Source organism: Pelobates fuscus, chromosome 1 (genome assembly GCF_036172605.1).
Source record: "Pelobates fuscus isolate aPelFus1 chromosome 1, aPelFus1.pri, whole genome shotgun sequence".
NCBI classification, from domain to species: Eukaryota; Metazoa; Chordata; class Amphibia; order Anura; family Pelobatidae; genus Pelobates; species Pelobates fuscus.
The window spans coordinates 201566879-201693830 of record NC_086317.1 but is presented as its reverse complement, the minus strand read 5'-3'; the positions used below and the strand labels follow the sequence as shown (position 1 = coordinate 201693830).

Here is a 126952-nt window from a genome sequence, read left to right as displayed (position 1 = left end):
CTGCTAGACAGAGTACATACTACTAGGTGTGTCCCGTATGGTAGGAGGCCGTGGGTGGTCAAGTCATACATCAACAGCAGCAGGTTTGTGGCCTGGAAGCTCCCCGCAGGGTGATAGGGTTGTCCGGCTGCGGTCGGGCGCACGCATCCACCAACATCACAGCAAACTCCCAGGTGCGATGGGTGGGGGTTGGGTGCGATGGGCCCCCATGTAGATTATCCATATTGATTAGCTAGGTGGTGACTGCTGCGTAAGAGTCCGGTGTTGAGCCCTTGGGGGCAAATGGCGTGATCCTTGCCGGATCCCAGGTGCGTACTGGTGAGGTGAGGCTGGTTTGTCCCCCCTGGGAGAGCAAGTCCTGCGGTAGGCCCAGGGACCGTAGTATTGCTTCAGCGTCCTTGATGTTCTGGATCTGGTGTAAGTTTGCCCCCTGTCGAATTTGGAGCGTACGGGGTAGTTTCCAGCGGTAGTCTATCTTGTGGCGTTGCAGCAAGGTGGTGAGTGGCCGGAGCGACCGCCGCCACGCCAGGGTGCTACTGGAGAGATCAGCATAGAAAGTCAGTTCCATGGTCTCAAATTGGAGAGGTGTTTTTCCTCTTAGGGCGGTAAGGACTGCAGCTTTGTCTCTCCCATTGTGGAATACCAGTATAACGTCCCTTGAGGCCGTGGCTGGAGCGCCCGTGGGTTTGGGGATCCGAAAGAGGTCAGCAGGTTCAATCGTTTTGGCTTGTCTGGGTGGTAAGATGGTCAAGAACAGTCGCCTCACCACTTGTGGCAGCTCCTGCTCCGGTACTGCCTCTGAAAGCCCTCTCATTTTCAGGTTATGTCTCCGCCTAGAGTCTTCCTGGGCAGCGAGGCGTCTTTCGTGCTGCTGGGCCTGTGAGTGTAAGTCGTGCACCGCCTGCTGTAGCGTGGTATTGTTTTGGGCATTTGTTTGTGTGGAGCCCTCTAGCGTGCTGATGCGGCCTGTCAGGCCTTGTAGGTCGCTTCGCAGTGCCGTGACATCTGCAAGTATGTTCCTCTGCAGATCTGCTAATAGCGTTTTCAGTATCGCCGTGGTGACCGGCTCGGAGTCTGCTCCCTGCTTGCTCTGTTTAGCCATTGGTGTTGGGCAGGGGCAGGCTGATATTCTCCATCTGCCTCTTCGGATAGTTCATCGGAGAAATCCGAGCAGCCGCCATGGAGCGCCGCCATGTTGTGCTCACTGGCGCCTCGGATTTGTCCCCACATTTCTCCGATAGTCAGCCCAGTCCCGGGCTTGTTTGGTACCGATTTTTTCGTCTTTCGCCCCATGTGGTCTCGGGGGGTCTTTCCAGGCGTTTGGGGTTTGCAGGGGTTTAGGCCAGCCGTTAATTCCACCGTGTGTAGCTCGGAGCTGCAGGCACATGCGACCGTTCGCTTCAGCGTTCAAGCTCCGCCCCAAGTGTATTTTAATATTAAGATATATTAAAATACAAAATACACGTAGAATGATATTAATATATATATATATATATATATATATATATATATATATATATATATATATATATATATATATATAATTATATATATATAATATAAAATAAATACAAATATAAATATGTTAAAAAGGAAAAATAATAATAATAATAAAAAATATATATATATATATGTGTAATTTCGTTCTAACTGTATTTTTATATTAATATTTATATATTGATATTAAAATACACTTAGAACTAAATAATATATCTATATATATATTTATCTATATAAATAAATATATATGTATATGTCACTATATATATACCTATATATAAATAAAAATAATTACAAAAATTATATATATATATATATATATATATATATATATACACATGCTTATATACTGTATATATATATATATATATATATATATATTTAATTCTACATACATATTTATGTAATATTTTCACTTATTTAAATCATTTTATTAATTACAATTTGTGGGACCTGCCTGATAACCCAGGCAGAAAGTCCAGAGAATTTAATTTGCTAGCACTATATTCAACCCTGTAACTTTCCAAGACACCATAAAACATATAAATGGGGGGTACTGTTTTACTCGGGAGACTTCGGTAAACACAAATATTAGTGTTTGAAAACAGTAAAATGTATTACAACAATGATATCATCCGTTAAAGTGACATTTTTTGCAGTTTTCACACACAAATGGGATTTACACTGACGATATAATTGTTGTGATACATTTTACGGTTTTGAAACACTAATATTTGTGTTCAGCGAAATCTGCTGAGTATAACAGTACCCCTCATGTACAGATTTTGTGGTGTTTTCAAAAGTTGCCAAGTCAAATATAAGGTTTGTGTTTCAGTTTTTTCACATTGAAATTCGCCAGATTGGTTACGTTGCATTTGAGACCATATGGTAGCCCAGGAATTAGAATTACCCCCATGATGGCATACCATTTGCAATAGTAGACAACCCTAGGTATTTCAAATGGGGTATGTCCAGTCTATTTAGAAGCCACTAAGTCACAAACAATGGCCAAAGTTAGCGTTAATATTTGTTTATGTGTGCAAAATGGAAAAAAATAATCTGAAAGCCAATTTTGGCCAGTGTTTGTGACTAAGTGGCTACTAAAAAAGACTGGACATACCCCATTTGCAATACCTTGGGTTGTCTACTATTGCAAATGGTATGCCATCATGGGAGTAATTTTCATTCCTGGACTACCATAGGGTCTCAAAGGCAACGTAACCATCTGGCGAATTTCAATGTGAAAAAACTAAAAAACTTAACGTGCTATATTTGACCCTGTAACTTCCCAAAACACCATAAAACCTATACATAGGGGGGTACTATTTTACACGTTAGACATTGCTGAATACAAATATGTGTATTTTATTGCAGTGAAAACTAATAGTATTATGACATTCACAGTTAAAATGTCATGGAGAACTAAAAAAAAAATAATTCTTATTTTCTCCCATTTTTTTTTCATATTTTATTCATATTAAATTATGTTTCATAGCTAAATATTTGATGTTAATTGAAATCCCTATTTCTCCTGAATAAAATTATATATAATAAGTGTGGGTGCACATAATATGAAAGAGGTGAATTACGTACATTTGGCTCACATTTTTTTTGTGTTGTTTGTTTATTTGTACTGGTTTGGGGTATAGAACACCGTGTTTATTTCCCCTGCATTTCACTAATGGTGGGAAGGGAAATTTGTGAGCATTTTCAGTTGACTTTAAAAAAAAAAGAAAAAGATTTTTACTCCCTCCTAAAGTCCTGGTGCTTGGTCTCTCCTCACACTGATCGGTGCACTTTTTGCAGATGAGCAGCTGTTTGCTTTAATTTTCCAAAGTTTTGATCAATGGGTTTTTCTGGTCTATGTCACCATATAGAGTGACCGGTAGTGGCTTCATTTTTTTTTTTTTTTACTAGATTTTATTACTGGAGTCAGGAAAGGTAGTTTATTCCCAACTATGGATGCTTGGAAACAGTCCCCATAGCAATAGTTCAGAGCAAGGCTTAGAATGGTTCCTCCCTTCCCCAGCATGAGAATGAGCTGGCCAGTGAAAAAGACCTTTGATCTCCGCACCCGCCGTGCCACCCATCTAATGCCTTCCACCCCAAAGCCATGACTTTGGTGGCGTTAAATGAATTTTGGACCTGGTTGTCATGAATTACCATGGCAACTCTCTGATGCTACTCAGATGATACTACACACTATACATACACCAATTGCGAAAAGTGCATACTCAGTCTAGTCCTGGCAAAACTACAGGCTAGAATCAATCTCTGCCAGACCACTAGAGACTGGCATGCCCCTTCCCTTGCTAAAGTTAAGAAGCAGGGAGAGAGGAGTAACCTTATGTAATAAATAAAAATATATCCCTCCTCACAAATCCACACACTACATCGGCTGCATACATACACTCTATCTCCTCCCTTACACACTACAAAAACTACTTTGCTTACACACACACTATATTCATTAAACACACACCACATCCTCTGTATGTACACACTCACACTCTCTCGAGCCCCTATACACACACACTTGCTACATCTCCTATAACCACACACAATACATCCCATATGCACATAGGCCGAAGCTTACTGTAATTATGGTACTGGTGGTTTTATAAGTTTTCTTCTAAATTTCAATTTAAAATATTTGGGTGGGCTTTATTTTATTGTATTTATTTATTACTGGTATTTATAAAGCACCAACATATTCTTTATATTCTGGTATGTCTTATATTCTGAAAAATACCATATAAATTATCCTTTATCTTGCAATATTTCAGAAGGGGTTTGAAATATTAGCAGAAATATCATTTTGTCATATACATCATCTACAACAAAAGTGGATAAATAAAAAAAAAATGCAAATATCCAACATAAGGGTCTTTGTAAGGTACATTAGCCAGCAAAGAAGCCCAGTGGTGTGCTTAGAGTCATACCTTCCATCTTGGCTAATAGACAGAGTTATTTGTTCACATAAACATTTTAGTCCAAAACAGCCAATCTGGAAAATTGAGACTATTTCTAATCTGTGTATTTTGATCTAAAATGTAAAATTCCCTGGTTAACGTGTAGTTTGTTTCTGATCGGTGTGGGAGTTATTAACATTCCGAGATGAAGACGATCAGAATACAGGCATTTCCCGCTTTACGTACTCCGGCTTTACGTACTCCCGCCTTTACAAACGCTCCACGGACCCGCCACCATTTTCTGCCGGCGGCGCTCCGTAGATGCAGACCGAGGAGCAGAGTTTGTGGCCAGGAGATGGGAAAGGTAAGTAATAATGATGGTGATTGGTAGGAGGGGAGTGCTGTGGTGAGTTGCTCCCCTCCTGCCGCTGTTGTAGTGTGGCTGAGCGGATTGCAGTCTGCCAGGAAGTGCTCACTGAGAGAGCACTTCCTGTCAGAACGGGTGCTGTACCATGATGAGCAGGTACAGGACGGGAGGGTGGGAGAGACACCTGAAAGGAGGGGATAGAGGAGACGCACATGGACAAGTACAGAAGGGGAGGGGGGGAGAGACACATTGGAGGGTATAGGAAGGAAGGGGGGGAGAGACAAATGGACAGGTACAGGAGGGGAGGGGGGAGAGACACATTGGAGGGTATAGGAAGGAATGGGGGAGAGACAAATGGACAGGTACAGGAGGGGAGGGGGAGAGACACATTGGAGGGTATAGGAAGGAATGGGGGAGAGACAAATGGACAGGTACAGGAGGGGAGGGGGGAGAGACACATTGGAGGGTATAGGAAGGAATGGGGGAGAGACAAATGGACAGGTACAGGTGGGGAGGGGGGAGAGACACATTGACAGGTACAATAGGGGAGGGAGGATGGACACATGGAGGGGCTTGGGGAGGGTTGAGACACCTGGAGGGGCCAATGAGACACTGAGAGGGGGAAGCAGACACCTGGAAGGGCTGGGAGGGGGTAATGAGACACCTCGAGGAGCTGGGAGGAGGAATGAGACACTTGGAGGGCCTGAGAGGGGGTAATGAGAAACCTGGAAAGGCTGGGAGGGGGTAATGAGACACATGCAGCTTCTTAAACGAACCAGAAACAAGTGCAACATGTGGTTGTGGAGGAAGATAACTGATGATGATTTGATGAAGATTTCAACATGGTATGTCTGCTTTTAATGTTCTTACAACATATATGTATTTGCTATGCTTTCATCTTGTATTTGTACTTCATAATTAAGGTTTTCAATGGAAAAAATTGTTTGTCAGGAACGGAACCCATGTTTATTACATTGCGGTCTATGGGAAATTAGTTCTCACTTTATGAACTAGGCTTCGGAACCAATTAGTTTGTAAAGTCGGGAACTACCAGTAGTGTTGTATTGTATAGGCTTGTTTAGTTGGTATGGCTACTTGCCATGCAAGTAGTTTTGACTCTACAGCTGTCTGCAGAAACTAAAACTCCCAGCATGCATTGGGACTCTGAGCAACTATTCAATACAGTGCTCTAGACCAGGGCTGTCCAAACAGGGTAGATCTGGGCTGTTGGTGATATACAACCCACTAATGCTCAGCAAGAATGTCTAAACAGCCATGTGAGTTGTAATCCCACAATCTGTCTCAGTGCTAGTAGGGTTTAAAAACTACAACTTCCAGCATGCCTCAGCAGCTTTACAGAAGCGACTACATATACCGGCATGCCTCGCTACTGTTAGGAACTACGAATTCAATCATGCATAGCATAATATCTGTGCGGACTCCGGCTAATGCGGTGCATTATAAAAATATAAAAAGTACTTCCGGACTTCAGTCTGTCCCTGTTTATCAGTGTACACAAAGTGCGGCAACTCCACCTACACTCTAGACTCCTCAAAGACGGATTCCTTAAAATACTACAACTCCCTGGATGTCTTGCGGCCGCTTCTTACGCAGCTGCGCAATGGTTACGTAAGACTTCGTCGCGCTGCACACAGACTACGTTTCCCCGTATGCTCCGCGCGCTCTCTAGAGGGGACCAGTGGGGATGACTCCAAGTCCCGGCATGCAGCTGGCAGCTTGGAGGGGAGAAGGGGGGGTTGGAGAAGGCGGCGCCAGCTGCGGGCGGAGGCGGCTCAGAGACACTCAGCGCAGAGACACGGAGGAGGAGAGAGATCGGTGAGACCGGGGGAAATACCGGAGAGAGGGAGTGAGAGCTTGCAGGGAACACACCGGGGCCCGCGGCCGTGCATGCACCCGGAGAAGCCGTCAGCAGGACAGCCCGGGGAGCGGCGGATAGACCCCTGGATACAGTGACAGCGCACCGGGACTCCCTGCCAGCCAGCCACCCCGGGGCTCACCGCACGGCCCGCACCGGGAACCGGCTCACAGCCAGCCCGCACCCCCCGGGGGTAACAGCGCTCACCAAGGCCCCGCGGACAGCCCGGCCCCGGGATGATGTGACCATGCTTACCGTGAGCGGAGCCGGAGCAGCTATGAGTGGCCGAGAGCAGCCGGAGCCGGCGGGGAGCGGTCAGTGTCCAGTCACCGGGGAGACAGGGGGGAGGGAGGGTTACTGGGCACCGTGTGTCTGTGTGTGACTCATTACACCCAGCCAGCCCACCCGGGCACTGCCAGCACTGCGCTCTGACCACCCGGGCACTGCCTGCCATGCTCAGCCAGCCCGGGCTGCTGGCTGGGAGTCCTGGGAGGGCTAGCTCTCAGATACCTGGGGTGTGAAGGTTAGCTGTGAGTGAATGCTGGCTGCACACAGGGTCAGTGTGAGTATAAATAGACTGCGAACAGGATGCATTACAATCACACACTCACTGAGACTACCCACAGGGCTTTTATTGTCAGCATCGCCTGCCTGTCTCACTGTACAAACACAGGCAATTAAGATAAATATATAACAGGGGGGGCGGCTTGTGTTTTTTTTTTTTTTTTTTAACATTTATTTATATAAAAAAAAAAAATTATCCTATAAGGACCAATTTGAGGTAGTCTCCTACTCTCTCTTAATACCCTGGAGACTGTCTCATTCAGACTGCATAAGTAGGATGTCTCCACGCACAGTAACCGTCTCTTATTTCCTCTCCGTCCCCCTCTAATTCCCCAATCTCTACCTGTCTGCTCCCAGTGTGTCTCTGCCTCCCATCCCTCTTTCTATAAACCCCAGGTGACTGTCTCACAGAGATATCGACCAATCTGTATAGCATGTCTGTAGCAGTCACTCGCTAATCCCCATTTCCTGTCAGGCTTTCAGTCTTTAAACCTGTCTCTACCTGTGTGTGTGTGTGTGTGTCTGTGTGTGTGTGTGTGTGTGTGTATATATATATATATATATATATATATATATATATATATATATATATATATATATATATATATATATGTATGTGCGATTTCATCTCCTATGTTCTCTGTAAGAGTATATCGCTGTGATCTGCTTATCCAAGATATCTGGATGCCAGTTTTCTGATCTGTTTTCACATATAAATCTATAGGTGTTTAGGGCTTTCTGAAATGGACACACAGGCCTCTGCTTTTATCACACTGACTTCTTAAGTGTCAAGGCCTCCATGCATGTAACTCATTGCAGCTTTACATGTCTATTACGGTATAGTAGTATAAATGTCTGTCTGTAGTGGTTTTATTTTATATTTTTGCAGATCTATCCAGGTGCAAAAAATTTTCAGAATCCGTATTGGATGCTAATATTATTTCCGCATTTACTGTCTCTTACACTTCAATGTATGTTCAGTTTTGTGTACCGACTCTAAATACTTTGTTTTTACATTCACAGACCTTGACATTATCATTTCTATGTGTATACACACACACACACACACACACACACACACACCCACCCCCACCCCAATTGGGGGTTGTAGATGTAGGCTGCAAAACATTGTTTCGCATATGTGGAACACTAAATCCCCTCATAGGCAATTCAGATTAACATCAAACCTTATCTTCTTCTATATCTCAGTTTCATGTGGTCTCTTTTCAGTAGCTTCCTCTTTTAATCTCTTGTAGAATCCAATTTTCTAAAAGTTTGTGTCTTTATTTCAATTTAAAATGGTCACCTCTTCATTTAGATTCTTCCTTAATAGCGTGTGTAATTTTATTTCAGTAAAGTTTTTATGTGCTCTAAAAACTGCCAAAGAACTTGGCTCATTCTCCCTTGCTTCTCTTCCTCCCTTCCCCCTCTACTCTAATTAAAAGGTGCCATTATACCCTGAGAGGTGGGAGGAAGAAGGGAGGATCAGGGGACATATGTCCCAGCTCAGGTGACATTCATTGTATGTGTCCCTCTCCCTTCCTCTGCTCATAGGAGCGTGTTGAGGATGGATGGGTTAAAGAACCTAGATCATTCTATAAAGCTCTTGCTGTGGACTCTGTAGTCCTTAAAATGTTGTGTATAATCGGAAAACATTAACCCCCCTTTAAATTTAAACACATTTAAATGCAATAAATTGCGTGACATTTATTCAGTTTGGTTTTGTTTAATTCATTTACAATGTTCTGAAGTTTACCCATTTTCCCTCTATTGAAAATGCAACCCTAGATATTTTTTTTTTTTAAATGTGAGTGTTTTTATATGTCACAGGCAAAAACAATGACACTCTGGGTCTTTGCAGCCAATCAGTACTAAGGGGAGGTGACTGGGAGACTATCACGCACATATATACATATTTACATACACACTCTGTCTGGAGCAGCCTGTGGAGGCACATAGGCAAGAACAAGGCAGGTTAGAAGTGTGTATAAATGGATATTATGTGTATTTTATGTCATGGCATATCTTTTATATACATGCAAATGTTATTCTTTTGTGTGAGTGTATATTTTAAAACAATTTTTTTTTTTCCTCTATAGGAATTTGTTATAAAAATGTTTTTTCTGTGTGTCATAGCCTAGCAAATCAGTGACAGTTGTTATAGAACTATATAATCTTTTGAAGTTAATATGGCTTTGGTGTTACATATCTAAAAATGTGCAGAAGTCACTCGTTTTTTTTTTAAACGATTTATAGTTTATTTTTAGCTTTATATGGTGGATATGTTTTTGTCTTTAATTTAACAAATGATTTTGGAGCTACTCTAGTCACACAAGAATGATCTATAATTTGCACTGTAGGAGTCATATAATGGCATATTGTTTAATATTATACCTTAATTTGGGGTTGAATATAAAGCTTCCACATTATCAAATGCTATTTACAAGGTTGATTTGTAAAATATTTCTTTTGTCAGTCCATATCCAGTAGGATTTAGACAATATTTTGATTTCTGTCTGGGTAACACTAAATTAACAATTATTTTCTCAACTCAAGTTAACCCAGGGGGACCTTGCTCAGCTATGCACTAATTCATATTGGTTCATTTAGGGTTGAATTGAAGGGGGGTCCCAGTTCTTGTCAGCAGATGTTGCCTACATAATTTTACTTTTTAGACACCATGTTTAAAGCTGTGTTAATGGAAATGATTCCCAACATTATGAGACGGAAAAAGTTGCATAGATTATAATGTCTGTTCTGGTGCAAACACTGTTAGCAGATTTGTATGGTAAATGTGACTTTTCTGCACACTTGTATGTGATTTTTAAACTAGAGTTAAGTCTAAATTCATGGTATGTTTGATGGTTGCTTGTTTATGTGCCATGTAGAGGAAACTAGTATTTTGTAGGTACAAATGTAAAGGTTAAATTAGTGAATATATTTTGTATTTTATTTGATAAACAAAATAATTCAGTACTGTTCATAATACAGGATTATGCATAAAAACTGCACTGCCTCACTATTAAATAATGGGACTCGTCTCCCACAATCTACACATGCATTTCTGCATGTCAGGTTTTTTTTTGCACTCCCAGGACAACTCATGGAGTGGCATCTTCTATTTTGCTGTGCGTTTGCACTTCTCAATCTGCTTCCTGTCTTGTGCTGTTATTTAGGTTAACCAAGTCTGTCAATCTAGGGTTAATCGACATCCAGTTTTCCTGCTGAGGTGGAACTGCATGCCTCATGATGCCCAGCAATCCTTGAAAAAGAAAGGGAGTGTCTGTGTCCGTCTGAATTATGGCAACTGTAGTTCCATGACAACTGTAGAATTGTGTGTTGGCTAACCATGATATGTTGAATGTTTTTTTTTTTTTTTTAATGGCATAGCTCATTTAGTGTGCTAATATTTAAGACCGGGTTGCAAGTTCAATTAAAACCTGAATGTATCTCTCTTTAGTTATTTTTTTTTTTCCACATCTAAGTGTTTTGTCCTATCATTGCGTGTCTGTTGTGACCCTCTGTTTTCTGGCCTATCCTTGTTTGTGCTGTTCTGCTAATTCTGCACTTCAGTCAGGGTCTCCCTTCACTACTTACTTGCTATCCTGGACTGTTCATTTTTCTAATTTTACAACTTAATCTCATTTTTGGGGATCTGTCTGTGTCCCACCTTTCCCCAACTTCTCTATCCCTACTTCGCTATCCATTATCTCTCTCTTGCAGCCTTTCTACCCTTTCGTCTCCTCCTCCTCATCCTCCTCCTCCTTCTTGCTTTGGAATACACAGCATTTTGCATCCCCCATTTGTATCATTCCCAAAGTTACATGACCCTTGACTATGGATTGGCCAGCCTTCCTGCTTTGGATTGCGATCCCTTGTTTTTCCTACAGCCTGTTTCTAAGTGGAAAAGAGTCTGTGTATATATGAAGTGGTTATTTGGGGGGGGGGGTTGGCAGTGTTTGTATATTTATCTCCCCTCTGTCTTGGATTTTCCACCCTGGATCAAACCCTTCCCACTAACTGCTTTATGTATGAAAAACAGCTGGACTGTGACTTGACTTAGTGATATGTTTTAAATGTTAAGTCAGGTATTGCATTTTCTAAATTTTAGGAGGTAGTGTTTGTTAGGGTTTAAAAGGTTTGTGGCATTTCTTGCATATTTTATATGATTACGTTTCAATTAGTGAAAGTGATCGGTCAGTCTGTCTGTTAGTGTCTTTTGGGAGTGATGGTTGCTAGAGGTATTGTAAAAAATGGCAACTATGGTCAATTGAGGTGTTAGTGTTCCATGCAACCAAAGTGAAATGGGATCTGCTTTCCATTTTTGTGCACACAGTCATTGCCCATCTTTTTTCATGTTTGTGTGCATTTTATATTAACTAATTTTCAAAATAATGATGCATTGCATTCAAAATCTTTTGATGCCTACATCTGAAACATGTAGTAGATATGAACAGATTGTGCGCTAGTACTGTAATGTATTTTTTTTCATGCCCAGTGTATGTCATGTGAAATACATGTACAAGGACATTCTGTATTCATTGTGAGTCATTAAATGGCGCCACCGCCTAACAATAGTTTTCCCACATGTTTTAACAATAGTACAGTATGTGGGCTTGTACCCAGAGATTCTTTGAAATTTGCACTGTTGCATGTTTAAAATAAAAATAGGCAAACAATATAGATCATTAGCACAAATGTGTGTAGTTGTGTGTTTTATACTTGGTTCCTGTTAAATATATCCCTTGCAGTCTTCCAGCCCTGTATGTCCCTGATGTTTGCATACAAAATACTGGCTGTAGTTTCTATAGCAACAGTCTGTGTCCAAAGACAGCCTGTCAAACTTAAATATTTTTAAACATTTTGTTACATTATTGTATACAAAGTGTAACAGAGTGCCAAGGTTTTTGTTCCTTTTACATAATTTGTGAACGATCAATTTAAAATATCCAAATTCTTACACAAGGATGGGAATAGTCATAGAAATCTTAAAAAAACAAAAATCCATCTAGTGGTATCAATATGGAATTTCTGTTCTACTACAAGTCAACAGTTTATAGGAGATGAGTAACAATATTACCAATACCTAGATTTAAATGATTCTATATTTTTTTTACATTTTTTTTTTAACCTTTTATCTCCCCAACCAACTGGTGAACCACAGTGAGACAAGCGTATGCAGATACCTGTTTCACGGACGCACAGCTTGTTCAGGGAATTGATGAGGTTTCAAATGATCAGTGTCCTATAAAAGTAGATACTTTTAGTTGTGCTTTTTAGCCTGTAGACATAGTGTAATCAGCAATTAACTTTTCAACTGTGGTGAAACTAAAAGTTCCCTGATGCACAGCAAATGTACTAAGAAGGAAGTAGTTGGCTGAGCATCATGGTAGTTGGAATTTTTATTTTATAAAACATCTATTTGCTTGTCTCTGTGTATATTTTTTGCTAGCCATATTTATATTTTAATATAAAGGATTTTACATTTTCCTCAGTCTGTCACAATAGTGGATATTCTATACAATGTTTATTCAGAGGAAAAAGTCACTGTATTCGAAACAGAGATATCACACATAGGTCATCCAAGTGCAGACTTCTAGTAAAACAGTGTGACAGTGTTTCGGCCATGCATTTGAACTGTGGTTTGAGAGAGGCTTAAATGTATATTGTTATTTATAAATCACCAACAAATTCTGCAGTGCTGTACAATGGATATATAGCCAAAATGTTGCCACTCCATTTTATATAAAAGTCTGCACTTGAATGACATCTTTGTTTAATACTATGTGGCTGGGAATCTAGGCACCTCTGGAAAAGTCCTTCAAAATGCATGTGTAATTCTACTACCATACACTGTATGTCGTGGCGTTTTATTGCAATATGTAAACTGTTGGCCAGAACAGTGTCACACAAGCTGTTTTCACTTGACTTGGTACTAATGAGTACGTCTGGAGTATGAGTTTGTATGTGTGTCAGTGGAAGTTGGGCAATGCCCTGTGTTAAAGAGTGTGTCTCTGGGTGGATGCAACAGTTATTCACTCAGCTTACCTCACACTTCCCCTTACTTCCTGTGAAAATGTGACCCCACTCATTCTGGTGAAAACAGCTATTTTTTAAACCGGTCCTCCAGGGCAATAGGTCTCTCTCTCTTTTTTTTTCTTTTTTCTTTTTTTTTTTGCTGGAAAAAAAAAAAAAGTGAGAAATCCCCAGGAGTCAGGAAGCATAGGCTCCCAAAATAACTCCCAAGACTTCTAGAAATTTCTGTCTTATGAGAAGTTTGTATAGTTATAGTGAAAGTGTGTGTGTGTGTGTGTGTGTATATATATATATATATATATATATATATATTTTATCTCAATGCCCATTTTACTCATTTGTTATTTTATTGATCTGTGAAGTATATACTTGACTGTACATGCTTTTATATGTATCTTATTACTAAAAAATGAGTTGTTTACATCCAGTCCTGCAGTGGCTTATCTAGGGATCGACCTATATTAATTTTTAAGTGTCGATACAGATAGGGATTATTGGTGGCCTTTTGGGCCTATAAATACCAATATTCTTTCTTTTCAGCATTTTGCCTGGGAGGGGGACATAACTCACCCTGGTGGTCTGTGGCATTGTGCAGGCTACTATGATCTTGCACATTGTAGTGAGGGCGGCTGAAACCCAGGACACGCTGTTTTTTTGCATACCGTGAGGAGCATCACCGTGGTAACAGACTGCAGCACTTTGACAGCCGGAGCCTGCGAGTGTTGGAAAGACCTGCCGGAAACCAGAAGATAGGGCAGGCATAGGCAACCTTCGGCACTACAGATGTTTTGGACTACACCTCCCATGATGCTTTGCTAGCATTATGGGGGATGTAGTCCAAAACATCTGGAGTGCCGAAGGTTGCCTATCCCTGAGATAGGGTGTTATGGGTCCCAACTGCCCCCTCTGCATTGTGAGTGGCACCCCGGTCGGGCAGCCTCAACCTCCTTCCAGTATCGGCAATATATCAGTATCATTTACACAGATTCCGATGTTTGCTGTATATTGGCTGATATTATTGGCCAAACCCACAATCTGTCGACCCCTTGACTTAAAGAGTACTCCAGGCACCAAAGCAACTTCGCCTAAGTGAAGCTTTTATGATGCCAGGAGGACACTAGAGGCATTTTTAGCTCAAGGAGTTAAAGTGGGGTGGGGGGGGTTAGCTTAGGGGCTAAACTGTTTGAGAATGGTTTAAACTCTTGAGGGTGCCTCCTGACACCATAATGTAATTTAGATTAATTTGTTTTTGTGCCTGGAGTGTCCCTTTAACCTGGCCTTTCTTGGCCCATTACTGAGGCATATTGGGTTAATTAACTTTCATTTGTTGGATTACAGACTGGATGGACTTTTATGGTTTAAATCAGATGCAAAATTGAATTTGGTATATCAAGAATAGTGTGTAAGTTAGAATATCTAACATGCCAATAAATGATACGGAGTTCTACATTAAACACATACTGACTTTAGTAATGTTAGATTAATTTTTGTAATAATTTGCCGTTAATAAACCTGAAGTTTTAGCTTTGGACATTTATAGATCACTAGGTTGCATTAAAAAAAAAAAGTATATTTTAAGTAAAGAGAAGCTTTTTGTCAACCTAGACTAGAACCTGGCACAGTTTTCTGCTGGAAAGAAACAAACAAACATTGTGTATTGCTTGGTGGTAACAATTTTGTGTACTGTGCAGTTTAGGTTATTTCAATACCCTTGCATGTTTCTGTAATCCGCATGTAGCTATCGAACAAATCCCATGATGCAAATCACCCTAAAAGAAAAATAATTGTATTTTGTCTGAGCATCACATGAGTTGTAGTTTTGTTTAACAACAATTTGAGAGTATCTTGTTAATCTAAATTTTGTTAATTTAAAATTGCTGCACTACAAAGCTAGGTTAGCCCAGCACTCTGTACAAGCAGACATGCCCCAAAAGCAGTCCTCAGGCATTTTCCTCGCTTAACATGCGGGACATAAGAGTAAAAGGCACATTTTTTTTATATTATAGTCAGGCTTAGTTAATCGACGTTAAGAATAAGTTTAAACTGTAATTAGGCTTGTTCAGTACATAAGCTAGTCTATTAACGACACAAGTAATGCAGGTATACAACGCTAGCTATGTAAACAGGCTAGTGCAGTTAGATTATAGAGTGACATTCAAGCTAGGTATAGGTAGGTTGCTCTAGCAAAGATATCACCCTGGTTGATGAAACTGCCAGTGGGGAGGGCCGTCATTATGGAAGTCCCGAACTCTCACAGACAGGGGGGGGGAGTCCCATTACTATCCGATACCTGCTCTGCTATTTCTGTGTAGCAAGGAGTAAGTGTCAGTCAGAGCAGGCATCAGAGCATAGTCCATCCATGCTGTACTTTGAGTTTCTCACTGGGTTCCCTTGTGTTGCAGCCGTGGTTTGTTGAGGTTGCCCCTTTTATTAATCTGGGGGCGGCTGTCAGCTATAGTGGGTAGCTTGGTGTCGTCTGCACGAGTTTGCCGTTTTCTGGGTCTCCCTATTGCAGGCTGGGTGGGAGGTGAGCAAGGGGTCACTCTTCTTGCAGAGGGACTCCGCTTGGCGGCAGGCTCGGTCCTTCCAGGCGGGAATGTTCAGTGCGCGGTGTGTTTCCTTCGCCCCCAGTGCAGCCGTTGTCATTGCAGGTTTGGATGGCTGCAGGGATGGGTGAGGGTTTTCCCGCCTCTCTGTATGGCAGGGTCGGAAGGCAGAAGCCACGATGTCGTTTGTGAGCGCGAAGAGTGAGCTGGTCTTCTCCTTGCCCCCTGTGCACATGGCGCCCGCCATCTTGGGTGCAGCGGTCAGGCCCTCCGGCCTCGATTGCAGTGTCTCGGTCAGGACCACCGGATGAGAACCGGGATCACCCCCACCGGTCCATGGGGGGGGGACTGGGCTGGGTCTGCTCAGGTTTGTGTCTCTGGCTGGATTCTGCGTTGCAGGGTAGTGGGGCAGCGGCCATCCGCCCCACTTACCGCCAGAGAAGGAGTCAGTTGGGGCAACGTAGAACTTCTCCTCCAGGGGACTGAAGCTCGATGAGCCATCCTGTCCCTGGATCCAGTAGTCCTTTTACTCAGGGCACCATTGCTTTTAGGTGGAAAGGCATGTTTTAGTAGTTTTATTTGGTGATGTGTTGCAGGAGCTGTCCGGCCCCGCCCCCAGCCCAGAACTCTTTATATCTTTGCTATCCAGATTTGTATCTTAAGCTATGGAGGTAGAGCCAGTCTGGGCAGACCAGAGGTGAAAAAGTATTTTATAAGACTCCACAGAAGGTGGGGGGGGGAGTTCTCCTAAATTGCTGGTTTAACACTAGTGTTACTTAAAGGGAAACTCCAGTGCCAGAAAAACGATCCGTTTTTCTGGCACTGGAGGGTCCCTCTCCCTCCCACCCACCAATCCCCGGTTACTGAAGGGGTGAAAACCCCTTCAGTCACTTACCAGGGGCAGCGACAGGTCCCACGTCGCTGCTTCCTCCTCCCCCGCCGCTCCTCCTTCTGGTTACGTCGGCCGGTGGGCGAGACTGATCTCGCCCGCCGGCCGAGGAGACCTAATGCGCATGCGCGGCAATGCCGCGCATGCGCATTAGCGCACCCCATAGGAAAGCATTGAAAATGAATTTCAATGCTTCCCTATGGGGAATAGAGCGACGCTGGAGGTCCTCACACAGCGTGAGGACGTCCAGCGACGCTCTAGCACAGAAAACCTGTGCTATGAAGCAGGAAGTGTCCTCTAGTGGCTGTCTAATAGACAGCCACTAGGGGAGGACTTAACCCTGCAAGGTAAATATTGCAGTTTTAAAAAAACTGCAATAATTACACTTGCAGGGTTAAGGGTAGTGGGAGTTGGCACCCAGACCACTCCAATGAGCTGAAGTGGTCTGGGTGCCTGGAGTGTCCCTTTAAAGGAATATCCTCCCTCTCTTGTAATTTGCCTCTACATATATTTATAATTTCTTCTGTGTGCTGGGCACAGCTATTATGCTCTCCTCTGTCATGTCTGCTGTTTACCCTTCTCTGGATTATGGGTCGATTTTAATTGAAACAGAATTAACATTGGTTTAATCTCTGCCCATTGTCAACTTTTGCCAACTAAATTGCTCTACATAAAGAAAAGTAGTCCCTTTTCCTTATGTTTTATGGAAACAAGCGCCCAAGAAAAACATAGATTCGGACACAGGACACTACATTAAAAGCAGATTAAGTTGTTTTTCTTTTAGATCCTTTTTAAGACCGTGTTTCTGCATTGTCAGTGCAGATAGTTCACAGATATGATGTGGCAATCTAAGCAAGCATCTATGTGTGTAGTAGCACTATAATTTACATTGCATCCACTGTGACCACTACAGTTTCTGTAGGGCAACAGGGTTGATGCAAAAGGATCAAAAAATGTTTTTAAATCTTTTACATTTAAAAATCTATTTTTTTAAAATCAGTTTGTATCAACCCTGTTGCTATTAGATCGTGGCACTATAGTCACTACAGAAACTGGAGTGGTCACAGTACATAGATGCTTAGATTGTCACGTCATATCTGTGAACTATCTGAAGACAAACTTATGTATTGTTTACTTTGTCATTCTACTATACAGATTGTAATTATTTGTTTGGACGGCAGCAGTCTATTTTACTGATCAGGTTTACTGAAGTTACTATATCAGTTTAGAGTAACCGCGGGTGTATAGTTATACAAAACATTTCAGTTTAAAAAGGAAAAATAAAAAAATCTGCCTTGTGAGAATTATGTCTTGTGACTTCATTCAGTTTCAGCATGTGGGTGAGAACTGATATAGCAGATAGAGGAGTTGTTTAATACTCTGACACTCGGGAGATATAGTTTAAACTACTAGTACTACTACACCATCAGAATAATAATTGTATTTAAGTCTGTCTATATTTGCGTTTGTGTGGCATTGTTTGGGGGCTGTATTACCTTTTACGTCTAGTGGGGGTTTGAGCGAAATACACGACACCAGATGTTGGACATGGGTAGAGCACGGTTTGGTGGATGTTTACTCATTGCACCTCCTGCCTATTATTATTATCGCCATTTATATAGCGCCAATAGATTCCGTAGTGCTTTACACTATTATGAGAGGGAGGATTTAACTATAAATAGGACAATTACAAGAAAACTTACAGGAACAATCGGTTGAAGAGGACCCTGCTCAAACGAGCTTATAGTCTATAGGAGGTGGGGTATAAAACACATTAGGACAGGAACACGTCTTGGTATACAGAAACATGTGGTTATACATTGTGTACTTCCACAGGGTTTGAGGTGACAGAGCCCTACTACTTCCTGTTGGCATGCTCTTTGTATTTCAGTTACTGGACACTTTCAGCAGGTGTCTATTTCTACCTTTTACTCCCCATCCCTACTAGTCCCTGACACTCTTTCCTAGCCGAACCATGATCCACTAAACTCAACATTTTTTTCTCTGTGAGACCAACTCTTTACAATTCTGTATTGTAAACCTTTCTCCACCTTCATGATGGACATGGCCAGAATCTACTTTCCACTTCAGCTTGTGTATTTAATTAAAGAGAAAGTTATGTAATTAATCTGTACTTCTGAGGTATTTTTCTGTAATGTCTGCCCAATCCTCTAAGCACACTAACAGAAAAGAATTTAGGCATTGCCCAGTTCTGTTCTTACGTGATACTAAACCTTTGGTGTGCCGATAGAGAACTTATTTGAAGACTCTGCTTGTGTGAGAATGAGGTAGAATGATTCTCTCCCATGCCCCTGCCTGTGGTGGTGGCATAAAACAACAAATTAAAAAAATTAAGTAACAGGACTAAATATTTTTTAAATATTGATGAAAAATTACAAAGTGCAGTATTTTCATTGCAGGGTTTATATGCATTTAGTGACTGTTATTCTGACAGCCTTTAGAGATATTTCTGATGAAGTAGCAGAGTTAAAAATGTAAAATCAGATGGCCTCAGAGACAGTGCATGTGTATCAGCCTCACAATACTTTCCTATGGGATTGATTGCATTGGATTGACTGAGAGCATATATTTCCATGATCCCAGCCAAGGAGACAGAGCTTCTCCAGAGACTGGTGGAGCAAGGGAGAATAGGTGAGTAAAATTTTGTACTTCCTGCAAGTGGGGGCCAGTCACCAAAATGGTTAACAGTGCACTAGAGCATTTGGAATACACATTTGTACTCCCAACGCTAGTGTTCCATTAATTTATTTTTAGTAAAAGTTACCATTTAATTCTTATGATATGCAAATGTATAATACATAGATATGTCCAAGCAGGCTCTCCTTTTTGACATGTACTTACCCCAAGTAGCTAGTGTATGAAGCACTTTTTTAAATTTTATTTTGTTTTTTTTTAATATTGGTAGATATCTATAACCTGGAGCTGTGACAAGGGGACGGCTAAGTCAGCGTCAGGAGCTTCGCCGATCTGTGTTTGTTACTACTCTGAATTAAGTATTCACCAAGACATAAATACACTATTGAACTTGGAATAGAAACTTCCCTGATTGTACGCTTTAATTAGCAAGTTCAGATGAACCACAATTAGGGGTCTGTTACTATACGTTACCGCAATGAAGCTAAAATTCATGGGTCTGTGATAACACTATGGTGGGGGAGGGGAGGGGAATACATTATGGGATTGGGGAGGGACATTAAGGGGGGGGGGGGGGGAACTAAGGTACAGGGAATGGAAAAGGAACACTGGAGTAGGGGGGACCACTAAAAGAGGAGGGAAGTTTTTTCATATTAGATTCATTAAAAAAGTCTAATAATCAAATTATAGAAAAAAACTATTTCAAAATCCTTTTTGGGGAAAACGTTGTTTTCGGCCAAGGGCATCCTGAAGTTTCGGTTTCGGCCCAGAATTTATTTCGGTGCATCCCTAGTAAAGAGCTAGTTACGTCAACATTTTACCGACAAGCAAATGCATATTCCTAGGCTGTATTTGCCTTTGAGTACTTGTTACATTTTTGCATGCTAGTAAAATACTACAGTCAGACAGAATTTAGTATGAGTAAAGACATATATTTGCTATGAAGACTAGAATTGAATTATTGACTATATATTTAGATAAGAAGGCCCTGCTCAAACAAGCTTGCAATTATTATTTTTATTATCGCCATTTATATAGCGCCAACAATATTATTAGAGGGGGGATTTACCTATAAATAGGACAACTACAAGAAAACTTACAGAAACGATAGGTTGAAGAGGGCCCTGCTCAAACAAACTTACAGTCTATAGGAGGTGGGGTATAAAACACATTAGGGCAGGAAATCTATGAATGTACATATAGTGTGTTCGTGGCTTATACTATAGTCTCCTGGTGTGTGTTTAGAGTTTGTTTGGGGAATATATGTATGCATGCATTATTAAACACTGATGAAAATGGCTAATTACTTTAGATTGTGACCTGATCCTACTAGGGGGCAGCCTTTTCTTTGCGCTAATCTGAGATATGCATCTCTGATGGATCTTTTAGTATAAAGCAGGGTAATTTAAAATATTCTATTCACATTGCTATAGCTTGTGTTTACATCCCTCAGATAGTCCTTAACAAGTTTAAGCTTGGTTATCAGATCAATGTTGGAGCCCTGTCAGATTTCTCCCCCCCTCCTCCCTCTCCTGCCCTGGAGCCTGAGCTAGCACCCCCCATCCTCCTCACCCCCCCCCCCCCCACCCCACCAACACACACTGCTGCAGAATGAGCTGTTGGGGGTCAGCAGAAAATATGTGGCAAAGACCTGACAGACAGCAGGCATCAGAGAGTAGGCTGCATCCCAGAGGAGAGGGGGTAGGATAGATTGATGGTGGAGTGGTTATATGAATAAGACAGCATTTTGGAAGGGAATAGATGTGGGGAGCTATATGTGACTGAGATTGTGAGTTGGGAAAACGGAATACGGTACATTAAGATTCTCCAAAATTAATTGCTGAAAGGGCTATTTAAAACAATGTATTATTTTTCTATACTTGGTACCAAATTCCTCGATAAGAAAAACGTTCGCATAATGTGTATATGTAAAATCTTGGAAAATGAAACTCATTTGGGCCCTGTTTCATGCTTAAAGGATTACTCCAACCCTTTGGAAGTGGACACAGTTTGCCTGGAGAAGAACAGAAAAAGATTCTTACTCACCTGGAATCGAGCACTGGGCGAAGCTCCCAACGCGGACTTACCCGCCCCCTTGTCACAGGGGTCCTTCCATGGTGAAGTCACAGGTTTTGCGCAGGGAGATGTGAACTAAAAATAAAAAAAAATCTGTTCAATTATTGGAGGCAGGGAGCACACACTGGGAGGGAGGGAGGTAGGGGAAAGCTATCTTCTCCTTGCAGGCACTCTGAGAATATTTTTACATCTGTTGCAAGCATGCTGATGACCAGAAATATGCACAGAATTGACAGTAAGCTGTCTGGAACACTGTTTGGCCTGCCTAAATCACCAAACGTGCAACTAGCCCCCACACACAATAAAAAATAACTCTACAAGTGCAGTGTTTCAGACCGAAACACTGCACATACAGACTCCTACCACCATGACCACTTCTAAACTACAAAGTGGTTATAGTGGTTAAAGTAACCCTTTAAATGTACATAAAGGGTACACGACTGTACAAGTTTACTTGCCAGAGAGAGCACATATTATTTATTGGCATTTATATAGCGCGAACAAATTCTGTAGCGCTTCACAAAATTATAGGAGAGGGAGATTTAACAATAAATGAGACCATTACAAAAACTTACAGGAACAATAGGATGAATAGGACCCTGCTGAAACAAGTTTACAGTGCAGACATGAACATCCTGTTATAGATATACATTATTTCTATATTGTTATAGAAATTAAACATTTTGAAGCTTCACTCTGCATGTTTTAAGATTTATTAGACCCCCATCTAGTTGGGATGTCTTTGACTCCAAAATAGCTTGAATTCTTCACAGGATATCTACAAAAAGGAGCTAGTAATATTTCGGTTCACAATGACCTGACAGCAGAAAATTCCTGCAGGTTTTTGGCTACACAGTAATGCTATGAACTTCCGGTTTCACAATTCAATGGTTTTCTATTGGATTTGGAGAGGATTCCTGTTATGATTGTAGAGCCAGCTTTAGATGGTGCTTTTTGACATGGCACAACATTCTGCATGAAGTATTTGATTATAGGTTGACTGTGGCCGCAAAGAGATGCACATGGTCTGCAACAGATGGTCTTAAAGTGTCTGTTTGCCAAGAAAACCTTTTTCTCACTGCATTCTACAAGCTTCACTGTTGAGACAAGGCAGAATAATTCATGGATTCATGTGGTTTCAGCCAAATATTGACTCTACCATTTCCAAGAGTAAACTGAATTGAAATATATTAGACCAGTCAGTATTTTTCTATATGTTGTCTGTTTACATGATTAGGTGCCACTTGTAACCTGAGCTTGATTTTATTAGCTGAAGCGGACCATTGCATGCTTTTATGTTGTACACTATAGGGTCAGGAACACAAATGTGTTAAATTAAATCTACCCTTCATTCCAACGACACGCGGGTCTGCTGGCACTAGCTCCGCCCCCTTGGTGACAATCAGAATTGCCGATTTTTAGCCAATCCAAATGTTTGGCATGGGGAAAGCATTGGATTGGCTGAAATTGGCAAGGAGGCAGGATGGATGCGGGCCCGAACGCCGGCCTGGCCAATCAGCACCTCCTCATAGAGATGCATTGAATCAATGCATCTCTATGAGGAAAATTCAGCGTCCCCATGCAGAGCGTGGAGACGCTGAACGGCACTGCTGCCTACTGTGCAACACTGAGCCAGGAAGCACCTCCAGTGGCCATCTGTGGAGTGGCCACTTGGAGGTGTCTCTAGGGGCAATGTAAAGTGTTTGCATGAAAATGCCTGCATATAATGATTATACTCACCAGAACAACTACATTAAACTGTAGTTGTTCTGGTGACTATAGTGTCCCTTTAAAAGAACGGTATAGCGTTATGACTTTCGCCCTATCGGAAAGGATTTGATTAGCTGAACTTGTCAGGTTTGATTGTCTGCCAAGGAGGCGGATCTGGAGCAAGGAGAGCGTCGGAAGACTCGTGCGGCGAGGGAATAAAAGTTGGTAAACTGCCTTTTTAAGGAGGGGCAGAGGATCTAAATATTGGTGGGGTTTTTTCATTCTTTATTTTTGCGTGCATGACAGGACATACATGCCTGTAGAGACATTTTTATCAGAATATATACGATGGTAAACGTCATAGGTGTGTCATAAAATGTCATTGGTTAACAATGCACTTTTTAGAATAGTAAAACAAGGTAAAGTATCATGCTTGGTAGTATATGGATAAACATCATGGGTTAGTACAAGTAAACAGTAGACTGCACGTTTTTAAATTTTGATACGAGAGAAAACCTCAATTAATGTAAGAAAGAATGTCGCTTATAGCAGTGTGGCTAGTACGGTAGGGCCCTCCTAGCAGCCTGCGCATCTGCTTTTCAAAGCCAGAACTCTCATAGTAAGATTCAATAGACTTGGAGTAACTAAGTCTAAGGTGGTGCATGGCCATCCATTTAGGACCGATATGTGACCATCAGTGTCGCGTGACAGTTGTTGGTGGCTAAAGTAAACTTAAACAGATGTGTAACTGACAACCACCGGGAGGCACTGGTCAGCAGGTAAGTAGGTAGGAACCCCTCAGTGCATGTCTATGTTAGGAGAGTTTGTGCGATGAGACAAGATTTATGGGTGGGTAATACTATCATATAGATTGCGTGTAGACCGAGCTTTGAGTGCAGTTGTTTAAAAGACCTGCGATGGGTTCTGGCTGTAATCTGGTAGCATTTATCTAGCTTATGTACCCTTAATTAAGGGGGCAGCGGTAGGTCGGGGGGAGAGGCGGGAGAGTTGAAGTGCCATTTAATAGGGTGCAGATATCTGCTTGGCCCTGATATCTCTGCTCTAGGCTTTTGGGATCTTCTGCCTGTTGCTGGTGTTTCCGGTGGCTTTGTTGTGAAAATGAACCCGGCACCGTGAGCACCACTTAGTAGCTCCTCTAGGCCGCAGAGAGTCAGCGTGCGATAGGCCCCAGACTTGTGTTTTTGTTGGGGTACTTTTTGGACTTGGAAGAAAGGCATCGGTAGGTGCAGTATGTTGTGCAGAAGCCAACCCGATAACTATGGAGGTGGGATTGGATAATGTTCACCCAGATATCAGTGCGATTGGGAGGTACAAGTTTTTATTTCCGACCCCATAGTGATCCTTTAACCATGTATAAAAACATACTTTTTCTATGGACAGACAAGCCCAAAAATATGCTCTGTTTTGATTCACTGAACTAAAACACATTTTGTGTTGCAGCTCAGCGATTTTGAGTTCCAATTCATTATGAAATGAAGCTCTAGTAACCCCACATTGCTTCCGCTGATATTACCAGTTTGGTAAATGAACCAAAAAGAATGCAATGGAACCTCAATATTTTAGTGCTTCTCTTCTAAAGTGGTCTCCTGGAGCATTTGGATTACAACTATTTACCGGATGACTAAATCAGGGTTACATTGCACCCATTAAGTGTAAGTACAACTTTTTAATTTTTTCAGGAGTGTGCTAGTAACTTACATTTTTTCCACATTGACTGGTAAATGAACCAGTGACAAGAAAAATCAAGCTTGTTGCAAGAATGCCCTTAACGATGCAGTCCCAGTTGTGGCTGGCTTCCAAATTGAGCCAGTACATGAAAGGCTATTCAACAGCCCCCTTAATGGCAATGTGTTAGGCCAGGGATTATATAGAGGTTCTCAACTGACATGATTCTAAACTTCTTTTGATTTGTGAAAACACAAGAAAATAGAAACACTTGGAAACCAGTCCAGTATGTAATATAACGTTTTGTGCATATACCTAATTTCATAGAAAGCTACTGACCTCTTTGATTGGCTGATCATTTTTTTCTTAATATTTGCATTTTTACGTAACTCTCAGAAATTGGGAAATGGATTTAGATGTCTGCCCCAAAGCGGTGACAAAGAAGTTGGTGAAGATTTTTACTTTAAAGGGACAGTCAATAACCATAACTACTACAGTTTATTGTAGTTGTCATGGCAAAACTACTCTATTGTTGAAGACCTATTTATTTTTTATTTTTTAAATTATTTTTTGTCAGTCTATTTTAAAGTAATTTGGCAAAAATGGGAACATTCTCTACCTTGGGACATTACATGAGGAAGTTCCATCTTCCTCATTATCCATCTGAAATATATGTACAGGCAGGTAGGTTTCAGCCTTTTGTCGCCGAACTGAAACATGCAGAATTAGTGAACTCGCGACTTGTCAACAACTCTGAAAAAATAATTATTTCTGCATACTAGTGATGTCCCGAACAGTTCGCCGGCGAACATAGCATGTTCGCTCCGCCCCCTATTCGTCATGGAGGTGGGAGGGTCTGCTGCTGATTGGCTGGAATGTGTCTGCTGACTGTGAGGTACAGGGTCAAAGTTTACTCAATGATGACGAATAGGGGGCGGACCGAACATCGCGTGTGTTCGCGACCGCGAACACGCTATGTTCGCCGGCGAACGGTTCCCGGCGAACTGATCGGGACATCACTACTGCATACTGGATGTGTGCACTTAGTCTATCATTATGAAGAAATAACAAAAAATTAGCATTGAATGTCCAGATCAACATGCTTAGGGTAACTTGGACAGTCTAGTAAAATACTTTAGTTGTATAAAGCATGTGCTTCCTTTCTATAGCAAAAATTCAATCAGAGTGGCTAATTTATGGCATTGTAGAGGCAAAATGAATTTAAAGGGAAGATCTCTGAGAAACATCATGTCATGTCAACCAAGGTAAAGTGCACCTGCATGATGCAAAATGGTATCAACTTTAAATGCTTGAGCGTAAATGACAATCCTAAATATGAATTTTGGAATCTACAGACAATAAAAATCTGAAACATCTATAGCCTCCTTTTAGTTTTAATATAATCTATTTCACATGCTGTGGGAATATTTTTTTATATACCGTATATACTCGAGTATAAGTAGACCTGAATATAAGTCGAGACCACTAATTTTACCCCAAAAAACTTATTGATTAGAGTATAAGACTAGGGTGGGAAATGCTGCAGCTACTGGTAAATTTCTAAATAAAATTATATTAATTGAATATTTATTTTCAGTGTGTGTGATATGCAGAGCCTTGGTGGGGGGTGGGCATTTTTATTATTTTTTTGTCCATAACATTATTATTATTTTAATATTTTTTTATATTATTGTTTTAATATTTTTTTTATATATATATTTTTATTTATATATTTTTTTTTCGTCACCCCTCCCTGCTTAATACATGGCCAGGGAGGGGGGCTCTCACTCCCTGGTGGTACAGTGGTGTGCACTGTGTAGGAGGGGGCTGCAGAGAGCGTTTACTTACCTTTCCTGCAGCTCCTGTCAGCTCCCTCTGCAAGTCTCGCGAGAGCCGCGGGGTCAGTGCCGCGTGGAGCTCTGACACCGCAGCTCTCGCTAGATTTGCATAGGGAGCTGACCGGAGGTGAGAGAAGGGAGCTGACAGGAGCTGCAGGAAAGGAAAGTAAACGCTCTCTGCAGTCCCCAACAGCCCCTGGTCTGTATTACGGCAATGTAAGTTGCCATAATACAGACACTCACTCGAGTATAAGACGAGTGGGGCCTTTTCAGCACAAAAAAAATGTGCTGAAAAACTCGTCTTATACTCAAGTGTATACGGTATTACAAAAGGAATGTAGTAGACTTTGACTTAACAAATATATTACCATTGCCATTAAAATAAGAAGTATTTTACTGCACATTTAGATGGGTTAGATTCCCTGTGTGCTGCCTTACCTTAATGTATTGAACAATTTTCGATCGATTTTAACACCCAAGTTGGTCCCCTGGTGGGAATCTTCACTGTCTTCTGCCTCCTCTACTCCACTGTTGAAAGAGAGCAGGAAAGGAAGCAGTGGGTGTTGTGTGTCAACTGACACACTCCGCCTCTAACTGGCCACCCATTCTAAATAATTACAGATGTGTAGTTACACATTACTTGTCCACTCAGTAAATAAAATAAATATATTTTCTGGGTTGTTAAGTTTCTATACATTTTAATGGAAATTATGAGTGGTTTATATATTTTATGGTATTTCTTGTCACTTAAAAAAAGACAATTTTGAAAAACTATCTTACATATTTAAAAAAAAAAAAAATTACTCCCATTGTTTTAATTATTGCAACTTACACATATGGGGAAGTCTTAAGTAGCATTTGTCTTTTTACATTTCAGTGTTTGTTTTATTAGAGGTGTCTCCATCCAAAATGAATAGGATTTTGAAATATGTATGTGTGTGTGTATATATGTATATAAAATGTTTTTTCATGCTCCTTTTTACAATCTGCCTACTTAAAAAGCATTGGTTAAATGGAAACAAATATTTCTTAGCGTTTTTTGTCAAATAACACTGCCAATTTATTTTCACCTTGTTATCCTGCTGTTCCTTTGATTAATTTAATATATGTGGGAAAATAAAAATAAATAAAAGCTGCAACTCTTCTCATCTTTAGCATGTGGCTATTAAATGGAGTCCATGGGACTGCCCCTGATTTCCACACCTCTTCTGTGATAAGCTACCATCAGTGCCACTCAATATACAAGACAGGATGAGTTTCTGCACATTAGCTGCCTAGGTGATCTATGGAAAGAACCTGGTATAACCACTCCTAACAGGTGTCCCTTAATCAACTAAACACAGAAACTGTGTGTGTGTGGTTTATTTTTATTTATTTTTTTTAAAACCGTCTTCTCCCCTTATTTATTTTTCTGGTGTATCTTGCTAACATTTATGAAACCAGAGATTCCCTACATTAATCTCAGCAGTCATTTCATATGCATCCTTTTATGTCCCTTGTCTTCGCTTGTTTGTATGGGAGATGTTACATAGTTGCAGTTAAACCTGTCTGCTGAACATCTGTGGTCTAAGTGGTTTCTGTGCAACAAAGATGGTGAATTCAGAACATTCATGGTTAACTGTACTCATACTGTATATGTTGTTGGGTGGTTAATTTTCAGGAGCCTGGTGGAAAGATGGAGGAATGCAGCCCCGCACACAGGAAGTCTTACCTAGTCAGAGGAGGGCAGTGGGATTGTTCTCTAAAGCATTGGGTTACTATGGAAACACCAGAACGTACAGTAGATATCCTTCAAAGCAAAGGGAATTTAAATACTTTTTTTTGAAGGCGCCAGTTACTGAACCAGCAAATTATATAATTGTTGTGGGAACATGTATGTGGGGGGCAGTGTAAGTATTCTATTAATGAAGCAAAGTTATTGTGAGTGATTGCATGGAAACCTATAAAGCTGTAAGAAGCATTGGATTGAAGATGCATGATTGATGGGTGATAGAGCACAAAAAAATATTGTTGAGTTCGATTGGATTTGTGTATGAATGTAATGTATTTAAATGCACAAAGAAACTATGTACATGTGAAACGAGAGCGGAGACTATACAGGTTCTTTTTTGGGTTCCACAGTAGATATGTATTTGTGTGGGGGTTGGGAGTGAAGTTTAGATTATGTATAGTGGGTGTATAATTGTTTGATTTGTGTTTTGTTTTTTTTTTTTTGTTTTTTTTTTTACACCTGGGAACATTTTTATACAAAATTTAACTATTCAGAAAACCTCTTTTATTTTCTCAATATTTGATACTTTTCAATAGAGTATTGACATAAAAATAAATCCATGTACGCAACTTTAGATTTTTATTTTTGTTTATATTTTTGTTCATTCTGGGTTTCATCTAGATTACCCTTTAAGATAGCCAAAGCTACCAGAAAACACTTTATGGGATTGTGTTGTTGGCTTTAGAGGGGATGTGTATGTTGACATGGCTGCAATAACCAGAGCCCATGCAAACAGGCCTCCTTTTCCCTCCTAAAATGCAATCTTTAAGGCTCTAGTTTAATTTGAAGACTGCCAACATAATGTTCTTTAGTGAAGTCTTTATTCTTCAAAACAGGCCTACTTGAAAGCCTTGAAAGTTTCCAATTGCTACCCATACAGCAGAGTCAGTCCTACTGTTATAGCACCGCCTCTCCTGTGTCCCCAGCTGTACAGACTGGTGGTGAGATCAATAGAAAGCAGACTGTTTTCAGTGCAGGTCTGCTTCTCTTGCTGGGTGCAGCTTTCTGATGCTTGCTCCTAGTCAGAGACCAGACGGAAGCCTTTAGAGGGGTCTGCACCAAACTAGTGGTGCAGACCTGTACTGACAGCCCACCGCATCACTAGGGAAACTGAACCAACATAAGCCTGTCCAGTGTCATTACCCCGTACTCACTCACAAATACCTCACATACACAAGACCACAAGCAGCCCCTTCCTATGCACACATTATATTACTTAGAATTTATATTAATGTGACAGGATTATAGATTTTATTTTTGACAGTTTGGTCAAAGCGTCTGTCACTTTCTGGGGTATTTGCATATATTGCACAGATCCCCGATGGTGACATCACTGCTTGGGGTGAAGTGGCCCAGGGGTGTAGATATTCTTACCTGGTGTTACATAGAAACATAGAATTTGATGGCAAATAAGAACCATTTGGCCAATCTAGTCTGCCCAGTTTTCAAAATACTTTCATTAGTCCCTGGCATTATCTCAAGTCTAGGATAGCCTTATGCATGCTGAAACTCCCTCACTGTATTAACCTCTACCACTTAAGCTGGAAGGCTTTTCCATGCGTCCACTAAAATACTTCCTAAAATTATTTTTGAACATTTGCCCCTCTAATTTAAAGGATCACTATATATATATATACACTGACACTATATAGCCCTCAGGGTCTCCCTCCCGCTGGGCTGAAGGGGTGACCTCTACTCTCCCGCCGATGTCCGCTCCCAAGTGGAGCGGAATGCGCATGCGCGGCAAGAGCCGCACGCATTCAAAAAGTCTATAGGAAAGCATTTTGCATTGCTTTCCTATGGACGTTCTACATGCTGAATAAGATTTTCGCATCCAGCGTTGCAGAAGCGTCTCTAGCGGCTATCAGGAAGACAGCCACTAGAGGCTGGATTAACCCTGCAATGTAAACTGTGTTTACATCTGAAGGGTTAAAACCTGGGGGACCTGGCACCCAGACCACTTCATTGAGCTGAAGTAGTCTGGGTGACTATAGTGTTCCTTTAAGACTATGTCCTCCTGTTGTGGTAGTTTTTCTTCTTATAGTCTCATCCTTTACTGTGATTCCCTTTATGTATTTAAATGTTTCTATAATAGCCCCCTCTGTCTCTTCTTTCCTCCATACTATACATGTTAAGATCCTTTAACCTTTCCTTGTAAGTTTTATCCTGTAATCCATGAACCAGTCTAATAGCCCTTCTCTGAACTCTCTCCAAAGTATCAATATCCTTCTGAAGATACGGTCTCCAGTACTGCATACAATACTCCAAATGAGGTCTCACCAGTGTTCTGTACAATGGTATGAGCACTTCTTTTTCTACTGCTAATACTTCTCCCTATACAACCAACCATTTTATGCTGCTCTATTACATTGTCTTCCTACCTTTAAGTCATGTGAAATAATTATTCCTAAATCCCTTTCCTCAGATGTTGAGGTTAATAGGCTATCAAATATGGCTAGTTGGGTATCAAATATACTTCCTGTGAAGTCCAACATCATCTTCAGCTCCTGATGCTTTCTCAGTGTTGTACCCTCACGCAAGTTACTGATGGCTATGGGAAGTGACACAACTTGACAAATGTAGCTCTGCCTTTCGTTAAGTGATGGAAATATACATAAGGCAAAGCTTTGCCTTTTGTATTTTAGGAAAAACAGATAAAAAAAAGGGGAAAAATGCGCTAGGCATGAGGAAGAGAAGAGAAACAGATTAAAGCAAGGTAAGTTTAAAGTGACCGCTGCTTTAAGAAATTATTTTAAAGGATTGATTACATAGCATTGCTTGACACACAGTTTCATTTCATCACACTAAACAATTCTCACCCACTGCTCACGTAAAATCGCTCAACCAATGCCCAGTCTTATAACTAATGATGAAATATTTTATATAGAATATCTCTATAAACACCTGCACTCCAGAGTCTGTTCTAATCCAATGCCCGTGCTTATCCACAATAATTCAAAACCATATGTTCAATTACATCACTCCACTCTCATAATTGTAGAAAGTTAAAGCTTGGCTTTTATTTACATATTGCAAAAATAAAATTCACATTTCAGTTTATCAATAAACTTTCATCAGGATATATACATATGTATAAATTGTTTTTTACTTTACAAAATTAACCAAAACTCACCATCATATAAAGGGGCAGGTTTTTTTTTTTCTCATTGCCACATTCCTCACATCTACTGCTTGAGTTATTGTAGAAGAAAATGGTGTCTAGCTAGATGGTGGACGATCACTACATCACCTGGTCCTTGTGTAGTGATCGAGACAAAGAGTAGTTGGAAAGGGACTTAGATCAAGATTTTTTTTAATTCCTGCAAAACAACTTTACATGTCCTCTATCTCAATGTTGATATGAAAATGTATTGTGTGTGTGTGTGCGCGCTTGAATGAAGTACAACCTTAAATTGAACAACTGTGTATTAGCAATGCTATAGTGTCCTCTAGCCAATTTAGATTACCTGTCTCCCCACTCTGAGTGTATAAAAGGGTAGTTTACAAGCCTTTTCTCCCACACTGCAGTGCTGTCTCCGTGGCTGTTTTCCCTCTCCATGGCTGAGATCATCAAGGAAAGCATTGGGAGGCTATTGCACATGTGCAGCAAAATGCTGTGCTGTGCCAATCAGATGGTCACTAGGAGACAATCTGATTGAATTAGTCTAGTTTTACTCTATATCTATGGATGAGCCTCTGGTGGCTGTCAAAATTAGACATTTAAGTTTTCATGCAAAACTGCATTTTCAATGTTGAAATCATGGTCATTATGTTTTACTGCTCTAATACACTCATATTTGTGTTCAATGATATCTCACAAGTACAACAGGAACACTCTTATTAGAGGGTTTATGGGATTTTGGAAAATTACAGGGTCAAATATAGGGCTTGCAAATTAAATTCTCTGGCACATGTGCCTGGGTTATCAGGCAGGTCCCCAAACATATTGTAAATACTTCTACATACTTGGATAATACAGTACCACTGCAACCATTCCTACCTATCAAGCCGATCAGAGTCATGTGATTAGTGTTACTGCAATCATAGGACTCAGACTGGCTGCAGAGGGACTGTCTGGAGGTTAGCTAGTGCTACCGGAGGCAGAGCTAAATCGTTAGGGCGCGCTATGCAGCCCTATCTATCTTAAAACCCTCCTTTTGTAGGACATTATAGCACTCCCTAATGTTTCGAAGATGTTAAAACTCCCCTCAATTTAAAAAAAAAAAAAAAGAATTAATTTGTGGTGGGGGTGATTTTTTTTTCTTTTTTTATAGTTTAGACATTTGAAAAATACTTGCTCTCATGGGTAATCTTTGCCCAAAGAAAGGCAAACTGCAGATTTGGACAGAGGAGAACAAAATCAAGGCTCCCAGATATTAAGACCTAGCACATGGAAGAAAAGATAATCCATTTATTATTTTATTATTTATATAGCGCCGTCAGACTCTGTAGCGCTGTACAATGGGTGGACTAACAGACATGTAATTGTAACCAGACAACTGGACGTACGGGAACAGGGGTGGAGGGCCCTGCTCCATGAGCTTACATTCTAGAGGGAGTGGGGTATAGTGACACAAAGGGTAAAAGTAGGGGTACGAAGTAGGTTGTTAGAAAAGTATTAATTGAGGGCATAGTAGGTAATTTTTGACAGTTGCAGGAGAGGAGTCATGGAGGGTGTGGGGATGAAAACCTGCTAACAGTTTAATTGCTATGCTTTCTTGAAGTGAGTTTTCAATGATTTTTTGCATGAGTGGAGACTGGGTGAAATTCTTACGGAGAAGGGAAGGGAGTTCCACAGAAGAGGTGCAGCCCTGGAAAAGTCTTGGAGGCAAGCGTTAGAGGTGGGAGTACGGACAGAGGATATACGTAGGTCTTTGGCAGAGCGTAGGGGCCTCGACGGGACATACTTGTGTATTAGGGAGGATTGGTAGGTTGGAGCAGCATTATGTAGGGACTTGTAAGCAAGCACCAGAATTTAAAATTGAGCCCTATATCTAACTAAAAGCCAATGCAGGGACTGACAGAGCGGGGAGGCTTGAGAGGTACGGGCGGACAGGAAAATGAGCCTCGCCGCCGCATTCATTATAGATTGCAGCAGTGCAATCTGGGAACGCGTAAGACCACTGAGCGAGAGAGAACAAGAGCATGGGCCAGCACCGTAGCCACATCCAGGGTTAAATAGGGGCGGATGCGCGCTATGTTTTTGAGATGGAAGCGACAGGATTTGACAATTGATTGGACATGAGGGGTGAAGGAGAGGTTGGAGTCAAAAATAACACCCAGGCAGCGAGTCTGCGAGGTAGAGGTGATGGTAGCGCCGTTGACTTGGGAGACAGACACAGGAGTAGTAACACTTGAGGGAGGAAAGACCAGAAGTTCTGTTTTGGACAGGTTGAGTTTAAGGAAGTGAGCAGCCATCCATTTGGAAATTGAAGAGAGGCAGTCAGAGACACGAGTCAAGACGGGCGGAGAGAGGACAGGTAGATTTACGTGTCATCCACATAGAAATGATAACAGAAGCCAAATGAGCTGATGAGTTTACCAAGGGAGGCAGTATAGATGGAGAACAGTAGGGGACCAAGGACAGAACCTTTGGGGATGCCGACAGAGGGGGGGGGGGGGGGGGGGAGGGAAGAGGCAGAGGCAGAGGTAGGAGGAGCACTAGGAGAGAGCAGTATCCCGTAGACCATAATTACAGAGAATGCGAAGAAGATGTTGATGATCAACAGTGTCAAAGGCAGCAGAAAGATCAAGGAGAATTAGGATGTAATGGCCGCAAGATTTTGCAGCAATTAATCGTTGGATACTTTGGTCACAGCCTTTTCGACAGAATGACCAGCGCGGAATCCAGACTGAAGGGAGGGTCAAGCAGAGAGTTGGTTTTGAGAAAGTCAGTCAGTCTGGTGTACACAACTCTCTTTCGGAGAGATCTTGGAGGCAAATGGCAGTAGTGAGATAGGGAGGTAGTTGGATGGGGAGTTGGGGTCAAGGCTGGGCTTTTTCAGAATTGGGGTTACAGTTACAGGTTTGAAGGGTCAGGGAAATGTGCCAGAGGAAAGGGAGAGATTGAAAATGTTAGTGAGGGGAAGAGCAAGAGAGGGAGACCTAGTGCGGATGAGATATAAAGGAATAGGATCGAGGGAACAGGTGGTGGGGCGGGAGGACCGGAGCAGAGCAGAAACCTCGTCTGCTGTAGCAGGTGTGAATGAGTGTAGAGTGGTGGAGGGAGTGGGGTTGGGTGATGTAATGTAATGGTAGGGGAGGGAGAGAAATTCAAATAAAGGTAAGTGGCAAAGAGAAGAGTAAAATATTTAAAGGACTACTAAAGGCACCCAGACCACATAATCACAATTAAGTCGTCTGGGTGCCTTTAGTAGTCATTTAGCTTTATCCCTGCAATGTAAAACTTTGCCGTTTAGTAGATCTGGCAATGCATACCTTGCAGGGATATAAATATGCCTCTTGTGGCTGCCTACTTGACGACAACAACACCACTTCTGCTGTGATAAGAGTCAAACATGATTCTCATCATTTTATTGCTAATCATCATTTCATTGGAGGAGTACAGCTCTGGGTGTGCATATGCTTTTCGTCTCCAACCAATCCTTCTCTATGAGTAGCATTGGATTGGACGAAAAAGAAGCTTCATTGTGATATTGTTGGAGGCGGATCAATCGGCTGCAATTAATGTATCGTGGGGCTTGAAGACATTTTGACGCTTCATTTTGATTTGGCGTAGTTGAATCAAAATAAAGAGAACACTAGCGTTCAGAATACAGGTTTGTTGCAATGCTGTAATGTTCCTTGAAAACTCGAGGGACGAGGAAAGGAAAACTGAAAGAAAAATAACATGACAGAGCTGCTTTAAGATGCTCTTATAGTGGCTTTCTGAATGTCACAAAGGTTCTATAGCTCACCCTTATCTTTGTGGTTACAGATTGAAATGTCTGAACCCCCATTTGCACTGCAGCACATATCTAAGGACTCGGAACAGCAATATTTATTCAGGTAAATAAATTTGGTGATCACATTCTATTATTTCATAAGAAGATGGCGTTCTTACAGCAATATATATAATTTAAAAAGCATGGTGCACAGGTTGGTCAGTGTCAAAGTGCTGCAGACTTGAGTGTTTTGATGATCATGCAATTCTGAGACTGTCTGCCTGCCTGCCTGCCTGCCTGCCTGCCTGCCTGCCTGCCTATGATGCAGAATGTTGGCTTCCAGTTCTGTGGATAAGGTAATTTAGCGTTTTTGAATCTGCATAATGATGTGTTGGGGATAGGACGGCATACTTCTTCTTTAAATTATTTAGAGCTCATCGGTGCTTAGCCATTTGTTAATAAAGACCTCTTTTTAATGTAATTTTATAAGCACTATTAGCTCAGTGTACCACATCATAAAATAGTAACAAAATATCAAGACTATGGTTTCTTACAGGTGACTGCAGTGGATATATACCATAAATTGAGCATCTCTGAGTACATGTAATATATTGGTCGTACATATCTGTATGCTGTGAGTCTATGAAGGGGGGTTGGTTAAAGAAACCACATGTGTTGAGCAGTAAGAGCCTCCCTTTTAAGGGGTTGGCCAGCTGTGTCCTGCCGCCTCCTCTTCTCCACTCACCCACCCCCTCTATAGCCGCTGGTGTCCTGGCCTCCTCTCCTTTGGTTGTGCATGGAGGGAGAAGTAGCCAGCCGCATTCCTGGAGGCTGAGGGATGTGCAAAAAACCAGTGGAAAATTCCAGCCCTGCAGCCCGGGAGAGAGGGAGTGAGAGAGTGAGGAGAGGAGGGGGGGAAGTAGGATTTGGACGCTGAAAAGAGATTGAACAACATGCTATTCCTCTCTCTCCCCCCCCATCTGTGCTCTGTTACATGCTGAGGGTTGGCACTGCCAGGTCCCCTGCCTGCTGCTAACGGCTGCCTCTCAAGCTCCTCTTTCAGTATCTCTCACCCTCCCTCTCTTCCTTAATGTGTCGATTTTTGCTTTACCCATTCCCAAGTCTGCTTCAAAACAAGTCCCATATTTCAGTGTGTGTGTGTGTGTGTGTATGCTTCCTTTCTTCACCTTATCCCTTTCATCTCTTTGGTTTTCTCTCTAACCCCCTCATTTTTGTGCACTGACCCTATTTTTCCTGATGCACATTACCAGTTTCTGTGAACTGTTCATCCTGCCCAGTGTCCTATAATTCTGTGTGTATGTATTTTTATAGTTTCTGTATAATTTCTCTATGCTTGCAATATGCCACTGTGCTTGTTAACTCTCTCTCCCCCCCTCCTCCCCCCCCCCCCTACTCCAATCATTTCAATTTCTGCTTTAACAGTCCTTGACTCCTCTCTTTTCTCACTTCTGCACTCCTGTTTTCAATCCTCCCTTCCCTTCCAGAGCTTCCCTTTCTGGTGTGTACAATATTCTTTTTCCTGCATTTTGTTCATGACTGCCTGAGCTGTCTTTTTTTTATTTTTTTCGATCTTTCTGCTTTTCTTGCTCTTTTCTCTTTGTGCTCTCTCTGCATTTTTCCCATTCTGCTTTCCCTGCACTCAGCTTTTCTCTGCTGCGCTTACTCTCTGATGTGTTTTTTTTTCTCTTTCATCACACTTTTTAGCTTTCCCATCTCCCTCTTCTGTCATGCTTTCACATATTTCTTTCCCATACTTGTCTTGTTTCTATCTCCAACTCTCCCCTGTTGCTTCCTCATTCCTAATCTCCCTTTCTCCTTTTTTCTGTCGCCTTGCTTTTATTTATTTTTCATGGTTTTCCCCTTCAGTTTTGTTACCCTATTCCTATGAATGTTTACTTTTTTTTTTTATATCCCTTTCATGGCTTTTTATATTTTCCCTCTCATTTCAGTATACTTCTTACCTTCCTTGCTGAAGTCCCATCAGTACTGTTTATTGGAGAATTAATTTATTGTGCCTCCACATTACTTTAGCCATTCTCCAAGTGCTAGCGCGATACGATTTACATGGGAATTCTGATAAATTATTCCAGACTGTGCCACTGTCTGAGCAAGCTGTTGGTCATTGCCTTAAAATGTTATTTTTTTGCATTGTATTTCTCCTCTTGCCTGGTACCTATAGGGTTAAGCAAATAGCTGCCATGTGGCTTTTTGCCCCATATGGGATGCATGCTCCACTGACAGGAAGTATTTATTTGGAATCCCCACCCTGTAAACAGTGTCAGGAAGGGCAGGAATAACAGCAGCTTTGTATCCAATGTCTGTCTCCTTCTATCCAGCTCCCACAGCCGGAGGGATACCTTCGCACCCCATGATTACATAATCTTCTTGTTTGTCCTGTGTGCTGAGTCTTGTCTACTCTTCGTTTAGTTCTCATACTGATATAAATTCAGATGATGAGGGGAATGAACGCATGCTCACACTATAGCTGGTAGGAATGGCTTCACATACCATAATTCCATACTGTGTTCCCCTACCACCTGTCTAGTGGAGAGACATACTACTTTTCCTATATCCTTCATTGTCCTCAGAGTTGCATGTCACAGAGGAAATAGTACCGGTACCTCTGCACCTCCCCCCTTCCTTTCTCATGTCAGGTCCCACACAATGCTGTTCCTGTGAGCTGAGAGCAGAACTGAGACAGGGAGCAGTGTCCTGCCAGGTGTGTGCTGATGGAGAGGGGGGAGGTGGAGAGCAGCCATTCCCACAGCTGGGAAAGAATTTAGACCCTTTCCTCCCCAATCACTGCCCTATAACCCTTTACCACAGATTAATTTTGAAGTTGTGCATAGATGCTAGGTTTTACTCATTAGAATAGTAGAGTGGAAACATGAAGTTGTTTAATTATGCTTCCTATTTCCATGAGAATAGTCCATTAACTGCTATTTGTATTTGTTCAACTACAAAATTATAATTTGGTATTAAAGGCATGTTAGCTACTTAAGAAAAAAATGAGCAGAAATTAAAGATTCAAATTCCAATTGATGTGATTCCACGATAATCACTGTATTTACATGTTTACCGAATGGTTCCAGCAGTAAATGACCAATAGGCTTTCATCATAATTGTTTTTTATGTATGCGTGCATTCACACACAACCCATTTAGGTATCAATCATTGGTTTTCATGTATAAAATATGTAGGCTTCACATTTTAATACCTATAAAATGCCAGCAAATTCCGTAGCGCTGTACAATAGGTGGCCTAACAGACAAGTATTTTCAACAAGACGAGTTGGACGCACAGGAATAGTGTGTAGAGGGCCCTGCTTAAAAAAAAATAAAAAATAAAATTACATTTTAGAGGGAGTGGGAAAAAGAGCGCAGGGGCCTGGACAGGACATACTTGTGTATTGGGGAGGATAGGTAGGAGCAATATTCTGTAGAGACTTGTAAGCAAGTAACAGAATTTTAAATTGAGCCCTAAATCTTATAGGAAGCCAATATAAGGACTGACCGGGGGAGATGCTGGTGGAATAAAAGATGAGCCTCACCACCACCTTCATTATAGACTGTAATGGAGGTAACCTGGCAACAGTTAAGATCACTGAGAAGCACGATGCAGTAATGGAGGCGAGAGTTGATGGCTGCATGGACCAGCACCATAACCGCATCCAGTGTTAGATGGGGCAGATGCCAACTATGTTTTTGAAATGCAAGTGACTTGACATAAGGGGTGTAGGAGAGAGGTTGGAGTCAAGGAGAAAAGCGAGACAGCGATGTAGAACAGTTAAATGTATTATTTGCATGTTATGTATTTAGTTCATTCCAGTAAACACTTATTTATATGGTTCTGTGAAATAGCAAGCAGAAATGGATGCAAGCTCTTTGCTGGTGGAACTGGAATGCTTAATTCTTCCACTATTTGTGCATATGTTTACTTTGTAATTAAGTATGTGACTTATAGATTTGTATATTGAAAAGACAATATTACGATGATTCTTAGGGAATTGAAAATTTAAATTGCTAAGTTTAAAGCCAAAATAAAAACCGTTAAAATAGCTGTAATCACAACTGTTGTTTGAATTTAGTGTTTAGTGAACAACTTCTTTAGGAATGTTGCCATAGTGGCATTTTGACCTGGCTCTATCACACTCTATAACATTCATTGTCCTCTGGGCACAGGTGTTTTTATGCTAGATGACTTTGCAGCCTCTTGGAAGCCTGGCTTATTTTTTTTCTTTTTTGACCTTCCATTTTGCCACTCAGCCATTTTCTAAGCTGATGTAGTCCACACTGGACCAGCACTGCAAAATGTCTGTCTTATCTACTCTGCTGTGACAAGTCTGGCAGCAAGTATACTCACCTGCTACAATGGACATCCAATGCTTTCCACCTAGCAAAATTTCAGTGTTGATGTTGCTTCGAATGGGGATGCATACACCTTTACAGGACCAATCTCGCTTTATGGACTCTGAATTTCCTACATTTATGATTATTTTTTTTATTTATTTTTTTACATGCACATGGCTCTTATTTCCCCTTTCTGTTATTTACTACATTGTACAAAAACACATCTTGAAAGTGTTCTGCTTTGTTACAAATCCATATAATTTTCCATCATTCTGCCCAGCAGCCTCCTAATGGAAGAATCCAAGGCCAATTCTGATATATTGTAGAACTACCATCTGATCAGTACTATTTAATCCTTGCAGGGGAGGGCTGGTTACATTTTGCTTGGGGACAACTGCAAATATATTTTTTAATTTGAGTTAAAACCAGCACATGGTCACATCACACTAAATTATTTTTTCTTAATTTTATATGAACCAATTTATACAAATTCTGCAGCAACTGTCATATAATAACATAGCACAATATTAAATAAATATTGTAACTATTATTGTAACTATGATGCAGCAATTATAAAGACTCTGTTTATAATTTTTCCATGACTATATGGAATCCACAATAGATATTGGTGTACTTTTGCGCATGCGCAAGTGTGCAACACTAATATTCATTATTTTTTTTTCATTATTAAAGGCTTACTCAACGAACCATAACTTAATGGTGCTGAAAGTACTTTGCTTCCATCCCAGAATATAACTGAATCGATTTTGTGAAATACATGGTTAGTGGCTTAAGAGCCATCTGCACAGAGTTTAGTTACAAAAAAACGCATTTCCTACAATCCTTTGAGGAGTGGATTTGTAGTTTGGTGAGAGAGTTATAAATACTAAACACATAAGCAGAAGTCTCCTGATTGGTGGAGCCTCTTCTTTGTTTACACTATATTTGTAGAAGCAGCGTAAACTAGGAATGCGAGTATCTAAATGTACTGTTTTTTTATTTCTCTCCTAATTGTGAGTGCATTACCTATATAACATTGTACAGCGAAATTTGTTGGTGCTATATAAATAGTAAAATAACCGTTTAAAGGGATTCTTTATAGTGGAATTGATCTTCTTTTTAGTAAGATATGATTGTAGAACAACACTTACCCAATTAGACAGTTGTTGAGCAATTTATTTCATGGCTCAGTGCTTCCAATTTTTTTTTTTTTACTTTCCTCATACTCTCTCCTCTTTCCATATTCTGTTCGGTGCTTAAATAACTATATCCATATTGTCCTCATTTTTTTTTTTTTTTTTTTAATAGGGAGGCCATATATAATTTATAAGCAAAGACTGTTTATATTTTCTTAAAGGAGTGATAGAATAGGGCCTATAGGATGTAACTGTGTGCAGTGACCTAGCTATCTGTTTAGATTTATTTAGAATGGAAAGCTGTACAAATACCCATGGGATCCACATCAGGTTATACTGTCCTGTTCTATAATTGTGCCGACTCACGTCAGCTAGGCATTTAGAAAATAAGTTGATGTGAGAGAAGGCTTTGGTGGCCTTTAATTGTTCGTTTGAACAACCTCAGAAAGCTGTGGCCAGGCAAAATTATAATTTCTATCGAAGTATTGGCACAGACTGTTTTTTGTTTGTTTCTCTACCACAACTACATTTTATTTTAAAAGTATTTTTTTTTAGGAATGGTTTCTCTTGGTAATATAAAAACACATTCACACTCGTTTACTATAATGTCTCCTGTTGTCCCTTACCCCCCTTGTGCTCTTCCCTCAGAAGTGTGCTGCCTAGTGGATACATTTTGTACTACAATGTAAAACCCAATTTTCCACTATGCAGAAAATGAGTGGTGATGTGATATAACATAAATGAGACATAAGATGCTGTTTATATATAGATGACTCAAAAATTGCAATCTAATTTTTGGTATTCAAGGATGTCCACCATTTATCAAACTTCTTTCTAGGTGTCAGCAAGTGATACTACAGCAAATATATATATATATACTTTTTTTTGCTGTAGTATCACTTGCTGGCACATAGGGAGGTATGCTTGTTAAATGGTTGACATCCTTGACTGCCAAAAATTGTTGCATATGTATGTGTTTTATTTAAAATTTCTTAACCTTTTTCCAACCAGGAGCCAGTAGTAGATATGTATTCTATTTTATACAAGCTTTTGTGAATTTATAAAATTAGACTTTGCACACTGTGCCCCAGAACCATTTCATGTTCTTGTAGAGAACGATCCAATATTTAGGTATTATTTATAGCCACATTATTAGGAATGTCCTAAAAGGCGAGCTTTCACCTTTGCATGTTTTAGGTTCAGTGGACTGATGATCACTTCTTGTATTTGGTTTTACAATGTAATTCTTATTTTAAATAAGATTAACAATATAAAGGAGCTGTGGTGGCCGCCGGGTTTTCCAACAGGCATCTGTGTTAAGTTTGGATGCCTTTTAAAGCACATTTTCTGTATAATGCATAGTTAGCAAATCCGAATTCAGAAAACCATTTCAAAGGTAGGGGTTCCATTCCACAGGAGTGCAGTGTTGGCTGACAGTGGCGTATTTAATGTTAGGGTTGAAAAGTATTTGTAGAATTTGCCAGAGTTTAGTGCCAAGGAAGAAATACTCAATTTCATAAATATACAGCAATGATATTGTTCTGAGACTTGTCTCTCTGGCTGTTGCGTTTGTCAAACACAAATGCTGTGCTCTCAGGCCTTTTTGGATCTCTGGAATTTTCTTTTTGGGCAGGGGGGTTTCCTAAAATAGCTAGTCTTTGTTTTAATCCAGCTCAGTCTGGTCATTGGCCTGGCATGGCCACTGAACTGCTTCCTCCTCTAGCCCTGGTAAAAGTCTTATCACCTCTGCATGTTTATTTGGCTCCAAAGCTCCTTACCTCCTCCCCCTCCTCCTTCCTGCACACACCAAGATCACTAAGGGCATATGGTGTGGAATTTAAATCCCCATAGGGAGCACTGCAGTGTGACAGTGTAACCCCTTTCTTTCCAGAGAGCGGATACTTCAGCGTTTAACTAACTCGTTTCCAGACAGCCCAATAGATCATGGCAGCATAACCTTCTCTCTCTCACTCTACCCCCTCCCCACTGCTTCCCTCCTGTGTGCCTGTGTGGTTATTCCTGGTCTGTCTCAGATGTTGGAAAGAGGTGATAATGTCTTGGCGGATCTGTCTCCCTCCCTCTGCTCTTCCTCTCCCACACTCACCCCCTTCCACAAACCTCTCTCTTCGCTCTGTTTATTCTCTCCTGTCTCTCTCTCTCTCTTGCTAAACACCCCCTAGCCCAGTTTTTCTTTTCTCACTTATTTTTCTCACCAGTCTCCTTTCTTTTAATCTTTTTGAACTGTATTTCTTACATTTTTTTTCTTTTCCTTCTTGCTTTTTTTTTCTTTCTTTTAACTAATCTTTTTTTTTGGGGGGGGGGGGGGGAGAAATTTTTTAAATTTCATAATTACAATTTCCTTTTCTGTCTTCCAGTCCCCAATATTTTCCTTTTCCCCGTCTCTGCATTCCCTCCCTGGACATTGCTTCACATATGGTTTGAGAGGGCTATATCCTCTCCCCCTCTCCCACGGCTGTTGGCCTGGAATCCCAGCTCTGCCCTCCTGTGCTCCAGGCCAGATTAGGAGGGGGTGGAGTGATGGCCATGTGGTGCGGGCAGAACAAGCAGGGTGTGTGATTACTTAAACTTGTTTATCCCCTCACTGGTCATATATATTTATTTAGTAGTTGGTCCATGATAGACTTGTGTATGCCTCAGCCAGCTTTCCTTATGTTGATGTGGTGTGCTAGGCTAGCATGATATGTTTTGACACTGAAAATATTGGCATTCTGCGTTAGCCCTACAGGTTTGTCAATAGCGTTTGAGTTCGCATAGAGTAGGTGCAGTCTCTGAGATTTATTACTGGAGCTGAGTGTTTGTGTGTATGAGTAAGGAAAGATACAGTTTCACATGGCCTGAAGCTTGATAGAGTGCTTCGTAGGATTAGGGACGGACGGACATATATTTCCAGGTAAGTTGTGAATTCTGTAAGCAATGTTGATAATTTCATGTGTGCCAGTCGTGCTGCATACTATGTCAGTGGTGTGTATAGTGTGGTTTATATTGCCCAGGGTATACTCCTCTCTCCTCCCTCTCTCCTTGGCCTTATCTTCCTACCTCCTAATCTAACTCTTTCTCTCTCCCTCTTGGCTTTCCATAATTACAGGGTGGAACAGATGTCCCTGGATCTGTTTCAGATCCAACATCCATTAGAATAACCTTCAGCACCGTGCTTGGAGGGAGGCAGATACTTCTAATGTATGATATTCTGGTACGAAGCGCATTGTCGGCTGCCACCATCATGTGTATCTATTCCTGTTTTTGGACCTTCAGTAGATACTGTAAATTGTTATCAGAAGAGTGAGTGATCGCATTAACCTTTTCTGTAACAGATGCTAAAGCATTACTTTTTTTTGTGTGTTCCTCAGTGTTACTGAAGTAGTTAAAAATCCAGCGAGCTTGGAGGAAAAGCAGTGTGGGAAGTCAGCAGGATGCTTGGTTATATAGAGAGATGTTTATTGGCAGGAGAAATAGGTAATAGTACAATTTTATAGATCTTACCTTGTATGCGGAGCTCACTTCTGGAGCACAGGAAAGATATAAAGCAAACACAGCCCAAAGAAGGCAGTTTGAAACGGTGTGCAAATTCAAGGTACAAATCCCCAAAACTAAATGGAGCATAATTACCCTATATAATAATACATAGGGGTTGACTTGTGAATGATATTCTGGAAAATTGGCAGAGCAATTGCCAATTTTAGGTGAAATTGGCTGAATTTAAAGAATTCTCTGCCTTTAACTGCTCTTCTAATTTGGCCTAAAATTCCCTGGTCAGTTGTCGTCTGTTCCTGTTAGAGCATAAACACCACCATCTTCCTTGTCACCATTGTGTAAACTTTTCATGTTCTTAAATGTTTGCATTATAATTCTTGTGTGGATCTAGGGAGCAGATATCTTGGTTGTACTAGCACACCTAATGTAAGAAGCTTCTTAGATTGTACCAGTTATGTGTATGTGTGTGTATATATGTACATATACACACAATCCAGCCTATTCACTAAACAATGATTTAAAATCTCACAGATTGTAATAGTTTTATTTAAAAACACCTCACCTAGACAAAAAATAATGGGGGTTTAGTTACATTATATGATCATATATTGCATAAGCCTGCCACAACGTCAATGTACCCTATTCTTGGCAGGTCCTACTCTAGCAGTCTGGTTCCTGCTCTTATGAGATCAATCCACATACTTGGGAACTACTTCCTCCTGGGACTCTCTGCAGGTCAAGGCTAAATTGGATCCTGGAATGAGGCATATGTGACAGGGAGGGGTGCAAAAAATGTATTCTATATATTTAAAAAAACCCAACAAACAAACCCTAAAAGTGCTTCATGCGTGAACAGTATCCCATAATAATTACTGTTTATAAAAGTGCTGATTTTCCCTTCCCCTGGTCAATCTAACAGCAAGGAGGTGTTCTTCCTGCTTCCGTTAGCTCCTCTGAGCTCTGCCTTAGATCAGACCTCAGAGCAGTCCAATCAGAATGCTCCTTATGTGTCTAAGAGAAACTTCTGATTGACTATTTCCCCAAGAATATAATGTAAGTCTCTTCCGGGATTAAGGGGAGGGCTTGCCCATCGGCATGAAAAATACGTTTGTTTGGATTCCAGTATTGTTGAATGGGTAAGGCAGTGGCTGAGTGGCGGGCAACAGAGGGTTGTAGTCAATGGAGTATATTCGAAGCTTGGGCATGTCACCAGTAGGGTACCTCAGGGATCTGTACATGGGCCCATTCTCTGTAATAATTTTATTAGTGATATTGCAGAATGTCTTGATGGTAAGGTATGTCTTTTTGCTGATGATACTAAGATATGTGACAGGGTTGATGTTCCAGGAGGGATAAGCCAAATGGCAAATAATTTAGGTAAACTAGAAAAATGGTCAGTTGTGGCAACTGACATAGAATGTGGATAAGTGAAGGAAATCAATGCATCTTGGACGTAAAAACCCAAGGGCAGAGTACAGAATATTTGATAGTCTTAAAGGACCAGGAAAGCATTCTCGTTTTCCTGGCACTAGAGTGCCCTGAGGGTGCCCCCACCCGCCCGGCTCTGGAAAGGGGAAAAGGGGTAAAACTTACCTTTTTCCAGCGCTGGGCGGGGAGCTCTCCTCCTCCTCTCCGCCTCCGTTCCTCCCCGTCGGCTGAATGCGCACGCGCGGTAAGAGCTGCGCGCGCATTCAGCCGGTCACATAGGAAAGCATTCATAATGCTTTCCTATGGACGCTTGCGTGCTCTCACTGTGATTTTCACAGTGAGAATCACGCAAGCGCCTCTAGCGGCTGTCAGTGAGACAGCCACTAGAGGATTAAGGGGAAGGATTAACTAATTGATAAACATAGCAGTTTCTCTGAAACTGCTATGTTTATAAAACAATTAGTTAACCCTAGCTGGACCTGGCACCCAGACCACTTCATTAAGCTGAAGTGGTCTGGGTGCCTAGAGTGGTCCTTTAACCTACAACATCTGAGGAAAAGGATTTAGGGGTAATTATTTCAGATGACTTAAAGGTAGGCAGACAATGTAATTGAGCTGCAGGAAATGCTAGCAGAATGCTTGGTTGTATAGGGAGAGGTATTAGCAGTAGAAAGAGGGAAGTGCTCATGCCATTGTACAGAACACTGGTGAGACCTCACTTGGAGTATTGTATGCAGTACTGGAGACCGTATCTTCAGAAGGATACAGATACTTTGGAGAGAGATCAGAGAAGGGCTATTAGACTGGTTCATGGATTACAGGATAAAACTTACAAGGAAAGGTTAAAGGATCTTAACATGTATAGTATGGAGGAAAGAAGAGACAGAGGGGGCTATTATAGAAACATTTAAATACATAAAGGGAATCACAGTAAAGGAGGAGACTATAAGAAGAAAAACTACCACAACAGGAGGACATAGTCTTAAAGGGACACTATAGTCACCCAGACCACTTCAGCTCAATGAAGTGGTCTGGGTGCCAGGTCCCCCAGGTTTTAACCCTTCAGATGTAAACATAGCAGTTTCAGAGAAACTGATATGTTTACATTGTAGGGTTAAGCCAACCTATAGTGGCTGTCTTCTTGACAGCCGCTAAAGGCGCTTCTGTGACGCTGGATGCGAAAATCTCATCCAGCGTGCAGAACGTCCATAGGAAAGCATTGAGAGATTGGATTGGACCATTGCCAGAGAAGTCATGCCTCCTCAATGATAATGCAGGAGGTGGAGAGGTGAGCAATGCCAAGGAAACGGCGCTGGAAAAGGGTGAGTAAAACTTTATTTTTATTGCAAACTGAAAGGGTAGCGACAATATTACTACATAGTAATCAGGGGCACTATGTAAATGTTTGTTTTTCTAATGCTATAGCGTTCATTTTAAAGGGGCAGTGTAACCACTGTAACCGTGCTCCAGCTAAAGTAGAATTTCTCATCACGCTTTAGCAATGTGAATTATTTTGTTTTTTACTATTGGTACTTAAAGGATCACTATAGGGTCAGGAACACAAACATGTATTCCTGACCCTATAGTGCTAAACCCACCATTTAGGTGGCGTGGCCCCCCCCTTAATTCCTCCCTATAACATTTTAAAACTTACCTTATGCGTGGCCCTGGCTCCGCCCCCTTTGTGACATCAAAATGGACGTGTTTTTTGCCAATCCAATGCTTTTCCATAGGGAAAGCATTGAATTGGCTAAAATCGTCATGGGGCGGGGCCAAATGTCGTTTCGACCCATCAGGACCTCCTCATAGAGATGTATTGAATCCATGCATCTCTATGAGGAAAATTCAGCGTCTCCATGCAGAGCGTGGGGATGCTGCATGGCAGGGCTGCTAACTGTACAGCCCTGAGCCAGGAAGCCATCTAAGGAGTGACCACATGGAGGTGTCTCTAGGGGCAATGTAAACACTGCCTTTTCTATGAAAAGACAGTGTTTACATGAAAATGCCTGAATGGTGCTATTATACTCACCAGAACAACTACATTAAGCTGTAGTTGTTCTGGTGATTATAGTGTCCCTTTAATTCATTGGCTTGGAATAGAATGATACCTGGGGACTCCCAGTACCAAATGCTTAGTAGGATTTGGCACCAGATGTTGTCGACTACATTCCTCCATAATGCTTTTAAAGAACCAGGGAAGATGTAGTCCACAACATCTGGAGTGCAAAGGTTGCATACCACTGTAGTAGAACTATGTTTTTTGGAATGCAACTTTAAGTTTAAATTTATATGCCATTTCATTGTTGAGCTGAATCAGGATATCTGAGCCTAGGCTTTTTCATAGTAATTACAATAAATCAATGGCCATTAAAATAGTTTTAATATTGATGGGAAAGAAATTTTAAACAATTAATAGTTTCTCATTCTTAAATTGTAATTAATATTGAGTTCAAATAAAGAAATGTCCAGTATATTTATCCTATATCCAGCAGCTGACATGCTCTGTCGCAGGAGTCATTCAGAAGGCTTTGTTGGACAGAACAAATGCCATTTGAATAAGAGAATACACATAGAGAAAGGTGTATTCATAGGATTTCATGAGTGCAGAATACATTTGTGTTTTTTGTTTTATAAAACTTTTTGCTGTTTATGAAAAACATGTTAACACTGTGCACAAAACCTATTACTCTTGCACTGTTCATAGTCTTTAGCTCCAAACCCATAAAAAAAACACACAAAAAAAACCACACGAAATGGTAAGTTTGCTTTATCCTAAACCTCAATGTACATTTTTAAATGCCAAAGGTTTTTAGTGTCCATTTATGGCCTTCATTAAATGTAAACTTACTCGCCAATGTTGAGGCAAACCTTTTTAGGGTGATGTCTTTGCTTATTTAAACTGGCTACTTCCAGCTGAAAAGCTAAATCTGAGGCAGAAGTGAGTGTTTTTAAAACCATAGAAACTAGTTAACCTTAAGGAATACTCTAGTGTTCAGAATACTATTCCTTATCTGGCCACCAGGGTAATCAATACTAAATATTAGCCATTTAGTCATCCTATAAATAGCCGGAATGAAAGGTGGCGCCGAGCCACCCTTTGATTCCAGTTTCTGAAGTATAGGGACAAGCATAATGCAATTGCCATAAGGTGCGAGCAGTGCTTCTTAAAGAAGTATTGAGACCAATGCTTCCCTAGGAGAAGCACTCACGCTTTGAACTAGAGTGACCCAGCTGCCAAGCAAATGTTGGTTACTAGGGGGATTCATTAAAAAAAAAAAAAAAATCAAGGGAAGCCTGCACTTTTATAAAATAAAGCAGTGGGGACAAAACCCAAAATATAGATAATAGCCAAGTTGGGTATATTGTTGTATAGTTTAAAAAAAACATTGTCCTTTATATAATTTGTCTGTATTAGAGCACACCTGTGTAATTTTGATTTTGCCATTTAAAGTAGCATTTCAAGCTCAAAAACCACCACAGGCCACTGTAGTAGGTATGGTCCCAGGCGTGTTCTGGTGCCCTCCTAGGGTAGGTAGTAACTTGACAGCTAACCTGGGGTCTTCTGGGTGCTGATTTTAGCTTTCTCTGGAGATATTTCGCTGCCCTGAGCAAAGTTCCATTGTACAGAGCTGGCTTATTGACTGAGACACATACAAAAATGTATTAAACGGAGTGTTTTAAAACCATTTCATTTAACCCTTTAAGGACCAAGCTTCTGGAATAAAAGGGAATCATGACATGTCACACGTCATGTGTCCTTAAGGGGTTAAAGTTTACTTGTCAAGATAGTTTTTAGCTTTTGGACAATGAGCTGCAAATAATGTTCAAGGTATATGTTTGAGTGTTAAGTGTATGGTTATATCCTCTGCTTGTGTATGTGTGTTTCTCTGTATGTATATCTATCGTTCTGTATGAGTCTGTCTTGTTCTCTCCGCTGGATAGACGCTCTAGCTTTGAAAGACTGTTAGGTGACGGTAAGTCTCTGACTGCAGCTATCTGAAGCCATTTTATTTTATATAATTCTAGTAATTTTAATGAATTAATAATGATGTTGTATTTAGTAACGTGGTTAAATTTTGTTTTCTATGACAGGTTGTCATAGTAATATGTATTTAAGTGTTTTTATTTAGGTCTTAACAGCTAAATATTCTACATGTGATTAGCTGAGCCATAGGTTTTGTAAAATGTTTTTTTTGCTGGCCTGTTCCCTAGTGGTGAAAGTGTACAATTACCCTTTTAATATGCATACCTTGCACATGTGCTTGTTATTATTATTATAATTTTTTTTTTTGTATTATTATTTATATAGCGCCAACAAATTCCGTAGCGCTGTACAATTGGTTAACACACCCTTTCTGGTCTTCTTGTGTGAATGCTCACCATAGGTCCACAGTATAGAAGACAACAAAAAAAATACAAAAACAAAGCAAAAAAAAAATATAGATTCTAGTGTTACATTGTAGCGAGGAAAAAGTGTTTATTTGCTAAATTGTAATAAATTAGAAATACAACTAAACCTGTATTCTAAAATATTCCAATTGTGATTAGAGCTGAGATGGAGAATTCTAGAAAAAGAAAACTGAACTGGAAATAGACTTGCAAAAGTCAAACAATTTAATTCAATGTTTAGTAATCAAGAGCAAAATGGTATATTCATAAAGATTGAATATATATATATATTGTTTGAGTGGTGTAGCTACAAAATGATAAGCATTGCAGTTTATTATATTTTTTGTGTGTGGTTTTGTTTTTTTATCTTATAGATAATAATTTCTAGAAGCTTTGTAACTTATGTTACCAGCAAGCGTGGATGTCTGCTACATTTTTCTATTGAGCATGCTGAATGAAGCACATCCATTTTGGGAAATGTTTTTGCTTTATCTGCCCAGTTTAGCAAATAGGTGATCTCCAGTTTCGATGTCATTAAAAAAGGAACAATAAAAATACAGCGCAGATTTTATTAAGTACATTACATTGCTAGAGAAAAAAAATAAATAAAAAAAAATTGTATGTATAAATTCCTTTTACTGTGTTCCTGTCACTTGACAAATACATTTTATGGCCTCTGCTCGATCAGTCAATGCAGAGTGAGTGCTTTCAGCAGAGATTGCAAGTACTGTACTGCTAACTCCCCATGACATCCTGCCTTTATCCACCTCCATTATGAGGGGGAAAGTGCGTTGCAGAGGTGGATGCAGGCTGACCTGGCATCCTCGTTACGTTACCATAGTAGCCAACGAGAGGAGGAACATGGAGACCACACTATACTCGCTGTCTCTTCTAAATGCGGAGAGTACAAGGCTACCTTGGTAGAGTTCACAGTAGGGCTAAAAAATGCTTTGCATTTTCATTAAAAGACAGAATTAAATGCTTTGATTATAAATCACAGTAAAGGTATTGGAAGTACTAAAAAAACTACAGATTAAATAGATCTCAATTGAGTTTAAATTGCAGGATAGGCATCCTTTGTAAGCAATATTCTGGCCAATAGTGAGAATAAAAATGTAGCCAGCCAACCTGGCATAAATATATGAGGAGCACCGCAATTCTGAGCTCCTGACTACAATAATTCACCTAGCAGTGATTGAATTCAGTCTAGTCACTGGGGAAACCTGTGGGATGACTTTTTTTTTTTTGTTAGGCAATTTGGGGAGTGGGAGGGCAAAGGGGGAATTATTTTATTTTTTTGCAGTAATGTTAAGCCTAATGAATTACGTTGGTGGGAGGGATTAAATATAAGGGGCATCTGTCTGGAATAAAGTGTTGCTGTTTTCCTCAATGTGTAGAAGCACGACTTTAAAAACAAAATTCACCTGTTAACTTATATGTGCCACTGGTATAGTTAAAAAATAAAGCATGTGATTGCGTAGATACTATAATGTCGCTTCTATGTACTTATTTTTCCATCAAATTTTTGTGTGTTTTGTTTACCGTTTCTACAGCGCTGCATAATATGTTGGAGGTTTTTTTTATATAGGAATATTTTGAAGCTATATTTAATTTAAGCAAAATATCTCCAAGTGAATGTCACTAAGGGGGGGATTTAGCAAGGAAAGCAGGTGATATTTTTCATGAAGAGACATTGTATTTATTGGTTTTGGCTGTGATTGCTCCTTTTTTATTAGCATTTTACCTAGAATAGTACCTGTTTTTTGCCTTCACAAATATCTTGACAAAAATGTCTTATTTTTCCTATGTGTACACCTTATTTAGACCTCTTTATTCAATCTGTATAAGCATATGGTTTAAAACTGAGATGGCCATGCGTATTGCTTAAAATAGTGCTATTATTTCTACTTATACCCAGAAAATAGCTTTGTATATATATATTTTTTAATGCGGCATAGGTTAGTATAGAAACAAACTAATTTCTGAGATTGTTCAAAATTCGGTTATGAATCCTAAGAAAAAGTTAGATGAGGTAGTCCAAAATACCCTACATTTATATCTCCCGTGCCTCTATAAATTGCTTTGCAAGTTGCATATTGCTGTGTTGGTACAAAGCTTCTTTTTGAGTGGAGCAGGTGGGGAGGTTGGCCGTGCCATGCTCTGTGTGTGATAAATGCATGCTAGAACTGATGTCTATAATGCATGATGGAGGAAACCAGGATTGCACATTGTTTTACACACTTGGTCTCAAATAACAGCTGGTGCATATATAATGCCTTATTGTGAAACAAGTTAAATTGGTTCTGTTTGTTTGACTGCCATCTTAATCAGCATGTTCTAGCATGCAGTCTGTGGTTTGCATTTAATGTGTATATAGCATAATGACCCTGGGCAGTCCTCTGCCATGAAAGGTGTGTGCATACTATCTCCCTCTTTAGATTTTGGATAGGGCTTTACATTATGGAGCACTGTATGCTGTAGTGTGAATGTCTATACTATATGGTTACCTCGTATTTATTTTCCTAGAACATCCATCTTCCATTCCACCTTTTCTTCTGAAACCTTTATCAGCTATTTACATTTAAACTAATTTCAATTGATTCTTTGCATGTGTGATTGGTTGTTTAGCTCATTATATTCTAATGCACTTAAACGAATCTCCAATCCAAAGCTTATATTCGTTAATTTGGGATATAATGTGTTTGTAATTATACATGCACGTGGTGAAAATATGCATACAACATTTTTTTTTATATATATGTGTGTTCCCATTTGGATACATTTTAAATAGCCTGTGTGTCTTTGACTACCATTTCGCAAAACGGACAAAAGGACACAACTGGCTAGGAAAGAGTCACGTTTACCAAAAACAAAGATTTTGTAAAATGTGTGAACTTACAAGCCATAGTTTTTACATGCTGACATAATTTATTATGAGGGCATTATGCAAATGTGAAACAAGATTTGTATTCATTTTGTAAAGTAATGAAACAAACCATTTAAAGTGTAATTTGCAAAGAGCACTGACATTGACATAGTTAATTTAAGTGTGGGGGAAGGTGTATTAGGAGCCACTAGGTGATGTCAGTGCAAGTAGTCCCTACTTTGTTTTAGTATATCCTTTGACTGGGTTAGAATTTTTGTGAAATTCCAACACAAACCATACAAGTATTTTTTTCTAAATATTTTATCTTTTGAAATGCTCATTTTGGAGGGAAAGGTGGTCGTGACACTGTCAGTCATTTAGAGACAAAATATTGATGTATGTGTTGTATGGTGTTGTGCCATTACATATATATACAGTGTTTTTAATGTTACACACTGCTCTCTGTTTTTACTAGTAAATCAATCTGCAGACATCTATACTGATGTTAGCAGAGGGAATTCTTCAGGGTTAGGGGTAGGCTTCTGGCTATTTTTTTTTTTTTACTTTTTTTTTCTTCTCTGGGTCACTATTGTCTGATGGCCTAACAATGAGAGCAGTTCTCCACAGGCAGACTGCAAATTAGGAGGTATGCAATGGCACATGCAGAAAATGCTCTGTACTGCAGTTCAAAACACATATTTATGTAACAATAACACATTTTTAAAATGTATTTTTGCCAGCCTCGCTCAGCCTCCATGGCGATTTTCAAACTTGATCTTAGCCAATCCAATGCTATACCATAGGAAAGCATTGGGAGGCTATTGCGCATGTAAGGCAAAAATGCCACACTGCTCCAACCCGTATCTCCTAATACTGCATTTTACAAATTTAATATTGAAATTTAATTAGTGCGTCTCTATGGGGAAACATTCAACATTTCCATGCAGAGCTGACACAAGAGGGACCCACTAGTGGCTGAGTTACTGCCATCAGATGGTGTTTCTAGGCAGCAATGTAAACACTATTTACACAGTATTTATATTTAAAAGCCTGCATGAACAGGCTATAGATATCAGAACTACATTAAGCTGTAGTTGTCTTGCCGACTATAGAGTTCCATGTAATCTTTGAAGCGTTACACCAACCACTATGACCACTTCAGTGATTCAAAATAGTCATGCTTGTAGGAGTCTGGATGTGCAGCGTTTATGCTTGAAACGCTGCACATCCAGCAGAGAGAGAACTTTTATTGGCTGCCCAATATCAAATCTACAAAAATTATGTCTGTCATTGTGCTGGCAACAGATGTAACAATCTTCTCCTATGCAGACAGCGTGCCTGCAAGGAGAAACTTGCTCGTCCCTTCCTCTTGCCTCCCTCCTTAGGTGAATTAAATATTTATTTATTTTCTCCTCCCTCCTTTTGCCAGTTCAGAGAGAGCACATGGACTCTGAGCCAGCCAAACTGTCCAATTGAGTGTTTATTCAAAGATAATGAATATCGCACTCTCACAGTGAAAACCAGGTGCATCAAAGACCGGGTTGGCAAAACCCAATTTGGTAGAGATTAGTAGAAAGTAGGTCCAGACACTCAAGGTTTCTTCAAAAATGGCAGATTTATTGAAAACTGTGCAATGTTTCAGCCTTCATGACCTTGACAAAGGCCTCTGTGAATGCTGAAACTTTGCATATTCAGTTTTCAATAAATCTGCCTTTTTTGAAGAAACCTTTAGTGTCTGGACAAACTATCCAATCTAGTTGTTTTTGTACTTTTTGAATTAAGTCACCTAGATAGGCATATTTTTTATAAAGGGTTACTGTAACTTTTATGTGTTCGTGGCTTTCTATAGCAGAGTCTTTCCAACTACTGTGAGTAACATTATTGATGAAACCTGAATTATGCTATTCAGCAAACTAATTACATTTGTGCTTTCTTTAGCTTGTTGAGTAGCTTCATTCATGTCCTGAATGAACCGCTAGTGGTCGCAAAACTAATTACTCCCTGAAACTTTGAGAAATTAATTTATGGGATATAGATAGACTTTGACTGTCATTGGCTTCTTGGCCTGATGTTTTGTTTAGCAAAAGTAGAAAAATATATGTGTGTGTGTGTGTGTGTGTGTGTGTGTGTGTGTGTGTATATATATATATATATAATATATATATATATATATGTGTGTGTGTGTGTGTATATATATATACATACATACATGTGTGTGTATGAAAAAGGAAGAATTTCTTGCACTCACGCTATAATATCCCTTGTGTGCCGGGTGCTAATCCAGGGCTTGGTTATCCAGGTATCCAAAGCGGTAGCAGCACTCGCGGAATTTAAAAGTCCTAGTCTTTATTATTTCATTTTTAATATGAACTAATAAAGACTAGAACTTTTATATTCCGTGAGTGCTGATACGTTTGTGTATGTGTGTGTGTGTGTGTGTGTATATGTGTGTGTGTGTGTATATGTGTGTGTGTGTGTGTGTATATATGTATATGTGTATATATACTCCCACTCTTGCTACCTTATCTGGGATAGCTTTTTAAATATTCTTTTTGATTTTTTACATGACTTAAGAATATGATCTCTCTTTGGAGCTTGTAACCTTGGTGGCTGTGTCATACTTCAGCACATGGGTAGCTGGAAGTGTCTACAATAGCAGATGATCAGAAAGCGGCAATAACATATGTATCTTTAAATCCCCTCTTAGCACAATGTTACTTTTTTTTTTTTTTTTTTTTTTAATGTAATTGGCAGCAATTTTAAAGTGGAAGCTGAACATTTAATGAAGATTTTAATGGTAAAGGTATTGAACATGTGTGGCTAGCATCTTTCGAAAAGACAGCCTCCAGGTTTCTCTCACGTATTCCTGCTGTATTCAGCTAACAGTGCAATATAGAAATAGCAAGGAAAGCTTCTTCCTGCTATGCAGCCAATAGTCCACTTACCCCACCAAAATAGCTCCTGGCAGCCATAGTTCCTTTTAGAATGTACTCACATCTGAGGTCCATCTGAATGGCCGGCATGATCCGGACATCCAATGTTTAATTAGCATGGTTACCAAGACAACTGCTCAGCTGGGCTATTGGCTGCATAGCGGGATACTGCTCTCCCCCCCTCATCTTGGTGTTGCTTCCATAACTCTCTACAGCTGGGGAGTGTGAGATTCCTGGAGGCTGTCTTTTCATTAGATGTTGCCCTCTCATGTTCTGTATCTGTAATGTTTAAAAAAAAAAAAATTGGGCTGCAAAAAGTGTGTTTTTACCAGCCAGTGGGTTTTAACGAGAGTAGCTTCGCGCTTTTTTTCCCCCTTTTTCCCCCTTTTTCCTTTTTTTAAGTAGATTAAGGTTTTCCTCCTTTAAAAAAAAAAAAAAAAAAAAAGAAAATAAGCAGTTGTGGTATCATTTTATAAAAGCTAAAGATTTCAAGTTGATTGTAATCGACACTCAGAAGATGCTTGGAAAAATGTGAAGCTGTCACCCAAGCTGTAAATATGGTAAAAATCATGAGGAAATTTGTAGAAGATTGCTAGTATAATTTTTGAGGAAACCACCCGGTCCCCTTTTTATTTTTCTACCCATCAATTAATATACATGTTCAGTTATGTAAAGGGGTTCATTGAACATGAAATTACAGATGGTCCCAGAGTTTTAAGTAATCATTCAGCTCTGTACCCCTGTTCTGATGATGTTTACTGATCTGTGTTTCAGGCCACTTATCTTGCTTTTTGGATGTACCAGTAATTCTGACACCTTCCCTCACTGCTACCGCAGAGCCATCACTGGAGGTACGCATTTCGCAAAATCCTTTTGACTTTTCAAGAGGCACAAGCGCACCACCACTTTAGAACTAAATGTACCATAATTATCTGCTAGAATGACTGGCAGTGAATTAAAGGACCACTATAGGGTCAAGGACACAAACATGTATTCCTGACCCTATAGTGTTAAAACCACCATCTAGCCCCCACGGGCTTCTCATGCCTCCATAAATATAGCAAAATCTTACTGTATTCAAGCCTGAAGCTGTAGATCTGCATGCTGTTTGCCTCAGAAAAACAAGCTGTCTGCTGACATCATCAGAAGTGGTGGCCTGATCCAATCACAATGCTTCCCCCAGAGCCAGCACAATTCAAACATAGGCCCTGGCCTATCAGCATCTCCTCATAGAGATGAATTGAATCACTGAATCTCTATGAGGAAAGTTCAGTGTCAGCATGCAGAGGGAGGAGATACTGAATGTTTGGATGCATTTTAGGCAACCATGACCCAGGAAGGATCTCTAATAGCCATCAGAGGAGTGGCCAGTGAAGTTATCACAAGGCTGTAATGTAAACACTGCATTTTCTCTGAAAAGACGACACTATTTACAGCAAAAGGCCCGAAGGGAGCTATTCTACTCACCAGAACAAATTCAATAAGCTGTAGTTGTTCTGGTGACTAAAGTGTTCCTTTAAGGGAAATGTAGTTCAAAAGCTGTGAGCCCAAGGGTTGTGCTGGTAACATTGTTGTCTACTTTATGATCAGCATGGAAAAGTGAATGGTGGAAGGGCCTCTAAAATTATCCATTCACTTTTAGTTAGACCCAGACTTGTTATGCTAAAAAGATGTACGCTTTTCTGCATTGTCCAAAAATAAAATTGTTAAATTGTTTTGATGCTCTGTACAAATTTTTAACCACTGTAATGATATTTTCACTTATCTTCCCAGACAGTCTCACATACTGTCACGTGCACACACTTTCACAGCCAAATGCACAAAGGCACGTAGTCACAGGCAAAATGGCAGACACATGGAGTTCTAGGCATAAAGGCACACCATCACTAAATTTACATCTTACCTTTCTGGACACTGGGTGGGAGAAGCCGAAGCACGGCAGTCCCTGGCGGATAGGGGCTAGACGATAAGGACATCTATTACCAGAGTCCCTCATTGCCACACTACAAAGAGTGACTGGTGCTCCCTGTCACCTGGGTTGAATCACCTCTGCATCTAGTACGCTACTTGTTAGCTTGATTGTTTAAAACATCCTAGTTACCAAAACAAAACACCCTGTTTTTTTCCATAATAATAATAATAATAAAAAAATATATATATATGTATATATTTTGTGCAGACATTTATAATAAACCATGTTATGCATTTAACACTAGCATATTTTGTAGCACTTTACTGTTGTACATTGGGTATTTAGCAACAAACAAACAGTCCCCAAAAATACTTTTTCATCCCACATAGCAAGTGATGTAAAAGTGTATGTTTAAAAGCACACTAATTATAAGCACCATAACCACTACAGCACACATTGAGTATTGTATGCGGTGTGTTTCTTCGAATCTAAACGGTATGGTAAGAAGGAAGTTCATATTTCTGCTTTAGAGACCTTGACACTCGTAGCTATTGAGTGATGTTCCAACTTTATGTGAGTTCTATAGGATTGCATGTTCGCTCTGATCATCTCTTAATTGGTTTGACAGTTTGCAATCGGGTTTCGCCAGAGTACTTACCTGCACAAAAACCTCGGAGAAAACTAATGGCTCTATTGCTTTTAGTCCAGTTATTCAGTTTTAAATAGTAACTGTCAACTATTCTTCAATGTTTGTATATAGCTAATTAATTCTGCTATACACCTTTAATTGGACTCTGTCTCCACTGCTGCTCTGATAAAGTAACCAGTTTACTGTAAGGAGTTGGCTGGGAACCTTGTAAATATCATGAGTTTGTTCCAATCATTAGGGAAAAACTGAAATATTATGGGAACCCAATGTGGGGTGCCCAGGGTTAAAAAACATATCTCTAATGACCAGAGAAAATTTGGACATGTACAACACTGATGGTCATCTTTGGTTCTGCCATAGATCCTTATCTTTGTTCAGTTTTTTTTCTTCCTCTCCTAATCTTTTAGACTGTAAGCTTATTTGAGAAAAGCTCTCTGCCATCTGTCTCAGTGTTTTTTAAACTTGCAATATTTATAAGTACTTGCATGTTGTGTCTTCCCAGTATGCGGCCCTGGCAAGACACGTTCCAGGTTTTATATTTATATATATATATATATATATATATATATAATTTTTTTTTTCCTTTTTTTTTTTTCCATACTGTCCTTTTAATTATTTCTCTCCCTTGTCCCTTTGCTCTTCCCTTTCTTCAATCTACTTTACCTTTACGCTTTCTTCCTATCCTCCATTTCCTTTTGCACTTTCTCATGTTTTCATTGTTTCAGAATGTTTCTCTGTTCTCCTCTGTTTGTTCGATAGTCTTACCATTAGCCTTCATTTTGCCTGTTCCTGTCTTTTTGCTAGCAACACCTTATTTCCCCTTTCCTCCGCTCTCCTAAAGATAAAGAGTGTATGGAGAACTAAGATTAGATGTGTTACCTGTGGAAAGTGTAAACAAGAGACTCTTTGATCGTGTTTGTGTTTGTGTGTGTGTGTGTGTGTGTGTGTATATATATATATAGGTTAGGGATATATGGCACCACCTGTATTTATGATAAAGTAAAATGAGTGTCTGTCTCTATGTATCTACATGCATATTATTTTAGAGTGTAAGTTGTTCTTTTAAAAAAAAAAAAAAAAAAAAAAATTTTGTGAGAAGGCCATGTCTTTTTTTATACCTTTTGCACCTCTTTGTGACAGATGAATTATCCTTATGCAAACCTTAGAATTATCGGAATTGCATTGAGCAATACCTTAAGGAGAGGACCATGGTTCTATTCATCATATGAGATAACACAATGTATAGGGTACATGTTAACATGCAAAGGATTTATTGTCCATACTTGCAGATGTGACTATTCACCGTTAATTCATGTCTAAGCTATGAGCACCTTTTGTTTACTTATTTATATTGCACAGCATAACATCCAATACAAATTACTCTGAATATGCCTGCAAGTTCACATTTTAGATAGCAGTTTGTCCTCCTTTTCCTATACTACCATTTTTCCTTTTGCCAACTACTTCTCTTGGGACATTCCCAGTTATGTTTAAACCCTTCTGCTTTCTGTATTCTATACATATGTTTTTTTTCTCTCTACCCTTTTCTTTCTGTGGTTGCTCTGCAGAATTCATTGACCTCTGCCCTTAACTGTGCTGGCCAGAAAGCTCTGGAAATTAGTCAACCAACGCTTTCTCTTCTCAAAAGCAGAGTTATAAGTTGGCTAGTCCTGTTCACTTTCAGTGCAGTGTTGCTGCAATACAAGGACATGGAAACAAAGTCCATCAAGCACTGAAGAGGTTGTGTGTGCGTTCATTTGTGGATCGTGATTAAGATGGCTGCCTTAGCAGTTTAAAAAATAAAATCTGCACTAAATGTCAGCTTTTAGATAGCAGCATCCATTGCTTTGTTGTTAGTAGCAGAGAAATCTCTAGCCAAGGCCAGCCATACAGAGGCCCATCTGCTCTTATTTTGCAGGCCCCTGCAGCATAGCCTTGTCTTATGGGCAGAGTCCGTATCACTGAACTGATTACTTTGAGAGAGGTCAGACTGTGAGAGACCATTCACTGCAGTGTGTGGCAGTATTAACTCTTTCCTCCTCTTATGAGAAAAGGTCTGTAAGGAGAACAGTTATAGCATATAATTTTAACACTTTCCTTGCTGTGTTTACTTTACATTGTAACATGGTGTTAACATTAACAAGCCAGTGAGTAGACTGCAAAGCTCATAGAATAGCATGGTACCTTTCAGTTAATGGTTTGCCACCACATTTGCATGATGCCCCTGTCCGCTCTGAGGAAAATGTGACCTTGTCACCTTCCAACCAGAGATTGCTTTGGATAACTGCTTCCTTGTTGGCATGGAACCTGCTGCTGATATAAGCAGGATGTTCTGTCTTTAATGCCCAGCATGTGTTGACAGTATAGATTGTCATTACTACTTAAATGGTTCAAACCATAAAATTATTCCAGACTAGGGATTGACCGATTATCGTTTTTGCCGATATTCTGATTGTTTGTAAGTATCGTCCGATAATCACTGGCAATACTGATAATGAATGGGTGGGCCTGCGTGTCTATAAGGCGGCACAAGCGGCCGCCTTAGGGCGCACCGGCTCAGGGGCGCTAGATCGGTGTGACCCCCCCCTTACTAATCCAATACTCAAACACACAAACAAATATTCTTGAAAACATAAAAACAAATCTGACTGGCATGTATATTTTGTGCATTTACCACTTGTTTACCACAAAAAAAGGGTAAATGTACAGAATATCGGTAAGCGATTGGCCTGAAGGTTCAAAGATTATCGGTATCTGCTGTAAAAAAATCAATATCGGTCGATTCCTACTACAGACTCTCAACTTGATTTTTCTAAGGCCCTTAGATGCACATGTAGTTTACGAAAAGGCACACCCAGGTTGGCAATAGCGAGACATGTCTAAATTACAGATTGAATTGGCACAAATGGGAGCACATAATGGCATGTGTGTAATGCGGGCTTATGGTGCAGTGGACTGTTGATGCCGAAAGCTATAATAGGTGCTCAGAAAAGGTCAAATCTGTGTGTTAATGGTGCAATATTTGTGTTTTATTTGCACGCCATTACTGTAGAATATAAAAGCCCATTTTTTAGTATTGTAACCATCATTTATATAGCGCCAACATATTCTGCGGCACTTTACAATTATTGAAAGGGGATATTTGCCATCACTCTCCCTTGTTTATAAAGGTCTGCTAGCATTTGTTTATGCACAGCTCTCTTAACCCCTTAAGGCCTGCGGGCGTATTATGCTGTCCTGCAAATTGAGGGCTTTGATGTCACAGGTAGCATAGTATGTTTTGATTTTGCTTTGAACAGAACTTGTACAATTGCCTCTGAAATAAAGTGGTAGGACCGTAAACCCTTAAATACAATCGGGTTGAGGTCTGGACTTTGACTGGGCCATTACAAAACCTTGATTCTTTTCCTTTTAAGCAATTATGTTTTAGATTTCCTGGGGTGCTTTGGATCATTGTTCTTTTTGCATGACCCAAATTTAGCCAAGCTTGAGCGGTCAGATTTCCTTTCGTTTGACTCTACAATACTTTGGTATACAGAGGAGTTCATGGTCAACTCAAAGACTGTAGGCTTCACAGGTCCTGTGGCTGCAAAACAAGCCCAAATCATCACCACCTCCATTACCGTGCTTGACAGTTGGCATGAGGCGTTGTTGCTGATATGCTGTTTTTTCCAAATGTGGCACTGTACATTATGGCCAGACATCTCCACTTCTGTTCAAAGGACATTGTTCCAGAAGTCTTGGTTTGTTCAGATGCTTTGCAAACCTAAGCTTTTCTGCCATGTTCTTTTTTAGAGAGAAGACTCTTTCTCCTAGCAACAATACTTGCTCAGTCTTTTTCTCATTGTACTGTCATGAAACTTCACATGCTATCTGAAGCCTGTAGAGTCTGAAATTAAAGTCTTTCATTTTTTGCAATTTCTCTGAGCATTGCACGGTCTGACCTTCGGGTGAATTTGCTGGGACGTCCACTCATGGGGTGATTGACAACTTTCTTGTTTTGTTTTCCACTTTTTAAATGATGATGGATTTAGGATTGTTTGGAAATGTTCTTGTATCCATTCCCAGTTTGATGGGCAGCAACAACTGCTTCTGTAAGATCATTACTGATGTCTTTCCTCCTTGGCATTGTGGTAACACGCACCTGAACACTCCAGACCAACAAACTGCTAATACTTCGACTTTTATAGAGGTGGTCACAGTTGCTGATTATCCGTTAATCAAATGCATTTGATTAGAAGCACCTGTTTGCTACTTGGCCTCTTAATTCGTATGTACTTAGTTTTCCACACATTGCTTTCCATTTTGGCTTTATTTTAGTTAAATAAATCTTGACACGCTGTAATAGGCCATGTGTTGTTGTTGTTCACCTGAGGTTGTATTTACCTAATTTTAAAACCTGCTAAGGAACAGATGATTGCTATTATGTCCTGATATATATATATATATATATATATAATTTAATTCTTTATTTTTGTTGTGCATAAGTTTATAACATTCGCTTGTGAGGTACCCCAAAGTCAGTCCTCTAGCACATTATGACAATTAAACATAGAGGTAAGTAGTATAACAAGCACAATTTTTGTGGCTATAAACAGTTTGGTTTTACATTGCTGATGCGTTTTCATGATATAACATAACATTGTCATACGGTTGACTACCAGGGTCGACAACTTGGTGATGTTTGAACAGGTGTAAACAATTTGAGTTTAAAGTTAAAGTTAAACAGGCTTAAGCTAGCTTCACGTGAGGTTTGTCCTACTAAACAATAAGGTATTAAGCCATGTGCTTTAAGCGGTGTAGTGGAGGTAGCTGGGTGTATGCTTTTTGTGCAGTAGATTTTATGCAATGCTAATGCCTATGGTGTTGCAACCTCGACTGGGCTTAATGTCGGGCATGTTAAGCGTTGTATAGTAGCGTAATGCTTGAGGTTAGATACCACTGGGTCCTGGCAATTCGGGTTGCTACTGGCTACCAACAGGTTGGTTTAAGATATGCATGAGGGTTAGCATTAGGTAGGTATGTTAGCATGATCGCCCGCAATCTCCTACCTGCGAGCCGGGTCTTTCCGTGGCCCCTTCTGGGTTTCTTTGTCTGCTGTGTTGGGTCTGGCAGGGTCCCTGCATGCAAAGGCATTCCACCAGTGTTCTTGTGGAGGGCAAGTTTGGCCCAAAAAGCCTCCAGCAAGCGCTCTATCCTCACCGCTAGCGGGGGCATTGTGGCGTCGGGTGTTGGTCTGCGCGTGGCGGTCGCCATGTTGGTGATGCTGGGTCTGTCCGCCATTTTGGGTTTCGCTGTGACCGCTCTGCCGGAGGATTTGCCACCATCTGCCAGTATGTTCAAGCCTGCAGTCTCCCATGCTGGCTGGGACCGGAGAGCGGCCGTCTCTCCGCGGCTCCCACCCGTGCGGGCCGCAAGCTGCGTTTTGGACGTTAAAGCAGCGGGGGAGCCCCGTGTCGGGCATCCCCGGATTCAGCATCTCCTCCTGGATAGGGAGGTAGTAGTCCGCAGTCGGTACGCTCCGGTGGTCTGGCGTTAAGCCCAGAATCAGGACTCCAGATGCGGGAGCTCCCGCCATGTGCGTCTAACTCGCTCGGTAGGTAAGCTCCGCCTATGTCCTGATATTTAAAACCTTAGTATTCAAAGAAAAGGAACTTTTTCCCATGACGCTGTCTCTCGCTCGCTGCTTTCCTCCCTGCTCTCTCTCATATTCTTCTCTGAAAAAGCAAAAAGCTATAGGCACCAGAACCACTATATTAAAGGGAAACCATAGACATGCAGACCACTTCAGCTCATTGAAGTGGTCTGGGTGCACTGTCCCAGGTCCTTGACCCTGCAAAGCTAATTATTGCAGTTATTAAGAAACTGCAGTAATTGGCTTGGTAGGTTAACTCCAGCTCTAGTGGAGACAGCCACTAGAAGGACTTCCAGGCCATCAGGCGACTTTTTGCAGTTCGCTAGCTGATGGCGGGGGAGGAGCAAAGGCTGACCCGAGCCAGGGACGAGGGACATTGGTAAATGACAGAAGGGTTTTTTAACACCTTCTGCACCACAGGGGAGGTACAGTACCAGGAAAACAACTTTGGTTTTCTTGTACTATAGTTTCCCTTTAAACTTGTAGAGCCAACTGTAGATGCCAGAACCACTAAATTAAGCTGTAGTGGTTCTGTTGACTATAGTGTTGCTTTACCTCTTGTGCCACTTTATTCCACTCCTTCTAGAATGTAAGCGTGTTTGAGCAGGGCACTCAAAACCCTCTGTTCCTGTGCCTGAAGCTTGTCTTGTTGCAAATACATGTCTGTTAGTCCAGCGGAATTTGTTGGCGATTTATAAATAATAATAATAATAAAAAAAAAAGACTACCTATTCAATAAATGCTCAGTTTGCCAAATATCATTAGGCTCAATTTTCCTGTCTTTGGTTGTTACAATTCCTCTTTGATTCACTAACAACCGAATTGAACCGAATCATCTTGTATTTTCGCATACGTCGAATTGCTTCAGTGAGGTTAGTTTGTAAGTGAACAATTGTGAATGGAAGTGCAGATTCAGCTGAAATAATCAAATCTGTCCCTTTGTGAATATCTTAATGAGTTAAAACATCACAATTGTGATATTTGAACAACATTTGTCTGATGTTTCATGAGTAGACACCGGAGCCAATGAACAATTATACATTCTCTGGAACTGTTAGCAAAATGTAAACAAATTATTGCATAGTATCTGATGCTCTACTTATAAATCATATTATAGTTTTGGGATTAAAATGTAGTGTTTACATTACAGCCTAGTGATAACTCCACTGGCCACTCCTCAGATGGCTGTTAGAGATCCTTCCTGGATCATGGCTGCCTAAAATGCATCCAAACATTCAGTATCTCCTCCCTCTGCATGCAGACACTGAACTTTCTTCATAGAGATTCATTGATCCAATTCATCTCTATGAGGAGATGCTGATTGGCCAGGGCTGTGTTTGAATTGTGCTGGCTCTGCCCCTGATCTGCCTCTTTGTCAGTCACAGCCAATCCTACGGGGGAAGCATTGTGATTGGGTCAGACTACCACTTCTGATGATGTCAGCAGACTGCTTGTTTTTTGAGTCAAACAGCATGCAGAGTTAAAGCTTCAGGCTTGAATACAGTAAAATTTTGCTATATATATGGAGGCATGAGGGGCTCATGGGGGCTAGATGGTAGTTTTAACACTAGAGTCAGGTATACAGGTTTGTGGTTCTATAGTGATCCTTTAAACATCCTTAAAAGGAGTGTTTATGTGGCTGACCATAAGAGTTGAGATACATGTTTGCTCTTTTCAGAGCTGTAGGTTTAATGTCACTGATATATAGATTGTTTGGTTGAATTTAACTTGCAGTCCTAACTGTGCTTCTTTTGCTTGCCTGACAATCATTTTTTCTAGGCAAAATGCAATATATGCTGAAAAACAGTTTTCATCTCTATAGTTGTGTAACTGTAAATTAACTTTAATAGTGCAGATGAATAAGACCAGCACATAGGAAAAGAAAATACTGTGTGACAATATTTTAATATTATTCACCTACAGTTGAGAGCAAAAAGAAATGTATGAACAACATATTCCTATAGTGGTCCAATCATTTGTTTACCTCAACAGATTAAATATTAAGCCTTTATTTTGATTTTTTTTTCTTTTCAGTAAAAACAGGTATTTGGAATCACTACAAGCCATTGTTTTTAAAAGGCATATTTTCTGATGATGGTATTTGCATTTGACCCAATGTCTCTGAAAAGATTATGACTTTCGACAAACAAACATTTATAAAAAAAATAAAATATCTTTCACATTTGGAGTATTGGAACATTACAGGGTTATTTACAAAGTGAATTTTAAATTTAAGGTCAAGATAGCCAGACTGGAAAATCTAAATCCGCTATGCTTCAGTTTATCAACACAAAGGGACACTGTAGTCATAAGAACCACTACAGCTTGTCCCTATTTCAGAGAAAAGGCAGTTTTTACATTGCTTCCTTGGAAGACCTCTAGTGGCAGTCACTCAGATGGCCACTAGAGGTGCCTCCTAGACCATGGCATTCGATGTATCTATGCTCTGCATGGAGGAGCTGAACGTATCCCATAGAGATACATTGATTCAATGCATCTCTATGAGGAAATGCTGATTGGCGCAGCATGTGCCGCGCATGTGCAAAAGCCTCCCAATGCTTCCCTATGGTAAAGCATTGGATTGGCTGTGATCATCAAAATGTATCATCTCGGCCACGGAGGCAAGACCAGGCGGTTAGGCTGGCGCGGCCTTTGAGAAAAAAATGAGTAAAATCTTTTTTTCACTGCACAGACTGGGAGGCTGGGGATCTAGATAGTTAAACACTATAGTGTCAGGAATACATGTTTACATTCCCGACATTAGTGCTCTTTTAAATTCAACTCCTACCATGTTCATACAGCGATACTCAGTCGAATACATAATGAAAATTACAATGTAAGAAGAGTTTTGTGGACATTTGAAAAGCAAGTACAAATGAGTAGGTCAACCCTCTCTGGTTTTGACTTAAAATTTGCAGCTCCTTAATCAATTCTGTGTTAATCAAAAAGTGCTTATTTAGTGAATAAACTCATCATAAATAAAGGTTGATCTAGGACTTACCTGATAAAATCGTGCAGGAGGCTCTAAATCAAGGAAGGGGAGCCTTTTAACTGCTGGGCCATTGGCAGTCTGCTGACATCTCCTGCATTATGGATAGTACTGACAATGTACTGGCCATGGCAGATTAATCAGCTCTGTGAATTCCAAATGCTATAAAGTTTGATCTATCTAGTATGATCTACAGATTAGTATACTTTAGTCCAGCTAACATTTGTGTTCTGAAAGTGTGTTTTGTTTGTCCATCAATGGACAGGAGGGTCCTGGGTGTCTCCATATTGAGTTTGACTAAATACATTAAAATTAAAAATAAAAACTCACTTGCGTATGAAATCCATTTGTCTATTTGAAAAGATAATTATCACAATGGACAATGTATCCATTCATTACATGTTTTTAAAGGTATTTGGCCTGGTTTTTCAAATCTAGTTTTATCATAATTTGATGGCTTGCTGGACATTGTGATAAATGTAGTCCAAAGCATGCACAGGGTCAAAGATTAACCATTACTTTCTTAGGTGATTTATGGATTCATCTTGGGATACCGCTGTGCATACCAGGTGCCTCTTTTTAAAATAATTATATCCATTTTTTCCCCTCTAGTGTTGGACACTTTTAAAACCTGTATTCCAGTAAATAAAGCACTGGGTCACACGTACTTTGTACCAAATCAGTAAGTTATTTTGCTGACAGCGGTGGGGGTTAATGGCAAGCACTCCTCGTTCGGATGTCACCGTGTCCCCACTGCTACATGACCCACTTCCACAGTCTGTATCCTGGCAACATGTTTCTGCTCCTCGGCCCTACCTTGTGTAACGCCCGGTACAGCAGTTTCCTGTGAGCGGAGAGTGACAATCAGTATCTGTGCAGAGAATGAACACACTGAGCTGTATAATGATGCTGAGTATCTATACACACCCACTCTCTGTTTGTAGCTGTGTATTTTATCTGCCTGTCTGACAGATCCTGGATCCAGCGGGGAGCAGCTAATCTGTGCACACAGGAGGAAGCAGATAAATAAAGGATGAGAGAGACAGAGAGGAGACAGGAGAAAGGGAGGGAAGGAAGGAGTTTGTGTGCAGGCCTTTGTAGTGGGAAAAGAAGGAAAGAGAGACATCTGGTGGGAAGAAAACATTGTTCCAAGTGCTTGGTCTATCATTTAAGAGAGGTGTCATCTGTCACCAAGCAGTCTGATTTTTTTATTTTTATAGGGACACTGGAGTCTTTAAGAACTCTCAGGCTAATAATGCTCATGTATCACAAATACTCAACTTTTTATACCTGTATAATACTCCCTTCTATTTTACTTCATAACACATATCTATCCATTCCACTACTAATATACAGGAATCAAGAGCACATATCTATCATTATCTCTTAATAGAGATACAACAGAGTCATCACTGTTTATTATTTTCAAGTTACTGCCTAGAATAAATATGCTGGCAAAAACCTCAATTATTATCCAAGTTCTCTCACATAAAAAAAAAGAAGAAAATCTTTGGAGGTTTTTTTTTTTTTTTTTTGAACAATTTTTTTATAATTTTATTTATTACATATTGTCATCAATTTCAACCAGATTAGTCTGCAACCTTTTTTTCCCACAAAAAACTTTTGCCTTTGCGAACAGACATCTATAAAGTAGATGGCAGTATTTTCCACAACTTAAACTCATTGTTCTTTACACAGACCGTTTACGAATACAAAGGAACTTGATTTTTGTAGCCTGTTGCTCTTTTAATAAACAGATAAAAATGACCAGATACTATTTTGTAGTTGTTAGATGTGTTGGATTAAGAATGCAGTCTGTGTGGATTTTGAGTGGTTGATACATGGGTATCATTTTTATTTACTGAGCATGATATAGAAGATCAGTTGTTACTATAGCATATATTTCATTGGTGTTCAAGCTGGAAATATAAAGCAAGAATAAACTGTTTGCTGTGTGTCGAATGTAGAGATTATAACATGGGATTTAGGAATAGAAGAAAAAACAAACATGCTAATGCTGGTTCTGATAGCTTTAATACACAATTTTGGAAGAGACAGAGTTAATATTTGAGCTCAAACCATGAATAGGTTGCATGGCCAAGATCCTGTAGGACTTGCTCTCTGGATGGGAAGGGATTGCTCTGCCAGGATGTGGTTCCCTGGCTGAGTGCTTTCTGCCTCAAAGCATTCTGGGATGAGGGCAGCTATAATTAGTCTTGTGCCTGGAATCCAATTCCTCTTCCCTCCTCTCATCACTGCGCCATCTGTCTGCCCTCTACCTTCTCCCCCTCCTCAAATGCACACACACTCAGCTGTTACACAAGCATGATTCCTGATGCTAGTGTATAGCTAGTGTATGTGTTACAGTGTAATCATTGCCATCGTAGACACAGCAATGTCAAATTACTTATTTATAAAGCTTCAACCTACTCCACAACACTGTATAATAGACATTTAGACAGATGATCATTCTGTCTATGCAAAACATGTTTTAAACTTCACAATGTCAAATAGTTGAACATTCTCTAAACTCCATTTCTCACAATTGGCCTCCAGATCTTTTCCCTGGCATTCACACTCCTTTACATCTGTTTATACAACAAAGTCATCTTCCTCCTCATCTGTCACCCCACTTTCATTTCCATCACTGTCCTGTTAATTAATGTGCATTTGCCTAATATCTGTCCATTCTGTTTTTCTATTTGTCAGATATATTTCTGCTGCTTTTCTTATGCATCTGATTTTTAGACAAGTTTACCTCTTTTACCTTATAAAGTGTTTTGTTTTGTTTTGCTTAAACATCTCCTCCTTTCTTGTATGTGCCTTTATCTCTGTACAACACTATACCATGTATACACCTTTCATTTTTTTCTCTTCTCTGCACATACTTTCATTTCCTCTTTGCTTTTAAATCCATTTTCTACCCATCTGTGTCTGTATCCTCTTTCCCATCTCCTCTCTGCACAGTCCCCCCCATCCCCCTTTTCTCTGCACATCCACCCCCTCCTATGTGTGGTCTACTGGGTCTTATGGAAAACTATATCCAGTGACCTGCTGTGGTCCAGAGACTTCTGATGGGAATCATATGGAAATAAAAGTAGGGGGTGAGGTTTTACCCTCTCTTGTTTGTTCACACTTCAGTTTCTTGTAAGCTCACACCTTCAGAGGCCCCATGGACATTTCTTATTTCTATCCAGCCCAGAATATTAACTCCCCACACCAATGTTTGTCTCTGTGACCTGCTTAACCGAAGTCATTAGCTTGATCAGTTTTTCCCTGTATATTCACCTTAAAGGGCCATACGCACAATCCCCCTGTCTAAACATGCTTTACTAAAGTTACCTAACTGTTCATAAAGGTCTAGGAGTAATCTCAAACACAACTTCCTCTTTTTCTTTTATTTCCCTCTTGCCATAATTTACCAGTTTTTGAGAGCACTGGTATATTTATATATTTGTTTCTTACAGGAGGCCTATTTTAGTAATTTCTATTTTTGGTTATGGATTAAAGTTCAAGACTATCACATCCTATTAAACCATTATAACCTTTAGAGTGGAACATGAGGGAGGAACAGGCTATATCAAGGATTCAGATCTAGTATTATTGTATGTATCTTGATGTTATTCCTGAGCAACAATCCTATGTTGTACAGGGCCCTGGGTCAAAAATACAGTGTGGTATGCATTCACTAATTTATTGTACAAATACTCACATGAACACTTAGAAGTAAACTTGGGTAAAGGAAATCATCAGAAGCATCATGGAAATACACAATGTGCCCAATTGTCTGGTGTACATAAAGTGGAAGATTGAGGCCTATGTACATTCCCCAAGCTCTGGCTGCATAAATACGGTTTATCTTGGTGCCTGAGCACACACTCGTTTTCCTTGGAATAGATACATGCTTACACTTTCCTGGGCACAGGCATGCAGGCTGCATACAAGGTCTGGCACTGCTGAGTGCCAGTGGGTAAATGGGGGAAGGCTGAAAGAAGAGCTGAAGGGTGAAAATGCTGTGGGAGGCAAAGAGAAAGCAGAATAGAGAAATAAAGGAGCTAGGGTGAATGACGAGTAAGGAGGGTACAGTTAGAAAGGCATATGGGTCTTGTGAGCTGAGGTGAGTTAGAGGGGAGCGCTTTGGATGCAGAGAGAGAATGCATGAAGCCTTGAGGAGAGGCGTGAGGAGATCATGGGATTAAGTTGAAGAGAGGAGGGGGAGAGCTTAACAGCCCTGAGGTGAGGGCTTGTGTCAGTGTGTGGAGGAGAGAGACACATTATATATACACCACTCCGCAGGATACTGAGATACTGATAACAGGAAAGAGAGAGAGGAGGAGAGAAACAGGAGTAGAGAGACAGCAGGGGAGAGAGCAGGAATGAGGGGGAGGGAAAGAGGGACAGGAGGGGGAGAGAGATAGGAAAAAGAGAAAGGAGAGTAGAAGAGGGACAGGAACAAAAAGGAGACAGGGTCAGAAAGGAGCATGTGAGACAGGTGGGAGGGAAGACTGGACAGGAATGTGTATAGCTGTAGCACCCACACATGCAATATCACACAGCTGAATGCACAAAATCCACTTGAATACACAGTAGCAATGCTATTTACACACCACACAATACACACATACAGGCAAATGTATTACTGCAGTAATGCCACATTTCTCCTATTCTTGACACAATCTTTCCTCTCCCTTTTACAGATGTCAGTACTGCAGGCCTTGCTCCCCCCAGCCTGGAAAATGGAGAAGCTCCTTCTGAGAGGAGACCCCTGCACTCCAAGGAAGCAGAAAGGAGTCGCAGAGTGACCCTGGTTTGCAGACACCCACGGCCAAGGTGATTGTGTGTGTGTGTATATCATCCCCTGTGTCACCTATTCCCTTGTATACATATTTATTTGTTGAACACCCTGATTCTTCCACAAGAGAGTGCTATTCAGTCTCTACAATCAAAGCACTTTTTTTCTCTACTGGCCCTTAATCTCCCCATGTGCCAGTCTCTTCATTGCACAAGGAGTTGTGGCTGCCAGAGATATTCCAAGAAATACACTTACCTATATTAAGAAAAAAATTTCATACTTCAACAAATGCTATTCCTAGATATTTCATTTGTGCTTTAATCCACAAACGGGCGATATTTAAAGGACAACTAAAGACATTCAGACCACTTTTTCTCCATTAAGTGGTCTGGTTGCAATCGTCCACTCGTTTTAATCCTGCAATGTAAAACATTGTCGTTTTAGTAGATATGACAATGCTTTCATTGCAGGATTAAATACTCCTCTAGTACCTGTTTTCTTGACAGCCCCTCGAGGAGCTTCCGCTGTGAGAGCACAGTCAAACTCTGTTCTCACAGCTAAACCTCAATTTCACCAGAGGAGTAAAGTGCCGGATGCACTTGCGTTTTTCAGCCACAATTCTCTGAGGAGTATTGGTTTGGATAAAAGAGAAGAGTTGGTTTGATGTCAAGATTGGCTTGGTGAATTGAGCGACTACAGGGACTGGATCTCAGCACTGGGGGAAAAAGGGGGAGTACCAATTTTTTATTTATTTTTATTTCTTCAAATTTTAATTTAGATTTGTGGTGGGGGACATTAAATTAACTGCAGTTGACAACACTAGAGTGTCAGGAAAACAGGTTTGTATTCCTAATGCCATAGTGTTCCTTTAATTAATATATAAACCAACAACATTATATGTTATATGAATGACACCTGCATGTATGAGTGTCGTTCATATTTTTGCTATTAAATGAGAACCTTCACTAATCTAAAACTTACCTCTATTCCAGTGTCCAGGCCAAGTTCTCTTGTTTTGAGCTGGCTGAAGAACAAAGGGGTTTAAACTCTATATGTGCAGCATTTCCCTATGAAACACTGCACACAAATACAGACTTCAAGCACCATAACCGCTTCAAATCATTGAAGTGGTCTTGGTGCTTGTATGCATTGCACCTATGCAAGCAGCTTGTGGTTCACTTCTAATACAGGATTGTAAGAACAGATTTTGAGAGAGAACAAACTCATTCAGTTTGTCTCTCTAAGTCAGGGGTGGGGAACCTTTTGGCCCTCAAGATGTTGTAGACTACATCTCCCTTGATGCTTTGCTAGCATTAGGTCTGTAAGAGCATTATTGGAGATGTAGTCCAAAACATCTGCAGGGCGGAAGGTTCCCCACCCCTGCTCTAAATAGAAGTTAAAGAGTTGTGACTAGACTAGAAATTATTTTTTGTTCACTGCAGAACTGGCTTCATTGATGCATATGATTGCTTTTGGTAATATAGCTTGCCATACTTTACTAGGCATGCTCAAAAGTGCTACAATAAATAGCAGGGTGTGTTTATTTTAATGTAAGAATTATTTGGGTTGGTAGAGTTCATTGTGCCCTTCTCTCATCTTGATTGTTTTTCATCTATAGGGACACCAAATACAGTGGGAGGATCTCAAAACAAGAGAGTAAGTTTATGCCTTAATTGTGTTCCATATCAATGTGATCATGCCAACTACATTTATAAAACTCCTTAAAACTCACTTCCCTCATACACTGTCAACTCATGATAATAAATATTGCGGTATATTTGTAAAAAATAGTGTAAGCATATACTACCGTTTTTTTCACTTCATTCCTGTCAGAAAACTGTACTTAGAAATTGCTCCCATTTCAGACATATTTTTGTTTATTTCAGATTCTTCACTTTCCCACCCAGAGGCCCATCTTTGCCCACCTCAAGACGAGGACCCACGCTCTCCACGGCATGAATCCTGGGGCCGTTCTAGCAAGTCATTCTGCCGGCAAGCAGGAGGGTCTCCCAGGTTGGGTGTAGATGGAATCATTGCACTACTACAAAGCAAATGTGGCAACGGACGTGTCAACCTTCAACCAGTTGTGCGGTTGATGGATATCATGAAGGACCTTAGCCAGCTGTCCAACAATCTACGATCCAGTGGGGTGCGTTTGGATTGTGCACATGTTACTAGTCCACCATTAGAGTCAGAAGATGCAGAGCCCGGATTGCAGTATAGTTTCTTCTCTTCTCAAAGCCTTGCTTGTGGCCTGCGAAGCCCTGAGGAAAAAGTCCCTGAAACTATGGAGAAAGCGGAAAACCCAGTCTCTCCCAACCCAGACTCAATGGGATCTGCTAACTCTGATGTCCTGAGAGAACTTGCAGCACTTGCCTGGATGGAACCTCAACCTACAGAGAGTGATAGAAGTATGGTTGAGAATAATGGTAGTAGACAAAGAGGAAATAGTAATACACTAGAAGCAGAAGAGTCAGGAGAGGAAGAAGATAGTAAGCCTGAAGAGGAGTCTGGTGAGGAACAGGATGAGTGTAAAGAGGAAGAGTCAGGGGAGGAACAAGAGGAATGTAAACCAGAAGAGGAGTCTGGAGAGGAGCAGGAGAGGAGTAAACGAGAAGAGGAATCTGGTGAAGAGCAAGAGGAGAGTAAACAAGAGGAAGATTCATCAGGTGAAGAACAGGAAGAGCATAAACGGGAAGATGAATCATCTGGGGAAGAGCAGGAGGAATGTAAACAAGAAGAGTCCTCCGATGATGAGAGGGGAGGAGAGATAGGAGTTAAAGAGACAGAGTATAATCAGGAAAGGCGGATAGTAGATAAGCAGAATGAGATTGGGGTATATCAGAAGCAGGATGTGACCATAAAAGAAGGGGGGGCAAGCAGCTTAATGGAGGATAGCAAAGATGAATCATCAGATGAGGATAGCAGGTTAGACGAAGACAAATTAATTAAACCAGAACAGAAGCCATTGCAGAGGGAACCTGTGTTGGAATCCCATATGGAAGATGAAATGCCTTGGACACTACCCATTTTTTCTCCCTCTTCAGAGACTTTAAGACGCATGCCCTTCTCCCAGCGTGGGGGCCATAGGTTTGGGCTTAGAGGTCGTAGGGGAGATAGGCCTGGAAGAGGGAGACGAAGAAGACCAGGTAGGCCACGAGCATCCGAAAGTATGTCCAGGGCATATGTCATGCCCCCATATCACCGAACAGCAGATGAGTCACGAGCCTATCGACCACATGAACATAACACAATCCTAACACATGCCACACTAAGCCAGAAAACCCATGTAGTCAACCCTGTTGTTGAAGAGGGCCCCCCTGCAAAACCAAAACGTCGTGGTGTGCGCAAGATGGTTGTACGAATTGCTAGGATCCCAATGCCAATGGGAAGAAGAAACAAAACCAGCTATAAAGTGTCTTCATTCAGTAATAGTGTGAGCGTGGAAGGAGGAGAGTTGGTTGGAGGCTCCGGTCCAGGTCCCACTTCTCTCCTGAAAATGAAGAACAATGGGCGTAATGTTGTTATGGTATTTCCACCTGGTGAGCTACCCATCATTCTCAAGAGGAGAAGAGGACGTCCCCCAAAAAATCTAGTTCTGGCCCGAGATACCCCACCACACCTTCCCCAGCTCCCCCCCAGCGAGCCCATTGCACCACCTCCTCCTACTCCACAACCCCCACCCACATTACCAGAAGGAGAGTTGGTGAAAAAGAGGCGGAGAAGAAAGCAGAAGCTACCACCCCCCCAGCCTTCCTATGTGGCAGATGCTAATGATAGCAAATCAGAGTACAGTGATGTGCTGGCAAAACTAGCATTCCTTAATAGGCAGAGTCAAGGGACAGGACGCACTTCACCACCAAGATGTTGGACCCCAACCCTTCCCGAATCAGTACATCAAGCTCCTGAAACTAACAGCATCTCTCAGTATCTTCACAAAGTCCAGGGCTACCGGAGGCGAGGTGGCCGTGGTGGTGGGCCAGGTCGCAGGGGTGGGTGCAACAGTCACAATCCAGAACTCTCTCGTTGTTCCTTCAGTGATTTCTTCGAGGGAATAGGAAAAAAGAAGTCGAAACCCAGGCCTGTAGACCCCCTAAAGCCACGTAAGCGGAGACAACCACGAGCAGAACCAGACCCCAATGCTAAACCCAAACGTAAAAGAAGATCACGGAAAAATGGTGCTCTACAGGGTGAAATGGGAGTAGAAAGTGGTTTGGGCTACCAAGGCATGTCTGACTGGGGAGGTGAAGGCAAAGGAGGACAGTGGCTGTCACAGATCTCCCATGGACAATCAGGTGGAAGACACTGCAGCTACCAAGGTCCTGAACATAGGGGCTTTTCTGCAATGCACAGTGGCTCACCAAGCCGTCCAAGCTACTACACAGGAGCTGGATCTGTTTCACAGACTGAGGGGGGAGGGCAGGATAGGCATGGACTTTTTACTGGGTACTTCCGCTCCCTCTTGGATTCAGATGACTCTTCAGATCTTGTAGATTTCTCTACTGCTGCCCAAAGGCAAGAATCCCGAAAATCAGCATCTGCCTTTTCTGGATCATCAGCTAGAGCACTGCAGTCCTATTCTAGCTCTCGGGGGGCTAAAGCAAGCTCCCAGGATTCACCATACCAAAGTTCAACACAGGCCAGGCAACAATTTCCTCCAAGCAGAGGTACCCCAAACTATGCGTCATTGACCCAACAAGAGAGCCGTGGTTCTGATGCCTTTCAAAAGCTGCTGTCTCGTTCTCCAACCTCACAACCTGCTGGAGGTTTTGGACAATATGGAGGCTTTCCTGGATCTGGTAGTCAGAACATACCCAGCCATGGAGTATTTGCTCCAAACAAACAGTACCCAGCACCTTCAGACTGCGTAGGCAGCAAGGACTGTAGCTTTTCTTTTAGTGGTGGTGGAAATAGCCTGCCTTCATCACCAGGTAGCGCACATAGCAGCACAGGGTTCAATCAACAGCAACCACAACAGCCGTCAGTGGTGGGTTCAGGGGCCAATCTGTCCAAAAACCCTTTCTTTAACACCTCTGAATTGCCTCCTTTCCCACCACTAAGGAGTGAGAGCCGCTCTGGTACATCTTCACCTGCTGGGTACATGCTACCTAAATCTTCTGGACAACTTTTCCCTGGTGAAAATAACCGGACCTTCCCTGGATCTACAGGTGCAGGGCAGTGGGGCTTCCGACAGGGCTATGGGCAAACAGACTGGGGGCCTGACAGCTTTGGCCAACTTTATGGACCGGGATTTGACTGTCATATGACTGAGCCCAACGTCATTCTGGATATTAGCAACTATACACCACAGAAAGCCAAGCAGAACACAGACAACTTGTCAGAGTCCTCCTCAGACAGCACGCAGTACACACAACCTGGAGCTGGTTATCGCAGGGCCAACAGTGAAGCCTCATCCAGTGAGGGCCAGTCTAGCCTTTCAAGTCTGGAGAAGCTTATGATGGATTGGAATGAGACCTCATCTACGCCAGGATACAGTTGGAATCAAAGTGTACTCTTCCACCAGACAGCAAAACCTGGCAGAGGTCGCAGGAAGAAAGCTGATATCTTTGACTCTTCCCACCAACACCACCATCATTTAGGCTTCTCTTCATCTTCACCATCCTCCTCTTCCTCTTCTGCTACTGCTCAACCAGCAGTTTTTCCCACCAAAAGAGGCGGTGGCCCCAGGGGGCCCAGGGGAGGAAGAGGTGGAGGCTGTGCTGCTGGCAAGAAAGAAAGAGGATCAGGCAAGGCCAAGTTTGCTCCAAAGCCTCCTGTGCCACCCCCATCCTCCTCAGTAAGCTCCCTCTTCCAGGAAACCTCCGATCTAGGACTGGACTGTTACAGTGGCGATAGTAGCATGTCACCTCTGCCCTCCCATTCTCGAGCGTATGGTGTGGGTGAGAGGGAGACCCCTTGTGACTTCTCTGGACCTTATTCCATGAACCCATCCACCCCTTCTGATGGCACTTTTGGCTTCCAGAGTGATTCACCAGGGCTATGCCCTCCCACTACAGAGTTGGAACCTGTCAAACACTTCTCTCACCTTCCCACAGCTGGCAACGCCACCACTGGGGCCCCTCATCCACCACCAGGCTTGGGCTATGACCATCCCCTACAGGACTCTCCCTTCTCCCCAAACTGTTCCCCTACACTTGAGTTACGCCCAGGTGAAGGAAGGAAACTAGTACCCCCTCCTCACTCATCATGTGATCCCCTGAAGCACACTCTGCCTCCTCATTTGCCGTCATGCCGGGAACAGCTGCCTCCACAACCATCTACTCACCATCGTTACGAACTTCCGAGTTGCAAGAATGCTGGTTACTGGTATCCACCTCGCAGCCCTCCCTACGATGGCAAGGGAGGCTTACTCTCAGACTTTATGGGAAGGAGGGGGGACGGGGCATCTTGTCTAAGTCCCCACATCCCCAGCCCCAAAAGAGACAAAGAGACGCTTGATATGGTGAGGGGACATCATAGAACCCCATACCCTTGCCCACTGCTCAGCGATATTACCCACTCCCCTGTGCAGAGAGACTCTATGGTGCAGCTCCAGGAGACCTATCGTTACCCAGCCTTCCCTCCCCAGGGTCCGCCTGTCCTCTCCCCACCCAACTTGAAAGGCGGTTTTCTGGGACCTGAGAATATCCCAGAGGATAACTTCACAGTCACCTCCCTTTAGTGGTGGTGGCATATCCAGAGTCGTCAGGAGCAGTGGAGGCCATGAGGCAAGGTGAGAGACAAACTGGATACTTTGACATGTGACATGAATATGTTATGATTATGCTTTGTCCTTGTTTAGGTTTGAATTCTTACCTGAGCTCTGCTAGGCACTGCTCCACACCATATGAAAATTTCACTTAACAGGTGTAATTGAGTTAACAACACAGCCTCCAACAAATATTGATGTATGTATAATTAAAGACGCTTGGGAAGTAAAATATAAAGATTATATAAGAACTAGAAAAGTAAGGTCCATAAATGTTGAAAGCAGATACAAAAAAGGACAAAGGATTACAGCTCAAGTTAAAGTGTTTAAGTGAAAAAGTGTTGTTTAAAGGAAACCCATATGTAATTCACAATTTTCACCTTGAGCAAAGACTTTTAAACCAATAATTAATAGGCATCTGATAATAGCTGTAGCTAGCCAAGTCTTATGACTTGACCTGCAGAATGTTTGGTTCTAGTGTCTTCAACTTGATCTAGATATACTTGGTCTTGAGCCATGTTCATACTATAAAGGCATTATGCAGAGTAATTTAGAATAACAAAAACAGCTGGTTAAGGAAAAATTCTCCAGTTCAGATTCTTCTTTTTTTCCCCCCGTTGGCTATTTTGCTCTAAAATGTCCAGTTCACAGTTGTTTAGTAAACAAGCCCCTTTGTGGTACTCCCAACTTACATTTGCATTTAATTATATAATATGTAATGCAGCTACAACATTTCTACAGAAATTTGTACAACACATAGTAGATCTGGTCTTGAGTTTTTTTTTTTGTTTGTTTGGTTTTTTAATGGAAATAATTGTGATTTCTTTTACCTTTGTATGACTAGAATCCTAACTATTTTCTTACAAACATTGTGACACGCATGCAGTACAGCTCTGTCACAGAAGACAAGTTGTACATATGCTAAAAACACATTTTAGCATCAAGCAAAACCTTAGGAATATTTTCCTGATTGACCTTTTAAACAGTCCCTTTAAACGTAGAGGATATCTCCACTACTCTTCTGTCTTTGAATGTAAGATAAATCTCTTGGTCTTGGTAAACTCAAAAATACTTTGAATATTTCACTAATTAGGTTTTTCCAAAGTGTTGGAACTTATTTTTGAAAATTAAAAAACTAAAAAAAAAACGAAATACGTTTCTGAAAACTGATCTTTTACAGAGCACAAAATATTAATTATTAGTAGGGAAGCAAAGAAGAATATGCCTGTTGTAAAATTGCCTGTTTTCAAACTGATGACCATTTTGGTTAAACCTAAAAAGGAGTGAGATTTGTTATCACCTGTAAAACACACGTGCCCACTGCTGTGAAAGGGGGATTAGGGCAGGAGACTCCAGCTTCCACCTCTGGCATTCCTCTTGTGAGACATGGGTAACGTTGGCAATGTTCTGATGCAGCTCACAGCCTTAGAGTGGGAGAGGTCCTGCCACAGGTAGTCACCTGGGCAACCCCTTTACTATTCAAGACAACAAGCTGGGAGCTTGCTTGCACAGTGCTACCAGACCACTAGGGAATGTATTGTCCCACCTCGCTGGCCACAGATAAAAGGCAGGGAAGGGCAAATAAACTTATAAAAAATAAACATAAAATGTAATTTAAATAAAAAGCCTAGTCACTCCCACAGAACACAGCCCCTACCATACTCTTACACATTTACACACACTATCCAGTATTCAGACTCCTCCATTATTGAGTGGATCTTAGTTTTCAAGTTGACAAGAGACCAGATAAAATGAGATTGACTATTTCAGCTTCTCCAAGTCATGTTAACCAAGGAAATATGATTATGTATATTTTTGTTTAAAATATACATTTGTAAGGCCATATTTGTTTTATCCTAGAGTGGACCTGTCCTAATTGCCTTCAGCTGTTTCTTAGGTTGAGCTCTCTTCTGACTAATACAGTGCATACTTATATATTATTATTATTATTTTATTATTATACGTATTCTTCCCAAACTATGATAATTTATTTTTGTTATTAAAGGAACATTATACAGGGGATTTTTTAAATTACAATTTAGTAGATATAAAACTAAAGAAAACAAACATGACTGCACTCTCATGTGCGTTCCGCAGGAGTCAGCCAGAGAGAATGCAATAGCCAGGAGATATATAAGCAGCCAGGGAGGATGCGATAAAATGAAGCCCTGTGGACGTGTGCACACTCGCTCACATTTATTCCTTGGAGAAGCCACGCACGCGCTAGCAAAGCCTATCTGCCACGTCTGTTAGCTCCAGAAAGGGAACCTCATTGCTATTTGACAACTGTGGTGGTAGTTCTCAAGTGAGTCATACAAGTGCTTATTTCTAACAGACAAATACTTATATTATAGTCAAAGGACAACTCCACACACAAAGCACTTCCGCTTTGCACTTTGTGTGTCATGTTTGGTAATTAAAGTAAATTTATGCAAGTGCCCCCAATTAATGTCTTTAAGCAGGATTAATGTGGATTGCTCTCAGCCTAGCTATCCAATGTGGCATAGGTTTTTTTTTTTTTTAACATCAATGCAAAATTGAGTTCTTCTATCTTCCACAGGTGTACTTTATTTCTCAATAAATTCAGCAGTGGGAGGAAACCTAAAAAGCCACATTTGTGACTGTTTTTTTCCTTTGAATGTAATTCCATGTAAAGGGGGTGGTTAGGATTAATATATGGTTGATTTTCAAATTTAAGAATTAAGAGTTTTAAAGTTGTTCTCTCTTTTTAATGTTTTTTATTCTTTATTTTTCACTGACAGAAATTACATAGTATCAACAGTAGTATGGCTTTTGCAAAAGCCAAGGTATGGTTCAGTCAGATTTAGCTGCTTGTTACAGAAACAATCAGTTTGAGTTAAGACATATCTTAGAACTTGCTGTGGTACTGTGGCTTATATGCATTCTGCCAAGATTTTTTACCTTTTGTCATACAAAGAAAGAACCAATTAACTTTTAAAAGCTAAACACTTGTATCAAAGACCATCTCGAGCTGTTTGAGTCGTTCACGTGCATCCGTGTTGGTGTACACCCCTTTTGGCTCTCCGAATCGAACCATCCAGTTCAATGCTCAATGGGTCTCTGGAGAACTCTGGCTTCCAGATCTGAGACTCCATTCCAGTAACTGTGTAGTTTTCTGCAGTCCCACCACATATGGATGTATGTGCCTCTGTGTCCACAGAGCCTCCAGCAGAGGTCCGTCGGATTGCGACCTATCCTATTAAGGAATACTGGAGTGACATGCCAGCGGAACATGGTTTTGTACATTTGTTCCTGAGAGAGGACACAGAGGAAGATGCTGCTTCCCAAATGTCCTGCCACTCATCCCCCTCTAGGGTCTCCCCAAGGTCTGATTCCCAGTGTTCGAAAGACTTTAGCTCCCCCCATACTGAGGGTTCCACGTTGAGATGAGCATAAAGGAGTGATATCAAACCTTTTTTGTATTTCTCTTCATAAATGTTTGAATGTGGTATGGGTAGCTACTGCCACCTCCCTAATGCCTGGCTGACGTGCAAAATTGTGTATTTGTAGGTATCTGAAGAAGTCTGAGGGTCTTAGGTGGGACCCATCCTGCAGTCTGGCAAATGTAATCACGGAGTCCCCCTGCCATAGAAGGTGTAATCTTTGTAGTCCCGCGGTTTCAAGGTTTTTGAAGACTTGCGGTCCCATGGCTGGGGGGAACTGTCTGTTGCATAGGATTGGTGTCATTGGGGACTGATCTCTGGCCAGAGAGTATTTGTTGCGCAGGCAGTCCCAGATGTCGAAGGAATTTAGGATCGATGGGAATTGTGTGCGGATAAGGGCTCTGTTGGGTCTGTCTAGCCACATGTACATTTCAGGGATATCGTATTTCACCCAGACTGTTTCGATGTCTGCCAATGTACTATTTGAGCCAATTGGGCTGCGTCATAGTATAGCAGTAAATGTGAAAGGTTGTCTAAACGCCGGTCGGACGTTGGGGTTGTGTAGTGTTCTGCAGGGGAGTGGTTATATAGTTTGGGGTAATATTCGTGAAACACGTTGTATGTCTGTGGGGGAAGATGTTAAAGTACCGGAGGATGTCCTGAGCTGTGTGATATGCTTTCAGGGTTGCCTTGGGTGGAGGCATCAAGCTACAGGGGTGTCAATTCTGTTCGTCCTCTCATAGAAGTACCTCCTAGAGGACTTAATCTGCCACACCACATCCTCCAGCAGAAGTTGCTTTAGCTGCTTGCGCGTTTCCCTGCGGCGCTGCAGGAGCGTTGAGGTGGGTGTTGCTTTGTGTTCTGTTTCCAGCTTCCGGAGTTATTTTTGCAAAGTAAATAGCTTTTCAGTCTTTTTCTTTCTATGCGATGCTATTTTTATTAAAGTGCCCCGAAGTACAGTTTTGTTTATAGGGGTCTTGTTTTCTAGGAAATATGTGGTAATCGCTTTTGATACTTCTTCCTTCACTGCCTCGTCTCGCAATAGGGACCAGTTTAATCTCCAGGACCATGGTGGGGTGGGTAGCAGTCTTCTAACATACACGACTATATCTGCGTGGTCCGACCAGGTGATATTGTTAATCTCTGATCTGGCCACGCTAGGCAGAAGTTTAAAGTTAGTTAGGAACATGTCTATATGTCTATTCTAGAATAGGTGTCGTGTGGGGCTGAGTGAAAGGTCTAGTACCCTGTCCCAGGGGTGGCGAGTCCTCCATATGTCGACTAGTTTATGTGTCAATGAATGTGTTGAGCAATCTATATTGGCCCCCTATGCCTTGTGACGCCGGTCCTCCCTGTTCAGCGCTTCTGTCCACTGCAGGGCATGAAACCGCATTGAAGTCTCCTCCCTCAGTATGATGTCTGATAGTAGTGGTCCTAGTAGGTCCCCCACGACTTCCCAGAACAGCACCTCAGTTTTTTGGGAGGCGTACAGATTAAGTAGGTGAATGGTTCAGGAGCCGATTGTGCCCGAGGCTAGGATGTACCGTCCCACTCCATTCGTTAGTGCGTTGGTCACCTGTAGATGGCAATGCTTGTGAAGTAGTATTGCTACCCCATTGTGTTGGCTTGTGGCCGGTGATCTGTATATCCTATCAAAGTGCCTGTCTCTCAGTAGGTTGTTGTGTGCTCTATTGAGATGCGTTTCCTGTAAGAACGCTATGTCTGCATGCATGCGTTTGACGTCCCTAAACAAGAGCCTCCTCTTATGCAGAGAATTTAGTCCCTTAACGTTAAGGGAGATTATTTTGGTTGTCATGGCGCTAAGGTGGGGGTATCGGTTGAACAGGACAATCCAGCACCTTGAGGGTAGTAAGCATCCATGCAGCAAAGGAGTATAGAAGTGGAGGAGAAGAGAAAGAGGATAGTAAGTAGAGCAATCAAAAATATTTAACTTATAAAACTAGAGCCTGGTCTGATTCATGGCCAGGACAAGTGTGGGGTGTCCAGTCCCCTAGGGTCTTTTCTGACCATAGTCGGGAGTGGTATCGCTGCCGCTCCAGACACTCTTCATCGAAGACATCCTTTGTAGTAACCTCATAACATGCCTTAATCTATACAAACATGGGAGACACAGAACTATAGACCTTGTAATAACCCACATGCTTGTGTTCGTTGGGGTGGTCTAGCTGACCCTCCCTCTCTCCTCCTCCCCCCCCCCCCCCCCTCCCACAGTTCCCCACACCTGGAATACCCCTTTGTCTGAACTGGAGTCATCTATTTGGTGGACTCTCGTGCTGTTTATTTGAATAGAGGGCAAAGAGAGCGGCACAAATGATTGGAGCTGTTGTATTTTGTTTTTTTCCCTTCTGTTGCCCAGTGCCAGAGCAGTCGTGTGTCCCCCCGTCCCCCCCCCCTGCCCTCATGTACAGAACAGGGTGGACAAGGGCCGTATGCCATCTCTCCCCCCCAATCCCCCCATGGCGTACTCCCTTTATCCCATCATACGTTAGTGTCCATTCAGAACATCCTTCTCGCGTGTTATCGTTGTTCAGCCAGGGCAGGACGCAAAGCAGAGTGTATTCTTCGGTGCTAGTTGCCGGCCTACTGATAAGGCCTCACTGACTGTGAGCCATTCTCTTGGCAGCGGGGCGGGTACCTTCTCCCGTCTGACTAGGTCTGCGAGCTCCTCCAAGGCGTCCAGTCCCAGGTATCTGAAGAATCACTCTAGGGGACCAGGACGTGCATGTGTCCCCCTCTGAATGCCATTCCAAAGAGGTGGTTCCAGGGAAATTTAACATTGTGGGCCCGAAGAGCGTTCGTGATGGGCCTCCATTCCTTTCGCAATGGTGACTGGGGATAGGTTGGGTCTTAAAAGATTTGTATCTGCCGGCCTTCAAAGGTTACTTCTTCCGTTCTGCTTTTGCTGATGACTGTTTCTTTAGTGGCGTAGAAGTGAAACCGGATGATATCTCGGGGCTGTGTGCTGTTTTGAGGCGCCCCCAGGGCTCTTTGTTCCTTATTAAGCTCCCATCTGTCTGCTAAGAGGTCTGGCAGTAGCGGTTTAAGGATCGCCAGCACCTTCTCGGCCACCTGGCCTTCTTTGGCATCTTTGGGCACCCCCATCAGCCTGAGGTTGTTGCGCCGGGACCAGCTGGTGAGGTTTTCTAGAGAGGATTCCACTGCTAGGAGCTGGGTGTGCCAGTCTGAGTCGGAGGTTAGCAGGGCATTGTGCGCCTGTGAGACTGATTACACACGTGTGGACGTGTAGATCCCCAGGGCCTGGATTTCCATTTTGACTTCCCTCGAGCTCCTCTAGATCTTTGCTGCCAGAAAAGTCCTGTTCCTTCATCTGGGCCAATATGTTGGACGTGTCCTCTGTGAACGAGGTGGAGGAGTCAGATGCAGCGTCCTCCCGGTCTTACATAGTAGTTTACATAGTTACATAGCTGAAAAGAGACTTGCGTCCATCAAGTTCAGCCTTCCTCACATATGTTTTTGCTGTTGATCCAAAAGAAGGCAAAAAACCTAGTCTGAAGCGCTTCCAATTTTGCCACAAACTAGGAAAAAATTCCTTCTTGACCCCAAAATAGCAGTCAGATGTCTCCTTGGATCAAGCAGCTATTACCCCACTAATTAGAAATTATATCCCTGTATGTTATGTTTTTGCAAGTATTTATCCAATTGCAGTTTAAACATCTGTAATGACTCTGACAAAACCACCTCTTCAGGCAGAGAATTCCATATCCTTATTGCTCTTACTGTAAAAAAACCTTTTCTTTGCCTTAGATGAAATCTCCTTACTTCCAGCCTAAATGTGTGACCTTGTGTCCTATGTATATCCCTGTTTATGAATAGGTTTCCAGATAAAGGTTTGTACTGGCCCCGAATATATTTGTATAATGTTATCATATCCCCTCTCATGCGCCATTTTTCCAAACTAAACAGATTTCATTATTTTAACCTTTCTTCATAACTAAAATGCTCCATTCCGTTTATCAATTTTGTAGCTCGTCTCTGGACTTTTTTTAGTGCCATAATATCCTTCTTTAGAACAGGCGCCCAAAATTGCACAGCATATTCAAGGTGTGGTCTTACCAGCGATTTATAAAGATGCAAAAGGGTAATAAGCGCTCTCTTCTCAAGGGTGAGCAGCAGTTCACCAACAAGGTGTTCCCTCTTCCTTGTGATAAATGGACAGATAAAATAGAAAGGTGAACAGGCAAAGAGGCAAAATTATATTTTCATCCTGAGAATTTATGCCCCTATTTATATATGACAAAACTGGCCTTAGCAACTGCAGATTGACATTGCATATTGCTGCCTAATTTATTGTCTATAACAATTCCCAAATCCTTCTCGTGTGTGGTTATCCCTAGTTCACTACCATTTAGGGTGTAAGTTGCTTGTGCATTCTTAACCCCGAAGTGCATAACTTTGCATTTTTCTACGTTAAATTTCATCTGCCATTTTAGTGCCCAGTCCCCCAATCTATCCAAATCCCTCTGCAGCAAAGCAATATCCTGCTCACATTTTATTACTTTACGAAGTTTTGTGTCATCTGCAAACACCGATACATGGCTTTCAATGCCTATTTCAAGATCATTAGATTGAGCGGCTTTCATCTTGGTCTGTGTGTGTGTGTGACCTCCCGATCTAGGAAGCGTGCGGAGAAGGTTAGTGCAGGTTTTCAGTGCTTTTGCGGAGTGTCTGGACGGAGCTCACAGCTCAAGCGGCCATATTTTTCAGCAGCCAAGCCACGCCCCCCCCTTCTCTATTTATGTTTTATTTTTTACACACTAAGCTATGCACCATAAAAAAGATGCTATCTGCGTATGTTTAATTTGTAATGTCATGGGATATATGTGATCAAAGCAGTTGAAGTGCTACATTTCTTGACATTAATTCAGATTTTCTTCTAGCCTCAATTTAGTTATATACTGCATTCCCATAGCTCAGTGAGCATGGCTGAGCATCATGGAAAATGTAGTTCACAAACATCTGCTGTTTCAAGGCTAGCAGTTATTGCCATGAGTACTCCTGTTTTCTAGGTCAGGGTGTGTCAGTTATAAAGTACATACAGCAGTGCAGGCAGTCATTGTACTCATTTGAGCACAGTTTGATCAGGCAGGATCTGTCTTTCTACTTAAGTTGGCACTCAATTGAAAACTGTTGTACTGATCTCATTGATCACATGGTTAAACATGTTGTATAAAAGGTATTTGTCAGACAGAAGCGAAGTTAGTGACCCCAAAGCTTCAGATGACCGAGAGGCATAAAAACATCCATTACTTATCAGAATTTGTTGGATTAGACCACTTTTTGTATGTCATATGCAGTTACAGTTATTGTATATACATGATAAAATAAGCTGAGTGAAAACAAACTGGCGCTATATCTAGAGAACTTGGAAATATATACCAGGAAAATGACAATCGTGCAAATATAGTGACATTCTATAGATTTTTGTGTTGCTTTACAAAATGGAAAGTACTTGAGCTGAGAATTTGTACTGTCTATTGTTCTAAATGAAGTGCTGCTGAACTTGCCAAAACTGATGAACATATTCATGTTAGGATTCCCTTTTCTATCTTCTTCCTTAAAGGAACACTTTAGGCACTTTACCAACTTAATTTTTGTGAAGTTGTTATAGTGCCTTCAGTGCTGGCGATCCTGTCCCCCATCCCAAAACCCTTTATTAAAGTACATAGAAGGCTTGGAAGAGCGACTTCAAGTCCATGTCTCCAAGCCCTCTCTGTATGAGAGCTGGGAATGTTACTTCCCTTCTCTCAAAGAGGGGTGTCACGGTCGGCCACGTAGAATCATTGCGCATGCACCTACGTTCCACATTGCTTCTTTGTGAAGAGCATTGAACTTGGCTCGTCATCCTGGAGGCACGCTTGAGGAGGTGGTCCTGGCAGCTCCAAGGGAGACTCCGCGCTAGAGAAAAGGCACTTTTTTTTCAACATAAATAGATTTTAATGAAAAAAAATTAAAATCATGGGGGGGGTGGGGTGGCCGTAAATGACCGTGGGCATCCGGATCGTAGGTAGGTTTTTCAGTAAAATGCAGAGACAATGAAGGGCTGGTAACCTTGCTTTTGTAAGCTTACTATTTATATTACAGATGACCCTTTTACTATGAAAATCTTCATGGAATACTTTCAATGTTAATACATTTTATGCAAAAATAACAAACATGTTACATTTAAATAAACTACGTTAGGCCAGTATTAGGCCTGTAGCCTAAGATATAAATGATATGAGGTCTGATATCCCGTTTACCAAAAGCAGCATACGGTAAGTTATGTCAGAGCGTGTCATAACTTATATGTGTATCTATGCACATTTTTAAATTTCTTCGAAAGGAAAAATCCCTTTTTATCAATCCATTTCTTTTACAAAAATAAATGAAATAGACAAAAGATGTCTCCCACTGACAACAGATTTTTTTGCATCCCATTGGATTACAGTTTAATCATTTTAGTAGGGATGGGCAAATCTTGCTTTTTGTCTGTGATATATTGCTGTCCTATATATCATATTTGATATTCCGAAATATACTGTATTCACTTGTATTTTGAAGGTGGGGGGGATATAAGTGGGTGAAATCAAAATAAAAACTTAAAAGGAAAGCATAAACTATATTAATTCATAAAATGTCACCCCATGCTTCCTCCACAACGCCTAGTAGTAAGAATGATCACCTTAATCTTAAAAGATCCCACAAGATGTCTGACGTCAGCAGAGAACATCTCACCTATGAGCAATAACCTGACATACACAGCTGTTTCCAATGCAAATTTTAAAAGTTGTACTTACAATAAATTTAGATATCAGTGTCTGAAACATTCATTAGACAACTGGTTTTAAGTGTGGGTCCTCATGCTGTTTTACAGGGTCCATAGTGGTAGGAAGGCCCATTATGCTCATAAAGACCCTGGTTATCTGTTCACAGTAAATAAATGGTGTATAGATAGATGGCAGTGTTTTGCTTATACCATCTACCTGTTACACAAGAAGCGTCTATAATATTTTTATTTTTAGTATATGCTATGTTACATTTGAAGGCTGTGTTGTTGATCTAATTATGCACTTCTACATTGGGCCACCAAGCTACTTCAATATGTGTAATTTAGATTACTTTTAAAAACAAAGGTTATGAACCACTGGTTCAAACATTTTGGGAAAAACAAATCCTCACAAACACACTTGTAATAAATTTGTCAGTTAATAATGTCAGAAAAAACTAATTGTAACATGTTGTGGACAAATCTAAAATGGAGTTTTAATAGATACTTAAACGCCAAGTTTTTCTGTAAAACACACGCAACATATTTAAAGCGGAATTGATATCCATTTTTATGCCTAGCTTGATAGTGAGCTTAAAGGCTACTCCAACCATCATTACCACTACAGCCGATAGTTATGTGAGAAGTAACTTCAGTTCCCAGGACAAAGTATTGCAATGGTTTGCCGTTTTATGTGGGTCTCGTTAGGCTCCTGGTCTTCTTAGTTAGCAGGTTTCAGTCATTGCAGGTTTTGCAGAGCTGCGGAAGCCAAATGCTCATTTATAATTCATTCTGCTCATTTATTGGCTGAGAGCATCAACTGACCTCCCTCAGCTAATTAATGAGCGTCTGATATTGGCCTTCTCAGGACTTTACTTCCGGACTGGCTAATGATATGCCAATGGAGATGAAGTTAGACATCTGACAGCAGAGGGTTAAACAACGTATGGACAGTATTTCATAGCGAAACACTGCACATGCACACTTCATACACCATGACCACATCAAACCACTGAACTGGTCATGATGCTTGGAGAAACTCTTTCATGTTTGCCATGAGTAGGTTTTGTTTTAGTTTTTACACATTTACATTGAACCTCTGGCTGTTTTGGTAAAGCCAGAACCTACCATACAGGTTAACTTAAAAAGTTCCTTGCAATATGAGTAGTGTAGCATTTCAGATTGCCCATTTCACATGCACCCATACAGTATTTCTTTGCGAATGTTTGAGGGCACCCATGGGATTATGGGACTATGATGTAACTCTGGACAAAGAGTTGCTACTGAGGTAGGAATGGTTTTCTTCTTCGAACCCCAGTAAACTATTCAATAGCGATTACCAAAGAAAAACAAGTTACCTGCGCTCTCTCCTTAATCCCTATGTATTTTTAAACAAATGGAGGTTTTCAATAGTGATTACTGAGGAAAGGGAATGAGGGACTGTCGCTTCCAGGGTGACGTATTACATTAACAATTTAGAAACCCAATGTTATATAGTAATCTAGGTTGAAAAAACAAGGACTAAAATCCATGAAGTTCAACCTTAAAACCCATTTTTTATGCTGCTGATCCAACAGAAGAAAAAAAAAATACAATTGTAGCCACTTCCAATGATGCCACAAAAAGGGTAGAAACAGCAAAGAGATTTCCACTCCTCTCAAACATAACCTTGACACTGGGAAGGTAAATACAAACCATTAACACAATGACTCAAACGCCACAGCATTTACAGCATGCCAGAAGACAAACAATAGAACTGGCAGATTGTATTTAGGGCTTGTAAATGCATTTATCATTTTTCTATCAGTCTAGGAAATATAGATGCACTGGTGGGGTGCAAATTGTTCACATTATACAAGTTTTTATTTTCTGGACCACCACTTGACAATTAAGAAACACATTTGCCTGCTCAAAAAAGCATTTGAGCACATTGTGCACCAGAGATCATCCCATTGGAGTGGCATAGCATTTATACCATTGGAGGGTATAGCCTCACACACATATATATATATATATATATATATATATATATATATATACACACACTGAGCATTAAATACAGTGAGCAGAAAGGCCAGCTATGAAATATATTCAGATGTCACCCTCAGTGTCTACAAATGGTTAGCCTTTTGTAAGTTTAACAATTATTAACGATCAGCTAAAGGGCTGACTTTGATACACTGACAATCAATTACACTAATTTGCAGACTGGACATTTTACAGGGCCATATCCACTCTTGTGACCAGTTCAGCAACCTGGAGCTGCCAAAAGGCATCCCAAACCCAGACAAAGAACAGTGGCAAGCCATTCTCCTTTTGACTTGTATGTCATTAGAATTCAGGGGGATATAACATTACCACACTAGTTTATTTTTAGTTCGTGCTCCTACCTAATCCCTTCACCAGCAACCTTAATCTAGTGTTCTTTTGATATAAACTCAGTCTCATTCTTTTTATAAATCTTCAGTCACATTTTTTCCCCACAATCATACTTTCATCATGGTCTCTCCCAGTTTTAACATGTCATTGCAGTCTTGTTTCTGTCCACCTCTGTCAAAATTTAATCCACCTCTTATCTGCCCTTTTTTATAATTTTAAAGGATCACTATAGGGTCAGGAACACAAACATGTATTCCTGACCCTATAGTGTTCAAACCACCACCTGGCCCCCCTGGGTCCCTCATGCCTCCATAAATATAGAAATATTATTGTATTCAAGCCAGAAGCTGTAGATCTGCATACTTTTTGCCTAAAAAAAACAAACAAGCCGTCTGCTGACATCATCAGAAGTGGTAGCCTGATCCAATCACAGTGCTTCCGCATAGGATTGGCTGAGACTGACGAAGGAGGCAGATCAGAGGCAGAGCCAGCATGATTCAAACACCGCCCTGGCCAGAGGAAGGAGATACTGAATGTTTGTATGCATTTTAGGCAGTCATGACCCAGGAAGGATCTCTAATAGCCATCTGAGGAGTGGCCAGTGAAGTTATCCCTAAGCTGTAATGTAAACACAGCATTTTCTCTGAAAAGACAGTGTTTACAGCAAAAAGCCTGAAGGTAATGATTCTACTCACCAGAACAAATTCAATAAGCTGTAGTTGTTCTGGTAACCATAGTGTCCCTTTAATCTAGCCACAACCACTCTGCTCCTTCTCTCATTTCTCTAAATTTCCTACCTTTACTCCAGAGCTTGATGAAAATGCATGGCATTTAGGAGCCAGCTAAAACACTTAAGAGCCAGATTTTTTTAAACTAACAAAGCTGTATTTGCAATGACATTATAGTCCTCAGAACCATCACAGCTTAAAGGGAAACTAGTGCCAGGAAAACAAACTCGTTTTCCTGGCACTATAGCTTTCTTCCTTGTTGATGCAGAAGGGGAAACCCCTTCTGTCACTTACTGGGTCCAGCGCTGATGTCCCTTGGCGCTGGCTCAGCTCCGCCCACGCTCCTCCGCTGCCTACGTCTACCAGTGGGGGAGACCTAATGCGCATCAGCGCTCGCATTAGAATCTCCCCATAGGAAAGCATTATTCAATACTTTCCTATTGGGATTTCGGTCATGCTGGAAGTCATAGTTACATAGTTACATAGCTGAAAAGAGGCTTGCGTCCATCAAGTTCAGCCTTCCTCACATATGTTTTTTGCTGTTGATCCAAAAGAAGGCAAAAAAAAAAAAACAGTTTGAAGCACTTCTAATTTTGCAACAAGCTAGGAAAAAAATTCCTTTTTGACCCCAGAATGGCAGTCAGATTTATCCTTGGATCAAGCAGTTATTACCCTACATTGAAAGATTATATCTTTGAATATTCTGTTTTTGCAAGTGTTCATCTAGTAGCTGTTTGACCATCTGTATGGACTCTGATAAAACCACTTCTTCAGGCAGTGAATTCCACATCCTGATTGTTCTTACAGTAAAAAAAACCTTTCCTTTGCCTTAGACAAAATCTTCTTTCTTCTAGTCTAAACGCATGACCTCGTGTCCTATGTAAAGTCCGGTTTGTGAATAGATTTCCACACAATGGTTTGTATTGGCCTCGAATATATTTGAATAATGTTATCATATCCCCTCTCAGGCGACGTTTTTCTAAACTAAATAGGTTTAAATTTGTTAACCTTTCTTCATAGCTGATATGTTCCACTCCTTTTATTAATTTTGTAGCCCGCCTCTGCACTTTTTCTAGTGCCATAATATCCTTCTTTAGAACAGGTGCCCAAAATTGCACAGCATATTCAATGTGTGGTCTTACCAGTGATTTATAAAGAGGCAAAATTATATTCTCGTCCCGAGAATGAATGCCCTTTTTCATGCATGACAATACCCTACTGGCCTTGGCCACTGCTGATTGACATTGCACATTGTTGCATAGTTTGTTGTCTATAACAATTCCCAAGTCCTTTTCGTCATCATGCATAGTGTGCTAAGCACCTGGAAGTCCCTAGAGGAGAAGTTAACCCTAGGAGGTAATTATTGCTGTTTATAAAAAGGGTAATGGGAGTTTGCACTTAGACCACTTCAATGGCCTTAAGTGGTCTGGGTGTCTACTGTGTCCCTTTAATGCAGACCTTTTAATGTAAACACTGTCTAGTGACAGATGGCCACTAGAAGCGATTCCTAGTCCAGGTGCTGACTGATCCCCATAGAGATGCACTGATCTTGTATGAAATTATTAAGATTAGCTCAGCTATGGATGTAGGGCCAGCCATGACCAGACCAGAATGGTGTGGGGAAAAAGGTGAGTAAAAACACTTTAACTATGCTATTGGAGGGGGGCCAGTCAACTAAACACACACTCATTCACTCACTGATCAAAAAACACACATTCTCCCCCCCCCCCCCCCCCCCCCACACCTACCCACACACACACTTTTTTACATTTTAGTGGAAGTCCTACATTTGGAAGAGCTGGAATGGGTTCACTCTCTACGGTCCAGTGGGGATCATTTCTCTGGGTTCAGTGGGGCTGCTGTAATCTTCAAGCTCTTGATCTTCTACTTGTACTGTTTAGTGATACCGGGCCGGAGTGACATATACCGGCATCACAGCTGGACATGTGAGAGAGCAGGAAGATTACAGCTCCCCCGCCACCCGGCTCCATTTCGAATCTGCAGAACGGGCAAACACCCAGGCCCAGAACAAAATTCCTAGTCGCCATGGTGACTTGGCAACTGGGTTATGTCAAGCTCTGCTCTACTCCATCCTCAAGCTGCCGTCTCATCTTATCATCGCAGCCACTTTGATTTCTATTGCACCCGTTTTATTCTCTCCTAGTTCATCTCATTTATCTTTTACACTCTTTTATTGCATTTCTTTTTAATCTAATTTAAACCCATGTCCTTTTTCTTTTACCTCCTATACCCTGCAGGTCTAGTATAATGGGGTCATTTGTAGATCTTGCCCTTTCACTGCTCATGTGACAGAATTATCTTGTGAGATGGCCCTTGATCACTCGGGATTACTCAAAGTGCTGGTGCAAACTACATTAAAAGCATAGTAAAACAAACTCATGACACCACCATGGCAGTTGCCACTCCATATAAACCACTCTTTGGAAGTGGACTTTTGTGTTATTAGTGGGTACAAATTGTGGTTTTTAAGGGGGGCAGGCGGGAGATATGTTTGTTAAAGGACCACTATAAGCACTCTTACTACATCATCACTGTGGATGTAGTGACACATGCTGTTTTTGCTGTGTCCCTGGATTCAATGCTTCTCTATGGGATTAAGTTAAGATTTTAAACACTTTTTAGTGTTTTTGTGGTGGGACCCAAAGAATAGTACCAAATGGGCATTTTTCAAATGTTTTCAAAAAAAGGGTTGAAACCCTTTAACCTTGTTACACGTTCCTGACTGTCAATTAGACAATGTATAAAGGCTTCATACAAGAGATCTGCAGCTTTTGCAAGCTGTTTTTAGATGTACTCCAAATGAAAAAATGCTAAACTAAATGCATGTTTTACTAAAGGCATATCTACTAAATAGTGGGAGGTTGTGTTATTTGTTTTTGGCACTTAAATGTCTCAAAACCATGCAACTTTTGACTTTATTGGTAGTGAAAGATCCCCCACCTCTCACCCCAGTAGAATATAATGCTGAAATTGGGGTCATAACAGGTCCATTATATAATTTTATTTGTTAAATGCTTCGGTACATTTATGTTGATGTATTTGAGATAATCTGATTTGTGTCTTTCCCATGGGCTCTGTCAACTTGTAGTGTTTTAGCGTTATCCAATTCTGTAGCTCTAGTTGAAGCAGAATTTCCTTAAGCTTTAGGTTGGCTGAGAATTGAGAGTTGCACAATACCCTCATGCTTGCCAACCCGTGTTTCCCCTCCTCTCTCTTGGTTAATCATTGCTCTCTTCCTTTGTTTAACTTTTCTTACTTTTCTTACCTGGTTTATTTTGATGTCCAATGTGATCTTATCTGTGTTAGCCCGTATATTAAAGGGACACCATAGTCCCCAGAACTACAGCTTATTGTATTTGTTCTGGCAAGTATAATTATTCCCTGCTGGCTTTTTTGCAGCAAATATTTTCAGAGAAATGGCAATGTTTACATTACAGCCTACGGGATACCTCCACCGGCCACTCCTCAGAAGGCAGCTAGATGTGCTTCCTGGGGCAGTGCTGCACAGTGTGCCGCACTGACATTCAGTGTCTCCTCCCTCTGCATGGAGACACTGAACTTTCATTATAGAAATGCATTAATGCAAAGCATTTCTATATGGAGATGCTGATTGGCCAGGACTGTGTTTAACTTGTGCTGGCTCTGCCCCTGATATGCCTCCTTGTCAATGTTTTCCTAAGGGAAAGCATTGTGATTGTCTTTAATAAACACTTGGGATGATGTCAGCCAACCAGGCAGATCAGGGGCAGAACAAGTAGCAGCAGATTGCAATAAAGGTAAGATTTTTACTATATTTAGGGAAACAAGGGGGGGCGGAGCAGGGCAGGGGATGTAGATGATATTTAACACTATAGAATCATACATATATATGACCCTACCCTATAGTGTTCCATTAACATAGAGGATACCAAGACCCTAAACTTCTCTTGCCCTATCCTTTATACTGATACTATGGCCATCTAAACATGTGAGCTGTGGCCAACTAAACTATTTAACAGAAAAAAAAAAAGAAAAAGATTTAATCACTATTTAATCATAACAGAAAGATGATGCAGATTTTGTTATAAATGTGTGTGTGTGTATATATATATATATATATATATATGTGTGTGTATATATATATATATATATATATATATATAAAAATAGAAATATGTTAAACATGTTTTGTATGTATGTTTGCTGTATTACTGAGAATTTATATTCATTTTCTTCTGTCCACAGCTCATGCCCACCTCCGTATATATTGAAGCCAGAAGATACGCCGTGGGATTCCCTCTCTGAGCCTGAAACACCTAAATCATGAGTTCTCTCCCTACTTCCTGAGCTCTGGGACACCCCTCCCTCCCAAATTCCCCCTCAGAAGAATAAAATTGTTTTTAGGGTTTTTTTTCTTTTGTTTGAGGGTATTTCTTCTCTTCTCAAAACCAGCAAAAATTGTACATAAGAAATTTTTTTAAATGTTACAAAATTGTAAAAATAAATAAATGTGGAGTTGGGCAATATGTGGGGGAGGGAGGTGGGGGGAGCCTTATGTTATCCCCTCATGGTTAGAGTTGCATACAAGCTTTGGCATCTCTATTAAGGAAAAGGTTTAATATTTCCACCCACCCCCAATTTTCCCCTCACAAACCCATAACCTGCATCACCAACTCTGAACCCCCCAACCCCTCCCCCATCTACCGGCGGCACTGAACTTGCGTATGTTAATTCCCTTCCACCACCACCACCACCACCATCCTCGGCGGTAAAAACTATTTATTGTAAATAATAAGGATTTCTCATAAATTGTGTATTGTCCAAAATGAGATCTGTGTGTTTAATGTCTTTGAAAATGATCAGAAATGTTTTGTGTATGTGTGTTGGAAATGAGAGGGGAAGTTGCATATAGTAGCTTGGTTGGGGAAAAAAAAAAGACTAAAGTCCATCAAGGTCAACCCCATTCTTTTATGCTGTTGATCCAAAAAAAGTAAAGCTAAAACCCAATTAGCCATTTCCAGTGATGCCACAAAATAAAATAAAAAAAATCCTTCACTCCATAATTGCAATCAGATATCTTATTGGATCCAGTGGGGAGTATCGCCATATCTTAAGTGGCTCTGTCATGGCATACTTACCTTTTTATTTTTTCTCTCTCCTGTATTCCAGTTTGTTCCTTTTCTTTCTGATTTCTCTTCTAATTTTAAGTGTATGCGCAAAGTCAGCACTATTTTGCTGTATGTATTTTTCCATTGCTTGACATATTGTGGAGCTTAAAGATGCACTATAGCTTTGGAATACAAAACTATGGTTTCTCTCCTCCTCCGGTGATTTTTATTTATTTTTTCCTCCCATTTAACACTTTCTAGAGCAGACGTCTCTTGACGCTGGATCTTTCTACTCTTGATACTGATGGGGGAGCCCAATGCACATGCACGGCGATGGCTGCACAAACATTAGAGCTTCCCTCTAGAAAAGCTCTGAATCAATGCTTTCCTATGTGTATTTTGAAGATGCTGGACAACCTCATGCAAAGAGTGAGGATGTCTGTAATTTCACAGAGTTAAACTCCATGAACATGCAGGAAACACCTCTAGTGGCTGTATGTAACTGCAATATTAACATTGCACGGTTAAGGGGACAGGAACATTATACTCAGATCACTTCAATGAGATGAAGTGGTCTGGGTGCCTATAATGTCATTTTAAAGCAAGCTTTACTTACATTGTAAAGTAAAATCTTCCTAGAATACTTACCAATGCTCCAATTTGTCTTCCACTGGTTGTTGCGCATGCCCAGTACAATATCCCTGAGTCTCGATCTTAGGCAGTATTGAGATGGAGTTACTGAGCATAAGAAAGATCAGCATCGTGAAGGCAAGCAGGCAGTAAACAAGCATCACTGCAAGGCTAATAATGTTGGCGCTAGATAGCAAGAAGATCTAGTGCCGCAAAGCATATTTAAAAGAAAAAACAATTGGAGGGTGAGAGGACACAGTTTAAAAAAAAAAAAAAAAATGCCCATGACAGAGCTACTTGCATTACTTTTGTTTTGGTTTTTTTCATTAGACTAACTATTTCAGAACTAGAATCTTTGCAGGATCTGCTCCCTTCATAAAGTCAAACAGTTAACGTTTTATAAATCTGTTGTATAAACAATAGGGCATCATTTGTGTTCTCTAAATATAGTTGCATTAAAACTGTAATTTGAACAATACAAAGTATGTACTTCAAGGCTTTATTGCCAACTGTCCAGATTTCTTTACAAAACAGCAACAGTTTTTATCCTCCTATCCCACTATAAAATTGTTATACATTTTTAAAATGGTTAAAAAGAAATCTAGTAGTGCATGTGCAAAGTATTCTCTTAAAAGACGTGTGGCATTAAGACACCACTTGATACTTGGCTTGCTTAATATGGAGTTGTACGTGGAGTAACATTTGGTTTCTTTGTCTAAAACTGGTACTGTTCTGTAGAGGTATCCTTCCTATTCCATGGATGTACTCCAGAGGAGATGCTGGGATATAACATGCATTATAATTACCGTATATACTCTATTATTAGCAGAGTTTTTCAGCACATTTTTTGTGCTGAAAAACCCCAACTCGGCTTATACTCGAGTCACTGTCTGTATTATGGCAATTTACATTGCCATAATACAGACTGGGGGCTGTGTGCGGTTACTTACCTCTCCTGCAGCTCCCTCCTCCTCCGCGCCGGTCTGTTCAGCACCTCGGTCAGCTCCCAGTGTAAGTCTCGCGAGAGCCGCGGGGTCATAGTGCGGCTCTCGCAAGACAGTGTGAGCTGACAGAGGGAGCTGACCGGACCGGCGCGGAGGAGAAGGGAGCTGCAGGAGAGGTAAGTGCTTCCTGCCAGCCCCCCTCCACTGAACTGCCAATGCCACTGGACCACCAGGGAGTGAGAGCCCCCCTCCCTGCCATGTATCAAGCAGGGAGGGGGGACGAAAAAATTAATACAAATATAAATAATAATAATTAAAAAATAATAATAACAACAAAAAAATTATTATAATAATAATAATAAAAAAATAATAAAAATGCCCACCCCCCACCAAGGCTCTGCAACACACACACACACACTGCATTCATACACACACACACTTCACTCATACACACTGCATTCATACACACACTGCATTCACACACACACACACACACACTGCACTCATACGCACACGCACACTGCACTCATACGCACACACTGTAAATACATATTCAATTAATATAATTTTTTTAGGATCTAATTTTATTTAGAAATTTACCAGTAGCTGCTGCATATCCCACCCTAGTCTTATACTCGAGTCAATAAGTTTTCCCAGTTTTTTGGGGTAAAATTAGGGGCCTCGGCTTATATTCGGATCGGCTTATACTCGAGTATATACAGTATAAGCAATTGTTGGTTCTAAAATACGGTATATTGGAATGGCTATAAATATGTACACTTCTGTAAACTGCTTACTTGATTGTTGTGCTGTAAAAAATGTTTTCAAGTGTTGCCAAGTACAGACATAGCTTTTCATAGGCAACTCTGTATTCTATAATAATCTAGCACCCCAACCCGTATTTGGTGTGATGCAATTTAGTAACAGATGTCCGTAAAACAAAATGATCAGGGAATGGGCACATTTTCCTTTCCTACTCCTTTTTACCTTATTTCTTTGTTCATCAGTTCTGCCTTTATTCTATTTCCCCTGCATACTCCTCTCTCACGCATCGTTCTATCATTCACCCTTACAAATAATGTGTTCTATCGCCTTCTCACCATATTCTTTCCAACTCCCCTTTCCTCATTTCTTGATCACATCCCTCTTTTAATCTCTCACCTTCACATCTACCTTATCTCTCCCTAACACATTCTCCTTAACTTCATTTTATCATTTATCATCTTCATTCCACCTTTTACATACTCACACACTCCCTCTCCGGTCTCTCGCCCCATTCTCTCTGTTCTGTCACTCCATCCTGTCTCTACTGTGCTCTCTGTTCCCTATCTTCTCCTGTGTTCCACTTTCCTGTCATCAACTCATCTACTTGTCTGTTCTTCACGGTATACGTCATTCTCCTACCCTCCCCCCAACATGTGCCCTTTCACAATCCAGACCTTGCCCCTACTCCTACCCTTTTTTTTTCCTGTATTTAATCTTGTTACATTTTATTCTTCCTTTGCTGCATTTTGATTTCATTTTTTAATGTATCTGAATTTTTATAATGTCTTCCAGCTTCCCCCACTCTCACTGTCTAGTCTCACTTATGCGTTCTCATTTCTCCATTCCCGTATCCCTTCTCTCTGTCCTTGGCTATAATCACTGTCCCTTGCTCTCCCTCCTTCTCTACTAGTTCACGCCAGGCTCTTGATGTCCCATTCGTCAGTTCCTCTCTTCTCTCTTTGCCAGCAGTGTGACAGTCTCCTGCTGCTCTATGACCCTCCTTGCTCAGAACAGACTGTCCTCCCACAATCCCTGCGGGCCTTCACTGCGTACACACACACACACACACACACACTTTGGTGCCTCATTGCTTCTTAACAATCTGTTAAAGAAATCTGCTGATAAAACCTTGCTCTCTTTATTGGCTTTATGGTATGTCTGCGTTTTTATAAAATGTACATTTAAAGCTGTCAGTAAGGATAGCAAGCACCTAGAGCATTATTGGGTTCTTTCCATCAAGATTGACTACACTATTTCTGCATGAGGGGAGTGATTACTTTTGGTACAAGGGGGGAGTTAACTGAAAAGGGAGTGTATAGGAAGAGCGTAAATACTTTATGGGGTTTTTTTGGTTTATTTTTATTTTTTGCTATGGGGAGTGATGGTAGAAATCTCTGGCATGGTTAGGGTGAGTTTCTGGTAGATTGTGCTTGCAATTATTTGGCTGGCCGGGGTTCCACTGGCCGGGGTTCCACTGGCCCTGCAGTAATTTCTGGCAGCGAGGGTGTATGGTATGGTGGATAGGATTCCAGGAGTTCACTTGTAGGGTTTGTAGTCCCCTGGTAAGTTTGAAGTGTAACTAATTAAGAAGGTTGTTTGAGGTTGAAATACCTCAAAGAGGAACCTTTATAGGGTGGTGAGGACTTTGCCTGTTCCTTGGTAAAGCAACAAGGACATGGTAGGTTGGGGATGGCCATTTTTATTTATAAAGTACCAACAAATTACATAGCTCTGTACAATAGGTGGACAATCAGACATGTAATTGCAGCAAGACGAGCTGGACGTACAGGGACAGAGCGTGTTGGAACATTAAAGGGACACTATATTCATTAAAACAACTTTAGCTTAATCAAGCAGTTTTGTGTATATATCATGCCACTGCAGTTTCACTCAATTCTCTGCCATTTAGGAGTTAATTTACTCTATTTATACAGCCCTAGGCATGTGACTTGAACAGCCTTCCTAAACACTTCCTGTAAAGAGTCATCTGATATTTACAGTTCCTTTATTGCAAATTCTGTTAAATTTAGAAATTCATATCTCCTGCTCTTTTAATAGCTTGATAGACTTTACAGGAGGCTCCTGTGTATGATTTAAAGTTCAATTTACAGAGCACGGGTTAAAAATCTAACGTGATTAACTATGAAACCAACCATTTTTTTATGCAGGCTATGTCAGTCACAGCCAGGGCAGGTGTGGCTAGGGATGGATGTAAATAAACAAAAGTGATTTAACTCCTAAATGGCAGACAATTGTGCAGTGAGACTTCATAGGCATCTATATACATCAAAACTGCTTCATTAAGCTACAGTTGTTTTGGTGACACTAGTGTTCCTTTAACAGAGGGTTTTGAGGGCTCTGCTCAAACGAGCCTACATTCTAGATTCTCAGTTAGTGGGTAGGGCATTGGAGTTCTCTGGCAGGCTAAACTGAAGGCCATACGTTTAGTTTATTTCTATTTAAACAAGTGTAGCTGTGCAGCAACTAATGAGTTACACTGCAAAGCAAACCCTGGGGAATTGTCTCACTGAGCACATTAATGTGTTTGCAATTATAGCTGTCTCTGGCAAGGAAACGGTTACAAAAAGCACATCTCTGCCATATTATGCAAGGCTGAATTTGGCAGGGAATGGGTTTTGCAGCCGTGGTTGGGCTGAGAAGGCTTTATTCTGTCACGCTTGGGAAGGCTCTTTCTGGCAGAAAAAGGGTTATGCTGTCAGTCTGCAAGGTTTTATATGGCATGGTGCTGGTTAATCATCCGTTCTGGCCTTGCGCTAGATGAGGGGGGGGGGGGAGGTCACTTCTGCTTTTCCAGATTTGCCTGAGGGGAGGGGTGGGGGGGTGGGGTTAGCTGCCAGGTAAAGAGGGGGACTTTGTTGCTGGGCAACAGCCCAGATGTCTGACCCTGTACAATGTGCACTGACACAGCTGTGTGTGATGGAGGTGTGTGAGAAAGGGGTGTTTGTGCGATTCAGTGGATGTGAGAGTATGAGGTGACAGCAGCTCTGCCTTGAAATGTGTGCCTGCATAGTGTGAGCTGTGTACATGGATTGAATGACTAGTGGAAAGCTTGAAGAAAAGATCCAAGTTGTGTGCGCTTTATAACAATATGTATTTAGATAGAAAGATATACACACACACACACACTCTCTCTATAGGTTTTTTTTTTTTTTTTTTTTTTTTTTTAGTTATGTCCAGGCGTGCAATTCAACAGTATTTTCCTAACTGGTTTCTAAGGGTATAATGGTAAAAAGTATATGCCAGTGATGGTTGTCCTTTGCAATACTGATGGTTTAAAAAAACCAAAAACCATTATCTGCACTTCTTACTCTGCTCAGCGTTCCATGGGCAATGATGCTAATAAATATCGGCCGTGCAAACATGGGCTAATCACTGGTTTATAATGATCGAACATAAATTCACGTTGATTAAAGATTGTGGAGAATTGGAAAGGGAATTGCAAAATGTAACGCCGAAGTAGCGGAATTTGATACATTACCTTACTTTGCTTTCTTGGCCTATATTCCGCATCTCTCCCCCCCCCCCCCCCCCCCCCCCTTTTTTTATATCAATAATTAATATTGTTTTAACCCCTTTGTGGTAAGGTGTGAGATAAATGCCTTAATATCACACGTTTGACAATCACCTGTCAGAAAGTGGTTACAAGTTTTTTGGGTTTTTTTATGTATGAAGGTTGAACAAAAAAAAAAAAAATAATGCGTGTGCGTATAGATGGGTTGTGTGAATGGTTGAGTTTTGCGAGAAAAGTGTGCGGAAATGTTTAATCCTAGAAAATGTTTTCAATTCAGTTTTGTATTTCAGACTTACCTAAATGATCTGGTGATGTGTTTAGTGTGTAGAAGGCACTTTCCCTCTTCTGTCACTCAATGTCAGGGGCTGGGGAGAGAGCCAGAAGCTGTGTGACATGTCAGGGACAGAAGGTGTGAGGGTGACATGTTACCATGGAAACCAGAGAAGAGGCCTTCATTGCTTTTTTTTTTTTGTCTGTCTCGTGCTGTCCATGTAAGGTTCTCTTACTGCGTGTTTTTAATCTCACCACCACCTCCTATCTACCTCCCTTTATCCCTTTCCCAATCCTCGCCTTTTTTTTTTTCCTCCTTGTAACTCTTTCAGTCACAGAATAAAGCTTGAAAAAGCATTTGGGGGTGGGTGATACACTGGGAAAACTAGTGATTTGTTTGCATTGGGGGTAAGGAGAGGCTCCAGTTAAGGGGTGGGGGGGGGGGGGGGTGAAAATAGGAGAAGAGAGCATATGGAGAACAGGGAAGGTAGTGTGGGGGATGTCTGCTCTTGAAGCCCGAGGTGGCAGTAATGAGGTCAGCAGGAACTGGCAACTGCAGCACTGCTCCCACTTCAAAGGCTGCACATGTACACTGGGCTGCCTTTCAGCTCCCCTAAGGGGACCAGACAACATATAACATGCCATAATGTGAGCCAATGCAGTACAGGGAAGTTTGGATGTTTAATGTACATATGCAGCAACTACAGGAGATGAATACTCTGTGTACCAGACCTGGCATGAGGTGCCTTGCTTGTATAATGCTTAGTTTTGAATCTCACAGCATGAATTAGAGAGGATTTGTTTCAAAACACACAAATTGGGTTTAGTATATGTGTTGTTTTTTTTGTTTTTTAAAGTCATATGTTGATGTGTCTACCAAAGCTGCAGGTCTTTTACACATAGCGTGGGGTTTTGTTGCTTTCAGCACAACAGGATATTTGCAGGGCCTCAATGTGGAGGAATTTTGGATATGATGTCTTGTTAATGTCCAAAGGCAAGGGAGCAGGGATGGAGCAAGCTGCATGGGTAAACACTCTCCTCACATTTTATTTTTCTAAAAGCAACCCCCCCACATGAGAAAAACTAATGCTTGCACATTTGGGAGCCTTTATATTACGTTATATGGTCTGTTGATTATATCAATTGGCACATCATCTTTTGAAACATAGTAACGTCATCCAGGTATTACCTATAATGCACAGTTTGACTTACATTGTGTGGTTTAGGGTCATTCCGGAACTGAATTAATATTGGCATCTGCCGCCACAGAAGGCAACTCTCAACTAATCTCGGGCAGAACAATTTAACCCAGTGTTGCCCCAGGATTTAAGTAACTAGGAATTGATACTTTCAAAAACTAAAAGATCTAATGGCTTTTATATGATTATTCATTTTAATTTTTTTTTGGGCCAAATAGCATCAAAGATAGCGTGTTGTATAGGTGTTTGAATGTATACATGTTGCATGTATGCGAAAAGCATACGCAGAGGTCAGGAAAAAATTAAAACTAAACCCCCACAAAGGGCTCAATGATAATGAGAGGGCAATTACGGAAGGAAGAATGTTGAAAAGGGTTGGGACTACAGTAGGACATAAAAGGATGATTGCGTGGGGAGGGAAAGTCCAAAACAGAATGGAATGCAGACAGAGGTGCAAACTGTACCGGTGTCACCAAATCGTATACTTTAAATTTCATTCCAATTCCACATAGTGTCAGTATCGGATCCACACTGGTGCTTAGTTTGGATAAGTAGTGAGTCCATGTACAGCACAAAAATAATTACCTGAAGAATTATCTTATTATAAAGGTGCTGTAAACATTGAAATGTCCTGTAACCTACATTTTTTTTTTTTTTTTTTTTTTTACTTTTATTGGGCAAAGAGCATCGTACAGTGTTACAAAGACAAACCAGTTATATTACAACATACTTCATTGTAGGTGTTGAATCTGTGGTGCAATACCCATATAAAAAAAATGGATTAACATCATATCAACATATAAAGGAACAGGAAATCAGGACATTATCATATCACAGTTAGTAACACTGTAGATATAGTACCTTGGGATTCACTGGTTTGTCGTTTGCAGGGTCATATAGTATCATAGGCGTGCGCAGCCAATTGCATAAGTGTGTGCACCCTAAGGCACAAACACACACCGTGTGTGTGTGTGTGTATGTATGTATATATATATATATATATATATATATATATATATGTGTGTGTGTGTGTGTATATATATATATATATACACACACACACACACACACTGGTGTGTGTATGTATGTGTGAGGGTGCTGTTAGTGTGTGTGTGTGCGCTGTTTGTGTGTATTGTGTGGGGGTGTTTAGTTAATATCCCCCTCCCTACTTACCTTTTGTAGGGTGGGGGGGACCGTGCTGCTACCATCCCTGGTGGTTCAGGGGTGAGTGAACTCTAGCCTGCGGGGCTAGAGTTCACTCAACTCTCGCTAAATCTGAGCACTGCCATGGTAAAGCTCTGACCTCGCGAGAGGAACCGGCGGAGCAGCTGGCAAGAGCTCCCCGGGTCCTTTCCTGCCTCCCTCCATGCTGCTGTGGGCCCACGGAGGCACATCATGCGGGCTGCGGGGATTAAGGTGTGCCCAGGCACACCCCGGGCGCACGCCTATGTATAGTATTGTTTGGGTGAGCGAGCGTTTTGAGATGGTGAATGAGTTGATGATATTCGTCATAGAAAGTGGAGGGACATAAGGTAAGGTATGAGTCCAGACGCAATGTAGAATACGAGCTAGCGAGATCGGTGAGCCGTATGGTATGTTTGTTTGAGATGCACCGAAATAACCAAGTAGTTAGGTCATTTGGAAGAGAAGGATTATGTGTTAGGGAGAAGAGTGTTGAGCACGAGGGGGCAGTGTTGGATGGGACCTAAGTTTGAGCTAAATTGAAAGTGTTGGTAGGATTGTAAGATGTTGTGATGGACACAGAGCCCAAGTCTGCCTCCTGCTATGGTATAGTGCTAATAGGTATGGTTCTGGCTTCTGCTCACAGATCATGAGACTTGTTTGTGGAGTATTCCAGGGGATCCTATACCCTCAATGTTGTACTCGTGTATGCGTGAAAATATAACACTGACTTGGATGCTGGATGATGAAGCTCCTGGAGCTGAGGAAAAAGGTGGTTATGGGGACAGGTTTGTATATCTAACCTGCAGCACCACTGATCCATTGCTTTTAGAAGTTATCCTGGAGCAATCAATTTATATGTGCAGTGATTATGCTCCAATTGCTGCCTATACAGAGGTATTTTCAATTTTGTGCTGGGGTCGAGTTGCAACCCGGAACTCTGTTCCAGACTGCCTAATGTTAGTTTTGTGCAAAAATGTCTGTTAAATTAGCACTATAGGATCAGGAACACAAACATGTGTTAAAACCACCATCTAGCCTCCCTGGCCCCTTCATGCCTCCCTAAATATAGAAGTCTGCAGCTCTTGGCTTTGACCCTGTTTTCTTTAGACCTGCCCACTGCCTGCTGACATCAGCAAAAGTGCTTCGCCATAGGATTGGCTGTGACTGACAAAGAGGCAGATCAGGGGCAGAGTCAGCATGATTCAAACACAGCCCTGGCCAATCAGCATCTCCTTATAGAGATGAATTGAATCAATGAATCTCTATGAGGAAAGTTCAGTGTCTGCATGCAGAGGGAGGAGATACTGAATGTTTGGATGCATTTTAGGCAGCTATGACCCAGGAAGCATCTCTAACAGCTATCTGAGGAGCGGCCAGTGGAGTTATCACTAGGCTGTAATGTAAACACTGCATTTTCTCTGAAAAGACAGTGTTTACAGCAAAAAGCCTGAATGTAATGATTCTACTCACCAGAACACATTCAATAAGCTGTAGTTGTTTTGGTGACTATAGTGTCCCTTTAATCAGCACGGTGTGCGTGCTGGTGGTGGACGGTGTGAGATTCTTCCTACTTGCACATAGTCTCACAATATTAAAATCCTCCCCCTTGACAGCCCTCTTCGGGACCATCCTTTCTTAATTCCTTCTTCCCTCCCCTTTTTCGCTTCCCTGCATCAAATAGGTTCCCATTTGCTTTCCTCACCGATCTACTTATTTGCAAGTCCCACGCTCCCTCTCTCCTTTCACCTATGATCAGTGCTTCAGATAGAATCCAATGCTTTTCTATGTGAAGGTGACTAGCACATTTGCCGCGCTTGTGCCAAAGGTACATCCATGCTTCTCTGTGTGAAGCATTTGAGTGGGCCATGATAAGGCAAACTATGACACAGAGTTGCAAAACAGAGATGTGGAAGCAATTTAGAAGAACTTGGTCTGGTGCTGGATTACAGGTAAGTTGTACACTATTTGTGGGAGGTGTGTGTAAATAAAGATTTTGACTAAGACTTTTAATGAAATAACAGAAGATTTGAAAGAAAACAAACAATGGATTAAACCATAAGGGATATCCTATTCCTCCCTACTCCAACAATCTGATACTCCACATAGTGTCTATTATATGTTTTTATATTCAGTTTTACAAAGAAAAGTAAGCCAGCCTTGAAAAAAGGAAAGAAAAGGCTTCACAGAATTTGGAAACCAGTATATTTAGGCAGAGATTTCCACACTGTAGTCACAATAAAGAACCATTTACTTTGGATTAGGTAAAATCTTTCTCATAGTAGGCAACATTTGCTTATATTGGCACTTTTTTTTTTTTATATATAAATAACTGGCATTTGGGATAACCAGAATATTATTTAATTGGTCAGAGGGGAGATTTAAAAAAAAAATACCATATATCAGTAATGCTCTTTATGAAAGATTGCGTATTGAGTCATTGAAAATTGTTTACAATTATATTTTATTGCAACGCTATCATACTGCAACCTAATTTGTGATGGGATGAAAGTCTTGCATACATAGGGCATTCTCAGGGTGTCCACAAGGAGTCACTATGGGAATAACTACATATATAATAATGTGTGTGAGATGTGTAAGCAGCAAAGCCAAAAATCTGCTTGGAAAAATAATAATACAATGTTTGCTTTCCTAGTACACAGAAAATATAATAATCAAAGTCTGGTTGTATACTTTCAGCTATGAGAAAGTGAGCCTATTATCATCAACATGCCATTCATAATACAATAACTATTCTCTAAACTTTATCCCCTGCACCAATTAGTGTTTTAATTTTTCTAGCCGTATATATCCCACTTATGTGCTTTCACCTGATCCTATATGCACAAGCAAGTCTTCCCATGCTGTGTAATTGTCTGTCAATGAGAGAGAAAAACATACAATGGGAATGAAAGGGGAAAAAAATCGTAGAAGGAATTCAATATGGAGCAGACTGATTACACTGCTTTATCGTTAAACATAAGGTGCACACAAATATCAGGAAATTGTGGCAACTAAATATTGCCCCAGGTATTGATTTAACCCTGCTCAAACCACATTGTAGCAAAGCAATAAGCATTTGAATGGATGTAGGAGCTCTTATTTTGAGCACTGCATTCAGTACATTTACCAGTCTGGGACCACTAAAAATTACCCCATGTGACAGATACCAATAGATATATTGAGCTCTCTCTGAGTCTCCTGGTGTGAGCAAGGATTTAACCTGCACATACTGCATTGCAGTCAATAGAGTTTTAAAGCCACATTTAAAGGGATGTATAACACGCTCACTTTGCCATCCATGTCATTTGTCCACAGAATTTCCTCCACTAGCCATTTGGATTATTTTGAGGATCAATGATTACTCTGGGGTTGTTTTTCACCTAGTTGGGTATATTTATTTAAAGTCATTGGGAATATGACAGTGTTCAGTTTCATCCCCTTGTAAAGGGATTTTGGTGAATGCCTACATCTTTGCCAATCAGTAATTTATTATGGAGCGTGTGTAAAAATGCTTGTCACATATCAAGTTAAAATTGTACAGGAATGCAAATAACTCTGTCTGAATGATTCACATACATCTCGCATCAATATATTGTGGGCACTCTATATGTCGATAGAGTGAGAATTTATTAGATCATACAAGTATTTTCTCACATGACTGCTATTTGGCAAAATCTCAACAAAATGATCACTCAATGGAATTATCTAAAAATACAGGAAAAGTGCCCATGTTATTTTCAACTAGCATCTGCTGGTGGCCTCAACCATACTTTATTCTCCACAAATATACAACAGGAAGGACCCTTTATATCCTTGAAGCAGGCATATCGTTTCCATAAGGCCTCAGGCCAAAAGGCCTCTCATTCTCTGGTTCAGTTTTCCTTATTCCAGGAGATACACATCCTCATTTATGCAGAACCAAGGATGCCAAACTTCTCATTTGTTAATTAACAATTAGTGGGCAATGGAATTGGGGACAGATCAAAATCACGTCTCAAAAAGGTAAATAAAGCAGAACTAGAGCAAAGAAAAAAGTATGCCAAACTACGTACATACACCCAAAGATTTTTCTGAAAGATTAATATTACACTTTAAAATCCTTCCCTGATTCTCTGTGTACGTCAGAGTGGGGCAGCCTATTCCATAATATTTCTCTTTAGCAGACAGCTTTGTAGAATTTAGCTTATTTCACACTTTCAGACAGCTGGACTATGTCTTCACCCAGGCAGCTTTGGGAGCTGTCTCGGAGTATTGCCTCTGACCCATGCAGTGTCAAAGCTGAAATTAAAATTTTGGAGTATTTTCTAGATTCAATTTTTAATCTGGTGTATTAATCAATTTTCAGTACAATAGACCTTTTATTGGTTCAATAATTCCTTAAGGTGCAGCATCTCTAAGCTAAGTGGGGAATAGGGCACGGTAGAATTATGAATACTGGCAAATGCCCAGTGAGCTATGATGGCCATGGGCCAAGTCTGACTGGAGACCAAACGATCTTCCGGGCGGGCTGACCAAGAGACCAAGCTACATGGCTGGTGGGGAGATCAAAGATCTCTCTCACTGGCCAGCTCACTTTAATACAGAGGGGATGAATTCCCCATTTCAAACCAAAGAAGTGTGTTCTAAACTTTTTTTTTTGTTTCGTTTTTAAAAAATTATAATGGTTTTATACACTAATGGGTTTAGTCCACAACCCTCACAAAAATACATTAGAAAATACCCCCCCTCCCCTCCCCAACAGACACGCTACTTCCCTGCTCTCCCCTCACTGGCACACTACATTCCCTGTTCTCCTCTTACAGACACGCTACACCCCCTGCTCTCTCCCCACAGGCACATTACACCTGTTTCCTCTACAGATACACTCCACACCCTATCCCAGCCACACACTATAGCCCCTATAGACACACTACAGTGAAACCAGTCCTATCCACAGACACATAAGCAGCCTCCATCCCCCACACACACCACACTATAGTTAATCTATCCCACACATATAACACCACAAGAAGTCTACCCCCATACACCAAACCTCAAAGGCAGCGTCTACATGCACAGAAACAACCACCTTTCTCAGCCCTGTGCCTCCACACAGGTATCTAGCAAATGCAGAAAAAGCATGTCATTAAAGGAACACTATAATGACTATAGCATGCTTTAGTGGTTTTAGTACGAAGAGTGCATTGGTGCTCACTCCCCCTTATATACTGGTGTGACTTCATACTTGAGGTCCACTGGTCCTTGCCTCTCTTACAACCAGAAGCTCTCTGCCTGAGCTAATCCTGGTGGTGCAGGCAGGGTGTAATGATACCGGAGAAACTGACGGAAGCCAAGCACAGAGAGATGGACACAGGTTTCTTCAGGAAGGAAGAGATTCTTTATTGGATCACCGATCGGGACTCAGAGGGATTAACGTCACCAAAATACAGCAAGTTCTGAGCCCCGGACAATAGTGCAGGCTCCTTATATAGGCACATAACTCCTCCCATATTAAGCTCCACCCGCACATTCTCTTGACCAATCAATACAAATAAGAATTAACTTCCTGCTTGACCGCATGGCCTGTCCAGCACAATGGAGGAGGGGAATACTACATCCTGTATTCTTGCACATGCTCCGTACACTACTGATCGTATCTTGCCTCGTGCAACCAACTGATCGATACGTCAGCATATGCACGTACACATGCCACGTGGTAATCTCGGCCTACTAAATTTATTTTTACCGAGATTCCACCACATTCCCCCCTTTGATGCCTCTTGATATTTCACAATTACTTGAGGCATCACTTAACCTTAGTTTGCATACACCGCAAGTTACCTTGAACCAAACCAGACTTATCTTATGATGTGAATCTTCAACACTCATCTTCCTGCATTGGTTCTCCCTGATCTAGAGCCTTATATTTATAAATTGCCATTATCTGTGCAGCAGCCTTCCTTTCTGCTATATTTTCTATCAGGCTTTGCACAGACCTAACTACTAAGGGTATAAGACACGGCAGGAGTAGACACAACATTAAAATCAGTAGGACTCCACCTACCACTGCCTTAAGCCCTCCAAACCACTCATACCAGCTACCAAACCAACTACTTGGATTATACCCTTTCCATACCTGAGTAGGCACATGCGCTAGTTTAACCATATGGCTAGTAAGCTCAGCTATTGCTTGCCCTTCGTCATCTATTTGAAGACAGCAATTGCTCAGGTTAAACTTCCCACATACACCTCCCTCTACTGCCAAAAGGTAATCCAAGGCTAATCTATTTTGGTAGACTGCTGTCCTCATCCTGGTATTATGCTTCGCTAGAAGATTGAGCGCTTGTGATGTCTCGTTAGTAATAATCTCAACCACCGCCTGTAATCGTATAATACGGTTGAGCATATAAATAGGGGTTCTATAACCAAAAGTACCATCCTCTGCCCACGTGGCTGGCCCATAATAATCTATAATACGCTGGGGAGGCCATTCATTATCTTCCCAGGCGCCTATCTCTATGGGTCCCCTTTTCTTCCTATGATTCACATCATACACTTTAACACCTAAAGTCTCACCTGTTTCAATAGGTAACAAGAAAAAGGATGGTTTGAGCATACCCAACACACATGCCCCTTCCCAGTCCTGTGGCAACTCCGAATAGGCTTTCTTACCACAGATCCAGTACAAATTTGCTGGGGCTCTCCAGGTAGATGTAAAGGATAAATCAAACCACACATCCTTTAAATTGGCGTATCTAGCAAACGGGTTAGATGGTTCTGAGACATTTGAAGCCGACCACCAAGTTGTATTCTTTGTATCATCATCATAAGCTTTTTGCCCTAGACAAGTTAATTCTCCTACAGAAGTATTATACATCATTCCTTTCCTTGCTATGCAAACATAACCTATGATGGAGGTCTTTAATCTCCACTCAGATTTACCTCTAACACTCATATGATAATCGGCTTGTTTAGATATTAATTGGTCAACTACCTCAGAACCGGACATTACCTCCTTTGCTTCCCAAGGCCATTGGTCTCCCATGTTAGTACCTCCACACACATAGCAGTTGGTAACATTAAGACTACCGGCAATACTTTCGGCTAAATCAATGAACAGGTTTTTAGCATTATGGGGGATCTTATTATCTATACTCATCTCTTCATAAAAGGAATGGTATACTTGATGAGTCTGGGAGGATACCGTATCAGTCTCTATCCCTATAAACAATACTGTCCCAGGATCTAAACCCGTCCCATATATTTGAAACCCAAATAAATTACCATATGTATCTAAGAACTTGTCGGGGTTATTTATAAGTATATGGACTGGGTTGCATTCCATAGACTTACAATATGGGCTGGTAGGCAACTTAGTCACAATCATGTCCTTGTCTACTGTCTGTCCCCAAGTTGCCCACCCCACACAAGACCAATATGGGCAAAAGTTATAATCTCTATTTGGGCATCTAGGACTCACATATTTATTTTTACTACTGGGACAAATATATTTATCGTTAGACCCAGGGCTCGAGTCCTGCAGGAACGCATGGGAACGGCGTTCCTGCACTTTTTCCAAAGCAGGAACACCGTTCCCGCTAGTGATCCTGCAGGACTCGAGCCCTGCTACCTGCACACAGGGGCCGTCACACGCTGTGTTCCCTCTCCAGCTCTAACTCTCGCGAGACCCGCCGTTGTTAGAGCGTTGCCACGGGTTACCATGGCAACGCTCCGCACAGGCGAGTCTCGCGAGAGTTAGAGCTGGAGAGGGAATACAGCGTGTGACGGCCCGTGTGCAGCGGCTGCTTCCCTCCACCGGACCACCAGGCGATCTCCCCCCTCCCTGACAAGGTAAGAAGCAGGGAGGGGGGAATTAAATAAACAAATATAGACACAAAGTTTTTTAAAAAATGCTCCCCCCATCATCCAGCACACACACACACAGATCATCCAGCACACACACATCATCATCCAGCACACACACACACACACACACACAGATCATCCAGCACACACACACACAGATCATCCAGCACACATACACACACAGATCATCCAGCACACATACACACACAGATCATCCAGCACACACACACACAGATCATCCAGCACACATACACACACAGATCATCCAGCACACACACACACACAGATCATCCAGCACACACACACAGATCATCCAGCACACACACACACACACACACACACACACAGATCATCCAGCACACACACACATACACACACACACACACACACAGATCATCCAGCACACACACACAGATCATCCAGCACACACACACAGATCATCCAGCACACACACACAGATCATCCAGCACACACACACACACACACACACAGATCATCCAGCACACACACACACACACACACACACACACACACACAGATCATCCAGCACACACACACACACACAGATCATCCAGCGCACACACACACACACAGATCATCCAGCACACACACACACACAGATCATCCAGCACATACACACACACACACACACACAGATCATCCAGCACACACACACACACACACACACACACAGATCATCCAGCACACACACACACACACACACACAGATCATCCAGCACACACACACACACACACATCATCCAGCACACACACACACACACACACAGATCATCCAGCACACACACACACACACACACACAGATCATCCAGCACACACACACACACAGATCATCCAGCACACACACACACACAGATCATCCAGCACACACACACACAGATCATCCAGCACACACACACACACACACACACAGATCATCCAGCACACGGGGGGGGGGGCGGGACTCTTGGGTGAGTTCCCACACTTTTTTCCCCAGGACTTGACCCCTGGTTAGACCCATACGTCCTCTCCCATCTAAGATCCCCACATACATTCCACGGCTTTCTACCACTTGATATCGCCTTACACGCATCAAATAGCAGAACACCCGAAGAATGTACGGATTCTAACACCGTCTTATTAATTAGGGTCCCCTGAGGATCTCCATTCCTGAGAGTCAACCAAATTGTACGGGGTTGATACTCTGGACTGAAGCACTTAGGTTCTCCTACTCCTAAATGGCACACACTATATTCTATATTTAGGTATCTACATCTTGATACATCTCCTTTACACTCGTATTGTGAATGCCAAATTAGGGTCTGGGAAATATGGTTACCTGTTCTTGTAGTCTTAATGCATACCTCACAGCTAGGAGTGTCGGTACCTCTACCTTCCTGAATATAAAAATACACATAAATAAACATTATCATAAACACATCTTTCGTCGTCATCCTCAGTCTTCGTCCGTGCGAAGGTACCTCAGCTTCCAGGATGTAAGGGCTGCAGGGAATGGAGTTCTGCTCGTCTTCACAGGAGTCCCTTCGAGACTTTTCCTGGCTTATACACTATACGTCGGTGAGCGGACAGGCTTTATTATGGCCTTCTCACTCACGTACCAAATCTCTGAAACAATAAAATTTTGTAATCCACAAAGTTCCTCGTCACTCCGACTGAGTCGTGCGTTTTAACCGGATCTTGCAGGGATTCTCTGGATCTGCTGTAACTTGCCAAGAATCGACTGCTGCTGGTTTAACCCTGGAGTGATGTATCCACGGAGTCACTTCGGCTACTTTTATCGCTGTAGGGGTAGACAAAAGAACAACATAAGGACCTCTCCACTTGGGCCCTAACGGTACATTATTCCACTCTTTAATCCACACTTGGTCTCCTGGGTGGTAACTATGAACTGGGGGATAAATATTCACAGGTAATCTATCTTGTACCCATTTCTGTACCTCCTCCATAGTCTTACCCAACTCTACAACCTGCTGCCGGGTAATTCCTTCTCCCAACTGACTCAAATCCCCCCTTAAGTTACCAAGTACGGGAGGTGGTCGCCCATACATGATTTCAAAAGGAGAGAGGCCCATCCTTCTGGTAGGGGTACTGCGGATTCGCAATAGTGCTATGGGTAAGAGAACGTTCCACTTAAGTTGGGTTTCCTGACACATTTTAGCCAACTGATTTTTAATAGTTCTATTCATTCTCTCTACCTTACCAGAACTCTGGGGTCTATATGCCGTATGAAGCCTCCACTTTATACCAAGCATATGAGTCAGTTGTTGTAGGCACTGATGAACAAAAGCTGGACCATTGTCCGATCCTATAGAGCAGGGTAGTCCATATCGGGGTATTATTTCTCGTAGCAGGAATCTCACAACTTCAGCTGCTTTCTCTGTACGAGTAGGACATGCTTCTACCCAGCCTGAATAGGTGCACACAATTACCAGCAGGTAACGATGTCCACCCGATTTAGGCATCACTGTATAGTCTATTTGTAAATCGGACATGGGGAGTCCCCCCATAAACTGGACTCCTGGTGGATTTACTGGTCCTTGCCTTGCATTATTTTTAGCACACGTTACACATCTTCGTACAATGGCCTGAGTCAAGTTGGACAATCTTGGTATGTAGAAATGCTTTCTGAGAGATTCCTCTGTGCTGTCTCTCCCAGAATGTGTCCCGTTGTGATAATTTTGGACAATTTCTACCGCTAGTGATGCTGGAATGACTATTCTTCCATCTTCTAACTGATACCATTTGTTCTCCAAATACTTTCCAGGTTCAGTCTTTAACCACTCCTCTTCTTGAGCTGTATAAACTGGAGTCCATTGAGACAGTGGAGTTGGTATAAGAGCAGCTATATGCCCCACATATTCCTGTCTTCCTGATTCAGCGGCACGCTTAGCTGCACTATCTGCCATCCGATTTCCTTTGGTTACATCACCATCTCCTCTCAGATGCGCTCGACAATGAATAATACCGACTTCTTTCGGCTCCCACACTGCTTCCAATAGTTGTAGGATTTCAGCTGCATACTTGATTTCTTTGCCTTCTGAATTCAATAGTCCTCTTTCTTTATACAAAGCTCCGTGGGCATGAGTGGTTAAAAACGCATATTTGGAGTCCGTGTAGATGTTCACTCTTAAACCTTCAGCCAATTGTAACGCTCGTGTCAGTGCTATCAATTCTGCCTTTTGTGCTGATGTTCCTTTCGCCAGTGGCCGAGCTTCTATCACCTTGTCTATTGTTGTTACTGCATATCCTGCATAGCGGATCCCTTCTTTCACATAACTACTACCGTCGGTGTAATATTGAACATCGGGGTTCTGGATGGGAAAATCACGAAGATCTGGTCTACTTGAAAAGACTTCATCCATTCCTTCCAAACAATCATGTTGACTTTCAGTAGGTTGTGGCAAAAGGGTAGCTGGATTTAAGGTGTTTACAGTCTCTAAATGCACTCTTGGGTTTTCACACAACATTGCTTGATACTTGGTCATACGGCTATTACTAAACCAATGATTTCCTTTGTAATCCAACAACGTCTGTACTGCATGTGGGACTCGTACATAAAGTTCTTGACCCAGAGTGAGTTTATCGGCTTCAGCTACTAGCAGGGCGGCTGCAGCTACGGCTCTTAGACAAGGTGGAAGTCCGCTGGCCACTGCATCCAGTTGCTTAGACATGTAGGCAACAGGTCTTTGCCATGATCCCAAGTACTGTGTCAATACTCCCACAGCCATTCTTCTTTGCTCATGTACATACAGGTAGAATGGTCGTGTGTGATCAGGTAGACCTAATGCTGGGGCACTCATCAAAGCCTTCTTCACATCTTCAAATGCCATTTGCTGTTCTTGAGTCCATAAGAAGGGGTCGTGCTCTGTACCTTTGATAGCTGCATACAGAGGTTTTGCCAGTATCGCGTAGCTGGGAATCCAAATCCTACAGAAGCCTGCTGCCCCCAAGAATTCTCGCACTTGTCTTCTATTCTTGGGTATCGGTATTTGGCACACAGCTTCTTTTCTCTCTGGCCCCATAATTCTTTGACCTTCAGAGATATGGAATCCCAGATATTTGACAGTTGGCAAACACAACTGAGCCTTCTTTCTAGACACCTTGTATCCTGCCTTCCAGAGAATGTGTAGTAGATCGTGCGTTGCTTGCTGACATATTTCCTTTGTAACTGCTGCTATCAACAAGTCATCTACATACTGTAACAATACACACTCTCCTGGGATGGACTCGAAATCCAGTAGATCTTGACTTAAAGCTGAACCAAATAGGGTAGGTGAATTTTTAAACCCTTGGGGCAGTCTTGTCCAGGTCATTTGGCGTTTTGAGCCTGTTACAGCGTTTTCCCATTGGAAAGCGAAGATACATTGACTTTCTGCGGCAATTCGGAGGCAAAAGAAGGCATCTTTGAGGTCTAAGACTGTAAAGTAAGTAGCCCCGCCCGGAATTAAAGCAAGCAGGTTATATGGATTGGGCACAACTGGATGTATACCGCATCATTGACTGCTCTCAAGTCCTGCACAGGTCGATACTCATCTGTACCGGGCTTTTGAACAGGCAGCAATGGGGTGTTCCAGGGGGAAGTACAGAATTTTAGGATACCATACCGTATGAACTTATCCAGATAAGATTGGATGTTCTTCTTAGTCTTCTGCGGGATGTGATATTGTCTTAGGCTCACTGGATAAACCCCAAGTTTTAGTTCGATTTTAATAGGTGGAATATTGCGGGCCAGTCCTGGTGGGTTGTTCTCTGCCCAAACTCCTGGTATGTTGAATAAGGACTCATCACTCCTAGGGTTTTGGCTAGTCAACGCTGTATAAAGTCGCCACTCTTCTTCCTTTGGTACGGATAATGTCATAATACCTGAAGGTCCATTAAACTTTAAGGATGTTGTTCCATTTGGTAGGAACGTAATCTGCGCTTGTAACTTAGATAGCATATCACGTCCCAGCAATTGGACTGGACATTCAGGCATATAAAGGAATTGATGTTTTACTACGTGGCCTCCCAATGTACAGAGTCGACTTTTAAGAACCGGTTTTTCAGCACTTCTTCCAGTTGCTCCTATTACAGTAATAGTTCTTCCAGATGGAGGAGCAACTAGATTAGTCACCACTGAATGTTCAGCACCAGTGTCGATCATGAACGCACTCCTTTTTCCCCCTATTGATACATCGACCATAGGCTCCGCTCGACCAAGGGGGATGGAGCCCGGTCGGTATCAATAGTCCTCCATGACCGTGTCAGCCAATCCTACAAAGTCCCTACCTTCTCTATCGCGGGACCTTTGCGCTGCTGGAAAATACCTATCTTCCCTAACACTTCCTCTGTTCCCATTGCTCCCTCTATTACCATTACTCCCTCCGGGGCCTCCTCTACCTCTCGCTCTGCCTCTAAAGTTTCCGTAACCTGCCCTGGGTTGGTCTCTCTCGTACTGCTCTCTTTGTGGACACTCGTTCCTCCAATGCCCTTCTTCCTTGCAATACGCGCACTGATTCCTACTCAAAGGCTCCCTATTCCATCTACTATCGCCTCTATCTGGGCCCCGTCTATCTACGCCTGCGATCGCTACCGCTAACATATCAGCCTTTTTACGCATCTTGCGCTCTTCCTCTTTCTTACTTTCTGTTTCCCTGTTCATGTATACTTTATTCGCTACCTCCATTAGTTGGGTGATAGACATACCTGCAAACCCTTCTAACTTCTGTAGCTTGCGCTTAATATCTCCGTAAGCTTGGCTGACAAAGGCGGAGTTCACCATTCGGGAATTATCTGCGTCTTCCGGATTAAAGGGGGTATACAAGCGGTATGCCTCCAATAATCGGTCATAAAAGACACTGGGCGCTTCATCACTTTTCTGAATCACCTCAACTGTCTTCGACATATTAATGGCTTTCTTTCCTCCGGCTTTCATGCCAGCAATTATAGCGTCTCTATAGGCTCTGAGTTGAACCATATCAGCACCATTTACATTCCAGTCGGGATCGGTGTTAGGATAATGTGTTGCGGCCCATGCTGCTGGATTGGCTTGATTCAAAGCACGGGCTCTATCCTCTAGCGCTTTAATGGCCGCTTGATTAATCCTTGTCCTTTCCTCATTGTTAAACAAAGTCATTAATAACTGCTGGCAATCAGCCCATGTCGGGTTATGTGTCTGAACTATCGAGGTGAACAGATCGGTCATAGCTTGTGGTTTCTCAGTATACGAGGAATTGTGGGTCTTCCAATTCAAGAGATCGGTAGTCGTGAACGGGACATATACGAAGACTGGGTCAGCATGTGCCATTTGACCTGCGGCATCAATATAGGCTGACCCGGGATTCAGACGAAGAGGCATCTGATAATGTTTTAATTGTTGGGTACCGGTCAGTTGTCTGGTTAGTATGGGGCTACGTAGAGGGGCGTCAGTTAGAGGTTCCGGTCGGGGGGTAATAAAGCATGAGGATGTGGGAGCTTGGTTTTGGGAAAAATTAGTAAATAAAACACTTCGAGCCGAGCTAGAAGAAGCTTGACCGGAAGTCTGAAGTGGCGTCAAATCAGGATATTCAGATCTAATGGGGGTTGGTTCTGGTTCCGGAAGGGGAGATTTAGTACGAGAGGGGGTGGATTCTGTACTGGAGGAGGAAGCGGAAGTGGATGGGGGCAATGGGGGAAGGGGTGCAGGACTTCCTGCATTCGCGTCACTTCCTCTTAAAGGAAAGTAAGGGGGCGGCAAAGGGATCTCGGACTCAGGGGGCGTGTCCAAAATGGGCCTAACACCAGTCCTAGTGGACAAACAAGTCCTAGCCACCATGAGGCGACATTGCTCCTCGTGGCATGTCTGAATCCATTTTGGCGAGTCATTTACGGCCTGTCTCCAACAATCAATATAAGGAAACTGCCCGTAAAGTTCAGGCCTACCCGATACAGCCACGTGTAAGCGCTGTACCAGAGTTGGATCCAAACTGCCACGTGGCGGCCATGCCGCAACCAAAGTAGGCCACTCCCTAGTACACAAAGTGACCAAACGTACAGGAGACATTTTAACCCCAAAATCACATGTTTTGAATCCCTTTTTAAAATTCTTCACCATACAACCTAAGGGATCCGGAATCGTTGACTGCGACGCGCCCATACTTATCAATGGAACGTCGTTGACAACGAATACTATGCACGCGTACTATTCAACAGTCACACCCGTTTCCTCTGGCAACAGCACCACGTGGTACGGTTACCAAGTGAAACGTACACAAAAACAAAATAAACACTCAGGGAATTCCCGTACACGCACAGCTGTTACACCAGTCACTAGATAATCAATATTATGCCCTTTGGCGAAACTATACAGTCACCCACGCTATAATTCTCTATATATGAATTACCCGTCTATAACACACCCCAGTAACATCGTCTTTTACAAATAGCGGTTACAGTACGGTTAGCATAGGTCAAAGCACAATTTAAGGTCACAATACAATTATTAGTGGTTATGGTGTTAAACATGCAATAGACGACAATGATTAGTACTTATATACAGTGTCAGTAAATATACAGGGTTATGGTACCGTGCACTATAATACAGCAACACACTATTAACACTCTCGCTAGACAGCTGAGCTTGCGCTATCTAACAAGATATACACTTTACTAAACAATCTTTAACACATTTACAATCCCAACTAAACTATTGGCCAGTACCTTGAATGGACTACCTAAAACTATGTACACCCGTTTTGGTTAGCCACACTGCCCAAGCACCACATATAGCGAGCTAGAGGACCGAATTTACACAGGCGCCTCTTAGTCGATTACTATCAAAAATCTAGTGGGTTCCAAATTTACACGCCTTCCCACTTAGCCAAGATAGGTTGAGAGCTAGCGAACCGAATTTACACAGGCGCCGCTTAGTCTCCCGGTCCCTCCGACCTAGCGAACGTAATATACACCCTAGAACGCTAGTCTAGACAAGACACCGGTGTCCGGCTAGGGCTATTTACACCAGAACCCCGCCTGACTAACCAAATCAAACGGTCTGACTAAAGAGCGTTCGATTGAGCGGTGCGCCTTCGCTCCTTCCCTCCGACAGAGGGGGCAGATTCCATACACAAATAACCCCTTATGGGCCTACCGCACAATCGGTATACCCCTAGTGGGTCTGCCGTCTAAAACCGCAGTTGTCTTACCTCCTCGTTCCTGAACCTGAGTTCACACTCATCGACGGGGACACCCCAGCACTTCTTACGTAGAGGCCGATGATCTCCTGGACAACAGACCAGTGGCGCCGAGACGAAGGGAGGTCCACGCAGAAGTTCAGGGGTGCAGCCGTAGAGAACGTGGGCAAAGATAGACCGTCTCATGCCTCTGCCTCTCAGCTACCGTTGAACGATGAGCTTCCCGGCCAATGCACCAAATGATACCGGAGAAACTGACGGAAGCCAAGCACAGAGAGATGGACACAGGTTTCTTCAGGAAGGAAGAGATTATTTATTGGATCACCGATCGGGACTCAGAGGGACTAACGTCACCAAAATACAGCAAGTTCTGAGCCCCGGACAATAGTGCAGGCTCCTTATATAGGCACATAACTCCTCCCATATTAAGCTCCACCCGCACATTCTCTTGACCAATCAATACAAATAAGAATTACCGTATATACTCGAGTATAAGACGAGTTTTTCAGCACATTTTTTGTGCTGAAAAACTCCCACTCGTCTTATACTCGAGTGAGTGTCTGTATTATGGCAATTTTCATTGCCATAATACAGACTGGGGGGAGAGGGGGGCTGGCAGAGCTGTAACTTACCTTCACAGCAGCTCCTGTCAGCTCCCTTCTCTCTCCTCCGTCCGTGCAGCTCCCAGGTCGGCTTCCTCTGCAACTCTCGCGAGAGCCGCGGGGTCAGAGCGTTGCCACGGGTTACCGTGGCAACGCTCCGCGCGGCCGCGAGAGTTGCAGAGGAAGCTGACCTGGGAGCTGCACGGACGGAGGAGAGAGAAGGGAGCTGACAGGAGCTGCGGTGAAGGTAAGTTACAGCTTCCTGACAGCCCCCCTCCTACAGCCCATCCACTGGACCACCAGGGAGTGAGAGCCCCCCTCCCTGGCCAGCTAACAGGCAGGGAGGGGGGACGAAAAAAATAAAAATATTAATAAAACAAATAATAAGAAAAAAAAATTAAAATAATAATAACAAAAAAAAATAATACAATTAATAATAAAATAAAAAATAATTACCTAAAAAAAATAACAAAAAAAAAAAATATTAAGATAATAATTAAATAATTATTAATAAAATGCCCAACCCCCACCAATGCTCTGCACACACACACACACACACACACACACACACACTGCACTCACACATACACACACTGCATTCATACACACACTGCACTGCATTCATTATATACACACTGCATTCATACACACTGCACTCATACACACACTGCACTGCATTCATTATACACACACTGCATACACACTGCACTCATACACACACACTGCACTCATCATTCATTATATACACACTGCACTCATATACACACTGCACTCATATACACACACTGCACTCATTATACACACTCATATACACACTGCACTCATATACACACACTACACTCATACACACACTGCATACACACTGCACTCATACACACACTGCACTGCATTCATTATATACACACTGCATTCATACACACACTGCATTCATACACACACACACACTGCACTCATATACACACACTGCACTCATATACACACACTGCACTCATACATACACACTGCACTCATACATACACACTGCACTCATACACACACTGCACTGCATTCATTATACACACACTGCACTCCATTCATTATATACACACTGCACTCATACACACTGCATTCATATACACACTGCATTCATTATATACACACGCTGTAAATAAATATTCAGTTAATATAATTTTTTTAGGATCTAATTTTATTTAGAAATTTACCAGTAGCTGCTTCATTTCCCACCCTAGTCTTATACTCGAGTCAATACGTTTTCCCAATTTTTGGGGGTAAAATTAGGGGCCTCGGCTTATATTCGGGTCGGCTTATACTCGAGTATATACGGTAACTTCCTGCTTGACCGCATGGCCTGTCCAGCACAATGGAGGAGGGGAATACTACATCCTGTATTCTTGCACATGCTCCGTACACTACTGATCGTATCTTGCCTCGTGCAACCAACTGATCGATACGTCAGCATATGCACGTACACATGCCACGTGGTAATCTCGGCCTACTCAATTTATTTTTACCGAGATTCCACCACAGTATCTCAGAAGACTTAACCGAAGCTCCTAGCAGGAGCTTTTGGCTCTCACTGGTGCAAGGGAACAGCGGCATCTGGAGGCCCCTAGATAAGAAGCCATATAGAAGAGCTATGATGCCTGGAGGGTTTTTTTAAATTCACTTGCACTGTGTGAAAACAAATTTAGGGCATTATTATCCCTATGTCCAACCACTTTAGCAGGGCTTTTCCCATGTTCTGCCCTGGGGAGCATCCAATTGATATGACCATTTGAGTGGACCTGCATGTCATTGGTTATGACACATCACCTCTTTGGCCCTTCGTATTTGGCTGCCCTGCCTTTAAATGCCCGGGCCTAATTTTTGTTCCAGTCCTGCCCTGTAACCACTACAGTTTGCTGTAGCGATTAATCCATCAAACAAAGGTTCTGTGTGTTTACTGAGAATTTAATTTCAAAACAGCGAAGGGAAAAATATATTTTCAGTGCTTTGCAACCTAACTTTGCTTTTCAGTTTATTTTTTGCTTGTAAATACATGAATTGCCCTAACCTAGGCGTCTGGTTTCATGTAAACTGCAAAGGTCACGGAAGGGCTGGAAACTCTAAGCCTTTGGGGCAATAAGAAAGGAAAGGCATTTTTCGCACAAAAGACATAGATCTAGATCATAGATAGTTTAGTTTTTTAATGACATGCAACGCATGCAGTATATGAATTTGACGGCTATCTCTGCAACCTACATCTATATCACATGTATAGCATGATGGAGTATTCTCAGAGATCTGTGGAAAAGTGGTGGCGACAGACTCTGTTTCCTATGGTTCAAAACTGGCATGTTACTGCAACCCCCAGGGAACCAGTAAAGGTCTGGAAGATATTGAGATTACAGATTACAGAATAGAATAGAATAAAGGCCGAGCACACCAAGAGTTATTGCACATAATACGTTTATTTATTTAATGAATGCATAACAACAAAGTGCATATGTGCAAAACAAGAATGCAAGAAGATGCAAACATATACATAACTGCGTAGATAACAATAAAGTGCTAGCAATATAAACCCATATACCAATAAACATAAGGTATACTGACTGACCCATAGATGGAGATCACTAAGCCCCTTTGGCACTTTGTCTAGAGCACTTTATTGGTATCTCTGCTGTTATGTATATGCACTTTGTTGTTATGCATTCATTAAATAAATAAAAACTTATGTGCAATAACTTCAGGTGTGCTTGGCAATTATTCTATTCTAAAACCTACAACATGAACAAACTTCTCACTGCTAAACATGGATGTTAAAGGGACACTATAGTCACCTGAACAACTTTAGCTCAATGAAGCAGTTTTGGTGTATAGAACATGCCCCTGCAGCCTCACTGCTCAATCCTCTGCCATTTAGGAGTTAAATCCCTTTGTTTATGAACCCTAGTCACACCTCCCTGCATGTGACTTGCACATCCTTCCATAAACACTTCCTGTAAAGAGAGCCCTATTTAGGCTTTCTTTATTGCAAGTTTTGTTTAATTAAATTTTCTTATCCCCTGCTATATTAATAGCTTGCTAGACCCTGCAAGAGCATCCTGTATGTGATTACAGTTCAATTTAGAGATTGAGATACAATTATTTAAGGTAAATTACATCTGTTTGAAAGTGAAACCAGTTTTTTTTTTCCATGCAGGCTCTGTCAGTCATAGCCAGGGGAGGTGTGGCTAGGGCTGCATAAACAGAAACAAAGTGATTTAACGCCTAAATGACAGTGAATTTAGCAGTGAAATTGCAGGGGAAATGATCTATACATTAAAACTGCTTTATTTAGCTAAAGTAACTTAGGTGACTATAGTGTTCCTTTAAGCTATATGCCAAAATATTATCACACTGAATCTCACCTGAACAAGCTGGCTTTGTGCCACACAGACCAGTCTTCAACAACACTAGGCCTGTCTTAGATCTCATAGAAATTATTAAAGCCTATAATACTTGATGCAGAGAAGGTCTTTGGTTGGCCTAACTGGAAATATATGTTCTGCAGTCTGGACAAAATTGGCTTCCCTCCATTGTTACCTAAGAGCAGTATTGAGTTTTTACTCGACCCGCTCAGAGTCCTGACATCAGACTTCCTTTCTGACCTATTCTGAATAATGAATGAACCCTATCACCCATTTATAAGTGTATTGAAACTGCTAGTCCACAAACGAAATCTGCTGCCTCAATAGTTGGAATCCCAACTAAAAAAAGTGCCTCTCACATACTTAAACCTAAATTTACAACATCCATGGCATCCATGATAGCAGAAAATCACACAACACTAATATCCCGCATTAAGTCTAGCTTACAGAAATAGGAGCAACTCTCCAGGTTGTTGGCTGGGCCTGACCATCATGGTGAACGAATGCATCTTAAGAGAGCTTCTCCACTAATCTGCTATACAAAGCACTCTACACGCTCTACTGTCCTACCTGTGGACAAACCCTGCAACGTTCTCGCATCCTAATGTAACTGTCACCAGGACTTGCTGGGAACCGATTTTCCTCCACTGCAGCTAATGCAGCCTTGTGCGCTCCAGACTGGAGAGGTGGCCGATCTCTTGGTCCGGAGCTTCTTGGGATCAGCTAATCTTGTGTAATAGCCCCTTTACCGCCTTCCCCCAACCCCCTTGGACTGGCGGGGGTGATCCTGGTCCACTCCTGGGTGGCTTCCCACATCAGTCCCCTAGCCCCTGCAACGGCCAACTGAATGCAGTGTCTCACAACATGGCGGATGCCATGTGTCAGCCCGGAGCTTCTACAATCTTTGCAGATTTCTGGCAGAGGATCAGTGAGCACCAGCAACGCCTTGCATTACAGGGGAAATTGGCCCAACCACCCCAGAGTATTCCAATGTGTTCCCGACAGGGGATGGCGGCTCCAGGCCGGCAGCAAACCCGAAACAGGCAGGGACGCCAGGGCCGTCGCAAGACCCTGCGGCCTTATCCAGGTCCACCTCAAGCAGCAGTGTACGCTGTGAGTCACCAACCTCCATGCGGCCTGTCACTAGTGAGAATCAGGTGTGCCCCAATCAGCCTATCTGAACACCACCCTACACTCTTCTGCTCTCTCTCTCGTGGGCCTGTGTGTCGGATACCAGGTCTTGAGTTGCAGGACTCTGTCTGGCACCAGCGGGGCATTGGTTGACTCTTAAGTTAAGCTGTATGACCCATGCATAGTTGATCATTCATACATACCAAGCTTTTGTACTTATTGTTGACTACTCGTGCATATCCAGCCTGACTTCCTATATCGTGTCTTTTTTT

General features: G+C 41.5%; 1 protein-coding gene across 4 annotated transcripts; it reads left to right on the top strand.

Annotated features, from left to right (window-relative positions):
- Positions 1 to 6550: 6550 nt before the first annotated feature.
- AHDC1 (AT-hook DNA binding motif containing 1) lies at positions 6551 to 96737 on the top strand. 4 transcript variants are annotated; one of them, XM_063453571.1, is made up of 5 exons: positions 6551 to 6969; positions 71807 to 71939; positions 73520 to 73557; positions 73788 to 78634; positions 96154 to 96737. In XM_063453571.1, the coding sequence occupies exons 1-4, from the start codon at positions 6903 to 6905 to the stop codon at positions 78581 to 78583; spliced, it is 5034 nt and encodes a 1677-aa protein (XP_063309641.1). In that variant the 5' UTR covers positions 6551 to 6902; the 3' UTR covers positions 78584 to 78634; positions 96154 to 96737. The 4 variants fall into 4 exon arrangements, with proteins under 4 accessions (XP_063309641.1, XP_063309659.1, XP_063309650.1 ...); XM_063453589.1 differs by lacking the exon at positions 6551 to 6969 and adding an exon at positions 42835 to 42862; XM_063453580.1 differs by lacking the exon at positions 6551 to 6969 and adding an exon at positions 43330 to 43385.
- Positions 96738 to 126952: the final 30215 nt, after the last annotated feature.

Excerpts from the sequence above, each read along its gene's own strand:
- AHDC1 (XM_063453562.1), top strand. The coding sequence starts at position 44,017 with ATGATATTCTGGTACGAAGCGCATTGTCGGCTGCCACCATCATGTGTA. Across the intron at positions 71,940-73,519 it reads TGCAGACACCCACGGCCAAG|GGACACCAAATACAGTGGGA; the intron begins GTGATTGTGTGT and ends TTTCATCTATAG. Across the intron at positions 73,558-73,787 it reads GAGGATCTCAAAACAAGAGA|ATTCTTCACTTTCCCACCCA; the intron begins GTAAGTTTATGC and ends TGTTTATTTCAG.